The sequence below is a fragment of the Schistocerca nitens genome, chromosome 1 (assembly GCF_023898315.1).
Source record: "Schistocerca nitens isolate TAMUIC-IGC-003100 chromosome 1, iqSchNite1.1, whole genome shotgun sequence".
Classification (NCBI taxonomy): domain Eukaryota; kingdom Metazoa; phylum Arthropoda; class Insecta; order Orthoptera; family Acrididae; genus Schistocerca; species Schistocerca nitens.
The window spans coordinates 1,000,786,738-1,000,924,258 of NC_064614.1; the positions used below are offsets into that span (position 1 = coordinate 1,000,786,738).

At 42.9% G+C, this 137,521-nt stretch overlaps 1 protein-coding gene across 1 annotated transcript; it reads left to right on the forward strand.

Annotated features, from left to right (window-relative positions):
* The first annotated feature begins 7,728 nt into the window (after positions 1 to 7,728).
* Positions 7,729 to 97,617, forward strand: LOC126237859 (uncharacterized). Its single transcript, XM_049947753.1, has 7 exons — positions 7,729 to 7,865; positions 27,373 to 27,472; positions 34,580 to 34,619; positions 41,098 to 41,142; positions 59,359 to 59,444; positions 64,968 to 65,130; positions 97,362 to 97,617. The coding sequence occupies exons 2-7, from the start codon at positions 27,389 to 27,391 to the stop codon at positions 97,442 to 97,444; spliced, it is 501 nt and encodes a 166-aa protein (XP_049803710.1). The 5' UTR covers positions 7,729 to 7,865; positions 27,373 to 27,388; the 3' UTR covers positions 97,445 to 97,617.
* Positions 97,618 to 137,521: the final 39,904 nt, after the last annotated feature.

A 137,521-nucleotide genomic window follows, 5' to 3' on the forward strand; every position in this document is an offset into this window, starting at 1 on the left:
GAAGGGAAGTGGTGATGAAATTTGCTGTTTGATTTTCCAAGACAAGGTCTAGTAATTGCAAGGATGATTTATAGTCTAATATTCTTGAACGCAGCCCTTCTCGTGGCATACAATCGCATGAAGCAGAGTACACAAACAGACTGGCATCTCACATACGAAAATTGATCGGTTAACTGACAGAAACTCTCCACAAATGTATGTGACCAATATATTTAGTCATGAGCAAGATGAACTAAGTTTAGAAATCATACCAACCACGGATTTGATAACTTTGAACTAAGACACATATGGCAGCCTGATGTGCAAAAATCAATTTCCAAAAATTCAAAAACTGTGACATTATTCACAAAAGTGCAGGCGTCCTGGTATTCACGAAACGTCAGACTAAGGAAACCATGCATTTAACATGATTGCAAAATTATACTTCGAACTAATTCGCACTTGGTTGCCTAATTGGAAAAAAAATCTGTCAATTCAAGAACCATGGAGTATGTCACAAGAGTGCGGTGTTGAATTCAGAGAAAAAAATGTAATAAGGACTATCACAAAATCATAGCATCAGACAAAGACGCACAGGATGACCTGATGGGCGAAAATCAACCAATTTACGAAGATTCAAGAACTACAAAAATCCTATCAGTCAATTTAATTTTCAATATTCTTCCGTAGCATCACATGTGAAATGTTTCGATTCTCTTCTGTTCCGGTTTCTCCACAGTCCATGTTTCATTACTATACAATTTCGTGCTCCAAACGTTCACTCTCAGAAATTCCTTCCTCAAATGAAGACCAGATACCAGTAAATGTGATGGCCATATACCAGTAAATTTCTCTTGGTCGGCAGTGCCCTTTTGACGGTGCTAGTCGGCATTTTATATCCTCCTTGCGCCGTCCGTCTTGTGTTATTTTGCTGCCTAGGTAGCAAAATTCCTTAACTTTGTCTACTTCGTGGTCCCCACTTCTGATGTTCAGTTTCTCACTGTTCCCATTTTTGCTACTTCTCATTACTTTTGTCTTTCTTCGGCTTACTCTCAGTTCATATTCCGTACTCATTATCATTTCATTCAACAGATCATGTATTATTTTTTCACTTTTACTGATGATAGCAACGTCATCAGCGAATCTTATCATTGATATCCTTTCACCTTGAACCTTCCTTTTAGTTCTGTCATTGAACAGTGATTGTAAAAGACTACACCCTTGTCTTACACCGTCTGTATCCCGAGCACTTCGTTCTTGGTCTCCCAGTCTTCTTGTTCCCTCTTGTTTGTTGTACATATTGACATTACCCGTCTTTTCCTATAGCTTATTTGTCCCAGTATGGCAAACATTAGTCCATCAGTTTACTAAAATTCAAGAACCACAAAATAATTCGCAAAAAGAAAAACCCATTAAAATTTGACTAAAATAAATAGGCATGATTCAATCCATGGATAAAGAAAACACGAGGTCTTTCCAAATGATATTTCTCATCTTTACACTAAAAAGATTGCTTTCAAGGACCCCAGGTTTAGCGGTTATTTTCACAGCAGAAAGAACGACCCAGGGAGATCCGGGGGAAAAAAACGATTAAATTGAAGCCAAAAACTTCACAATGAGCGAAATCTGTGACGGCTGTGCGCACCGAGCGAGTGTACAACCCTACTTCAAATACAAAGTGACGCAATCCGACAGAATGCATTATTCATGGAATCAGAGCAAACTGGCAGAGCGCGTCTGTAACTTCCTGACATCCAACGGACGGTGACGAGGCCCTATCCCGTGGCGCGCCTCTACTTGGTGCGAGGGAAAGGGGAATGGCTCTTGTTGGCAAATTTTGCACCTGCACTCAATGAAGACGGTGCATCCGCCCAGTATCGAGTGACGAGAGTCTCTGGTTTCATCTAAGATGGTTGGAAATCTAGGTTGGTTTTACGAGTCTACCGCTCTAAGAAAACCTCTGAATACCTTCACTTCAAACCTGCTGTATCCTGCCATTTGCACAAGCAGCAGGAATATAAAGGAGAAAAACGGACTGCATACAAAGGAAAAAATATGTGCATTCTCCCTTACCAGAAAATATGAGTGGTGCTGCAGTGAAACAAAAAAAATATGTGTATAAACTAGTCGCTGGCAACAAGTTAAGGCAAAATTTATACACATCTTTTATAAATGTGGGTTTTATTCATCCGTTTCAAGGTGATCATACGTTTATGGCAGCAGTGGGAGATTGTATGTTCTAAGATAATAGTTATCACGGACACAGAAATCTTAGGTTTTGTTTGATGAGCATCAAGAGTAAATAATCGGACTTCAAAGGCCCGCACAACCACAAGTTCTGAATTTTATCAAGACACTGGGCAGTTCGATAGAATTATGTCACAATACTTCGTGATCAGTAGTTGCGTCATAATTTTAGAAGCGTCTTACGGTCATATTGAATGAAATGGTAACTGGTAACGAATATACACTATTGTTGGCGATCATTCGTTCCTCGGCACCAGTAGGGAATTGCATCTTCTAGGATGACAATGTTCTCATTCATACAGCTATAGATCTTAGATTTTGTTTGACGAGATGATGAGTAAATGACAGCCTCCAGTATCACTGCTTCTGAATGTTATCAAGACGCTGGACAGTTCTACATCGACGTCTACGAATATACTCGGCACCCCGGTATGTATCGAAGGATACCTTGTATCGCTACGTGTGGTTTCCTTTTCTGTTCTACACGCAAACAGAGCGAGGGAAAACGACTGTCCATACGCCTCCATACAGGCCCTAATTTCCCTCATCTTTTCTTTGTGATTCTTACGGCACGCAGTACGTTGGCGGAAGTGCAATCGTCCTGCAGTCAGCTTCAAATGCCGGCTCTTGAAATTTTCTTAAGAGGGTTCCTCGAAAGGAGCGTCACCTACTCGCCGGTCATATAGGATGCCTCTCTTCAAATTAACATTCTAGTCCTGTTCGTAATTTAAAATTAACTCCGGATTTCCATCTACATTCATACTGAACATGTAGTCGCGTGAAATGGGATGCATCTTTTTCAAACATTCTGTTTTATAAAAATCATTTCGCTGCATATCTGTATTTATGTTTCTGACGTCTAAAGTGGCCACCCTGCTCACGTTATCTACTACGTCTAATCGGACCCATTTAGTACCTCGTTCGATTCAGAATGAGACTTGAGCAGTGCGGGCGCATATTGAGATAGTGGAGGGGTATTTTCTTGCCCTGAGCGTTGCAGCTGTTCAATGCACAAAGGTCCGGCAAGGGACCGCCATTTTCGTGTTCCAGACAGAAGGAGAGTATCCAGGGGAGTAACAGAATGGCGTGATACGGTTTCTGTAACCAATGTGAAGCACAAGGGACCTGAAATGACAGTTCAAACACCGTACAATATCCGATGAGGACACGCAGCTCTGCAACGAACCCGGTAGCGATATCATAATGGTCATTGCAGAACACTGCAAATTCCGTGCAGATCCCTGCACAGAACTGTCAAACAAGATTATTGTTCCTTAAAAACCGTAAATGGCTGAACAGTTACGCCTGGGAGATAAAGTACTGTAAATAGGCGCAATACCAAAGAGCGTGTCAGGTGTTTTTGTCTGAATTAAAGACACTAGGAAAGTACTCCGACTTATACTTGAAAAGCGAAGTGCTGCTATTGGGCGACTTTCTTTAAAATATCCGTGCACTCACTCTCAAAAGAGACGAACTGGATGCAGTGCGTAACGTGACTTCAATTGGTTAAGCGCGGAATGCTTTGCTTAAAACTGCTAACGTAAAATTTTGCAACTTTAACGGATCATAATTTGTTGCTAAGTTACCGGGGGGGGGGGGGGGGAGCGGGGGGGGGGGGGGTGTTAACTCCACGCCAAGGGCTGGACTCTGCCTTACGTGAGACAAAGTGGTGGAGGATCCCAACACTGCAACTCCCAATGACTGATGGGCTACTCATGCAGATAAGTAGATGGTGTGCGAATAAGGATTCGCAAAACAAGCGGGTATGAACTGAAATACTGACATGGATAGTTCAGTAGGGGCCAGCTCTATGGGCAAGCAAAATTTTGTTTGACTTGCATTTCTCACTGATCATAGCCAGACAATGGTTGAAATCTAGTTCTACCTTGTGGGACAAGTAAAAAAGGCCCTTAGAACAGAGTTCCTGCAGAAGAAAGGAAATACAGCACTAACCCGACTCTAGTAGATGTTAAAAGGGATCACGTTTCATCTTTTAGCACCTTTTAGCCCTGGTCAGCAAGATGAGGCAAGCAGATCGACGTTGGACTGCTGGCATTGTTGCAATCTGATCCGAACTGTTCTGCTGCAGTTCTTGAAGACTATGAGGATTGTTACGATACACCTTAGATCTGAGCGGTCACTACACAAAATAAACGCACACTGGAAGATCAGGTGACCTGGGTGGTCAGCTAGGGCCGCGACCAGACGGCAGGTACAGGTGGAATATTCGTCCGAATGATCGACGTGATATACCGGTCTCTTGTGTAAGTAGGCTGTTTAGCTTCTTATATTGGTAATGCCACCGCCACGTAGCGCTCTGTATGAAAATCACTGACTGTACTGTGTGCAGTCTGAGGCTGGTCGGCATTGTTGCAATATTTGCTATTGTAGTGTTGGGCAGTTGGCTGTTAACAGCGAGTAGCGTTGCGCAGTTGGAGGTGAGCCGCCAGCAGTGGTGCATGTGGGAAGAGAGATGGCGGAGTTTTGAGAGTGGATGATCTGGACGTGTGTCCATCAGAGACAGTAAATTTGTAAGACTGGATGTCATGATATATATTATGACTTTTGAACACTATTAAGGTAAATACATTGTTTGTTCTTTATCAAAATCTTTCATTTGCTAACTATGCCTATCAGTAGTTAGTGCCTTCAGTAGTTTGAATCTTTTATTCAGCTGGCAGTAGTGGCGCTCGCTGTATTGCAGTAGTTCGAGTAACGAAGATTTTTGTGAGGTAAGTGATTCATGAAAGGTATAGGTTATTGTTAGTCAGGGCCATTCTTTTGTAGGGATTTTTCAAAGTCAGATTGCGTTGCGCTGAAAATATTGTGTGTCAGTTTAGTGTTGATCAGAATAGGGAAAGAGCGAAATGTCTGAGTACGTTCAGTTCAGCTCAGCTGTTTGAAAATCAAATAATGTAAGAGGTTTATCAGCACAGTAATTCATTAATTTTTCTAAGGGGACGTTTCACTTCCGACAGGTGACGTGTTGATTTGGTAGGATTCTGAAGTATTTTCAGGTGAACTGCAGCCACATTTTCTGGTTTGCTGGCACGTTTCGGAATATTTTTTGACTTTTCAAAACAGATCCTGTCTGAGGCCACTTTCGGACTAAGCGTTGCGCAGCACACTTTGCTGGCACCTTGACACATTTAAACTTCTCAGCAAACAACTGACCGTAATCAGCTGAGCAAGAAAGGACTTCAGTGAACTACCTTGACGGTGGAATAAGTCCGTTTCCAAGGGCAGAAGTGGTGGAAGAACCAGTGCAACGGCTTACTATCGTAGTTTTAACAATGGACAGAAATATCTGCCCTCTCAAATGTGCTGTGATGTAACAATGTGCATGATGGAAACAATTTTGTAAACAACTACTGCAGGTGATACCGCCAACAGGACTGCTTAGGCGGCGCGCAAATATCAGTTACTGGGGAGCACGTACCTATATGCAGGATGGAGTCTACATCTACATCTACATCTACATGGATAATCTGCAAATCATATTGAAGTGCCTGGCAGAGGGTTCATCGAACCACCTTCACAATTCTCTATTATTCCAATCTCGTATAGCGCGCGGAAAGAATGAACCCTTATATCTTTCCGTACGAGCTCTAATTTCCCTTATTTTATCGTGGTGACACTTTCTCCCTATGTAGGTCGGTGTCAACAAAATATTTTCGCATTCGGAGGAGAAAGTTAGTAATTGAATTTTCGTGAGGAGATTCCGTCGCAACGAGAAACGCCTTTCTTTTAACGATTTCCAGCCCAAACTCTGAATCATTTCTGTGACACTCTCTCCCATATTTCGCGATAATACAAAACGTACTGCCTTTCTTTAAACTTTTTCGATGTACTCCGTCAGACCAACCCGGTAAGGATCCCACACCACGCAGCAGTATTCTAAAAGATGACGGACAAGCGTAGTGTAGGCAGTCTCCTTAGTAGGTCTGTTACATTTTCTAAGTGTCCTGCCAATAAAACGCAGCCGTTGGTTAGCCTTCCCCACAAGATTTTCTATGTGTTCTTTCCAATTTAAGTTGTTCGTAATTGTAATACCTAGGTATTTAGTTGAATTTACGGCTTTTAGATTAGACTGATTTATCGTGTAACTGAAGTTTAACGAGTTCCTTTTAGCACTCATGTGGATGACCTCACACTTTTCGTTATTTAGCGTCAACTGCCACTTTTCGCACCATTCAGAGTCGGTTCCATCTCGAAGTCCTTTACGCACTGGTGGTAAGGAGAGAGGAGTGCAAAAGGAGTGGAGAAGGATGAGAGGAAGGGAGTTGCAAGGTCTAATTTTATCCAATGTCACCACTGCGTTCCCACTGCTTTCTCGTAGTAATATTTACCCCACTAGAGCCGAAATGTTTATAATATATTAAAATTGTTTTTCAGCATTAAAAGACCTTGAGAACACATTTGTTTTATACATTTAAATACGAATGGTTCATTATGAATTTTTAAACAAGTAAAAGTCGATTTTGTTGACTATTTGCACTGATCTTAACGGTTTCCAGACGATGATAGTAAATTTAACTAAATGAGAGAAAAGAGATTTTGAAGGTGAGGGATGGAGTACGTATTTATTCGTGCAAGGGAAAAGGTAGCCTGAACCTCTTGTCATGTTTTAGCGAGGAGAGGGGTGTGCGACCCCTAATAAGATCTCGAACAAAGCTGTTGGAAAGGAGCTTTGGCAGAAGTGAAGAAGAGGGGAAATGTGTTTAATATGAACCGATTTTCCAGAATTAGATTTTCACTCTGCAGCGGAGTGTGCGCTGATATGAACTTCCTGGCAGATTGAAACTGTGTGCTGTGCTGAACAGAGACTCGAACTCGGGACCTTTGCGTTTCGCAGGCAAGTGCTCTACCACTGAGCTACCCAAGCACGACTCCCGCCCCCTCCTCACAGCTTTACTTCCGCCAGTACCTAGTCTCCTACTTTCCAAACTTTACAGAAGGTCTCCTGCGAAACATGCAGGTCTAGCACTCCTGAAAGAAAGGATATTGCGGAGTTTTAATCTGGCAGGACGTTTCATGAACCGATTTTGTTAAAGATATAAGGAGGTAAATGTGTATTTTCATTGATTTTAAGGGTTCCAAGATGCTGTTGGAAATCGGGTGTGTAAATAGTGTGCGTTTAAAGTTGTAGGCATGTTCTGGTGCTTCACCGCGGAGTATCAGGACTGAATATTGGCGAAATACCGGGATGGCTAGTACCAAGTTGTGTGGCGAATACGAGATACCTCGATTTATAAAAATCACCTGAAGCAATGTGTAACGATGTCACAATGTGAACTTTCTATTTGATTATTCCGAGGTAGACGGTACAGTAAAATGTTTCACCACAAGTAACAACGTCGTAGCACAAAACAATTCTTAAGTTACGCGGCAGGAAGCTATAGGAGCCACGGCTGTTTTCTAGGAAGAAATCCCTGTGGGCCCAGATGCAGCTGCAGGAAAATTGTCAGCGTTTCGGGGAGTTTGACGCAAATGCTGGCGGCTGCAGCGACCGCCAGGCGCCGCACCGCAGCTGGAGGCTGGGCTGGTGACTCACAGCGACCCAGCTGAGGAGCAGCGAAGTAGCCTCACGCAGTCGCAGACCGGCCTCCATCACAGCTGCAGTAGCGACGCGGACCCAGGTAACGCTCATCTTCTTCACTAACGTCTCAACCCACAATGAGATATTCTCTGTGAAATCCAGCAACATTGTTGGTAGGTCGTCAGATAGGATCAGTTGTCTTTGAAGCTACAAGAGCAACGTGCAAGTGCACGCGCGAATGTATTCGTCCCGCTTTCTACCACACATCTGTGTTTGCCGTCAACCATATTGTCACTCTCATATGAAACGGTTGTTAGGATCTGAAAACCAGAGCGAAGAGACGTTCAATATCGTCCCATGTCAAAAATTTTATTTCGCGATATTTTGATCTGCCGTACCCTGAAGTCTATATATATAAAGCGAAGGACAGGTTGTGTCGGGATTGAACCTATAAACTGACTCCTTGCACATAATTCCCATAAGTAAATCGTTCAAATTATGTGTGAAACAAGTAAGTAAGTACCTTACATCTCAATTTAAACTCACAGATCTCGTATATCTATACTGATGGCAATTTTTTAAACTGCTTTCAGCTATTCAGTGTCACCGAAAGGAAATTTTCGAGCATTTTTAGCTGTCGTGGGTTTGATATATTAAGATCCACTGGTTATTTTTGTTTACGTCATCGGCATTCAACGAATGTAAACATAACTTTCTTCTAATGATACGAAACAAGAATTCAATCGGTTACAACGGAACCCTTATAGGATCACATGTTGTCGGTCTGTCCGACTGTTAACCCCCTATTTCTCAAGAACTGCTACACTTATCCACTTGAAATTTATGTTACGTACTGACGTCTACGGTGCCTTGATGCCTTACAAATTTTACTTTCCGCGTTAATGCACTCAGACTTCACGACCATTTATGTCACATATTTTGATACTCATAAACTCATTCATAAAAACCTGTAGTGGAGTTATGGACGTTCTTAAGTTTTTAGGTAACCCTAAGAGGTCAAGTTCTACTGGCACTTGTCAGCTTTTGTTTTGTTTCTTTCGTTTTTCGTCTCTTCCATCAGCCAATCCGAAAATTATGGCGATCAACAATATTTTCCCGTCATCAAAACTGTGAAGCACCACATTTACACTCTCTGCACTATCCAGTCCTGTATAATGTACTTCTTCGTGGCCTAATAATGCAATTCACTTACGTGCAAGATTTCGAATTATATTTATCCATGTGAGTGTTTAGTGGAATATAGGGTAATTGTTATATGAGAACTACATTGACGGAAAAAATCGCAATACCAAAAAATAATTGACCTATAGCGATGAAAAATGTGTGTGAAAATGTGTGTGAAATCTTATGGGACTTAACTGCTAAGGTCATCAGTCCCTAAGCTTACACACTACTTAACCTAAATTATCCTAAGGACAAACAGGCACACCCATGCCCGAGGGAGGACTCGAACCTCCGCCGGGATCACCCGCACAGTCCATGACTGCAGCGCTGAGACCGCTCGGCTAATCCCGCGCGGCTATAGTGATGAAATTACTTTACGTAACGTATTTTAGAGATTAACATTCCAAGGTCACAGGTTAATGTAAGCGGGAGAGAAGCCATTGCAAAAGTAAAATACTGGTACGTTAATAACTAGCGTAACCGCCAGAATGTTGAATGCAAGCACGCAAATGTGCATGCATTGTGTTGTACAGGTGCGGATGTCAGATGCCTGCTGAACTTGGTCGGTCAGTAAAGGGACGGTTAATTCTGTTAGTCGATGACTCCGGATTTGTCGTCCGATGATGTCCCATATGTCCGCTATTGGAGACAGATCTGCTGATCTAGCAGGCCCAGGCAACATGTCGACACGTTGTAGAGAGTGTTGGGTTACAACAGCGGCATGTAACCCAAAAAATACCCTCTGAAGTGCTGTTCATGAATGGCAGCACAACAGGTAGAATCCCCACAATGACGTACAAACTTGCAGTTATAAGGAATACCACCTCAGCCCATAACTCCAGGTGTTGGTTCAATGTGTCTAACACGCAGTCAGGTTGATTGCTGGCACCCAACTGGCCTTCTTACAACCAATACACCCATCACTGGCACCGAGGCGGAACCAGCTTTCATCGGAAAACACAACAGACCTCCACCCTGCCCTCCAAAGAGCTCTCGCTTGACTCCATTGAAGTCACAAATGGCGGTGGTTTGGGGTCAGTGGAATGCACGCTACAAGGCGTCTGGCTCGGAGGTATCCTTGAACTAACCGATTTCTAACAGTTCGCTGGGTCACTGTGCTGCCAACTGTTTCTAAAACTGCAGCTGTAGATGCGGTACGATGCGACAGATCCATACACCCAACACAATGGTTTTCGCTCTTGGTAGTGCCACGTGGCCGTCTGGAATCCAGTCTGCTTGCGACTGTACATTCTCGTGACCTTCGCGCCTAGCAATCATGCACAGTGGCTACATTCCTGTCAAGTATTTCTGCAGTATCGCATAAGAAAACATCCAGCTTCTCGTAGCCCTATCAATCGACTCCGTTCAAACTTAGTGAGATGTTGATAATGGCGTGCCGGCCGCAGTGACTGAGCCGTTCTAGGCGCTTCAGTCTGGAACTGTGCGGCCGCTACGGTCACAGGTTCGAATCCTGCCTCGGGCATGAATGTGTGTGATGTCCTTACGTTAGTTAGGTTTAAGAAGTTCTAAGTCCTAGGGGACTGATCACCTCAGATGTTAAGTCCCATAGTGCTCAGAGTCATTTGATTTGGTAATGGCGTCTTCGTCACCTTAAGGCATTCTTGACTAATAAGAACTCACCACGTACAACTTCAAAGGTTACTAACGCTCACAGCCGCTACAGCGTCCATTTAAAGCAAACCTGATCTGCATTGTAACGGTCTTTTAAATTAAGAAATCTTTTGAATATTTAGTAAAATTATTCTGCTTTGTATGAAATACACTGAATGATGGCGAGTGCATAAAAATATTTATTTTGCCTTACCTCTAAACCAGAAAGAGTGGAACGCGATATATTTTGGTCTCTAACAAAAAAAAAAAAATTATAGCTACAGGCTCAGCAGTTGCAATGTTGGCCCTAACACTCTGAAATGTATATGAAACTCTTTTGGCTGATAAATGAAAATTTTTAAGAAAAATCCAACTTCTTTTGAAAATATGTGACCTGGACAGGGGGGGCGGTAGTGATTGTGGTGAATTACTAACACTGAGATTTTTAGCAAAGTTATATTGCAAGCTATGTTTGTCTTTCCAAAACATCTAACAATTGAAGTTACATTAGTCAGAAAAATACATCATATTTACTAAATGATTCACGGACAATAAGATTTGTACAGCAAGTATCATCTAACCTCACTAAACCAGCATAAATGCAAATCAGCAAATTAGATCTAGCTCTGCTAACAAATCTTAGAAACCTTATAAAAGTGAAATATCTAATTAGCCTTTTTACTCAAAAATTACTCATCTATACTAACGCGCTGCAAAACGAAAATCATAATTCTTTAACATATTTACCTTGCTTGTGAGTAGACTTCTGCTTACATGATCTCGTAATTCCTACATTAATCTAACACCTGGTGGCTTCACAAAGCACACTACAAAAACTGCCTACACCATCCTCTTCCACTCACAAACAGCTACCGACAACTGTGCGCCAAGTGCTCTTTACGCCAACACTACAATCTCAGACCAGAAACAGTATCTTTGGCTCTGCGATCGTGCACAGTCAGCGATCGATTTTATGAACCCTATCAAAGACATACATCGTTTATAACATACTAGTTTTATTTTAATTTACATTAATATTACTGTCGTAGTCGGGTGCCACAAGTACAAGTGTCCTCCAGTAGACTCCTGTCACAACCCTCCAGCGGTCTTTAACAAATTTGGCACATATTTGTAAGTACCCTGTACAACAAATGTGTGGTAAATTTATCCCACTACTGATAAGTAGAAATCTTGAGTAGTATAAGACCATTACAGTGTAGTCCTAAGGATCATTATAAAGTAACAATGATTGTACAAAAAATGTAACTGTATAACATAATTAAACGTGAAAGAATTGGTAGTGCATAGGTGCAGTAGTATTAATCATAATCTGGTTATATTATGAGTAAATTGTCTCGTAAGCAAGATTGTTGACAAGTTCATCACATAAAGCAATGTCGGTATACAATCCTGACCATGAAGATGATGGTATAGGACTGGGCAAGGGAAAACAAGAGTCATGGCTGAAACCTATGAGTATGTTGAAGTGAATGCATCATAAATTCCGTTTCCTTTGTATTGTGCAGGTTCAACAAATGAGTAGTGACCAATGTGGATTGCGTTCAGAGCACGAAGACAACCGATCTCCGTATTATTTGCTTCAGTTATGTACAGAAATACAATAGGTACTCGGCAACAAATTATTAGAAAACATAGTTGTCAATTATCATATGACAGTAATGTGGTGATTTGCATCATCACTGTTCTTCATAGTGGAGATTCTTCTGAGAAAAAACATATACAGTCAGTTATACCAGTAATAAATTGCTCCAGTACCATGAACAGAGGTAGGACACCGGATAATGGAAACTATGAAAAGGTAACAAAGGTAAGGTAGGGAAAAATGGTCATTTCCACCTATCTCAACATCGAGTGATCTATCTGATGAGAGAAAGTTCAGTATACTAATTAAATTGTAGACTGGATGACACAACAGCGCATTACATCAGAGTGAATAGGCAAAATTGGAAGTGAACTCAGAATAAGCCAACATCAATAAGTGTGGCATGGGGCTGCCGATTATGCACTAGTATAACCTAACATGACAGAGAACATCACTAGTTCATAACATTATACTGTGGCTCTAAGTGGCCTTGTACATGCAATAAAGTGACATAATTTCTTAAGAAAACCTAATATTAAATAAAGAATGGAATGGCTCCAGGTGACATTGTAATTGGTATACATGCAAATTTTAATATTTCAAATAATTGTATAGAAAATATCAATCAGAGGCTCGAAGTTGCCTTCCTACAAACTTAAATGTTGATCTTAGTAGCTATAAATTGTGATAGAAATCATCTTTGTGGCTCAAAGTCGTCTAGTTTTAACATAAAATAAATGCAGAGCTTATAGCTAAAATGTTTGAGGCTCCAAGTGGCCTGGTTTTACATGAAATAAACATCAAAGCTGAGAAAGTATCAAAACTATCATTTACCTATAACAGTATATGGAACTCAGAAGCCTATCCATAATTCATAAGGGCAATATGTAGCTCGATATGGTTTTTTCAAGAACGAAGTGCATAAATAGCAGTATTATACAAGAGTATGACTCTGTGCGAGTACGTATTAGACAAATAGTATCATAAAATCAAAGTATGCCATTGTATGAGTAAAGACACAATATTTATAGGTTGTATAGCACCCTCGGGGCTTCATGAAACTATCTATAAAATGACCTACATCTCTAAAAATGTTCATGTCTACATGGAAGGACATGTGAATGGTAGATAAGGAGAGTGCACTTGATATGTAAAGAAAGTGATTAACAGTCAATTGTCATTCGTCCTGAGTCAAGAACTGCTATAGCCAAAGCAAAGAAAAAAATGTGATTATAATATATGCAAGCTTGAAGACAAACGTACAAAACAGCTTACAGAGTAGATAAATGTAACCTGTCACAGTAAATCATGAGATAAATGTGCAAAGATGAGGGTGAACTGCAGAAATAGTGGAACTTGGAAATGTGATTATCAACCTGAAAAAAAAAAGGCAGTCATGCCTGCTAACATGAGAAGGCAGTATCATATACAACCTCATAAGGAATGGTGAAAAAGCGTTTTTAGGTGCAAAGCTTCTGTGACAGTGTTCCACAAACATCTCCAACCATGTGTCACAAGGTGAGACATATATTTTCCTAGACAGTACGCAACACACACAAAATACATATTAACATCTTACAAAATCATTATAGAAGAATCATCAATATGATCCTCATTACAGTAGTGCAGCTCAGTGCATGAACGCTCATTAGACATCAACATAATGGCTCTTTCGGATACAATGAGACTTCAATACATTGGTTCAGCAAAATATACGAAATGGATGAGTATATGCAATGGACATGAGTTACAGGGTACATTGATTTCTTAAATTTACATAGGTTAAAGTAAGTAAATTATTGACATCATCAAGTACAAAAGATATATAGCAAATTAGAGCACGACACTGGACATAAATGACACATGGCAAAATTATAAAATACAAAGAGTGACTAACCTAACAAAAAATGTAATTATAATTCATCAGTCAATGGCATACATTTTGGTAGTAATAATATCTTGTATAGGATGTGCAATAATGGCAAAGAGGAGAAGCACATTAAAGTAGCACATTACATGATGTCAGCAAAGACAAAATACCATCAGAAATAAAAGAATATAGGATATATAAATGCTGTGTACAAAAAGGACACCAATTCTAATTATGAAAAATAATGCTTGAGCTACAGTTTGTAGCACTCAGTCCACCCAAGGAATGTGATCCACTTGACACATTTCAAACTAAATGGTGTCGCTTTCAGTTGTTGCTTTCACGTACATGGGTATGAAAACAGAGAAATGCGCAAGGTGTAAACTTACCGTAAGAGAACCGACCTGCAAGATTCTCCGTGCCGGGCACGTCGCCAGCTAATAAAATGCTGAAAAACCAAGGAAAAGTGAAAACAAGGTACTTATAGAATTTGTGCAAGCATAGGTAGTGTGTCAATTAAAAGGTCTGGTGTGCTTTATAGTTATGTGGACTAGCATGTAAAACTAAAATAAGCATAAACTGAGATTTACTGGTATTGCAAATAACGACTTCTGCAGAACAAATGCCAAATATCATCGTTCCTCAAAAGTACCGAAATATTTTATATACCAGGCTGAAAGGCGGAAAATAAATAGCTGTGGTATGGGACCATCAAAATTCTATCTAGCAACGTGAAATAAACCAAAGCAAAAGTTATTAAGGTGCTTGACGATGCTGACGTGATGATCGCCTCGCGATTTTCTTGTCCGTGAAGTTTCAGTATGAATCACATTGGGATGGGGAAGGTTACGTATCTTAAAAGGTCGAGAATATAAAAGCTCAAATTTAGTGCAACGACGTTTTCCTCTATTGGATAGGTAGTGAGTGCGTACCAACACCTTTTGTCCTATGTGAAATTCCTGGAGGTTACATGTTTTTGCTGACGTTTGCGGCGTTGTGGTGCATGCTTTATATTGTTAACTGCAATGTCTATAATTTCATAGTGACATAATCTTCTTGTAGTACGAAAAGAAAGAATTTCACGAATTTTGTTAAGTGAATCCGTATTTTTCGACACAGGATACGGCCAAAGCATGGTGGAGTCATTTAGTATGGAATTTATGTCGTCCTTACTTGCGAGAAGACTTCTGTTTACATGTTCTCGTAATTCCTACATTAATATGACACTTGGTGGCTTCACAAAACATACCACAAAAACTGCCTATACCATCCTCTTTCATTCACAGACAGGTGCCTACAACTGTGCTCCAACACTACAATCTCAGACCAGGAACAATATCTTTGGCTCTGCTGTCGTGTACAGCCAGCGATCCACTTCCTAAAGCCTATTACAAACATACATCGTTTGTAATATACTAGTTTCATTTTAATTTACATTAATATTACTGTGGTATTCGGGTGCCACATACAAGTGTGCCCCAGTAGACTCCTTTCAGCCTCATCGCACAACTCCTTCTTGGTGTTTCGACATTTTTGTTCATCAGTGTACTTCGATAACAGTAAATCTGTGGGTGGGACTGAAGGCGAAATTATATGAACAGATTTTGTGTTCATTTATGTCAAACTTTGTCACAAATTACACTAATAGGTTTTACAAAGTCTGATTACTATTACGTATGAGGACTGGAGCCGGATCGCTTGGGTTTTCCAACGGATCACATCAGTGGTGGCACCCGATGTCAAAGGTTATCAGCAGTGCCCGCTCTTGCGCGCCGACCGCACAAACAGACCGCGTGTTTGACCTCCACTCACCCAATTTACTGTACAAGACCCAATTGTTGTCGCAAAGTGATAATACTCTGATTTTTCAGTAATTTTCAGACTTTGTTCATCGCAGAAAGCTTCCTACAAGTGTCCCAGTGATTTCTGTTAAAATCATATGTGACGATATTTACATCACGTGTTTCTTACACAGGCTCTAGAAAGGGAAGAGCTCACTGAAAGCATTTTGCGTATACACTCGATTGTAGATAAATCGAAACTCGATAAGTCGAATTTCCCGATAAATAAAGTAGTTATACTGCACCTCGCTTCCCCCATGAACCATGGACCTTGCCGTTGGTGGGGAGGCTTGCGTGCCTCAGCGATACAGATGGCCGTACCGTAGGTGCAACCACAACGGAGGGGTATCTGTTGAGAGGCCAGACAAACATGTTGTTCCTGAAGAGGGGCAGCAGCCTTTTCAGTAGTTGCAGGGGCAACAGTCTGGATGATTGACTGATCTGGCCTTGTAACATTAACCAAACCGGCCTTGCTGTGCTGGTACTGCGAATGGCTGAAAGCAAGGGGAAACTACAGCCGTAATTTTTCCCGAGGACATGCAGCTTTACTTTATGATTAAATGATGATGGCGTCCTCTTGGGTAAAATATTCCGGAGGTAAAATAGTCCCCCATTCGGATCTCCGGGCGGGGACTACTCAAGAGGACGTCGTTGTCAGGAGAAAGAAAACTGGCATTCTACGGATCGGAGCGTGGAATGTCAGATCCCTTAATCGGGCAGGTAGGTTAGAAAATTTAAAAAGGGAAATGGATAGGTTAAAGTTAGATATAGTGGGAATTAGTGAAGTTCGGTGGCAGGAGGAACAAGACTTTTGGTCAGGTGATTACAGGGTTATAAATACAAAATCAAATAGGGGTAATGCAGGAGTAGGTTTAATAATGAATAAAAGAATAGGAGTGCGGGTTAGCTACTACAAACAGCATAGTGAACGCATTATTGTGGCCAAGATAGACACAAAGCCCATGCCTACTACAATAGTACAAGTTTATATGCCAACTAGCTCTGCAGATGATGATGAAATTGATGAAATGTATGACGAGATAAAAGAAATTATTCAGGTAGTGAAGGGAGACGAAAATTTAATAGTCATGGGTGACTGGAATTCGTCAGTAGGAAAAGGGAGAGAAGGAAACATAGTAGGTGAATATGGATTGGGGGGAAGAAATGAAAGAGGAAGCCGCCTTGTAGAATTTTGCACAGAGCATAACTTAATCATAGCTAACACTTGGTTCAAGAATCATAAAAGAAGGTTGTATACCTGGAAGAATCCTGGAGATACTAATAGGTATCAGATAGATTATATAGTGGTAAGACAGAGATTTAGGAACCAGGTTTTAAATTGTAAGATATTTCCAGGGGCAGATGTGGATTCTGACCACAATCTATTGGTTATGAACTGCAGATTGAAACTGAAGAAACTGCAAAAAGGTGGGAATTTAAGGAGATGGGACCTGGATAAACTGAAAGAACCAGAGGTTGTACAGAGTTTCAGGGAGAGCATAAGGGAACAATTGACAGGAATGGGGGAAAGAAATACCGTAGAAGAAGAATGGGTAGCTCTGAGGGATGAAGTAGTGAAGGCAGCAGAGGATCAAGTAGGTAAAAAGACGAGGGCTAATAGAAATCCTTGGGTAACAGAAGAAATATTGAATTTAATTGATGAAAGGAGAAAATATAAAAATGCAGTAAATGAAGCAGGCAAAAGGGAATACAAACGTCTCAAAAATGAGATCGACAGAAAGTGCAAAATGGCTAAGCAGGGATGGCTAGAGGACAAATGTAAGGATGTAGAGGCTTGTCTCACTAGGGGCAAGATAGATACTGCCTACAGGAAAATTAAAGAGACCTTTGGAGAGAAGAGAACCACTTGTATGAATATCAAGAGCTCAGATGGCAACCCAGTTCTAAGCAAAGAAGGGAAGGCAGAAAGGTGGAAGGAGTATATAGAGGGTTTATACAAGGGCGATGTACTTGAGGACAATATTATGGAAATGGAAGAGGATGTAGATGAAGATGAAATGGGAGATAAGATACTGCGTGAAGAGTTTGACAGAGCACTGAAAGACCTGAGTCGAAACAAGGCCCCGGGAGTAGACAACATTCCATTAGAACTACTGATGGCCTTGGGAGAGCCAGTCATGACAAAACTCTACCATCTGGTGAGCAAGATGTATGAGACAGGCGAAATACCCACTGACTTCAAGAAGAATATAATAATTCCAATACCAAAGAAAGCAGGTGTTGACAGATGTGAAAATTACCGAACTATCAGTTTAATAAGTCACAGCTGCAAAATACTAACGCGAATTCTTTACAGACGAATGGAAAAACTGGTAGAAGCGGATCTCGGGGAAGATCAGTTTGGATTCCGTAGAAATGTTGGAACACGTGAGGCAATACTGACCTTACGACTTATCTTAGAAGAAAGATTAAGAAAAGGCAAACCTACGTTTCTAGCATTTGTAGACTTAGAGAAAGCTTTTGACAACGTTAACTGGAATACTCTCTTTCAAATTCTGAAGGTGGCAGGGGTAAAATACAGGGAGCGAAAGGCTATTTACAATTTGTACAGAAACCAGATGGCAGTTATAAGAGTCGAGGGACATGAAAGGGAAGCAGTGGTTGGGAAAGGAGTGAGACAGGGTTGTAGCCTCTCCCCGATGTTATTCAATCTGTATATTGAGCAAGCAGTAAAGGAAACAAAAGAAAAATTCGGGGTAGGTATTAAAATTCATGGAGAAGAAGTAAAAACTTTGAGGTTCGCCGATGACATTGTAATTCTGTCAGAGACAGCAAAGGACTTGGAAGAGCAGTTGAACGGAATGGACAGTGTCTTGGAAGGAGGATATAAGATGAACATCAACAAAAGCAAAACGAGGATAATGGAATGTAGTCAAATTAAATTAGGTGATGCTGAGGGGATTAGATTAGGAAATGAGACACTTAAAGTAGTAAAGGAGTTTTGCTATTTAGGGAGTAAAATAACTGATGATGGTCGAAGTAGAGAGGATATAAAATGTAGACTGGCAATGGCAAGGAAATCGTTTGTGAAGAAGAGAAATTTTTAACATCGAGTATAGATTTAAGTGTCAGGAAGTCGTTTCTGAAAGTATTTGTATGGAGTGTAGCCATGTATGGAAGTGAAACATGGACGATAACCAGTTTGGACAAGAAGAGAATAGAAGCTTTCGAAATGTGGTGCTACAGAAGAATGCTGAAGATAAGGTGGGTAGATCACGTAACTAATGAGGAGGTATTGAATAGGATTGGGGAGAAGAGAAGTTTGTGGCACAACTTGACTAGAAGAAGGGATCGGTTGGTAGGACATGTTTTGAGGCATCAAGGGATCACAAATTTAGCATTGGAGGGTAGCGTGGAGGGTAAAAATCGTAGAGGGAGACCAAGAGATCAATACACTAAGCAGATTCAGAAGGATGTAGGTTGCAGTAGGTACTGGGAGATGAAGAAGCTTGCACAGGATAGAGTAGCATGGAGAGCTGCATCAAACCAGTCTCAGGACTGAAGACCACAACAACAACAACAACTGCACCTCGGAAAAATGCCCACAAATTACATACTTCTAACTCAATGGCTATCTAATACTCGATAATTCTAATCGCTTCGTCAGTTCTTTCGGTAATTTTTTAGTTATTTAACTACTCATGAGATTACTCTGTTTATTCATTGGTGCGTAAAAAGCTAGAGCTCATAAATCAGCTGTGAAAATGACTTCAAATAACTACGCCTGGTTGACTGTCACAGAAAAATAGCAAATTGTTGAATAAGTAAATAAAAGGATGTAGTGGCTGTTATCGTGATTCCGTCGTCTACGTTGTTGAAACAGGAAGACAGGATTGCAGAAAAGAAAAGTGTCGCATGGAGGAAGATAGCCAGCCAGGCATGCTGAGTTTTCGTTTCTTGAAGAATTCTTCGCCACTACTGGGGGATGGATTACTAGAGTATTTAGAAAATCGTTTTAAACTGTTCAGTGCCGATGAAATGGGATTTCGTTTTCGAGTGTCTTCGCTACCAAACATGGAATTACAAAGAAGAAGACTCTCGTGGGGGAGAACATGACAAAGAAAGACTAACGTGAAAATGGACGATTCTCAAAAACTAAAACAACATTGATAGCGAAGACTAGTGGCCACAGATGTTTCAAGGGTATCGGATCAATTCTAACAAAAATTCCTGGATGACAACAGCGTAATTCAATGAGTGCCTGAAACAAGTTGCTAGACGGTTGCATCTGGATACCGATAATTTTATTTTTTTACTTTCGAGGACCCTCTAGAAATTCCAGCCGCTTGACCAAGGAATAAATTCAAAATTTAAAACTCTGAACCGAGAAGAAGTGCGATGGTTGTGTTGGACAGCACTGAGAATGCTGGAGGCAATCTTTTATGTATTAGAAAAACAAATTGCTGACAGAAATGGAGCATATGACGAAAACGAATCACAATAGCTGTATTAGCTGCCGTAATAGTAATCCACTATAAGATATTGGTTGATTTGCGGTAATGGACCAAAAGGCGAAGTCATCAATCCCATCGGATTAGGGAAGAACGCGGAATGAAGTCGGCCGTGCCCTGTCAAGCGAACCATCCCGGGATTCGCCTGAAACGATTTAGGGAAATTACGAAAAACCTAAATCAAGAATGCCGGACGCTGGTTTGAACCGTCGTCCTCCTGAATGAGAGTCCAGTGTGCTACCCACTGCTTCATCTCGCTCGGCCACAATAAGATTTGACAACGGTGAAGGAAACAGAAGGTGCGACCTGGCTCGCTCTTCGTGGGGTTGTCGCAAGTTTCCCGTACACAATTGACAGTTATTCTGATACAGCTGTAGTGCAAAGCATTTTGAACCTAACAAATTTCGGTCCGGACTGACAATGATACTCATACATATACAGTACACTACTAATTCGGCAGGCTAGAGCCGTTCTGGAAATTGTCCCTTGAAAATCCCTTAAGTTCTATTTGAAACATGGTATACAACATTTACCGATCCTCATCCTGCACACGCGATTGTAAATCTTGAACACTTCAACTACGTAAATCCGAACGAAACTTCCTTACTGTATTTTCCTCTGAATGCTTCTTCTCATCGCACAATCATTTCTTACCTCCAGGTTAATTTTTAATTTTTACCAGTTTCCAACACCACTGTTATCTTCTAAAGATTCTTCATTCGTCCCCTCGCGAAGCTACGTACTTGCTCACTCTCACCCAAATTACTCTTTGCTTTCTACTTACTTAAAAATCACTCGGGGTCTCGAATCGAGAAACTCGGATTGTCAGTACGACAAGGTTCACCGAATACCCACCTCTCAAGGAACTTGGCCCCGACAGATCTGATACCTACCCCGTCATCGTGGTTGTTTATTTGGGTCATGCACAACCTCACTCGACATTATCATCTTTTCACAAGTAATGTATAAATGAAATGCCACTGATTGCCTCCGACTGAACATAAAAACAGTTAAGAATTTGGAAACAAGTCCTGTCTTGCCACGCTTCAAATCGGAGAATAAAATCAACTGAAGCTGAAAGTATTCCAGTACTCTACGTTATGTTCACAAAATCATGGCAGAATCAGTAATAATGAGGCAGCGTCAAAGCAGGTTGCGTGAAGTGGTGGGACGTCAACAGAGTGTTCTGCGACAAGATTCTTCAGAGCAAATTATCCGTACTGTTGATAATGGTGGGCTCCATTTAAAGCTCAGAGCAACTGACTCATGAATATCGACTATTCTGACAGAAAATTGCAATGTTTATTTGTTTTTACTTTTTTCTTAATCGAATAAGAAATATGTGCTGAATAAAAAGAAAAATATGTGGTCAACAATAAGCTAAGTTACCAGTGAAATGAAAAAAACCTTCGATTCAAGGTTTTTATTACATAAATGGAAATTCAATAGCATTTCCTTGTGTTAGTTTCAGTATTATTTGTTTTTAAGAACTAAATGAACTATGCACAAATCAGTTGAACCATATGTTGATTCGTTTCTCCTCAAAACCATTGTTTAGATCAGTGGCTCCCAACCTGGAGAGAAGTACCTCCTGAGGGGCCCAATGAAATTTTATGATTTTGTCTCAGTCATTAAACTAAATTAATTTTAAAAGATCGTTACTATTATCATAATTTTACAAGACTCTAATATTTACTACATAATTTATCAGTAATTACTTTTTGTTAAATACTAGCATTAAGGAGTGACACGATGCGGTATAGGTTACAGCTTGTAAACTGAATATATGAACAACATCTATGTCACACAGTCCACACATCACACATGTACTTTGTGCTGTAAGACATAAACATTACACATGCAAAATATATCATAAACTTTCTCTTCAGAGTTGTAAATAATTTCTATTGTCTATCAGAAATGGCTTCATCACTTATTTTGAAACAGATAAACGATCTAATTGACAGTACAGGGCAACGGTAACTACATAATGGCTACTATAGTGCTCCACACAGGATTATTATTATTGTGTTATCATTATTATTATTTGTCGTTATTACTGGCAGTGGTCAAACACAAAGCACTGACAGCCTGAAATCTTCCAGTCTCTGTCATTCAGAAGTAAAATCGTTAGAAACAAGCTGTACCAATCGTCTCACTGACTCATCAGTCTTGGTTTAATGAAACACCTACAAAAACAAAATGTATCATTTTAAAAGTAAAAATCTTTTCATTGTACAATTTAGTTAAGTTCAAATGTCAATTATAGTAGTGTGGAGAGTGTAGAGGGGTACAAGCTAATATTTGACTGCACTCAGGGGTAATGATCTCAAAAAGGTTGGGACCCTACTGGTTTATATTAAAGACATAACAAAGAAAATTAACATATTTTATCAAAAACCCGCAAATGTCATACACTTATTACAAAAGTCTATGTAAATACATCCGACTTCAAAGTTTCTTTTGATCTAGCTCTTAATGCAATACGCTGATTAAGAACTTTCTTCTAAGAATTTTATAACTGTATCTCGCTAGATGACGTCATATCGCCGACGTAAACATTGTGTGCTAAATTTCAATAGCATTTGCAGACCCCCAGCCTTAATTTTCAGTACGAACTTGTCACATCTTTCCCTAAATTGGCGTTGTTTATTTAAAATAACGCCTGTTCTTCACTACCTACACGCGTCTTTTAAATACGTTAAATAAAATCAAGCGATGACTGGGTAAACTTGCTGATGGAGTTTCATGTAATGTCATACATACTTACACTGCATTGTCTACGAATTGCAGTATTGATATCCCGGTTTCCATAATATACACAGAAGAAAGTGGACTGAATGAAACATTTTACTGTTAAAGGAGCTACATAGGGGGAAAATAATAATAATAATAATAATAATAATAATACAATAATAGTCCATCTGCAAAGAAAAGCAGGAAAGTATGCATGGTAAAGAACACACTTGGTAGAAAGAACTAATTTACTCAATATAAGGTACAAACGGTCTTAATGGGAACATTTAAGAGAAATCGTTGCTTAAGAAAAGGAAATAATAGACCAGAAACAGCAACATATTTTACGCAGTAGACGCTATACAAATTGAAGATAAAGGCACATAAAATTCTCTCTACCTCTTTGTCTCTCTCCTTGCGTTTGTCTGATTACCCGTGTGTTTAACAACTCACTATATCTACGTTTAAATCCATGTGTACGTCATGTCATTAAACGATCGTTACGTCGTTTTGCAAACGGAAATACTGAACGTGTTACCGGCACCTGTTGTGTGAATGAGATGCAGATATATGCCAGTAGTTCAGGATTCTGTATTCAAAACGAGGGAGCTGTTCGCCTCCCCATTATGTTATCGATTGCTTTTCATAGTGAAAAATTATATTGGAATATCGCTCATAGTGACAGAATTTTGGAGAAATACTCTCTCGTTAAACTGTTGATTCAACGCACTGTTTAATCGCGCCATTACACAAAGTGGTGGGAATAAATTGAACGAAAGCTTTTCCAGTCTTTATCCGGAAGATATGTTTTAGAAATATACTTAATGACAGACTCCCCACTCACCGCTCTCAGAGAGACTGCATTATTAAGATTGTCTGCAAGTGTAGCGTGTCCCAACAAGTCAACTGGGCACCGTTGCAGCAGCCCAGCGCTAATTAAAGTCGATCGACAGAAACATCGCTACCGAGAGAGGTGGAGAGAGTGGAATCGCAATCGCGAGAATGGCGGCTCACATATGTGCCCAACCTATCAGATTTAGATTTTCCGTTGATTTTCCTAAATCATTCCAGGCAAAGTCAGGGATCGATCTTTTCAAAGGGCGTGACCAATTTCCTTCCCCATTCTTGAATTCTTCTGAGCTTGTACTCTGTCTCTAATGACCTCGTTGTCGAAAGGGCGTTAAATCTTAACCTTCCTTCCTTTCTTCTTGAAACGTCGCTGCTCTTCTTACATGTTCTACTTACTTGTTCAACAAGGACCTTACAAATTGTACTGTCATGAGACACATGGAGCAAAAATCTAGAACGAAATTTTGAAGTCCAACTTATGATACAATTGGCCTGAAGTCGCTGAGAGTTTTATGTATCTTTATTATTTAGTTCACACCAAACTTTAAAGTGATTTCACAAAGTAATTTATACTTCCTCCAAACATGGTGTGTAGGGTTGTGTTTTACAATAAGTCAGTTTGATCATTCGATATGTTTATGTACCTGTATACCACGAACAGTATGCCATCGGCTTGAACACCGTTCCTCGGATCAAGGTGTTACAAATAAATAGGGTGAAGCATTAGAGACGATATCACTTAAATACTGTACGGGAACCAAAGAGTCGTAATTGATTTTCTGTGGGTAAAGGGCCTTGAACGAGTAACGCGTGTGAGGGATGTGATTGTTACTGTTTATCATTCGTAATAAACAGTCCTCCCATTGAACTAATGTTCGAGGTGCTCTTTTGAAAAGCAATGCACGTCTTCGCTGGTGTGTCCAGTCTGATAATATTTACAGTTCATGGCTGGTTGCCGGAACATTGCTAATTACAGGATACAGCGACGGACAGTCAAATAAATTTACAGAGAAATGTTTGGAAACAGCTTTCCCTCTAATTCGAAGAACTTTATCTCCATGGATAAAAACTTGCGAGAAAGTGTAACTTCCAGGTAGCAGAGGGTGGGCCGACAACGGTTCTCGGCAAAGGCTCGTTGCAACTATAGAATTTGAAGATAAGATGTTGGATCAGGTAACAGAAGACTCGTCAGCACAACAGCCGTGAGCATGCCAGTGCAACGCACGCTAGGCAGTTATCGCTTTGAGCAGCTGCTAAGAACTGAAGCTGTTGGTATAAGCTACGAGTTGTTTGTGTCAATGAAAACAATTTCCTTACCTCAGGCTGCTCACTTTAGCATTGCCACCATTCGTACAATTCTGAACCTAAAGATTTGGGATGCCCTGCATTAACTGCTCCATTTCTTGCAGGGTATCGAGCTTTTAATTTCCACAAAATTATGTTTGATAAGATCATTAATTAATATCAATGTTTTAGGCTGCTGCTGAAAGTTGCTTTTATCAGCATAATAGTGTGCCCCGTCACTCCAAAAAGCTACAACCCTGTATTAATAAAAAGTAGACAGACGCTAAGAGGTGCATTTAATGCTTCAGATGTTCTAAACAATCTCCTCCCCCCCCCCTCTCTCTCTCTCTCCCTCTCTGTCACACAAACACACACATACACACACAAAGTTGAATATGACGAACAGAACCTTCATACAAACATGTGAAATTTTCAGTACAGTCCTTCTATAGAATGTTGTTCAATTTGTGCATCACAGTGGCTTTAATGTCAGTTGCCCGACAGTCAAAGTGTACAGGGTAAACCTCGCACACACTTTTCCACAAAACATGTCTTGAACACTCGATTTTGCTCCATTGTGGTCTGTGACACAGTAAAGTTGACAAACTGCGATCGCAAGCCCACTACTCAACACTGCCCGCCGACAACTGACTGGTCGAATGCATATTTTATTTTGTTTAGAATTGTTAGTTCAGGCTTTCAGTGTAGTTAGTGCGTTGACGTCGCTTTTACGCCAAAAATAAAATCAATTCCGAACTCTCTGGCAGTTCGGTGCATACTACTGGAAACAGTCGCCGAAACGTTTGTTTGTTTTAAACAAGAACGTCTTCATACGCACTGTAGAATTTTATTTAAAGCGGTCCTAGGAGCATGTGCACATGGACATTTTTCAGTGCAGAACACTGTTGCTAAACAATAGTCACATCTGGAGAGAATTGAAGCAAGAGGAGATGTGGAATTTCATCCTCATGCTCATGACAAGAGTTCTAAACCCTTACAGCCATGTTAGTGATGGCATTATCAGATCATAGTTAGGTATTCGTAACATTCTATTCCTGACGCATTATCACCTTCAGTACTTAAGGAGAAATAATTATTTAACTTAACCATAGATTCTTGGGACTTAGCTGAATTCACTGAAATGCAGCCCACAGCACCTTCCATTGTCAGTTATTACTTTTTTTCCTCGTTTTAAAGAGTAAAAATTGTACTATCCAGACACGTTACGTTTTTATTGACGAAGCGTCATCACTGGGGACTTATTACTCTTTTTTACATATTTTAAATCTAACAGTCTTTTCCTCAACGCCAGTAGAGGTTTTAATTTAACAACCTGGACCTGACTCTCACCCTGTGCGGATAAATTTTACGAACCTGCTTAATCTCCTGCTGTATTTGCATTATTTGCACTTCACTTTATTTCCGCAGCACTTCACGCAAATTGCCTTCATAGAAATTTTTTAAGCACTTACTGCTGGCAACGAAGGAAAGTAGACACTTCAAAACATCTGAAAACGAGTAATAAACGCCAAGCGCTTCTGAGGATGCTATGTCAGTAAAAGGTAAGAGCGCCTTCCTTAAAGCTCCCTTAAATTGCAGTATTCAACAGGAGAAAAAAATACTATGAAAGACACCTATTCAAAAAAGCAGAGTATCATCCATTTTCTTCTCTTCTCGCATCATGGGTGTCAGTTCTAGTGATCTTCATGGTGTTTCTTATTTGGCCCACCTAGGTGTAAATTTTGTACCAGGATGTTCTTGAAATATGTAACTCGACTGGCCTGAAACCATATCATGAGAAGAAGTCTTTCGTCGACTCACATACAAAAACGTCTGCTTTTTGGACGCTATTGATTTAACAGAAACATATCTGAACGTTTCTGAGATATCTTCTTATCTAAAATATAATTATCATATAAATTACAATCACTTCAAAGCAATTCTGCCTTATTTTGTGATAAATTGTAGTCAGACATTGCCACATAGTTTGCATGCAGCAATGGAACAAAGAAAATTTACACCAATGAACGGAAGAAAACTGCTTCACAGCTCACAATGAAAGTAGCTATCACTAACCGCCTAATCTCTTATTATTGTATCTGTACTCGATGCAATTCATACATTTTCTGAGTACAAACTCTGGTCATATTTTTCAGGTTGGTCTCGGCAGTTATGGGGAGGCTACCTATGCTGAAGCAATGCTGCTGTGGTTGTTCTCTCAAGAGGGGCAGCATTATCATTGGAGCTCTGGGAATAGTAAGTAGCGCGAATACAGGATATATATACACAATCCAAGAAAAAAGGAACTAAATATACAGAAAACATTTCACCCCGTTCTAAAAAAAAAATTATTGTACATCTCACAATTAAAGGAACTGAAATATTTTCCAGCCAGAAACCAAAAATTGTTATTACATGTCCGTTAAACTTTGGGCACATGATATTGCCCCTTACAAATGATTTGCTATAACTGACCAAGTGGTACCCTCCTGTCCTGGTGACAGGACTGAGTCGTTTTTATTCGAAGCAGGAAGTGGGCACTCTGAATAGTAGGAGTAGAGCGCTAATTAAAGATGAACTGACTTGCTGTTCAGCTTGGCTGTGAGTTACAATGTACAATATACTTTTTTCACACACACATCTGGATGAACGGTGATTTCGCTTGCTCTAAATTGTCATGTCAAATACAAAATACTAAGCATAAAGGATGGAATTCATGTGGCACATATGAAAAACACTGGTAGACTCCTAGCTCCACTCAACATAAACTGAGGCCTAGTAGTCACTGACTGATAGCCTGCGCCATCGGTTAGTACATGCAGAATTTTGGTGTGATTGTCACAGTTTACCGCAGGACTAACGAAGAGATGCATTAGAAGTGTAGTACCTGAAAATTTACTTTCCTTTCACTAGAAGGATTGTAACTTTCCTAACCAAGAGAAAGTAGCGTTAGCATAAAATGCATCAATAGAACTTAGCTTGTTTCCTGTTATGCTGTTTGTCATTAATTTTCAGTAGTTTTTTAAAAGTGTTACTGATTCAGAGCTACCTATGTCTACTATGTAATTTCAAAACATTGGGCGACAATGGAAGATAAAATGTTTTGAGACTCCTTGACCTGCTGATGGTTCCATTTTGTGTACAATACATCGACTATGAAATAGGTGTCTCCTTCCAGAAGAATTCCTACGTATGCTCGCTGCCTGGTTTCTAGCTGCTGTCCAGATTAAGTGCGAGCACACAAGGCTACAGGTCACAGCACCTGAAGGAGACGCCAACGAGAGAGTCGGTAAATTGCGTACAGGAGGCAATCGCATTTCCAACCTTCAGATGCCTTTTTTTTACGAACTGGCCTCCGAGTCAAGATAAGTTGTTCTATTCAGATGCATTTCGTGTACGAGAAGTGTAACGTAAACGAGAAACTTTTGGAACGTCCGAAATAAAACAGCTGGGCGAACGTTTAACATCGCTGTTTCTCCGCCATCATAACGTTTACTGTTACCTATATCTGTACATGCCATTCATCGTCTCAGCTTCGAAAAAACGTTACGCAGTTAATGTTACAATATTTATTGTCCAAACGCAGTAATTTCGCAAAAAATATAGGGAATTCGCCCTATACCGAGAAAATATTGCTACATTTTCTGTGTTCCGAGCCCAACGCCACTGTAGAGCTCGTATCTGCAGGCTTTAATAATGTAGACACACCCTGCGCCATGAACATAATGTCACTCGCCTTGTGATATCCCGGAATGTGTCACCAATTAATCATGTATCTGGACGTGCAAGGAAAGTTAAAGTGTCGTCGGCCTCTAGGAAATTGTCCAGGGATGAGGGAAAAGACAGGTCGTCGCCTGGTATCGATAAAAAATTCCAGTACTGGCCTTAAGTGATTTAGGAAAACCAAATAAAACTGCTTGAAGAGATGGTGTTTGTAGCTCTATCTCCCAAATCTCTCCTAAACGACTCAAGCGAGGAAGATATGTCATGCGGTCTGTCTACGAGATGGGATGGTGAGCCTGGCGAACCCCTTGCTATAAAACTGTTCAGCACTTGTGTAATGTCCCTGGTAGTTGATTCCACAGCTAACATCACCGAGAATCAACCACCAAGTGAGTTATACTCCTTGATTTCATTCGGTATTGCTACCATGTTTCACCTTTCCATCTTCCCTCCCGTACTTATAACCTCACATGTCACAACGCACTAAGCAAAGAATATGGGACTGAACTAATGAGTAGACATTGGCCTAAAGTTACTTGGGTAACCACTTAAATCTTATCAAAACTGCCGGACACGCAGTAACTGCTCTGGTTTGCTCGATGTCTTAACAGATAGCTACATACGACTGTTACAGTTTCCAGGCCCGTTGGTGGAACGCTTTATGTGAACGAACATTATTGTTTTACTAAATGATGTATCACTTCACACGCTTTCTGCCCTTAGAAACATGTTTGGAAAGGAATGCCCTCAAGATGTGGACTTTTGTTAATGACTTGTAAGTGCAACTTTAGACTTTGGATATCACAGAAATGTTTGATCTGCAATGGTGTATGTATGCGACGTACCGATCATAATGTTGCTTACTAAATAAATCTCTTTGACAAGATTAAGCGCTAGAGGAAGTTGGGCGATACACGGCTCTATTTGGAACATTAGCTCGACATTATCGTAGGGTAGAGGGGTACTTGTCTGTTTTCTTGTCCAGCAGCTAAACTCTCTAAAACAATAGTATCATCCTGTGATTATTTGGTCAAATTTAACTAAGCATAATCAAATAATGCGAACTGAAATAGATGCAACTTGCATAACTTAAATATTAATAAAACGTTAAAAAGTTTAAATACTCCTGAATAATTGATGTAGCCAACTCCAGAACGTTTATATTCTAATCAACGGATTATTAATTCGATCAGTTAAAGCACACATCAGTCAAAATGGTGATACTTCAAAACATGTTTAACCACGAAAAAAAATCACAAAATTTATCAGAACATTGAAGGTGGCATGAGTGTGTATTTTAAGTCGTAGCAGATTCTCCACTTAGTATTTACACAGCACTGATCCCGTTCCGTTGAAACAAACATAAAATATTTGCTAGTGAATAAGTAAATGAGCTTCACCTTGGCGATCAACATATCGGAAATCACGTAATCGTGATTAGGCTCCCGCAGTCTATACAATAACAATTCTAGATTGCAGCCGAAAGTAATTAGCCTTTGCGAAATGTTATAGTTCTAACTGGCTTCCTGATTCTAAGTCCGATTTGATAAGAAATTTTTAGAAGTTTAATATTCCAGAGGCCGCTTGCCGCCCAAGATCGATCGTTTCAGAAGTCCTAAATCCATGGTATTTGGTCCCCAATAGTCAAGTTATGGCCAAGATCGATCTGCAAACCTCCCGTGCCACAGAGTTCCTGTGGGCCTCAGAATGACCAGGAGCTACGAGCCGTTCGAGCTTGTATTCTTCGGTTTCCCTAACAAAATTAACAATGAACATAAAATACAGTACGAGATTACCACTCAAAGTAAATGTAAATTACAATTGTAACGTGTATGTTAAATGAAAATTGTTTCTTTCTCAGTCATACATACATGTTTTCCTATGCCTGATGGCTTACGTACAATTAAATAAAATAAGAAATATGATCACACTTTTTGATGATAAATGACAAATAAATTGTTGCTAAACAGAGTAAAAAATAAAGGTGCCCTGTTCAACAGAAGTGTCTCTTTGCGCTCTGTTCAACGGTAGTAACAATTACTACATTTAAAATATCGCTTTCAAGAGACGAGAGCCTTTAATACGGGAAGAATTGATTATGTCATTAATTATAATAGAATTCATGCAATAAGTTATACACATGTTACACAGGGTAAGGTTAACGCATAAAGAACGACTTGGTACATTCATGTTCTGTTTAAGCGAGGAAAATACGATGATCAGGCACATATACACTAATATAATGATACAAAGCACATAATAATTATATATATACATTTGCGTGTATATATGTGTGTGAGTTGGTGGGTGGAAGGCTGAGTGCGTCGGGAGAGGGAAGGGGGGGGGGGGGGGGGGGTTTCTGATGATAGCTAGCGCCCTCCGCTATATGTATACCTTGTTTGTTCAGATTGCATGAAGCGTCAACTGTTATTAACCGTTAACGATTATTATAAGGGTATTCGGTTGCTGTTACATCTAACGGAGCGTGGCGGAGGGTACCCAGTACCACTATTAGTCGTTTACTTTCCCGTTCCACTCGCAGATAGAGCGGGGTAAAACGACTTCTATATGACTCCGTATGAGCCCTCATTTCTCGTATCTTATCTTCGCGATCCTTATGCGATATGTATGTTGACGGCAATATAATCGTTCTGCAGTCAGCTTCAAGGGCCGATTCGCAAAATTTTTGCAGTGGTGTTCCTGGAAAAGAGCATCGCCTTCCCTCCTGGGATCCCCATTTAAGTTCTCGAGCCATTATCGCAACTCTTGCACCGTGTTCGAACCTACAGGCAACAAATCTAGCAGCCCGCTTCTAATTTGTTTCTGTTTCTTCCTTTAATCCGACTTGTTGCAGATCTCAATCACTCGAGCGGTGCTCAAGACTAGGTCACACCAGCGAAATGTGTGAGAGAGTGTCACAGAAATGATACAGGATTTGGGCTGGACTTCATTAAAAGAAAGGCGTTTCTCGTTGCGACGTAATCTTCTCACGAAATTGCAATCACCAACTTTCTCCTCCGAATGCGAAAATATTTTGTTGACACCGACCTACATAAGGAGGAACGATCACCACGGTAAAATAAGGGAAATCAGAGCTCGTACGGGAAGATATAGGTGTTCATTCTTTCCGCGCGCTATACGAGACTGGAATAATAGAGAATTGTGAAGGTGGTTCGATGAACCCTCTGCTAGGCACGTAAATGTGATTTACAGAGTATCCATGTAGATGTAGATGTAGACCTCTATACACTCTCCTTTACTGATGAATCACACTTTCCTAAAATTCCTTCCCTGCCATAATCTTCGTACGTTCGTTCCATTTCACACTGCTTTGCAACATTATGCCCAAATATTTAAACCACGTGAATGTGTCAAGCAGGATGCAACTAATGCTATATCTGAACATTAAAGGTTTCTTTTCCTTACTCATCTGCATCAGTTTCCATTTTTCTACATTTAAAGCCAGATGCAGTTCATCACATCAACTAGAAATTTTTTCTAAGTTACCTTGTGTCATTAATCTTAGACACCTTCCCGTACACCACAGCATTACCAGCAAACAACAGCATATCGCTGCTCATCCTGTTCGCCAGATCATTTATGTACATCTAAAATAATAGCGGTCGTATCACACTTCCCAGGAGCACTCCTGTCCCTGACGAACATACGCCGTCGAGGACAGCACACTCAGTTTTATTACCTAAGAAGCCATCAAGCCACTCACATATCTGGGAACCTGTTCCGTACGTTCATACCTCCATTAACAGTTTGCATTGCGGTGCCGTGCCAAATGCTTTTCAGAAATCTAGAAATATAGAAACTGCCTGTTGTCCTTCAAACAAAGCTCGCGGTATATCTTGAGAGGAAAGGGCAAGCTGACTTTCTCATGACAGATTCTTCCTAAAACCTTGCTCATTCACAGACATAAGCTTTCCGGTGTTAGGAAATTTATTACATTCGAACTCAGAACAAGTTCTACAATTTTGCACCAAACCAATGTTAAGGATATTGGTCCGTAACTTTGCGGGTCCGTTTCTGTGATATAAATAATAGTAATGTCTCAATAGGTACACCTCACTGCCGTGGTTGATTTGTTTCGTCTAGCTACACATCTAAACTGTGAATTATTGTTTAATTTTATATTACTTCTCAGTAGCCGCAGTGTGCCGTCTTGCGACAGCCGCTGCCTTCAGTACTTGCATCTCCCTTGGCGTGCTGGTGCTGCAACCAACGCTCACACCACACCTTCCTTGTGTGGGAAAAACCACCGAATTACTGCGGCTGGTCGCTTGCTCGTCGTCAGCCTCGCGCCTACCAAAATAGCCCCAGCCAGCCGCTTGCCCATACCCTGGTGCTCAGCCGCGCCAAAACAGAACTTCCTGATTACAATAAGTTTAGACGGTTGACAGCTCGCGAGCATATACGTCATGTTACACGTGGTAGAGAAACGCATAAGAATGTGGTAGGGCGCCCTATTCACTGAAATGTTAAGCAACCGGTTTTCTGCTTTAGAACTTTAACAGTTCGCCAACAGTATCTTAATTCTTTCCATATTTTGCACAGAAAGTCGAAATATCCTCTCCCCATAGATGTAACAGCAAGAAAAAGTTTATTATATGGGTAGACTACTAATGAAAGAATAATTAATATCTAAATAACCTAATGATTAAGTCACAGGGCCGCGCGGTGTACACGCCCGGTCTCGGGAGTCTTGTCATTGTTCGCGCGGCTCCCCCCGTCAGAGGTTCGATTCCTCCCTCCAGCATGGGTGTGAGTGTTGTCCTTAGCGTAAGTTAGTTTAAGTTAGATTAAGTAGTGTGTAAGCTTAGGGACGGATGACCTCAGCAGTTGGTTCCATGGAACTTACCACAAATTTCCAAATTTACAAGTCACGGGACTCGCTTGCGGAAGAAGCAGGAATCAGATCCCTTTCCAGACAAACAAGAAACGGGTTTCCTTAAATTTCTTAAAATGAAATACACTGTTCCATCCTTGTCTGATTGTAGCTGTAACTCCATCTTTTATGATCGTTGTCTCGACACTTACCTGACCTAACGGGAAGTATCAAATCAGCATGCAGTGCTCTGTAAAATGAAAATACATTCTGGAAACAATCCTCTAAGCTATCGTTAAAGCGTTTCTCTGCAAATCTTTTCTTCTCGAAGTGCTAGTCCCACAGGGGATGCAGAAGAGAGTCTGAGAAGTTTGGAAGATATGAGAAATTGTAGTGGTGGAAATAAACATATAAGGACGGGTCCTGAATCATGCTTATATAGTTCATTCAGTTGAGTGTTTGATCGTGGAAGGCTACAGTCCTGGGTTTCAGTTCCAGTCTGGCACACAGTTCAGTCTGTTAGGCAGTATCAAACACGACATGATTCTTCCCAGTGTGTCTGTGTGGATATAGTGGAAATATCATTGCACCACGCTGACTGTACATCGTTCTCTAGCATGTGTAATTCGCACCAAATCACGCAAGTTTTATTTTTTTGCCAAAAGTCGTAAAATTTAATTCAATTTATCCATGAATATTTGGCGCTTGTTCACGATGTTATAGATTAATTCTCAGTAGCTGTATTGTATTAACATTCGTCAGATTTCCATATTTTAAAATTCTGCAAACGTTTTCTTATTTCACAGGTACACGGGATAGCGACCATCGTCGAGGCGGTTCATCTTCGTAAGTATCAGATCTGCTTTAGTGATGTCAATTATATGGTTCAGCTCATCAAGAAGTGCAGTGCATAATATTTGCAAAATACTTTCGGTGAATGGTATCGAACATCCTACAGAGTTTCGTCGGGAACCAATATGTGAATTAAAAATACAGAGGCCATTTAATGGTTAATCTCACACGAACTGAGAAACAAATGTTCCTTTTTGTGTGGCTGTCTGTTTACTCAGCACACAACGGTTACAATTATGTCCTCAGTAATGTGTAAAAATCAGTTTGGTTCCCCATATTACTACACGCAATTCTCTGTTTTTCTAGAGGTGGTGTAAGGTACATGTTTCGACTTCATCATTTTTATGAAAATTATCAACTCGTGTTACAATATTGTAGTATACAGATCACTCTCTGTTCGCACGATCCGATTGTAGAGAGCATAGGGTGAATAGCAGAGACTCCAGCATAATAAATCCAATACAACTTAAAATTAAGTAGTGAACACAGAATGATAATGATTCAAGTTTCCTAATCGTACTTGCCTTGTTTACATATTTCTTTTCGATGTTTATAATAAATTAAGCTTCATTTTCGACTTGGATAAAGAGTATTTAGCGACGGAGTCCTTAGATAGATTGTTGTCGGTTAAATTGCCGCCTCAAATTCGGATCTGATCCGAAGCTTACTATAACTGCCTACGTCATCATCGTCAGGAGCTAAGTCTGTCATGAACCTAGAGAGACTCCCACTTTTATGCCCAGAGACAGTCATATGATTTGGTGGATTACGTCATGGAGATGGCGCGTGCTGTGGTGGTACCCTCGCTGTCCCGCATCGTTTGCATCGGCAGCAGATTGCGACAAGTCTTCCTCTTGCTCTTTGTTTATCAAGAGTGGACTTCCATGAAGAACTAGGTGCGTGGCTGGTGTCTGTATTAAAGTTACTTTCACACAGCCCAATTTCCACTGCTCTCAGGAATTTAATTTTGTTACTAACTAATACATAATAAGCGTTCGCATTAGTCTCTATTTGCACAGAGCTTTTGAATTCACATGCATAGTGTCGTTTTAAAATGGTTAAGCAAAGTAGTTCTTAGTTCTACAAACATCTCTCAGTTGGACTGAAAAAAAACACGACAGAAAAATCCTCCATTAATTATCACCAAGCTACTAGACCAGCATTCTTAACACTCGTGTTTATTATCGCTTTCAGAGAGCCAGGAGGGGTGTTTATGCACAATTTGCCTTCATTTTTCTCTGTCTTCTTATACTTCTTGTCTTGACATTGTTTCCCAGTTTCTCTTCTAGTCCTCAGGTCTTCCTTAATCTGATCCAACCATCTTTTTCTGGGTCGTCTTACTGCTCATTTCCCCTGCCCATTTACATCCAGATATTGTTTTGGCAGACGGTTGTCGTTCACCCTCTTCCCATGTCCAAACCACCTGACTTGTGCGGTACGTAGTCCCTCTTTCACTGTCAGATCCATTTACATCTCTCATCTGATGTCTTCATTCCTAGTTTTATCTCATCTACTCTTCTTTAAGGCTGATCACAAGAACTTCATTTCGCATGCTTGTAGCTTGTTCAAATACGCCTTGTAAATTACACAACACCCAAAGCTGCACGTCGCAATCATCAGGATATACGTCATAAACATGTTCTGTTTGACTCTCAGTTGAACTCCCTAGTCACGCACGAGACTCCTCACTTGAAGAAGAAGTATAGGTCCTTTTCTTACTCTGTTCTGTATTTCTTTTTTGACGCTTTCAGTCCTTGAAATTGTACTTTTCAGGTAACTGAAAGCTTCCACACAGATAATTTTCTCTCCATTTAGCATCAGGTTACCAAGGGCAGATGTCTGGCTCATAACCATTCCTATAGTTTTGATCTTCCTTACTGTCAGCTGGTAGTCTTTAAACTTGAGGTTCCATTTTTCTAATCAACACTGTACCTCTAGTTCTGTTTGTCCTCGAATAGCTACATCATGAGCAAACTTGTTTTTATGCCAGGACATAACTGGATTTCAAGTGAACGCTGGTGTAATTTCTGCTTGAAGATCACGTCCAGTGCAAAAGAAAAAAATGTAAATGTCGTGTGACTAGGGCCTCCCTTCGGGCATACCGTTCGCCTGGTGCAAATCTTTAGATTTGACTCCCCTTCGGCGACTTGCGCGTCGATGGGGATGCAACGATGATGATTACGACAACACTCAGTCCCTGACCAGAGAAAATCTCCGACCTCGCCGGGAATCGAACCCGGGCCCTTAGGATTGACAGTCTGTCGCGCTGACCACTTGTTTTTAGCTGTTTGCTTCATTTAATTACAAAAATAAACATTCTTTATCCAGATTTATAATTGCCTTTCTCACTGTACATTAGTCATCAACTGCTGGATACATACAAAGCTGAAATGATGGTGAGAAAGTCAACTGACATGTTTCCTCTTCTTGAAGTTCTTACTCAATTTCTCCTTTCTTCTCTTTCTTTTAACCATCTTTCTTCTTTTCTCTTCTTCTTCATCTGGATCTTTCCCCTCGAGGATTAGCTTCTTTTTTCTGTTAATCATTTCTCTCACATAAAAGTCTGTTTCATCAAGCTTGATCTCTCCTTCTCTCTTAGTAACGGACACCTGTGCGAATATCTTTGCAACTTCTTTATAGTCTACATCATATTGTTTCAGCTTTGTGTTGATTGCATTTTCAGGTGAATGTCATATGGTGAAACCAAAGATATGGCTACACCAAATCTACCTGCACGAGCAGTTCGGCCAACACGATGGATGTAATCTTTTGGAATGTTAGGCAGAGTGTGGTTAATAACCAGCTCTACAGCTGGTATATCAAGACCTCTACTAGCTACATCAGTGGCGATTATAATTCTAATAACATTGCTCTTGAATTTTGCAAGTGCTACCAGTCGTAGCCTTTGTTGCGTCATGGGATGTAATGAAACATTTTCAAATCCAACTTCATTTAGCGGCATCGACAACAACTGACAATTCTTGCACGTATCAGTGAAAATAATTGCAGAGCCATTTTCATGATGTTGTCTGAAAGTTCGAATTGTTTCGACCAAGTACCCATCTCGTACATCATGTGAGCAAAGAACGTAGAATTGTTCTAGTTGATCAACTGTAGCAACTTCAGTCTTATCTTCCTACATAAATACCTCATTCTCAGTAACAGCTCTAACTTCTTCCAATGTATCAGTAAGCTACCGGGGGCGGACAGTGCAAAAGAGAAATACTGGTACATTAGTAACCGTTGTAACCGCCGGAATGTTGAATGCAAGTATGCAAACGTGCAGGCATTGTATCGTGCAGGTGCCAGGTGTCAGTTTGTGGGATCAGTCACCGCAGGGACGGTTAATGCTGAAGATGTCGTACGATGAAGTCCCGTATGTGCTCTGTTTGAGACAGATCTCTTGATCGAGCAGGCCAGGGCAACACATCGACACTCTGTAGAGCAAGTTGGGTTACAAGACCGGTATGTGAGTGAGTGTTATCCTGTTGGGAAACACTCCCTGTTGTTCATGAATGACAGCCCAGTAGGTTGGATCAGGAAACTGACGTACAAATTTACAGTCAGGATGCGTGGGACAACCCATAGCATAACTCCAGATGTAGGTACAGTGTGCCTAGTACGCAGGCAGGATGGTTGCAGACCCTGAAGTGTTCTCCTTCTAACCAACACACGGCCATCACTGGCCATGGGGCATCTTTCATCAGAAAGAACAACCCACTCTGCCCACCACAACCCCCACTCTGCCCACCATAACCCCCACTCTGCCCACCAATAAGCTCTCGCTTGAAAACGCTGCACTCGTAAATGGTGGTGGTTTGGAGTGAGTGGAATGCACGCTACAAGGTGACTGGCTGGGAGTTGACCTTGAAGTAACCGATGTGTAACAGTTCGTCAACTGCTGCTCAGATTGCTGCTGCTGCCTGGATACATTATTACGCGCCAGACACATGCGCCAAAGTTGATGGTCTTCCCTCTCGGTGGTGCCACGTGGCCATCAGGGAACCCAATCTTCTTGCAGCTATATATTCTCGTAAACACTGCTGTCAGCAGCCAAGTTCAGTGGCTACATTGGTGCCAACTCTTTCTGCAGTAACGCAGAAAGAACATCCGGCTCGTCGTAATACTGTTAAATGGCCTTGTTGAAACACAATGAGCCTTATATAGTGGTGTCTTTGTCGCCTTAAATGCATTCTGGACTAACATCAGCTCACCATCCTGATTTAGGTTTTCCGTGATTTCCCTAAATCGCTTCAGGCAAATGCCGGGATGGTTCCTTTGAAAGGGCACGGCCGATTTCCTTCCCCATCCTTCCCTCACCCGAGCTTGCGCTCCGTCTCTAATGACCTCGTTGTCGACGGGACGTTAAACACTAATCTCCTCCTCCTCCTCCTCAGCTCACCACGACAAACTCAAAGGTAACTACCGCTCACAGCCGTCACAGCGTGTATGTTAAGGAACCTGATTTGAATCCTCCTAATGGCACTACTAGCGCCACTCTTATGCAACCGGCAGGGCATTTGAACAGACATCATCTTTCAGATGCAGAAACACGTCTACTAAATTCCGTTTACTTCGCACAACTCTTTTTTGGTGTTGCGATTTTGTTCCGTCAATGTATTTCGCTGGCGCACGTGAATGGATCTGTTACAGAACATACACACACACATACACACACACACACACAAACACACACACTCACTGGTCATACCGGACTCGAGAGTCCATTACCGCAGCAACGTATTTTCGCCATTTGTCCCTGTCTTGGGCTATTTCCTTCCATTCACCTTCAATACCTAGGCTCCTCAAATCAGCCTTCACATTGTCCTCCCATCTACGCGTCGGTCTCCCCACAGGACGTTTTCCGTCTAAGTGCCCTACCAGTACTCTGCGCGCTGCCCTGCCCTCATCCATTCAAGCTACGTGACCCGCCCATCGCAGCCTACGTGATTTAGTAATACTGATTATGTCAGGCTTGAATAAAGTTCGTGAACCTCTTCGTTGTGCAGTTCGCCACTCTCCGCTAATGTCATCCCTTTTTGCTTCGAAAATTTTCCTCAAAATTTTGTTTTCAAATACTCGAAACCGCTTTTCATTTTGCACAGTGAGAGACCGAGTCTCACACCCAAACAGCATAACTGGTAGAATAATAGTTTTGTATATTCTAATCTTTAAATCCCTAGATAATATCCGTCATGGATGTAATGTATTCAGTGACAAGTAGCACGCATTTCCCGCCCGTAATCTCTTCTTCAGTTCGGATTCAATCTGACTTCTCGAAATGATGTCCACGCCTAGATAATTAAATGTGTTGACTTTTTCAAACTGCATGTCTCCAACTCTTAACGTTTCCTGATCTCCTGTTGTTGGCATTCTAGTAGTAACCAGGTATTTAGTTTTCTCTTCACTTATCCTTAGACCTACAACTTCACTAGCCTTGATTAACGCATTCGCATTTGCTGTTACAGATTCTTTCCTATCGCTAATGATGTTTAGATCATCTGCATACCCTGTTGTTGTTGATGTGGTCTTCAGTCCTGAGACTGGTTTGATGCAGCTCTCCATGCTACTCTATCCTGTGCAAGCTTCTTCATCTCCCAGTACCTACTGCAACCTACATCCTTCAGAATCTGCTTAGTGTATTCATCTCTTGGTCTCCCTCTACGATTTTTACCCTCAACGCTGCCCTCCAGTACTAAATTGGTGATCCCTTGATGCCTCAGAACATGTCCTACCAACCGATCCCTTCTTCTAGTCAAGTTGTGGCACAAAATTCTTTTCTCCCCAGTCCTATTCAATACTTCCTCATTAGTTATGTGGTCTACCCATCTAATCTTCAGCATTTTTCTGTAGCACCATATTTCGAAAGCTTCTATTCTCTTCTTGTCCAAACCAGTTATCGTCCATGTTTCACTTCCATGCATGGCTATACCCCATACAAATACTTTCAGAAACGACTTCCTGACACTTAAACCTATACTCGATGTTAACAAATTTCTCTTCTTCAGAAACGCTTTCCTTCTCATTGCCAGTCTACATTTTATATCCTCTCTACTTCGACCATCATCAATTATTTTGCTCCCCAAATAGCAAAACTCCTTTACTACTTTAAGTGTCTCATTTCTTAATCTAGTTCCCTCAGCATCATCCGACTTAATTGGACTACATTCCATTATCCTCGTTTTGCTTTTGTTGATGTTTATCTTATATCCTCCTTTCAAGACACTATCCATTCCGTTCAACTGCTCTTCCAAGTCCTTTGCTGTCTCTGACCCTAATATCTTAAGATTTCCATTTAATTCCACACCCTCTGAATTATCTGCTGCTATTCGTACAATATATTCTAGTACTAAATTAAAAAGTAGCGGAGACAGGGCATCTCCCTGCTTAATATCATACACACCATTGAATCCCAGAATTCCTTCAGAGTCTTTGCAGTGAAGTTAATGCTCGAATTCTCTCCTTGTTTCAGTCTGCGGGACATGCCCGACAACGTTCAAGATGAGCCTCGGGCCAGGTGAGTAGCAGAGATCGCCCCTGGGCTCGCGGCGCTACAGCGGCTCGCAGCATCCTCACGCAGCGTCCGCGCTCTGGAAGCGACCAATGAGGCACGCGGCAGCAAGCCAAGGCCGCAGCCGGCCGGCCGCCCGGCCACGCAGCGCTGCGCCATAGCGTCGCCGCCCACGCAGCCTGCGAGATCCCGCTCTCGATTCGTGCTGCGCATCCTGTACGGCGCTGAGCTCATCAATAACGGCACGAAGGTCACCTACTATCTGCACCACCGGCTAACGTACACGCCGAATTAATTTAGTCATTATATCTGTGTCTACAGTCTCGAGGTACACTGAAGCGTCAAAGTAACTGCTGTTGGCATGCGAATTCACATACAGAGATATGTAAACAGGCAGAATACGGCACTGCGGTCGGCCAACGCCTTCATAAGACGAGACCTACTACATAGTGTCGGAAGTTCCATGCGGCTTTTCGCGGATGATGCTGTAGTATACAGAGAAGTCGCAGCATTAGAAAATTGCAGCGAAATGCAGGAAGATCTGCAGCGGATAGGCACTAGGTGCAGGGAGTGGCAACTGACCCTTAACATAGACAAATGTAATGTATTGCGAATACATAGAAAGAAGGATCCTTTATTGTACTATTATATGATAGCTGAACAAACACTGGTAGCAGTTACTTCTGTAAAATATCTGGGAGTATGCGTGCGCAACGATTTGAAGTGGAATGATCATATAAAATTAATTGTTGGAAAGGCGGGTGCCAGGTTGAGATTCATTGGGAGAGTCCTTAGAAAATGTAGTCCATCAACAAAGGAGGTGGCTTACAAAACACTCGTTCGAACTATACTTGAGTATTGCTCATCAGTGTTGGATCCGTACCAGTTCGGGTTGACAGAGGAGATAGAGAAGATTCAAAGAAGAGCGGCGCGTTTCGTCACACGGTTATTTGATAAGCGTGATAGTGTTACGGAGATCTTCAGCAGACTCAAGTGGCAGACTCTACAAGACAGGCGCTTTACAGCGCGGTGTAGCTTGCTGTCCAGGTTTCGAGAGGGTGCGTTTCTGGATGAGGTATCGAATATATTGCTTCCCCCTACTTACACCTCCCGTGGAGATCACGAATGTAAAATTAGAGAGATTCAAGTGCGCACGGAGGCTTTTCGGCAGTCGTTCTTCCCGCGAACCATACGCGACTGGAACAGGAAAGGGAGGTAATGACAGTGGCACGTAAAGTGCCCTCCGCCATACACCGTTGGGTGTCTTGCGGAGTGTAAATGTAGATGTAGAAGTGTCTGAAGCAGTTGTTAGATCGGGCACTGATGCTACAATGGCAGGCTATACAGAATTAAGTGAATTTGAACGCTGTGTTATAGTCGGCGTACGTGCAGTGGGACGCAGCATCTTCGAGGTAGCGATGAAATGGGGACTTTGCCCGTACGACCATTGCACAAGTGTACAATGAATGTTACAAATCCAGTAAAACATCAGATCTCCGATATCGCAGTGGCCGGAAAAAGACCCTCCAAGACGACTGAAGACAATTGTTCAACTTGACAGGAGTGCAACTCTTCCAGAAATTGCTGCAGATTTCAATGCTGGGCCATCAAGAAGTTCAGTGTACGAATCAACCAACGAAACATCATCTATGTGGGCTTTCGAAGCCAAAGGCCCATTCTTGTACCCTTGATGACTGCACGGCACAAAGCTTTACGCCTCGCCTGGGCTCGTCAACACCGAGACTGGACTGTTGATGACTGGAAACATGTTACCTGGTCGGACGAGACTCGTTTCAAATGGTATCGAGCGCATGGTCGTGAACGGGTATGGAGACAATCTCATGAATCCAAGCCCCATGCATGTCAGCAGGGGACTGTTCAAGCTGGTGGAGGCTTTCTAATGGTGTGGGGCGTATGCAGTTGGAGTAATATGGGACCCCTGATACGTCTAGACACGACTCTGACAGGTCAGACCTACGAAAGCGTCCTGTCTGATCACCTGAATCCATTCATGTCCATTTTGCATTCCGACGACCTTGGGCAATTGCAGCAGAACAACAGCACAATGCGACACCCTACGCGCCCAGACTTGCTACATCGTGGCTCCAAGAACACTCTTCTGAGTTTAAACACTTCTGCTGGCCACCAAACTTGCCAGACAACATTATCGAGCATATCTGGGATGTCTTGCAACGTGCTGTTCAGAAGAGATCTCCACCGCCTCGTACTCTTACGGATTTATAGACAGCCCTGCAGGATTCATGGTTAGGCAGGTGTACCAGTTCCTTTGGTTCTTCAGTGTATTATACAACTGGTAAAAATCAGGAAACATAGACCACTACAACTTACGTCAAAGCAAACACTGGTCAGCCCTATGCTGGGCAACCAATTTACAGCATTAACTCTGTTAATTGCACTTAGGAAGATATTATTATGTCGTGCTGCTCTTTTTATATCATCCAGTTTGATAAATTAATTTCCCTTTAATCACATTTATGAACTACAAACACTGCATGTTTTTCACTTTTGATTCTCTTCCAGTACAGTGTAAGAGACAGCAACAGGAGTTGGAAGATCAGTTCAAAGGAAAGTTTAGTTGCGAGAATAGTTCTATCGCTTTAGTCTTAGTTGTGAACTTTGCTTCCCTCTCTACTAGAGCAGTTTAGGTGGATTGCACTGTCATCAGTAAAGTAATCGGAATGGCAATGACTGTCTCCCTACCTTCATGCTCTTCCAGGTGTTTTCCCTGAAAGACTACTCTTCTGTTGCAGCCATGTTTTAGTGGAGCTGCGAAAGCCCATCGTCATGAATTTCCCATAACCCTCCAAAATTAATTACATCTATCCAAATTTATATAAAGATTAAATGGAAAGCAGCGTGACTCCACTATCAGTTATTACTTCTTTCCTTCCTAAGAATTTACTCTCTCCCGATGACAATCATTAAATCCTGTAATGCTTGATCAGAAAAGTAATTGGAAGCTGTTGTTGTTGTGGTCTTCAGTCCTGAGACTGGTTTGATGCAGCTCTCCATGCTACTCTATCCTGTGCAAGCTTCTTCATCTCCCAGTACCTACTGCAACCTACATCCTTCTGAATCTGCTTAGTGTATTCATCTCTTGGTCTCCCTCTACGATTTTTACCCTCCACGCTGCCCTCCAATGCTAAATTTGTGATCCCTTGATGCCTCAAAACATGTCCTACCAACCGATCCCTTCTTCTTGTCAAGTTGTGCTTCTCTTCTCCCCAATCCTATTCAATACCTCCTCATTAGTTACGTGATCTACCCACCTTATCTTCAGCATTCTTCTGTAGCACCACATTTCGAAAGCTTCTATTCTCTTCTTATCCAAACTAGTTATCGTCCATGTCTCACTTCCATACATGGCTACACTCCATACAAATACTTTCAGAAACGACTTCCTGACACCTAAATCTATACTCGATGTTAACAAATTTCTCTTCTTGAGAAACGCTTTCCTTGCCATTGCCAGTCTACATTTTATATCCTCTCTACTTCGACCATCATCGGTTATTTTACTCCCTAAATAGCAAAACTCCTTTACTACTTTAAGTGTCTCATTTCCTAATCTAATTCCCTCAGCATCACCCGACTTAATTTGACTACATTCCATTATCCTCGTTTTGCTTTTGTTGATGTTCATCTTATATCCTCGTTTCAAGACACTGTCCATTCCGTTCAACTGCTCTTCCAAGTCCTTTGCTGTCTCTGACAGAATTACAATGTCATCGGCGAACCTCAAAGTTTTTACTTCTTCTCCATGAATTTTAATACCTACTCCGAATTTTTCTTTTGTTTCCTTTACTGCTTGTTCAATATACAGATTGAATAACATCGGGGAGAGGCTACAACCCTGTCTCACTCCCTTCCCAACCACTGCTTCCCTTTCATGTCCCCTTGGAAGCTAGAGATAAAAAAACCGGAAAACCACACATTCAAAGGAGTTGAGACAGGCGACCGTCCTAGATTCTATTACTTTGTACTTGATTTAACTATTCTGCTGGTGCTGCCAGTCATGCTCGCCAAAAGAAAGACTGGGATGCATCGAGCTGCGCAGTGCAGAAATTTAGGCTCCTTCACAAAAGGGAAGCGTCATCAACTGAGCGGTACTCCAAGGCGTGGCGCCCTCTACTGCACTGCTACAACGAGTCGGTCAGGACGTTTGCATGCTACGGACCAGTCAGTCTCATGCAGTGCTCACTTTCAACCTGTGTATTCCTTGCCGCCGAAACAGTGTCAGTCGCAAATGGTAAAATTACGAACCATTGCAGTCCGTTCACGACAATTCTTTCCAATAGTGAATTCCCTCAAAAATAATGCGTCTTTTTCAGTCTCCAATGACAACGTGAAGGTCCCCCCTATTAACAAAAGATATTCATTTCAACACTTGGATATAGTCCCTCTCCCCCCTTCCATCTTCTTTCTTCCCCACCTCCCCTCTCTTTCCCCCTTCTCTCCCCCGAGTCCTTTTACATTTCCCTCCTCTGCCTCCTCTCATTCCCTCACGCGTCTGCCCTTCTCCCCCTTTATTAGACCTCTCCCTCCTTGGTCCCCCCCCCCCTTTTTCCTTCCTCCCTCCTTGTACTTCCCCCTCCTCCATGTCCCCCCCCCCATCTGCCTTTGGCTCGGGAGTGTCATCCTTGTGCCGCCACTTTCGTGCAGTGTTCTACAGTGAGTGTTCCGTGTTGTGTTTTTTTTGGGAAGTGTTGCGAACGGCCATCATATTGTCGCTGGGTGTGCCTTTTATCTCTTGTGAACAGAAACCAGACTGTCGCCGTGTTTTTTAATTGCGTGTGTACTATGTTCTTGTCTGATTCCTGTGTCTTTTATTAACGTTGCCAACCCCTTTTGCTTTCTGTTTTAACTTTCCGCATTTTTCCGCCATTTTACACTTGACGTCACCATTTTATTGCCTGTTTTTCTTGTTTCTTTTCTTCTTCCGTTTTTTAAAATGAAAGTCTTTAGGCTGTAGAGCAGCGTACTAAGCTGCTGCCAGCCCGCCCCCTTTCGGGGCAATTGAAAATCAATAAAGGAAAAACAAATGGGACATAGTATCACACTACTTTACGCCAACTCTACGTTCCGCTACCAATGTCCATAGCCTCAGAAACCGGTTCGAAAAATTCAGAGAGGAACACTATGATACCAGAGTTTGTTGCCAGTGGCCTGCGTTTCCTGCAAATACTAATCTTCAAAAGAAGTCAGAGAAACATGGAAAAGTCGCCCCCGAGTCCTGCACGCAGAGCCGTACCGCCAGAGTCACCATGCTAAAAGGGAAAAGGACCCAGGCACAAGTTGGGGCTAGCAGGTAGACCCGGGACCTGACCGCTATAAAACTGTACACCACAACGGTGAACGTGTCGGGGCAGACGAGTTCGGCAACTGGGACTGGCCGACTGGTCGGCCTGTGAATGGGCTGCTTCCCAGCAGGGGGAGAACCAATTCTCTATCAGCACTTATTTTGATTCTTTGGACGCGCAGAGGTTTACATTTTTTCTGCCAGGAATTGGTTCAAATGGCTCTAAGCACTATGGGACAACATCTGAGGTCATCAGTCCCCTAGACTTAGAACTACTTAAACCTAACTACCCTAAGGACATCAAACATGTCCATGCCCGAGATAGGATTCGAACCTGCGACCGTAGCAGCAGCGCAGATCCCGACTGAAGCGCCTAAGCCGACCGAGGCGGCCGAGCGGTTTTAGGTGCACGACTGGAACCGCACGACTGCTATGGTTGCAGGTTCGAATCCTGCCTCGGGCATGGATGTGTGTGATGTCCTTAGGGTAGTTAGGTTTAAGTAGTTCTAAGTTCTAGGGGACTGATGACCTCTGTAGTTAAGTCCCATAGTGCTCAGAGCCATTTGAGCCATTTTTAAAGCGCCTAGAACCACTCGGCCACAGTGATCGGCTCCAGGATTTGGTATTATCTCACATATTGAACGCCAAGAAAGAGGAAAATTGAATCATTTGGAACAGTATGTACAATTTATGCCATACTATCAGAAGGACAATGCTTGCCACCCTGGGTAGGTTCGCGCCTGACCTCACTTTCCAGAATCTTACGACATCCAGGCTGCAGTCAAGTACATCCGCCACTGCCCTGCTCGGCCAAAGCGTTTCCTACCGCTCTGCTTTGAATCCTCTCCAAATATGCACGGACCTCAGACATTAATAAACTATTCAAACCATCACTGAGTTAATGAGTTAGGGAGCGACTTGCAAATTTCACAGAGCACAGTACTGCCGGCCACTGTTTATTACGATATCAGTAATACTTTCCACACCGAATTTCTCTTTTCTCAGCATCGGAATGATAAATATATTCTAATTATTAATGAAACCAGCACGCGAAATTCTTGCCGCATTTCATAGTAGCACTGATATCGCGGGAAAAAAAACATTCTAAACAACAGGTACAATAACAAAAACTCTTCAGTACCATATAATTCGATCACGTACTTACTGCCATTGTACATGCAATAATACCTCAGGTTCTCCCCTCACTCTCGACATTCAAGCCCACATTCGTTGCAAATTATGTGGACAAATTTCATTTAAAATCTTGACCTGAAGTCCATACTTGAAAACATAAATTAAAGTTCCTTAATAAGAAACGAGCAATGGACACGTCTGAAAAGGGTGAAACTAGGACAGACAAGTACGGACGCAAGAAGTAGGTACAACAGTTCTCAGGAAATGACAGGGAAACAGCAATATAAGTCACGTAGAAATAAAATAAATAGAAATTTTAAGGAAGTTAAAGTGGAATAGTTACAGGAATAAGTGAGGAAATAGAAATAGAAATAGTCGTCAGAAGACAGATTCAGCACCTGGAAATTTCAAAGAGCCACCAGTGAAATTAAACGCAAAGGAGTCAAGATTGCAGAAGGAATTCTATTGTTAAATGCAGACGAAAGAGCAGACGGGTGTAAAGAGAACGTGGAAGGGCTCTACGGGTGTGAAGAAATGAGATGATGTGATAAGGTCTCCCGTAGTCAGTTGATAGTTTCTGTAGTAAGCAGAGTACATATAAGCTTTACTTTGTATCAATAAAACAACTTCTTAGTGGAAGCAGATAATTTGGGTTTAAAAATTTGGAGAAACGAGCTCGAATGCAAGAATGGAGTTGCGTAAGAAATAGAAATCAGTACTGCGATTTCTTTTTCTTGAATTAAATTTTATCACTACATTGTAAAATAATGAAAAGAGGAAAATAGTTTTCGTTGACTGCAATTCCACTAGTCAAAACGTTATTGCTGTATTCTGTGCTTGTATTATCACAAACAAAACGTAGTGCCTGCGGATTAGTGACACATGTAACAAAAACTTTGGCGCTTACAACCAGTCAGTTCCCTTGTATGATACCAAGAACTTCCTTAATAAACTATATATTATCTAATTTGTCTCACTATTTTGTGCAGTGATTAGGTGTCCACCATAATTTTGTGGTACCAAAATGCCTTCTTATTTTGAAGGATATTAATAAATTATTTACAAAAAGAATACATTTTTTTTTATTCTCGGTAGTATCGCGTACACAAGGTATAAAAGGGTGGTGCATTGTCAGAGGTGTGATTTGTACCCAACTGATTCATGTGAACAGGTGCCCCAAATGGCTGATTGACGTGAATGGTAACTGGAACGAGAGGCATAGGATATTCCATTTGGAAATCGTTAGGGAATTCAATATTCACGGATCCACTGTGTCAAGAGTGTGTTGAGGATACCAGATCACAGGCATTACCTCTGACCACGAATGAAGCAGTCGCCGACGGCCTTCACTTAACTCGGCCGCGGTGGTCTCGCGGTTCTAGGCGCGCAGTCCGGAACCGTGCGACTGCTACGGTCGCAGGTTCGAATCCTGCCTCGGGCATGGCTGTGTCTGATGTCCTTAGGTTAGTTAGGTTTAAGTAGTTCTAAGTTCTAGGGGACTGATGACCACAGCAGTTGAGTCCCATAGTGCTCGGAGCCATTTGAGCCTTCACTTAACGACCGAGAGCAGCGGCGTTTACATAGTTATCGGTGCTAACAGACAAGCAACACTGCGTGAAATAACTGCAGAAAGTAATGTGCAACGTACGATAAATGTATCCCTTAGGACAGTGCGACGAAATTTGGAGTGAATGGGCAATGGCACCAGACGGTACCTCGCTGTCTGAGGCGCCTTACCAAGGACCACGCGGCTCCCCCCGTCGGAGGTTCGAGTCCTCCCTCAGGCATGGATGTGTGTCTCTATCCTTAGCGTAAGTTAGATTAAGCAGTGCGAAAGCTTGTAAGCTTAGGGACCAGTGGCCTCAGCAGTTTGGTCCCATAAGACCTGACCACAAATTTCCTTTTTCCAGCAGACGACCGACTTGCTAATAGCACGACATTGCCTGCAGCGACTCTCCTGGGCTGGCCATATTGGTTGCACCACAGACGACTGGAAAACCGTGGCCTGGTCAGGTGAAACCCGATTTCAGCTGGTAAGAGCTGATGGCAGGGTTCGAGTCTGGCGCAGATCCCACGAAACCATGGACCCGGTTGTCAACGAGGCACTGTACAGGCTGGTGGTGGCTCCATCATCGTGTGGGCTGTGCTTACATAGAATGTTCAAAATGGTTCTGAGCACAATGAGACTTAACTTCTGAGGTCATCAGTTCCCTAGAGCTTAGAACTACTTAAACCTAACGAACCTAAGGACATCACACACATCCATGCCCGAGGCAGGATTCGAACCTGCGACCGTAGCGGTCGCGCGGTTCCAGACTGTAGCACCTAGAACCGCTCGGCCACTCCGGCCGGCACATAAAATGTATTGGATCTTCTGATCCAACTGAACCGATCGTTGACTGGAAATGGTTATGTTCGGCTACTTAGAAACGATTTGCTGTTATTCATGGACTTCATGTTCCGAAATGAGAATTGTACTTTTATAGATGACAATGCACAATGTCAACGGGCCGTAATTCTTCGCGATTGGTTTCGAGAACAGTCTGGACAATTCGATCAAATGATTTGACTACCCAGATTGCCCGATATGTATCCCATCGAACTTTCATGGGACACAATCGAGAGATAAGTTCGTGCATAAAATTCTGCACAGACAAAACTATCACAATTATGGACGTCTGTAAATACATCACAGCTCAATGTTACTGCAGAGAGCTTCCAATGACCTGTTGAGTTCATACCACGATGAGTTGTTGCACTACACCGGGCAAAAAGAAGTTGGACACGATATCAGAAGGTATCCCATGACTTTTTTCACCCAAATGTATTTTCACTCCGCAAGCTTTGTTTATCGGCTGTAAAGTAATACCAACTGGCTGTGACTTCACTGCTAAGTGCTCTGTGAACACTACGGACAAATCAGTATGCTGTGGTGCAAAAACTAGTGGCAGTTGGGAGGAACCGTTTACATGCTTCCCCACATAGAGTCTTTAAAGACGTAAGATGAATATCAACAAAAGTATAATAATGGTAATGGAATGTAGTAAAATTAAATAAGACGATGTCCAGAAATTAGATTAGAAAATGAGACACTAAAAGTAGTAGATGAGTTTTGCCATATGGGCAGCAAAATAACTGATGATGGCCAAATTATTGGGGACATGAAATGCATAACTGCAATGGCAGCAAAAGATTTCTTGAAGAAGAGAAATATCTTAACGAATGGTAGGAATTTTCTGAAAGCATTTGACTAGACTGTGGTCTGTACGGGAGAGAGGCTTGGTCAATAAATATTACATACAAGGAGAGAATAGGGAATATCAGAACGTGGTGCAGCAGAGGAATTCTGTAGATTAGATGGGTAAATTGGATAATTATTGGATAAGTACTGAGTTTATAGTGGAGAAAAAAATTTTTGGCACAACTTGGTTGATAGGGCACGTCCTGGGGCATCAACGAATAGTCACTTTGGTAACGGAGTAAATGGTAGATGATATAAATTGTAATAGCAAAAACGGAAATGAAATATCCTGAATAAAGTGTGTTGTGTATAAACTGTAAAGGAAGACCAAGTTTTGGCTAATGTAAGCAGGTCCAAGCATTTGTAGGTTGTAGCAGCAATGCAGAGGTGAATAGGCTTGCACAGAATAGACCAGCGTTTATATGTGTGTCAGAGTAGTAATCTGATTGAACCTCTCAATAACGACAAGGTGGACTGCGGGCTGTTTGAGGCCAGCCAAATACCAGGCTTGCTGTTAATGTGGTAGAGAATTCCCCAGTTGAAAGTTTATAGGACGGGGGTACTAGCTCCTACATTTGCCTTACTACCAAGGGAAACCTTCCGTAAACCGTGGACAGAATCCAAGGAGTTGGAACCATTTCGAATGCAATTCCAGGACCATGGATAATATTTTCCGTTGTCCCATAATTACATTAAAATGATTCCAATCATCCGGTTCTGACTAAGGTTTCGGGAAGTATCCCTTCGTTCATTAGCACAGAGGCACATTAAAAATGCATTTCTAGTCAATAAAAAGTTCTAATCAGCCCCGTCACGACCAATGATTTTCCGAAGGTTTTTCTTGATCCATTATCCCAGAAAGACGTTCACTATAGTACCAGCTCCACGGTTGCGACCAAGGTTTTCTTGGTGGTAAGGTAGATGCCGGAACTGGTAATCCTTCCTCATTTACTCTCATTTGGGAATTTTCATTTGCAACAATTAAAAACAAATAAAGCAATAAAAATAAACAGATTAGGTGCATAAGCTGCTGCATTGTAGTTAAAGTCCACGGTAGTTGCTTCTGTTTCCATGAATTTCACCTATTTTTCGGGTACCACTAAATTTACGACAGTTATAATTCATGAAGGCACTCAGTAATGTACCTTGAAGTGTACCAAAAGAATGGACGTCTTTTTCTCACACACTGAGATTTAAAAATGCGCATACTATTAATGATAATCTGTTGCTGTCTTTAAGACGAATGGAACATTGCAGGCCGGCATTCACTGGTGTGGTTCAGTGTGGATCATTATCAGTTGGTGTCTGACCGGCGTGGTGGCATCTAAGCACTCACAAATTTCACACTGCGTCGTTGTGATAGAAGGCAGCGGCTGCTGTCTACGACAGCACCTCAGGCATGTAACAACCGTGGTTGACCGTAGGAGTCTACCCAACACCGAGAGACGTCGCTTGTTGTCAACATACTGGACTCGCATTCACGAGATCAGTATTTCCATCCAGCCATCCTAATTTAGGTTCTCCATGGCTCCCACAAATCGCCAAAGGCAAATGTCACTATATTTCATTTGAAAAGACAGGATCGGTTTCCTTCCCAACGTTCCCATTATCCTAGCTTATCCTCGGTGTGGAAAGCTGTTCTTGATGACAGGCCGTTAAACTGTAATCTTAATTTCTCCTCTCACAGTCCGTATAATTAATTCGATATATTTGATTTCCCCACCAGAACTCTTCATCTCGCCATATGAATAATTTTTAGCAACTTTTATTGCAGTTGAGCAATTCGTTTCTTTCCCACACTTAAAGGAAGTACATCTATCCAAAAAACGTTTTTCCTAAAATCGTTGCAGATTAATGCTTATTTTGTTGCTTTCTGTATCATGTTTCAAGTTTTCTGCATCTCGGCCTAACTCGTCGGGGAAGCTCGGTAAGGGTTAAGGAGTTATGCGAGAGGAGGGGGGGGGGCGCATCTCGGCTGGGATATTAATGTAAAGCTAGATTCTTTCTTCCCTGTACCTTTTTCGGTGACCAAATCTTCCTCTGTCCGCAGCTCGTGGTCGTGCGGTAGCGTTCTCGCTTCCTACGCCCGGGTTCGCGGGTTCGATTCCCGGCGGGGTCAGGGATTTTCCCTGCCTCGTGATGACTGTGTGTTGTGTGCTGTCCTTAGGTTAGTTAGGTTTGAGTAGTTCTAAGTTCTAGGGGACTGATGACCACAGATGTAGAGTCCCATAGTGCTCAGAGCCATTTGAACCATTTTTTTTGACCAATCAATAGATTGTACTAATATTTAGAAAGTGTATTTTTTGTGCAAACATAGAGATTTGTTAAATATAACAGTGCCTATTGACATTAACCAACTAAAAGTAGGGTAAATTAGAAGCCAGTGGTGTTTGTTGCAGGATTCTAGCGCGAGGCGTTTACGAGATATCGTATTTTGAAAAGTTTCCTCACCGACGCTTGTTTCTGCTGTTTAATTTGCTTAGTTTCTAGGTACGATATTGTTATGTTTGTTTACAGTGTGCTTGTGTGTCCCTTGACTGCATTTCGACTTGCTAGTAAAATAGGTGCCTTACCCATTAAAAGGAATCGGGAATAGAAAAATTTTGGAAATTTGTGGTAAGTACCTATAGGACCAAACTGATAAGGTCATCAGTCCCCAGGCTTACACACACTGAAGCTAACCTACGCTAAGAACAACACGCACACCCATGCCCCAGGGAGGACTCGAACCTCCGATGGGGGGAGCCGCGCGTACCGTGGCAAGGCGCCCCAGACCGCACAGCAACCCGCGCGGGGATCGGGAATGGCAGAACCTCCCCTTTCACCGCACAACGTGGATTTTTGCTTACAAGTGCCATATCAGTGTGACTTTCCCTTATCTAGAAGGGAGGACTGGGGTTGAATGTCATACAGATAACCGTATACAAGAGTCGTCGGCGCATCGTAAAGGGTTAGGGCCTGGAGCAAGGATCGTCTATCTGACTGCTTAAAAAATATATCCACCACAATCAAACAAAAGCTACTCATTGAATTTACAATTAATTTTACCTTCTTAAGAGGAGCATTTTCAACAGGGGGCTTCGCAATGCTAGCATTTCCTCGATATATCTATAAATGGGGTTGGCACTCTTCATTGAAAATCGGATTAAAAGCACAACAATTTCTTATATATCGAAATTACACTTGTACAACCGAAGTATAATTACTGAGTATACATATTTTGTTACATATGCATGTTAACACAAGATTGGTGGGCATGGGGGGATATAGCCTAAATTCAGCAGTCACTTACAATACTAGCGTTCGAAATGGACAAGGAAAGGTGGGAGCTCACCATTCAGAAAAGAATTTACTCTAATAATTAGTGAAAGGTAAGAGACGGGATCCAATAGCTAATACGTAAATGCATTGAAAAGACAAACTATGAACTACTTGTGGGTGCATGTTATTAAAGCGGCCTCCCATCCTTAAAACAATAAAATTCATAAAACTCATTCTGCAACACCTAGATTAACGCAATAAAAAGATACGCGGGACGTGCTACTTCTGGATCAATTTAGGTATCGTGTGCAGAACTACTCAAGTGTTCCCACGTGGCCGACAGAGAAGGGTAAATGTAACACACAAATTGCCGTTATGAAATGTTCACTAAATCACGGAGTATTGGAGAAGGAAAGACATTCGCTGAAGTCGAAGAGCTTACAAGGGCGGTTGAATTATACCGAACGTGCTGACTGAGAGTCCCACGTGTGTTTTGCATACTGCAACCGTCCAGGCTCTGAGGCCAAGTCCAAAACAAAATAGCAAAAGGAGGACGAAATAAAAGCAATGAGGCGCAAATCCTCCCGAAATTAAAGATCACCCAACACTTTAATATGTATTCTCGACTCAATCCACTTCTGAACCTATCAAGAGCACGCACGCTTACCAGCTTGCAACCATATTCTTCTGAATCTCGCCACCGATTCTCCACGACTGCTAACCGCCTACCGACCATTTCTCCAGGGCAGCCGGGCCTTGTGGGGGTGGGAATTGGCGTACTTTTCGCCAGCCAGTCAGGGGCACGGATCTGTCGCCGAACTAGCTGCCGTTCAAGCAGATATTCCTGACTTGACTGAGTGACTCGCGATTGGATAGAATTTAGTCAGGGAGACGTCAGGGAGGCGTCTTTACAGAGCCCAACGAGCAGGAGAAACTGAGTTTTTGGTTGGTACTACTACTTAGAAGAATAAGAAGAAGGACTACTGTGGCTTCTCCAAATCATTCAAACTACCGGCCCACGCTTCCAAGCTCAAAGGTCAGCGCGAGAAACGGAAAGCCAACATGGCTAGCTCATGGAGATACTGAATATTAAAATAAAATAAAAGCACCTTGCTCCAGTCCTCTCTCCAGTTTCATTATGCTGCCCATACTGAAAAAAATCAGCAGAATAGCACGCATGCTATTGCCATATAGGTAATGATAATAATATGACTACCATACCGTAATCGTAAATAAGTGAAAGAAGTGCAAGGCAGATAGACGTCTTTCATTAGTCAGTTAGTATGGGACAGACCAAGCAGTAGGCCGTAAGTGGACAATGGAATTTACCAATCCAGAAAACGCCGACATGCTCAGAATGTACGGAGAGTGTAGGAAGAATGTAGTTCGTTCTTGTACGGTGTATACGGCAAGATATCCCAGTAGATGTCAACCATCTGGACAGTTATTTACCAATCTCTTCAACCAGTTACGTGTAAGAGGTAGTGAAACACCTGAACGACATAACAGAGGGAAAACAATTGGCAACAAAAGAGAGGGAAATTAATATTCTTGCTGCTGTTGCAGTTGATCGGCACGTTAACTCCCGCGCAATCTCACGGGGAAGTGTCATGAGTCAGGCAAGTGTCCTATACGAAGTGGCACCTAAGCTACGGCTTTTTGCCTTACGCAGGAAGCATTTACAACAGGATTGGCCGTATTTTTCGGAAATATGATGTGGAATGTGTTTTTCGACCACCTTCTAAGATTAAGGCCCTGTTGGCGTCCGTAAAGGATGACCTTGGTTTGCGTAAGGCTGGTGTCAATCGTATTCTTTGCAGTTGTGGCATGTCATATATTGGTCAGACAATCAGGACTGTGGAAGACCGGTGTATTGAACATAAGCGTCACACACGCTTACAACAGCCGAGCAAATCCGCTATTGCGGAACATTGCCTTGACACCGGTCATCCTATGGAATACAACAACACGGAGATTCTGGCTTGCACGTCCAGTTATTGGGATAGTGTTATTACGGAAGTTGTTGAAATCAAACTATCAAGCAACCTTATAAACAGAGATGGTGGTTCAAATGGCTCTGAGCACTATTGGACTTAACTTCTGAGGTCATCAGTCCACCAGAACTTACAACAACTTAAACCTAACTAACCTAAGGACACCACACACATCCATGCCCGAGGCAGGATTCGAACCTGCGACCGTAGCGGTCATGCGGTTCCAGACTGTAGCGCCTAGAACCACTCGGCCACTCTGGCCGGCTTTCTCCTCTGTGAACCGAGGTATTAAATTCCCTTGCACATTGCTTCCGCCTTGCAGTTGTGAATTGACAATGGCAGGGTGTGCTCCTGTCAAAATATAGGCGGTGGTCGACGAGGACACCCGGCAGCAAACCCGTAAGTTATTTGAACATTCAATTCGCCGGGAAAAGTTAATGTCTCACGTCCTACACATTCTCCAACGACAAAGGTCCCATCACCATCACATCTCTCTCCATCAAGAGCTGTATGGGAACGCTTATTAGAATTGTGTTAGCCTCTGTACACGCCTAATTAAGACAGGATACTCGGTGTGAATCATGTAGCTTGTTTAGTGATGAAGCCACAGTTACGAATCATGGACAAGTAAACCAGCAAAACATGTGCTGTTGACAGTACGTGTTGGCTTCGTCAGGTGATTCAAATGGTTCAAATGGCTCTGAGCACTATGGGACTCAACTTCTTAGGTCATCAGTCCCCTAGAACTTAGAACTAGTTAAACCTAACCAACCTAAGGACATCACACACATCCATGCCCGAGGCAGGATTCGAACCTGCGACCGCAGCGATCGCGCGGTTCCAGACTGCAGCGCCTAGAACCGCACGGCCACTTCGGCCGGCTCCGTCAGGTGGATCATCAGCGTCCATGCAGTGTAAACGTATGATGTGGGGTAGTGAACCATCAGCTCATAGCCCAGTTTTTCAAAGACGGAACATTTAACGCCTTTAATTATCGTAGTCTTCTAACAGACCATATTCCACCGATGCTGGAAGACGTTTCTCCGCAGACTAGAATGTGATCGCTATCCAGCCTATAGTGCACAAAGTGCTATAACATTTCTTCACGTACCGTTTCCAAATCGTTGAATTGGATACAGAGGACCTGTACCTTGCCTACCAATTCCCCAGATCCGACGCCTGTAGACTTTTTTCAGTGGGGAAAGCGGAAAGGCAGTGTCTACGAGGGTATAATGACTACACTCGATGACATGAAACAACGTATTACTCCAGCCTGCTCGGACATACCCGCTGAAAAGCTAGCACGTGTGCAGCAGTCGTTCCACACCGGACTGAAGGCGTGCACTGCCACTGCCTTTGGTCATTTTGTACACAATCTGTGATGGTCAGCTGTCTCGTTACCGGTGAGAATCCATATAACTAGAACTAGTGTATGCACATATGTTGTTCTTTAGTGTGTGCTACCACAGGTATTGTATAAGTGTCGGTGTGGGAGCTTTTCAAAGTAAGATATCTTTTAAACGATTCGAACTAAAATCCTGCAACAAACACAACTGACATTCTAATTTACTCTACTTATAGTTTGTTAATGTCAATAGGCATTGTTCCATTTACAAACGTGTATGTTTGGACAAAAAATACATTTTCTAAGTGTTAGTACAATCTGTTGAGTGGCTGACAGGATGAACTCCTGACTACCAATCCACTGTGTGAAACTCGCACATCAGTAGAACTTTCCATTTACGCAAAATTTGCGGTGAAGTTTTAGGTTTCTCACTCTGTGTGCTTCAGCAAGATACGAGGTGCGATAATAAAGTAATGAGACTGATTTTCTTAGCAGGATGTGGCAACCCTGCAGGCTTCCGTGGGCACAATATCTTTGACCTTGGTCTATAAACTGCTTCTAGTCCAAGTGGCACATCGATGCAAGTGCTCAGTCGTGAGTTGTGTTGTAATACGTTAACACATGTTTGTGTCTCTCGTCATGGAAATGGAACCGCATAATATTGCGCAAAGGTATGCTATTTCTTATTGCGTTAAATTAGGTGAAAACGCGACGACAACTTACAGTAAGCTTCAGAGGGCTTTTGGAGGGGAGATTATGTGAAGAGCTCGAGCTTTTCATTGGCATAAAATGTTTGCTGAAGGCAGAATGAATGTTGAAGACTGCAGTGGACAATCATCAACCTCACGGATGGATGTCAACTTGGCCAGAGTGCGTGAACTCATACGATCTGATCGAAGATTATCCTTGAAAATGATTGGAGAAGAACGTAACATCAATCGAGAAACCGTTCGTTTAATAATAACTGAAGATCTTCGTATGAGAAATATTTGTGCAAAAATGGTCCCCAAAAATCTCACAGCACAACAGCGAGAAACATGGAAAAATGTGGCAGCCGATCTGCTAGAGCAAACGGAAATCAATACAGAATTGTTGAGCCGTGTTATCACTGGTGATGCAAGTTGATTTTTCCTGTATGATCCATAGACAAAACGCCAAAGTTCGCAATGGTGCTCAAAGGGATCACCCAGGCCAAAAAAAGCTCACACGTAAAAGTCAAAAGTGAAATCCATGCTTGTGTCCTTCTTTGATTCCAAGGGAATTGTTCATAAAGAGTGGATGCCTTCTGGACAAACAGTTAACCTATATCACTATAAACAAATTTTAGAAAGACTTCGTAAAAGAGTTCTTCGTGTCCGTGCCAACATCGCTGATAATTGGATTCTGCATCACAATAATGCTCCATCCCATACTTCTCTGTCAGTACAGCAATTTTTAACCTATAAACAAATTTCAGTACTACCACAGCCACTGTATTCACCAGATATCGCACGTGCAACCTTTTTCTATTTCAAAGAGTCAAAATGGCGGTCAGGGGACCATTTTCAAACAACACAAGATGTCTAAAAGCCTGTGACGAGGGTCTTGGAGGATATTACAGAAGATGAGTTCCAGAAATGCTACCATCAATGGCGGAAGCGCTGGAAAAAGTGTGTGCAATCAGAATGGAACTACTTTGAAGAAGACAACACCAATCTTGACTAAACCGGAAGGCAACATTTTTTTTTCACATCAGTCTCATTACCTTATTGTCGCACCTCGTAGAATGCTTGTATCTCAGCAGTGTTGTTGCTTCTGTCTCAAGAGAAGTACTAATACAGTCATTTAATTAGAATTTGGGGTAGTAAGTGCTCCAATGGTGCAGTTTCACTTGATCGGGAACGCACATCTCACACCATCACATACTTTACCTGCCTTTCTGTTACAGAGGGTGAGATGACGGTGGTGACGGGAAGCGTGTTGGGCTCGCTACTCATCGCTCTCGGAATCGTCCTCATAGTCGGTAGCGTCATGGTGAGTACCGCCAGCCCAACGTACAGGGTTTCTCGTAGTGTACATTACCTGTTCTTGTTTGCCATCTTGTACTATCCTGAAACTCCCTAGCAGATTAAAACTATGTGCCTTGCAGGGACTCGGACCGAGGACCTATGCCTTTCTCACGCAAGTGCTCTACCGACTTTTTTTTTTTTTTTTTTTTTTGCTTTCGCGGGCAAGTGCTCTAACAATCTTGTTTTTTTGTTTTCTCTACTGACTTGCTCTACTGACCTTTTTCTTCTTGAAATAAAGAATAATGACTTCCTATGCAAAAGTAAAGTTCCGTGGTGAGGTATCCAGACCATTCAAAATCAGAACAGGATTAAGACAAGGAGATGGGTTGTCACCTACCCTATTCAACTGTGTGTTAGAAAAAGTTATTAGAGAGTGGAGGAAGAAAACGACTGAAGAAGGAATACAAAAAATCAGATTAGGAAGAATAAAGGATGGATTAGAAGTAGATTGCCTCTCTTTTGCTGATGACTTAGCGATTCTGGCAGGAAGTTTGGAAGAAGCAGTCAAACAGATCAATATTCTGAATGAAACAGCAGAAAAAGCAGGACTGAAAATCTCCTTTGAAAAGACAGAGTACCTAACCAATGTAAAAGAGGCACCGAACAATATGATTACAAAGTATGGCCAGATAAAGAAGGTTTCTAATTTCAAATATTTAGGGGAAATCATCCAGCCCAATGCTTCAGATAAAGAAGGAAATAAAACAAGAACAAGAAAAATGGAAATGGCATTCCAGCTAACAAAGAATGTGTACAACAAGAAGTCAGTATCGATTAACGCAAAAATAAGGCACTACAACACTGTGATTAAGCCAGAGTGTCTGTATGCATCTGAATGTTTAGCAATGAACACTAGCATGGAAATGGAAGCTATAGCAAAAAAGGAGCGAAAAATCATTAGAAGAGTACTTGGGCCGAGGTTTGAGAATGGGACTTGGAAGCTTAGAAGTAATAGAGAAGTGTATGACAAAATTGAGAAAGTGGGAGATACTATGAGGAAGAGAAGAGTAAGCTTTTACGCCCATTTGAAAAGAATGAATGATGAAAGGCTGACAAAGAAAATATTCATGTTTTTTGACAAGAACCCCAGAACCCAAATTACCTGGTTCAAAGAAGTCAAAGCAGACTTAGAGGAGATGGGTATAGGAGAAGATGATATAACCAACAGAGACTTAATGAGAGACAAAATTCTACATTTTGAAGGATTTGAAGTGAAGAAGAGAAGAACTGGAGGAACAGTGTGGACAGAAGACCGAAGGGAGAAGCACAGAGAGAGGATGAAGACATATTGGCAGAAGAGAAAAGAGGAGGAGCGCAATAGGAGAAATGTACATTGAAAAATAGTTGTTTAACGCGGTCCCTAGACGACCAAAATCGGAAAAAACTGGAAACACTACACTAAAAATTCGGCACGAAGGTGACACACCACAGCCAAGGGCAGATGGGTGGGGGGGGGGGGGAAAGGGGGGAGGAGAGGAAAAAGGAAAGGCGGGAGGGGGGGAGGGCCCACGGCCCACGAAGGGAGAGGACTCAAGTAATCAGTCGTCCTTGCTTAAATTTTATTGTGCAGATCTAGATTTCAGCAAGAAGCATTCTCAACGCTAAGAATACAAGAAGTACATAGTCAGATGATGTACAAAAAGTTACAAGTAATGGCTTAACTCATGTGGTTTGTATTTTACACACCACTATTTTCGCTCAAAGCACGTAAGTCCCTGTTGATCGGGCTTCGACCACAGTTCATTGAATACTTCTGTTTGCGGAAGGCAGGCTGTATGGAGAACACATCGGTTGGTTACATGGCGCCATCTACAGGAACTACATATATAAAATTCAAGGGAAGTAAATCACTTCAAATTTGAATGAGAATTACATAAAATGAAACATGAGTAAAATTCTTTACATTGTAGTCCGATTTATTTCATAATTGCTGGCAAGTAATAAAATTTCCGTGTTCACTCCTTCAGAGTCTGTTATTGTTATTGAAACATCTAAATTACGTCAGATAGCTAAAACTATTTAAATTTTCTAAAAATTTATAAGACGCAAGAAGAGACGTGCTGTATACACCTATTAGTTGATATGGCTTAAATATTTTTATCTTTATATTATATCTCCCTTTATTAAAACATAATAGTATATTGTTCATCATATTTACTAAATATATGTCAGTCAGATGCAAGGTTGGTGCAATTTAGCTATTCTACTATAGATATAGGGGGGATACTAACCTCATTATCCATTAAAACCTATTTTCCTTGTAAATTCAAAACAACCAATATACTGAATTGCTGTTAATAATACTGTATATGCATCTGAGCTAACGTATCATGGAAGAAGTGCTGTTGGTTCAGAATTATAATCATCATCGTACTTGTACAGTATTATGCAAATGGCTGCTACATATTGGCAAGACGGCAGGTGTTACCTCCCCCACCCCTTTCGTTTTTCCTCTCCTCCCCCCTTTTTCCCCTCATCTGCGCAGGTCCCCCCCCCCCCCCCCCCCATCTTCCCTCGGCTGTGGTGTGTCATCTTCGTGCTGACATGTTAGTGCAATGTTTCCAGTGATTGTTAAGTTGTACGTCTTTCCCGAAGTGTTGCAAACGGACGGACATCATACTGTCGCTGGGTGTGTGTGTTTTCTTATACCTCTTGCGAACAGAAACCAGATTGTCGCCGTGTTGTTTAGTTGTCTGTCTACTATTTTACTTGTCTGCTTCCTGTATATTTTATTAGCACCACCCACCCTCGTTTTATGTTTTAACTTCCCACAATTTTCCGCCGTTTTACAATTTAAGTCACCGTTTTATCGCCTACTTTTACTGCTCGTTATCTTCATATGCTTTAAAAATTCGTTAAGCTGAAGAGCAGCGTACTAAGCTGCTACTAGCCCGCCCCCATTGGAGGGAATCAAAATTCAATAAAGGGAAAAAAAGGGGAGCGGTGTTACCTCGTTCACCCTGAGTCAAGCCCTACTGTTTCCCAGAACCGTGCATTTTTCATAACAACCTGATCATTAATCAGGTTGCTGTCGGTATTTTTGTGATGGCAGAAGATATCGAGCTCCTCCAGCAGGTCGAGGAACCTGCCCTTCTCGCAGTTCTGCAGCAACCTCACATTGGATGTCAAAGTCGCCACCTTATGTTTTGTTGTGAGTAAATGTACAGCCATACTCGATTTCTCCATGGTATCTTTTCCTCCCAATGCGACGTGTTCCCCAAATCTGATTTCCAGCCACTTTCCCGTTTGGCCTACGTAACAGTCTCTACAATATGGGCAATCAATTTTATAAACTCCAGAAGCATGAAATATGTTTTTTACGTCCACAGAGTGTTGCAAAATACATCCTAAGTTACTTTTGCTACCAAAAGACACTTTCATATTGTACTTTCGAAAGATAGTTGCAATCCTAGTGCTCACTTTCCGTAGTAAGGTAAGCTGACAAACGTAATATGTTCTTTAGAAGCCGCATTATTATTGTAAAGCGTGATTCTATTTTTGTATTTATTAGCTATATTCTTATATATAGTACCTGCAAAGTCACGTCGATAGTTATTTACTTTTGCAATGTACCTTATTGTTGCCATTTCCTCATCGTATTCGTCTTTTGACAGCGGAATTTTAAACAGCTGACTGAAAGCAAAATTAGGAAACGCCTTAAGTTGAACTGGGTGGTCTGAAGTAAAATCCACAATCCCATCGGTACAAGTCTCATTACGAAATATACCAAATGTGTGCCTGCCATTTTCATTTCGAATTGATAGATCTAGAAAAATAATAGATTTACTTATTTCAGTCTCACAAGTACAGTTAATGGTTTGATGCAAATTATTAATTTTGGCTACTATGGTGTTGATGACATCATCGTTACCCTGTATTAGCAGCAGTGTGTCACCTACGTACCTAACGTAGTACACAATTTTGTCCGTTAACCAAGGATTTACAAAGAAGAATATGTTTTCTAGATAATTAATAAAGATGTCTGCAAGCATTCCCGATGTTGAGCTCCCCATCCTGAGACCATCTTGTTAGAAATAAATGTCCCCATTAAATTTAAAGTAGTTAAACTTCAAAATTATGGTAAGTAGCCCAATGAATTCATCTGCTACTTATTTCCTCTCTAACTTCTCCCTTCAAGATTCTATTAATATCGTCATACATAAACGCTGAAACTGATGGAACTTGTCCGATATTTCTAATATAGTGGTAAATTATTTGCTTTCAGAAATAATTAAAACACTTAACTTGTTCTTTTGTTCTGTTTTTGATAACAATTTTTGATGTCATTGTTTTCAACTACTTTAGAAGCCATTCTTTTAATTTTGCTAACAGAGATTTCCATATTGTAATCTTTTTTCAGGAGTTTCTAACAACCCTAGCACAACAAAGGTCAGCATTTAATAACGATTGTGGTGTTGCTCACGCTGCCTAATACTGCATTTTCTGACAACAACGGTCATATTATGTGGCAGGTGTCATTAGAGCATAGTTAATAAAGTCATTTCATGTAATAATAAATAAACTAGTCACTCATCTTTTTGTGTTTCCCACGCTGGTCTCGTCTTAAAATCATGGCTCAATCGTTGAAAATCTAGGTGGTTATGATTCCAAGCTCGGATGCAAAGAGGCCTAGGTTTTATTCTGCTATATTCAAAAGTTTTGTAGATGCGCTTCACGAACCATTCTTGTAGCTTACACTTTTACTGGACAACGGTGATGTAAAAAAAAAAAGTCAGCACTCCGAATTTAAGTTACAGTTCCTTTTAATTGCTTTTATTGCAATATCACGTAACACACAAAACATCACTTCACAATACAAAACATACTTGAAAACATCTCTCTCACAGTCACTGTTAAAGTTCACATTTTATAAGCGGACTACGTTATGCGCCTGTCCAACATGATGTCCAACACTTGACTTTCTCAAGGTCCGACTCTCTAACAACTCAACAATTAACTAACTATCGCTTACGCGCCCAAAAATCAGAGTTACAAGTACGTCAAAGATCATAATGACAAAAGAAAGAATAGACATAAGAATAATATCATTGCAGTATAAACATATCGATGTATCACAAATGAAATCAAATCTGAATGTTGTCTCAGAAATATGTCAACTACTTTGCAGAAACACAGTAGAATATAGCTGGTATCGAGAGGTTCAGGTGAGGTGCCGTAATGGTTGCGTAATTCAAGTACCATTAGAAGGTGCACGTTGCAATTTCTTTTCATCGTCAAGCACAATAAACTGATTGTCTGCAAAAATTTAGATGCTTATGGTTCCGTACCATTGTGTCTATAGCCCTATGTTTCCAGCTTATTAAGACGTCCTCAGTGTATGTACTAAATAACGTCGATGATAAGCTGTACCTTTGTCTGACACCTCGTTTACAATGATCGTATCTGAAATTCCTGCACCTGACGTAACGTTGCGTGAAAAGTGGAGAGTCCTCTGATAAGTTGACGGCGGGCTGTGTGTGGTGTGCAGGAGGTGCCGCGAGTGGTGTTGGTGTGGGTGGTGGCGCGCGGCCTGGTCGGGCTGCTGACCGTCTTCCTGGTGCCCATCAGCATCGGGCTGAAGGTGGCGGAGGACGGCGTCAGCCACCTCTTCGCCGCTCACGCTTTCCTCGTCTTCGGCGTCCCCGAGATAGGTAAGTCGCGCAACTACGTGCTGCAATATACAGGGTGATACAAAAAGGTACGGCCAAACTTTCAGGAAACATTCCTCACGCACAAAGAAAGAAAATATGTTATGTGGACATGTGTCCGGAAACGCTTACTTTCCATGTTAGAGCTCATTTTTATTACTTCTCTTCAAATCACATTAATCATGGAATGGAAACACACAGCAACAGAACGTACCAGCGTGACTTCAAACACTTTGTTACAGAAAACGTTCAAAATGTCCTCCGTTAGTGAGGATACATGCATCCACCCTCTGTCGCATGGAATCCCTGATGCGCTGATGCAGCCCTGGAGAATGGTGTATTGTATCACAGCCGTCCACAATACGAGCACGAAGAGCCTCTACATTTGGTACCGGGGTTGCGTAGACAAGAGCTTTCAAATGCCCCCATAAATGAAAGTCAAGAGGGTTGAGGTCAGGAAAGCATGGAGGCCATGGAATTGGTCCGCCTCTACCAATCCATCGGTCACCGAATCTGTTGTTGAGAAGCGTACGAACATTTCGACTGATATGTGCAGGAGCTCCATCGTCCATGAACCACATGTTGTGTCGTACTTGTAAAGGCACATGTTCTAGCAGCACAGGTAGAGTATCGTGTATGAAATCATGGTAACGTGCTCCATTGAGCGTAGGTGGAAGAACGTGGGGCCCAATCAAGACATCACCAACAATGCCTGCCCAAACGTTCACAGAAAATCTGTGTTGGTGACGTGATTGCACAATTGCACGCGGATTCTCGTCAGCCCAAACATGTTGATTGTGAAAATTTACAATTTGATCACGTTGGAATGAAGCTTCATCCGTAAAGAGAACATTTGCACAGAAATGAGGATTGACACATTGTTGGATGAACCATTCGCAGAAGTGTAGCCGTGGAGGCCAATCAGCTGCTGATAGTGTCTGCACACGCTGTACATGGTACGGAAACAACTGGTTCTCCCGTAGCACTCTCCACACAGTGACGTGGTCAACGTTACCTTGTACATCAGCAACTTCTCTGACGCTGACATTAGGGTTATCGTCAACTGCACGAAGAATTGCCTCGTCCATTGCAGGTGTCCTCGTCGTTCTAGGTCTTCCCCAGTCACAAGTCATAGGCTGGAATGTTCCGTGCTCCCTAAGACGCCGATCAATTGCTTCGAACGTCGTCCTGTCGGGACACCTTCGTTCTGGAAATCTGTCTCGATACAAACGTACCGCGCCACGGCTATTGCCCCGTGCTAATCCATACATCAAATGGGCATCTGCCAACTCCGCATTTGTAAACATTGCACTGACTGCAAAACCACTTCGTGATGAACACTAACCTGTTGATGCTGCGTACTTATGTGCTTGATGCTAGTACTGTAGAGCAATGAGTCTCATGTCAACACAAGTACCGAAGTCAACATTACCTTCCTTCAATTGGGCCAACTGGCGGTGAATCGAGGAAGTACAGTACATACTGACGAAACTAAAATGAGCTCTCACATGGAAATTAAGCGTTTCCGGAAACATGTCCACATAACATCTTTTCTTTATTTGTGTGTGAGGAATGTTTCCTGAAAGTTTTGGCCGTACCTTTCTGTAACACCCTGTACGTGTATGCTCACAGGGGTGCACATTGAATAAAATAGACGCCATGTCATTAAAACTGCAATACCAGGAAGCATACCGAATGCAATTTTACACATTGTGTATATTCAAAATAGTAGTAAGTATGCTTCATTAAATTTGTCGCTGATTTGAAGGTGCACACCGAGCTGCCACTCTGACAGCAACAATGGCTCTAAACTGGCTGCGCGTCGAGACGAAATGAGTTGGGGTGCCACTCTGTTCCAAGCTCCTTCAACTCTTAGACAATGTTCATCAGTCGGAGTTAATGTCTAGTGCTTTCGCGCCAGTCTCTTGGCAATCAACGACTGGATGTTTTCAGTCCGTGAGAGACCTTAATAACTTGCTATAGGGGAACAGTTGAACACCACAGGTATCGAGCTAGGTTTTGGCAAGGTGGACAGCACGCAGTCTTACGTCTATTTTTGAAAGTTGACGCCACAAAGACCCTGAAGATACGGCACAGCCACCAGCCTAATCATGTCAGAAATGTAAGACCTGCTGCCCAAATCACCGGCTATCGAAACAGATGTTATGGTGAACCTTCCTGGCAGACTAAAACTGTGTGACGGACCGAGACTCGAACCTTTGCCATTCGCGGACAGGTGCTCAACCATCTGAGCTACCCAAGCCCGACTCACCATCTGTCCTCACAACCTTACTTACGCTAGTACCTCCCAAACTTCACAGAAGCTCTCCTGCGAGCCTTGCAAGACTAGCACTTCTGGAAAAAAGGATATTGTGGAGACATGGCTAAGACACAGTCTGGGAGATGTTTCCAGGCTGTATGGACGGGTCTTGAGTCGTGCTTGGGTCGCTCTCAGCCTTCAGCGGCGCAGCGGTTCTGACGGTATTTACGTCTTTGCAGCACGTGTACGCGAGAGATGTTTACGTTAAGTGTGTAGCGGTATGCCGCGGTAATACATACGACGAATCATTGTCTTGTCGTTCCGCAGATGGACAATGAAATACAGGTTTGTTGACCAATATTCGACCGAAGACTTAGGAGATAGAACGTTATTTACGGGACGAGACAAAAATCGAACCTGACTTTCTGGTTGGTTTACGGTTACCTATAGTCAGCACCGCGGTCTGTGTCAAGGTCGTCAGTGAAGCGACATGTGACGAACTAATGCTCCGACACTGACTTGGACTTCGTTTCTGTCATTCGGACAGGAATGTTGGAGCGCCGGCTTTGCTTTCGAAGTGCCAGAAGAAATGGTGACAGACGCCTTGCATCCTTACGGAACGGCTCTATATCATGTAACTGGAAAATGAGCATGTTTCAAAATGTATCCCGTCCTCAAATACGGGTGGAACTACGAAAACATGTTTCGTCATACCTGGTTGTGAAGTGATTGTCATCAACGACGGACAACCAAGAACGTGCTCTGGGTGTGGGAAGAGAGGACACGTATGTTCTGAGTGTATCCAACGAATGTTGTTACAGCTGCCACGTATGATCCAGCACTCACACGACATCCGATTGTGCACCCTGTAATCTACGTTGAGGCACTACATGTTGACTTAGGCCGCGCTACAGAAACGTACCGGAACGTGTAGTCAGAGGCACATCGTGGCGAACCCCAGAAGGAAGACGTTGCGCTGGTCCACCTGCAACAGTCGCAGGACGCCCTCTCTTCGGTACCGCTATCGGGCATGCTGACCTCTGATTCCGAGGCTCAGCAACGGAAACAGCGATCACCAAAACGCCGGAATAATTGCCGCCTTACGGTGGAGAACGACCAACCAGGTCCACCAGACAATGCTGAGGTGTTTTCGGTTGGAGAGCAAACGACCACGGATACAGAAGAACTTCCTAGGGTGGATGTAGGCTTGGCCAGCGGGACGATAACACGACCTTCCCATGACGATGCTCCAGGAACAGCAGAGGAGTCCGATCGACAGCAACAGGATACTGGGAAGGCTACTGTGCCTAAAAGGCACGACAACGATGGGACGCTGGGGAAATGGTCACAAGACCCACCCCCGTGAGGAACAGATGATGATGGAGATGTTTGACCCGAAGAGAGCATGGAGTAACGGCAGACCATCTGAGGGGACGGCGGGGGACTGTAGAAAGAAAGCAGCCTGAAAGGTGCCCCATCTCCGCTGACAGCCAAGCAACAATCTTATCGGATAGGGTCTGTTAACATCAATATCATTGGGACTCCTGTAAAGATCAAGATGCTCAGTGACATGATAAGGGATGCAGACTTAGACATAGCGCTGTTACAGGAAGTTCGGGTGCTTCCTCCCCCCACTGTTACAATGTTTACTGCTTCCTGTGTGACGAGAGAGGCGTTGGCACTGCGATACTGTTCAAGGAAGGGATGTGTGCAAACGGAGTATTTGCCTTCTGCCCGGGGTATGGCTGTTACCATATGTGGAATACCTTTGATCAATATATGCACCCTTAGGTTCTGATAAGAGAAGGGCAGAAGCAGATTCTTACGCCCTTGGGGTGACACCCGTTGTTCCAAGGACGATACGATGCTTGGATATTCGGCGGACATTTTAACTGTGTGCTGGACAGGAAGGACCAACATCCTAACTGTACTCCTAGCCAGGAATTTCTGGAGCTGGTCAACGGGATGGAATTAGTCGGTACGTGGGTACTGGATTGGCAGGTACAAAATTATATGGGTCTCCTAGAAGGTAAGGATTAATTTGACATAATTACCGAGATATAAATTTTTTTCTAGCCACTCCGCGAGCCGTTTGGATCGTATCTATGTTTCAAGAGAGTTGGCGATGTCGACGGTGGACGCAGAAATTTGGTCGACCGCGTTTATAGACGTTGAGGTATATAGTTGGACGATTACCCTTGCTGGACAGCAGATACGGAGGCGGAGGGTAATTGGAAGATGAACGTCTCCCACTTGTGAGATGCAGAATGGCGAGTCATGGTGGAGGACACGTGGCATGGCTGCCTCTGTCGACGAGATTCTTATGGTTTTGTCTTACAGTGATGGATCGAGTGCGTGAAGCCAACTTTACGAAGGACTTAAATAGGTTATGGGAAAGAGATATATCGACGGCAGCACACAACCTCTGATTTTTACTTCACGGCCCTCTGGTAACTGTTCGCTCAATCACCTTCACCAGTACGCCAGACAGCCGTTCACCGAGTCAAGGCGAAGCTGATACAACTTGCGATGCTAAGGATGGCGGGTGCGATGGTACGCGCGAGGTCGCAGGACTGCCTTCCCAACGAAGTTCCCTCGATGCTTTATGTGATAATGGAAAGAAGAAGGAGACGAAGGACGTTAATTCATCAGCCAGATCTCGGCGACGGCCGTCGTTTTTCAACACAAAAAGACATAGAACAGGCGTTCACGGACCATTTTAGCAGATTGTATGCGAGCAACGGGATGGGCCACTGGTAGCTCCTAGACGAGACTCCAGAGGGGGGAAGTGGACGTGTTAGGAGGAGCTGGAGGAAGCGATTACACAAGATGCCTCCAACAAATCCCCAGGCCTTGATGGATTCCCGTTGGAATTTTACCTTCTAATGAGCTTCTGCGGCAAAAAATCCCTGTTCCCGTAGAAGTCACGGAAGGGCTCATGATCCCGATACTTAAGCCACGTGGTGGCTAACGACCTTGTGTTATCGCCCCTTGACCCTACTTAATAGTGACTACTAGATCTTTATGCGCATACTGGGCAGTCGTATCGCACCAAAACGTCGCTAGCAGATCAAATACACACCGATCAGACTTCCACGGCGGCATCAGTAATATACACTCAGCCTTGGTAGACCATCGTGACGTCGTCGCCCTCTCGGCTGCATGCCGTCTCTGGGGGGCTGTAGATTTCGATCATGACTTTGGTCGGGTAAATAATGTGCACCTCGCTGCGATGGTGAGCAGGATGGGTGTCTCGCCAGTACTGACTACAACAGTGATGCGTCTTTTACACGGCGCCCGATCAGAGATGGTGATCAACGGAGGGAGAACAGATTATTTTAAGATCTTAGGATCGATCAGACAGGGTGGCCTCTTGTCGATCTTCCCATATGCGATCGCCTTAAAACCGTGCCTCGCAGGCCTTCGTCGTCGACTTACCGGGATCTCCCTGTGGCATCTATCATTCAAATGTAGTACATACGCGGATGACATTGTGGTCTTCGTCCGGAATGAGAAGAGACTCATTCAGCACTGGATTGACTACAGACGCATGGGATGGCAGCTGGCAGTGAGGTCAGATTCCGAAAATCACAATTCATCCATGTGGGGTGTGCACTAGAACTAGGAACGGAAGGATCCTTATCTGTGTTGCAAGCCCTCCGATGTTTGGGTATCACCTTTCGTAAGGCAGGAACGGCTGCGGACAACTGCCGAAGGCTACTGCTCAGAGTTCGCACGTCAGTACGACTCAACGCCCTATGGTCGACGGATATGCTGCAGCGAGTATCACTCGTGAGCCTTTATCTCGCACACATGATGTGCCACCTGACACATCTACCCTTGCCGAGCATGATGGCTAAGAGTGTCAATCTAGATATACTAGGGGTGAGTGAAGTGGAAAGAAGACAAGAATTTCTGGTCAGATGTTCATAGGGTAATACCAACAACAGCAGAAAATGGTATAACGGGAGTAGGATTCGTTATGAATAGGAAGGTAGGGCAGAGATTAGATTAGATTAGATTAGATTAATTATTCATTCCATAGACCCATAAAAGAGGGAATCCTCCTAGGTGTGGAACATCTCAGATAAACACAATACAAAAATGTAAATAGAAAAACTTGAGTTTCATTAATTTTAATGATCCTCAGTCAATAAACAGTAAAATTATGTACATGAATTAAATTTAAACTTCTAATATTTACAGGTTTAATACTTACATCTGCTTTCATAAAATCCGTCATTCAGACAATTGCTAGTTTCTTGGCTATTGCAACCAAGTATTGTCAAAAATTAAGGTAAATTATTCATTTCAGTGGTATTCAGTTAAGAACAGTCAGGTTATGTGCAAGATTTAAAATTAAACTTCCACTATTTGTAGACATAAGGCTTGCATCTGCTTTCCATACATCCATCATTCACACAGTCGGTAGTTACTGGGCTGTTACAACCAAGTATTGTCAAAAATTGAAGTATAATAAATTTCCATTAAAATGGTCTACTGCACTTGCTGAGAAACTCATGGATGGAATAGGAGTTGGCCACCAAAAATTCTTTTAAATTATGTTTAAATTGTCCCTTGTCTGAAACTAAACTCTTAATGGTTGCTGGTAACATATTGAAAATGTGCGTTGCTGAATACTGGACTCCTTTCTGAGCAAGAGTAAGTGATTTTAAATCTTTATGTACATTGTTTTTATTCCTAGTATTGGTACTGTGTACTAAGCAGTTAGTTCGAAAAAGAGATGTATTATTTACAACAAACTTCATTAAGGAATAAATTTTCCGAGTAGCTGTCGTTAATATGCCCAATTCTTTGAATAGGTTTCGACATGATGTTCTTGAATTTACACTACTCATTTATTATACGCTTCTGTACTCTAAAGATTTTATCTCTGTTTGTGGATTTACCCCAAAATATGATACCATATGACATAATGGAGTGAAAATGAGCAAAATATGCCAGTTTTTTTATATTTATATCTCCTATGTCTGACATCATTCGCATTGCAAACACAGAGTTGTTTATGCGCTTTAGCAGTTTGTTAGTATGTTGCTCCCAACTGAATTTATTATCAAGTTGTAATCCCAAGAATTTTACACTCTCAACGTCTCCTATTTGCATGTCATCATATTTTATAGACACACCAGAAGGAAATCTCTTGGAAGTTCTGAACTGTATTTAGTGGGTCTTTTCAAAGCTTAATGACAGTGAATTGGCTATGAACCATTTATTAATGTCAGTAAAAATTTGATTAGCTGCCCTTTCTAAATTTATATTTGACTTACTATTTATTGCAATGTTTGTATCATCTACAACTAAGACAAACTTGGCATCTGGTAATATAACAGATGACAGGCCATTAATATACACAAGAAACAGTAGTGGACCTAATACGGAACCTTGGGGAACACCACATGTAATTTCTTCCCAGTCAGATGATGTCTGATTGCCTACTGCTGAAGTCTTACGTAATGACACCCTTTGTTTTCTATTTGTAAGATATGACTGAAACCACTTTGCAGCACTACTAGTGATACCATAATATTTTAATGTACTTAAAAGAATGCTGTGATTCACATAGTCAAATGCCTTTGACAGCTCACAGAATATGCCAGTTGCCTCTAATTTGTTGTCCAATGAACTATGGACATTTTCGTTGTAAGTGTAAATAGCTTTCTCAGTATCAGAAACCTTAAGAAACCAAAACTGTGACTTTGACTATAGGTTATTTTCATTAAGTTGCTTAAGTAGACACTTGAACATAAACTTTTCAAAGACTTTTGAAATAGCCAGCAAAAATGAGATCGGTCGGTAATTTTAAGGAATTTCTCTGTCCCCTTTCTTGTGGAAAGGTACCACTTCAGCATATTTAAGCCAGTCCTCGAATGTTCCTGTGACAAGTGATTGATTACACAAATAAGATATGAGTAAGCTCACATGAACACTCTATTGTTAACTTTGTTGATATGTTATCATAACCATTAGAATGCTTTGATTTCAAGGACTTTATGATGGATTCTATTTCTTTGGGTGAAGTAAGTGTCAATGCCATTTTACTGAGGTTGCTTGTGTGCACTGGTCTCAGATATTCCATTGCATTATTTACTGAACCTGACAACCCCATGCTATCAGTAACAGAAACAAAATACTTGTTTAAATGGTTTGCAACACAACATGCGTTTGTTACCAGGGTTTCATTTATTTTTAGAGCTATTTGTTCCTCCTTATTTCTGGTCCTACCTGTCTCTGACTTAACTATATCCCATATTGTTTTTATTTTATTGCTGGATATATTTATCTTCTTCTCATAATGCAAGTGTTTACATTTCTGGATAACCTTCTTCAATATTTTGCAGTAATTTTTGTAATGAGCTATAATACTAGTATCAATGGTGAAACTTCCTGGCAGATTAAAACTGTGTGCCCGACCGAGACTCGAACTCGGGACCTTTGCCTTTCGCAGGCAAGTGCTCTACCAACTGAGCTACGAAAGCACGACTCACGCCCGGTAATCACAGCTTTACTTCTGCCAGTACCTCGTCTCCTACCTTCCAAACTTTACAGAGGTTCTCCTGCGAAACTTGCAGAACTAGCACTCCTGAAAGAAAGGATATTGCGGAGACATGGCTTAGCCACAGCCTGGGGGATGTTTCCAGAATGAGATTTTCACTCTGCAGCGGAGTGTGCGCTGATATGAAACTTCCTGGCAGATTAAAACTGTGGTAGAGCACTTGCCCGCGAAAGGCAAAGGTCCCGAGTTCGAGTCTCGGTCGGGCACACGATTTTAATCTGCCAGGAAGTTTCATATCAGCACACATTCCGCTGCAGAGTGAAAATCTCATTCTAGTATCAGTGGTGTTCCTATGTGTCAGATAGAGTTTCCTTTTTGTCTCACATGATATCTTTATCCCTTGTGTGATCCATAGTTTGTTATTAGACCTCTGCTTAATTTGAGATACCTTCAGGGGAAAACAATTTTCAAATAAGGTGCTAACTTTATTAATGAATGTTTTGTAATTTCCATTTGTGTCTTGGATGCTGTAAACATCCATCCAATTAATTTCTTTGAGCAATCTCCTAAATTTCTCAGTTTTTGACTGTTTTATTGGCCTTCTGTACTCAGTTCTGATAGATGTTTTACCCTGACAATTTTCAAAATTTAATGTTAGGTGTTGCATATTATGGTAAGATAGCCCATTTACTACTGGCTTTGTAATGTGGCTTAGTTGCCTAGAATTGTCTATAAATATATTATCAATGGCTGTCTTAGAACATTTGTATATCCTAGTTGGGAAATTTACAGTAGAAATTAAATTGAATGACAATGTAACTGATTTCAGTAACTGTTCACTGACAGTGTTTTTCGGGACATCTATATTAAAATCACCAGCAACCACTAGTTCTTTGTTTTTTAATTTTAGATCAGATAATAAATCTTCAAGACCGTTTATAAACAGGTTGAAATTTCCTGAAGGTGCTCTGTATATGGCTACTATTATAGAGGACCTATTATGAAATACTATCTCTGTTGCACATGCTTCTAAGTCCTGTTCTAAGCAAAATTTATTAATGTCAATATTCTTAAATTTAAAGCAGATGTGTGTTACTGTGAACAGTTTAGTGATAGGGGTGTTCTTATCAGAACTTACAGCTACACAACACCGACAACGATAGTTCAGGTATACATGCCATCGTCGCAAACTGAAGATGAAGAGATAGAGAAAGTGGATGAGTCTTTTGAAAGGGTAATACAGTATATAAAGGGAGATGAAAATCTAATAGCCATGGGAGACTGGAATGCAGTTGTAGGGAAAGGAGTAGAAGAAAAGGTTACAGGAGAATATGGGCTTGGGCCAAGAAATGAGAGAGGAGAAAGACTAAATCAGTTCTGTAACAAGTTTCAGCTGGTAATAGCGAAAACTCTGTTCAAGAATCACAACAGGAGGACGTATACTTGGATAAGTCCGGGTTATACGGGAATATTTAAGTTAGATTACATCATGATCAGGCAGAGGTTCCGAAATCAGCTACTGGATTGTAAGGCTTACACAGGAACAGACAAATGGTTCAAATGGTTCAAATGGCTCTGAGCACTATGGGACTTAACTGCTGTGGTCATCAGTCCCCTAGAACTATTTAAACCTAACTAACCTAAGGACATCACACACATCCATGCCCGAAGCAAGATTCGAACCTGCGACCGTAGTGGTCGCGCGGTTCCAGACTGTAGCGCGTAGAACCGCTCGGCCACACCGGCCGGCAATCAGCTTAACAGCTCATGCATCCTGGTTGCTTACAAGAATAATATATAGAAGAATGGAAAAGAAAATTGAGGTTGCGCTAGATGACGATCAGTTTGGCTTTAGGCAAAGTAAAGTGTCCAGAGAGGCAATTCTGAAGTTGCGGTTGGTAATGGAAGCAAGACTAAATAAAAATCAAGACACTTACATAGGGTTTGTCGACCTGGATAAAGCGTTCGACAATATAAAATTGTGCAAGATGTTCAAAATTCTGATAAAAGTAGGGGTGAGCTATAGGGAGAGACGGGTCATATACAATATGTACAACAGCCAAGAGGAAATAATAAGAGTGGACGACCAAGAACGGAAGGTGTAAGACAAGGATGGAGCCTTTCACCCCTACTACATTCTGTACATCGAGGAAGTAATGATTGAAATAAAAGAAAGCCTCAGTAGTGGAATTGAAATTCAAGGTGAAAGGATATCAGTGATACGATTCGCTGATGACATTGCCATCCTGAGTAAAAGTGAAGAAGAATTATATGATCTGCCGAACGGAATTAACAGTCTAATGAGTACAGAATATGGATGCCCGCCCGGTTAGCCGTGCGGTCTAACGCACTGCTTTCCACGCGGGAAGACGAGACGGTCCCGGCACATATCAGCCCTGAGGATTAGTGTAGAGGTCCGGTGTGCCGTCCAGTATGTGGATGGTTTTTAAGGAGGCTTTTTCCATCTACCTCGGCGAATGCGGGCTGGTTCGTCTTATTCCGCTCCAGCTACACTAGTCGTATGTCAGCGATTGATGGCCAAACACTGTCTCCACGTACGCGTACGACATAATTACTCTACCACGCAAACATTGGGGTTACACTCGTCCGGTGTGTGACATTCCTGTGGGGGTCCACTGGGGGCCGAACTGCACAATAACCCTGGGTTCGGTGTGGGGCGGCGGTGGGGTGAGTGGACTGCTGTAGCTTGTTGTGGTGTTGTGTACCACTGCGGGCTACGGCGGGGACGAAGCCCCTCCTTCATTTCTAGGTCCCCAGTTCACCACAATACAATACAGAATATGGTCTGAGAGTAAATCGAAGAAAGACGAAGGTAATGAGAAGTAATAGAAATGAGAACAGCGAGAAACTTGATTGTCAGGGTCGATGGTCACGAAGTAGATGAAGTTAAGGAATTCTGCTACCTAGGCAGTAAAATAACCAATGATGGACGGAGCAAGGTGGTTATCAAAAGCAAACTAGCAATGGCAAAATGTGTGTGATGCCTTATGGGACTTAACTGCTAAGGTCATCAGTCCCTAAGCTTACACACTACTTAACCTAAATTATCCTAAGGACAAACACACACATCCATCCCGCGCGGCAGCAATGGCAAAAAGGGCATTCTGGCCAAGAGAATTCTACTAATATCAAATATCGGCTTTAATCTGAGGAAGAAATTTATTTAAATTTCGAGTGATCGATTTCCTGGAAGGGTCGGACGACATATCCTCTTCATTCCCAAGCAAACATTAAATGTACGAGTGGGCTACTGTTATGTCAGCTGGCTTGTGTTAATGCTAAATAATAATTAATGACCCCAAAATACTTTTTGTAACCGTAGTGAATTTCTTATAGATGGTTTCATACATGGTAGCACAGGACTTGAACAGGACAACACAGAACTGTGCACCTTCATGTATTCTAAAAAAAAAAAATTTGCACATTACTCATATTCCTCGTATTTACTGTAGATTTCAGGATAGGACAAAATTGACGCTTGGTATCAATACATTCAACAGTTGTAAGAAGACAATTCAAAATACTATAAAATGTACCATAGCAAAATTTTTCCAAGTTTTTTGTTTTTCCTGTTATTATCACTTGGATGAGTATTCGGTTAATATTAGTTGTCCTGACTTACTTGTACTTTTGTGGAATGTGTATAGCAACTTCTATTAACAGTCAAGCAGAGGAACACTTTGCACTGCTAACACTGTACAAAGGTAAGGTCTCTGCAGCCTTCTGCCTCGGATTTTGACCTGTTCTTCTAAACATGGGAGTCAAGGCTGATATGAAGCTAAAAAAAATTCGTACCACCTCCACTGACGTAAGCCAAGTTAGCACGGAGCCCTGAAGTATCATATATGAAGTACTTATTTCAATGGTGGTACGAGCCCATTTTTGTTCTTTCTGAGGTACAGTGTCCTAAAGTTAAATGAGCGCTGAAAAATCTGCAGTTGATACCAGAAATATTCAAGTATATACAGGGTGTTACAAAAAGGTACGGCCAAACATTCAGCAAACATTCCTCACACACTCCATCTTGAGGCTGAAGCTCACACTTGTACACGTATTTGCTCTCAAAGAAATTTTTTGTGGAAAACTACTACAAAACAGACTACGGATAATCAGACAGAACCGTAGAAAACAGATATGATACAAATATTATTACACTCAACCAAAAAAAAAATAATTGAAACAAAGAATAAAGCAGCTTACAGAATAGGTAGTATACGGAAAAAAACAAGAATTGATGACTAAACACAGAAAAAATTAAAGACAATCATTACAAGCCGGCCGGGGTGGCCGAGTGGTTCTAGGCACTTCAATCTGGGACCGCGCGGCCGCTACGGTCGCAGGTTCGAATCCTGCCTTGGGCATGGGTGTGTGTGATGTCCTTAGGTTAGTTAGGTTTAAGTAGTTCTAAGTCTAGGGGACTGACGACTTCAGATGTTAAGTCCCATAGTTAAAAAAAAAACATTACAAACACAGACAAACATCACACGTCTTGTATTTATTCACTGACATGTCAAGACTGCAATTCAATTTATGTTGGACAGACAAGTAAAAGTTTCAATATTAGGTACATGAAACATGGAGAAGCAGTGAAAAGTAATAACTGTCATTGTACACTGCACAACACAAAGGAAGTGTCACTTTTTTGCAACTCAGTAATTATCTCCCTCTACGACGAAAAAGTTTGAAATATTGCTCAAAGGTGGCTATAATATTCCTCTGTAACGGTGCAAAATCGTGGCGCCCTGTAGCTTTTAGCTTTACATAGAGAGCCCGTGAGAGGTTCCTAGGCACGTGCAGGCAGGCAACATCTTGACATTCTTCAACTGAGTGGCGTCTCAGACAGAAATTTGTCGACCAATGTGAAAAAAAGGCAGAGCTCAGAAATTTATGTGATGGTTAAGATGAGTTAATGATGTCATATTGGTACCAAATTCCATTACAATTCTATCCAACGCTACCACACGATGCCGGCCGAAGTGGCCGTGCGGTTAAAGGCGCTGCAGCCTGGAACCGCAAGACCGCTACGGTCGCAGGTTCGAATCCTGCCTCGGGCATGGAAGTTTGTGATGTCCTTAGGTTAGTTAGGTTTAACTAGTTCTAAGTTCTAGGGGACTAATGACCTCAGCAGTTGAGTCCCATAGTGCTCAGAGCCATTTGAACCTACCACACGATGGAAACTTCGTCACACCTGCTGTTACCCACATTTCACCCCTTCTTTTTTAGTCTCTGCAATGTAGATCAAAACTGCGACCCCGAGCGCCGAAATCACGTACGTTTCTTATGGGTGACTGAGGAAAAAATTTTAGAACCGCAGCCGCTCCGAATAGGCACGAAAAGACGTCATGGGTTGACATAAAGGGCGTCAGTGAAACAAACCTTTTCCTTGAGCCCTTGGTTCTCACACATTTCGCAATCGATAGTTCGCAGTGCTGTGATTAACAGGAGGATGTTCAGACAACCTTTGATACTGATGGTACTCAACAGACAATTCAGCCCTCTAAGGACATCTTGAGCCTGCAACACCATTGAACATGAATACACCGCTTAGAACTGTAGGGGGACAGTAATATTTGCCCTCGTGTACAGGTTGGAGCCACAAGGGATTGTTTAAAACCATTCGGTGAAATCTGAACTTGATCCAAAGAAGCAAAGGGTGTTTATGCTCTTTAAGCCCTACTGTTTTGCGTTCTACTATGGCGTCATCATGGGGGACGGTTGGGGGCTTGGAGATTGACAGATGTTGAATAAAACGGCAAGAGATCCTTCCAAGACCCTCAAGTTCAGCAATGCAATTGCAGAAAATTACTGTCCTCTGTCGAGCAAATAGATTTATAGGTGCCTGCCAGCAGGCAACCCCTTAACTTCCCTCAGGTGAGTGGCGCTAAAGTGCTGCTCTAACGCCTGCATGTGGGTATGTGGTATCTATGAGACGCCAGAGGGGTTACCTGACTGCAGGAGCCTAGGAATCCATCACAGGTCATCTCTAAAATGGTTCAAATAGCTCTAAGCACTATGGGACTTAACATATGAGGTCATTGGTCCCATAGACTTAGAACTACTTAAACCTAACTAACCGAAGGACATCACACACATCAATGCCCGAGGCAGGATTAAAAACCTGCGACCATAGGAGCAGCGCGGTTCCGGACTGAAGCGCCTAGAACTGCTCGGCCACAGTGGCCGGCCAGGTCATCTCTGTAGAGTACATTTCTGAAGTGCTCAATGCAGATGCACTGATGATGACACCGAAGGTGTTGCCGAATTGGGGGGTCTAAGAACGACCCACTGTCGTTTTATTCACGCATATAACTTCCCCCATGTTCACGCCACAGGAGGGCGCGAAACAAGACGCTGAAAAAGCAAAAACACGCTTTGCTGCTTAGGATCACGTTCAGATATCGTCGAATGGTTTTAAATGTCCTGTGCACCAGAGGAAAAATTGAGGTTGTATTACACTTCAAACGAGTGCAATCACATTTAGTGGGGTTGCAGACTCACGATATCCTTAGAGAATGGTTGAATTGTGTGGGTGTTGTCACCAGTGCCACAGCTTGTCAAAAATGACGTCCTATTGCTCATCGCACCGTGTACGGTCTTTTTCGACCGTGAAATGCGTGGAAATCAACGCCCCACAGGTAAGGATGGTTTCACTGACGCCCTTAAGCACCCCACTCCTGTGGCCTTTTCGTGCCTATTCTGAGAGCCGATGTTTCCGAAATGTTTTTCTCGGCCACCCGTAGGAAAATCGCGTGAATTCAACTCTGGGCATGTCGGTTCTGAACTCAATCGCAGAGGCTACAATATAAGGGGTGAAATATGGCTAAGGGGATATGCGACGAATTTCCCAGCGCGTGACAGGTCCACAGTGCTGTTTGGCAGGTTTTTGGTCTAATTTGCTTCCAATGTGACATCATTAACCCACCTTGCACCTTATGTGACCTTCTCAGCTCTGGCCCACGTTTCTGACTGAAGCATCGCCAAGAGCGAGAATGACATCTCAGGGCGCCACGCTTTTGCACCACTACTCAGGAAAAGGGTAAGCGCCTTTGAGCCAAATTCCAAACTTTGCGTCGCAATGGATGACAATTACGGTGTTTCCAAGAAGATGACCTTCTGTTTGTGTTGTGCAGTGTCATTCGCAGTACAAGTTACGGATATCGACCAAAGAACAACGACATAACACTGACCTAAAAGTTCCCAGATGTAGCCACGCCCACCACAGAAACTAATAACGGAAGACAACTGCCAAGTTGGCAAATCATAGTAGAAGGAAAAGAAATAATAAACGATTATGCAGCTCTCTGCAATGGAATTCTATTCTTTGCCCTCAAAGAATTATCAGATGGTCCTAACCTATAAACATTCACACACACACACACACACACACAAACACAAACACACACACACAAAGAGAGATACACCTCACAAAGTCCTTTTAAAAAATTCAATTCACCCACGCTGGACACAGTCAAGTATTCGCCATATAGGTTGTATCAGTACATTGCAAGTGGTGAAAAAATACAGTTTAAAGTGTATTTTCACAGTCAAGACTGCATAAACGTGTAACAGTAGGTGTAAACATATTGTGTATGCAACACACACACAGTCTTCTACATAAAATAAAATAAGTTGGATCGCACCACTATAACATTGCCAGTTGTAAATTTTCAATATAAATATGCTTTCTATATTGTGTTCTGTATAGCTGGAGATGACGAACTGTGAAAGCAAAATAGCTATAACGCAAAGTACAGTAAGCCACAATAACACAGCATGTCTTGACAACGTATTTTTTTAAAAAGCTTCTGTTTTCACACTTTACTTAAAAGCTGAAATTGTGAATATGCAGAAAGTAAAAACCAGTCTTTCCTGTTATTTAACATAAAGCAAATAAAAATCCCAAGTCGTATAGGGGATGGATGGAGGTTTTTCACTGCATGCCTCTGGTTATACGTAGCATATTGGATATAAGTCCTTAGACAGAACACAAAAAATTCGATCACTCACTTAACTGAATTCATTTTCCACACTCTTGTATGCCACAAATATTTTTGGTGGATAAATTTCACACGAATACTCTAGAGAGTAGCTACAGTGGTTCCAGACAAATACATGGTGTATGTTACCAAGTGTCAGTTTCTCAGATTTTGTGCTTCTGAAAGAAACTGAAAATAATGAATGTATTTACGAGATCTCCACAATTTGGGATTTCTATGTTAAAATGCCTGACACTGAGTTCTGCAGAAACACATGGTGAACAAGTAAATATTATTTTTATATACGAACATACAAATAAAATAGGATATTTTCAAAATGGTTCTGGGCACTATGGGACTTAACATCTGAGGTCATCAGTCCCGTAGAACTTAGAACTACTGACACGTAACTAACCTAAGGACAGCACACACATCCATTCCCGAGGCAGGATTCGAACCCGCCACCGTAGCAGTCACACGGTTCCAGACTGAAGCGCCTAGAATCGCTCGGCAGAGTAAATCTTCGGAATAAATTATTGGAGGGTACGTTTAGTAATATTAGTGAGTGGATTTGATAAACGTACAGCGGTGGTGAAGAGCTCACTATAAATAGGATAAACAGTGACTTTAATAATAATTACCGAATCTGTAATCCACCTGCTTAGCTGGGTGGTATGCTTCCCTCCTATGCAGCGGGCCCGGGTTCGATTCCTGGCCGGGTTGGGGGTTTTCTCCACTCGTGGACTGGGTGTAGTGTTGTCCTCATCATCATTTCTCATCACTAGCGAGCAAGTTTCCCAATGTGGCGTCGACTGAAATAAGACTTGCACTCGGCGCCCGAACTTCCGAGGAAGGGGCCTCCCGGCCAAGAGTGCAATAAGATCATTTCATTTTTATTTTTCTCCGAATCGGTGCAGAGGCACCTTAGACGCACCATCTCTTTCATATTTCAGACTGTTGTTGGAGGACAGAAACTGTTTCAAATACCTATCTGATGACCCTAAATGATGCGGAAGAGTGACGGTTCTCTCGTTTTCGAAAGACATGGCTAGAGGCAAATATGTGAAAGATATCACTTCAGATGCAAATCACATCTGGTTAAATATTTTCAAAAATAATAATAATGACCACAGTGTAAAAAGCAGTGAACATAAATTCCTTAAATTTTCTAAATAAATAGAGATTTATATGTACGATATATGATGGATTAGACATTTCCACCAAAATTCCATACTAGAATTCGCTTGGCGAACTAGTAGCGCCATCGCATCTGTGCTGTGCATAGCACTCAGGTCGTGACGTCACGAAAGGTGGTCCCAGCTCTCCCCTCCATGTAGGCCTCGGGTCAGTACGTCATCGAGCAGGGGGTGGAACAGGATTGGTGCAAGCGTCCCTTCAGGGCGAGAAGAGAGGTGAGAGGGCGTTGTCTTCCCTCAGGGCGAGCGCTGATGCAGGGCCTCATTAGGAGGGCGACCACAATGCCCGAACCAGAGACGCGGCAGACGATGTCTTCCAAAACCGCACATGTAATTGCTTAAACATTAAACTTTTTTTTTTGTCATCAGTCTACTGACTGGTTTGATGCGGCCCGCTACGAATTCCTTTCCCGTGCTAACCTCTTCATCTCAGAGTAGCACTTGCAACCTACGTCCTCAATTATTTGCTTGACGTATTCCAATCTCTGTCTTCCTCTACAGTTTTTGCCCTCTACAGCTCCCTCTAGTACCATGGAAGTCATTCCCTCATGTCTTAGCAGATGTCCTATCATCCTGTCCCTTCTCCTTATCAGTGTTTTCCACATATTCCATTCCTCTCCGATTCTGCGTAGAACCTCCTCATTCCTTACCTTATCAGTCCACCTAATTTTCAACATTCGTCTACAGCACCACGTCTCAAATGCTTCGATTCTCTTCTGTTCCGGTTTTCCCACAGTCCATGTTTCACTACCATACAATGCCGTACTCCAGACGTACATCCTCAGAAATTTCTTCCTCAAATTAAGGCCGGTATTTGATATTAGTAGACTTCTCTTGGTCAGAAATGCCATTTTTGCCAGAGCGAGTCTGCTTTTGATGTCCTCTTTGCTCCGTCCGCCATTGGTTATTTTACTGCCTAGGTAGCAGAATTCCTTAACTTCGTTGACTTCGTGACCATCAATCCTGATGTTAAGTTTCTCGCTGTTCTCATTTCTACTACTTCTCATTACCTTCGTCTTTCTCCGATTTACTCTCAAACCATACTGTGTACTCATTAGACTGTTCAGTCCGTTCAGTAGATCATTTAATTCTTCTTCGCTTTCACTCAGGATAACAATGTCATCAGCGAATCGTATCATTGATATCCTTTCACCTTGTATTTTAATTCCACTCCTGAACCTTTCTTTTATTTCCATCATTGCTTCCTCGATGTACAGATTGAAGAGTAGGGGTGAAAGGCTACAGTCTTGTCTTACACCCTTCTTAATACGAGCACTTCGTTCTTGATCGTCCACTCTTATTATTCCCTCTTGGTTGTTGTACATATTATATATGACCCGTCTCTCCCTATAGCTTACCCCTACTTTTTTAGAATCTCGAACAGCTTGCACCATTTTATATTGTCGAACGCTTTTTCCAGGTCTACAAATCCTACGAAAGTGTCTTGATTTTTCTTTAGCCTTGCTTCCATTATTAGCCGTAATGTCAGAATTGCCTCTCTCGTCCCTTTACTTTTCCTAAAGCCAAACTGATCGTCACCTAGCGCATTCTCAATTTTCTTTTCCATTCTTCTGTATATTATTCTCGTATGCAGCTTCGATGCATGAGCTGTTAAGCTGATTGTGCGATAATTCTCGCACTTGTCAGCTCTTGCCGCCTTCGGAATTGTGTGGATGATGCTTACCCGAAAGTCAGATGGTATATCGCCAGGCTCATATATTCTATACACCAAAGTGAATAGTCGTTTTGTTGCCACTTTCCCCAATGATTTTAGAAATTCTGATGGAATGTTATCTATCCCTTATTTGACCGTAAGTCCTCCAAAGCTCTTTTAAATTCCGATTCTAATACTGGATCCTCTATCTCTTCTAAATCGACCTGTTTCTTCTTCTATCACATCAGACAAATCTTCACCTTCATAGAGGCTTTCAATGTATTCTTTCCACCTATCTGCTCTCTCCTCTGCATTTAACAGTGGAATTCCCGTTGCACTGTTAATGTTACCACCGTTGCTTTTAATGTCACCAAAGGTTGTTTTGACTTTCCTGTATGCTCAGTCTGTCCTTCCGACAATCATATCTTTTTCGATGTCTTTTCATTTTTCCTGCAACCATTTCGTCTTAGCTTCCCTGCACTTCCTATTTATTTCATTCCTCAGCGACTTGTATTTCTGTATTCCTGATTTTCCCGGAACATGTTTGTACTTCCTCCTTTCATCAATCAACTGAAGTATTTCTTCTGTTACCCATGGTTTCTTCGCAGCTACCTTCGTTGTACCTATGTTTTCCTTCCCCAACTTCTGTGATGGCCCTTTTTAGAGATGCCCATTACTCTTCATCTGTACTGCCTACTGCGCTATTCCTTATTGCTGTATCTATAGCGTTAGAGAACTTCAAACGTATCTCGTCATTCCTTAGTACTTCCGTATCCCACTTCTTTGCGTATTGATTCTTCCTGACTAATGTCTTGAACTTCAGCCTACTCTTCATCACTACTATATTGTGATCTGAGTCTATATCTGCTCCTGAGTACGCCTTACAATCCAGTATCTGATTTCGGAATCTCTGTCTGACCATGATGTAATCTAGTTGAAATCTTCCCGTATCTCCCGGCCTTTTCCAAGTATACCTCCTCCTCTTGTGATTCTTGAACAGGGTATTCGCTATTACTAGCTGAAACTTGTTACAGAACTCAATTAGTCTTTCTCCTCTTTCATTCCTTGTCCCAAGCCCATATTCTCCTTTAACCTTTTCTTCTACTCCTTCTCCTACAACTGCATTCCAGTCGCCCATGACTATTAGATTTTCGTCCCCCTTTACAAACTGCATTACCCTTTCAATATCCTCATACACTTTCTCTATCTGTTCAGCTTGCGACGTCGGCATGTATACCTGAACTATCATTGTCGGTATTGGTCTGCTGTCGATTCTGATTAGAACAACCCGGTCACTGAACTGCTCACAGTAACACACCCTCTGCCCTACCTTCCTATTCATAACGAATCCTACACCTGTTATACCATTTTCTGCTGCTGTTGATATTACCCGATACTCATCTGACCAGAAATCCTTGTCTTCCTTCCACTTCACTTCACTGACCCCTACCATATCTAGATTGAGCCTTTGCATTTCCCTTTTCAGATTTTCTAGTTTCCCTACCACGTTCACGCTTCTGACATTCCACGCCCCGACTCGTAGAACGTTACCCTTTCGTTGATTATTCAATCTTTTTCTCATGATAACCTCCCCCTTGGCAGTCCCCTCCCGGAGATCCGAATGGGGGACTATTCCGGAATCTGTTGCCAATGGGGAGATCATCATGACACTTCTTCAATTACAGGCCGCATGTCCTGCGGATACACGTTACGTGTCTTTAATGCAGTGGTTTCCATTGCCTTCTGCATCCTCATTTCGTTGATCATTGCTGATTCTTCCGCCTTTAGGGGCAATTTCCCACCCCTAGGACAAGAGAGTGCCCTGAACCTCTATCCAAGGCCGTTGGCAGAATGAGGCTGACTTCTTATGCCGGAAGTCTTCGGCCGCCAATGCTGATTATTTATCAAAATTAGGCAGTGGCGGGGATCGAACCCGGGACCAAAGACATTCTGATTATGAATCAAAGACGCTACCCCTAGACCACGGGTAGTACCGTTGAACTAAGCATACACGTCTGGCGTAACTCCTCACCCTACACCGGCTGCTGGCTATGTTTCGATGTAAACCGAAAGTTAAAATGAATGAAAAAAAATCGTGCTTTCTGTTGAAAACACTGCACACTTCTGACGGTTATGGTGGTAATGGAACATTGCACCACACACATGAGTGGGCTATTCTGAATGTTGATTTTCGCCTCTTAGAACAAGTAAGCTATCTTCGATTCCTCAACAGTTTGAATGATTACACCAGTATATCAACTAATATTTTTAATTTCTCGCCATTTAAAGCAAACTACATAGGATATCCCCGCCATTTTTAACTTAAAAGAAATGCATAAAACTACTTAAAGCAAGTCTGCTGCCTTGGATTGAGATATCACAGAACTGGCAGTAGGAGTGGGAGAAATGTTCTGTTAGTCCTGGGGTGATCGTAAATGTGACCTTGGGAGTGGGAATGGGGTTGTGGTGATGTATGGGATGTATGGGCGAGAGAAGAAGGGGAGGAGAAAGGTGGTAACAAATCATTCCTTTGTGGTGGATGAGAGGAAGATAATCAATCATGTGTCTGCAGTGGGGGTACAGTTTGCAACGAAAGTAGAACGCTCCCCTGCAAATACGTCAAAATTACGTCAAAATGTTCATTTGTGCGTTTCCAAAACGAGAAAAAAATTGTTTAACTTAGTCAACAGCTTAGTAATATATTTGTTACACTTCAACATTTCATCAGTATGTTCACCTATAAACTTGAAAAATTCTTCACGATATTCTGACTCCTTTTTATTACCTATATTTCTTGGTACCGTTATATTCGTTGTATAAAACTAAAGTTAAGATATATTCCATTTTTAGAATTCTTGTTGTAATTGTTGTGGTCGTTGTTGTTGTTGTTGTTGTTGTTGTGTTCTTCAGTCTGAAGAACGGTTTGATGTAGCGCGCCATGTTGCTTTACCCTGTGCAACCCTCTGCATCTCCAAATATCGACCACAAAACACACCTCCTCCTGAATCTGCTTACTGTCGCTCCTCTCTCGGTCCCCTTATACCATTTTTAGCCCCCAGACTTCCATCCAATACTAAATTAGTGATCCCTTGATGTCTCACAGTGTGACATATCAACCGACTCCTTCTGGTAGTCAGGTTATGCCACAAATTTCCTCTCTCCCCAGTTCTGTTCAGCACCTCCTCATTAGTTATACCCACCTAATCTCCAGCTTTCTTCTGCAGCACGCAACATTTCTAAAGCTTCTATTCTCTTCTTGTCTAAGCTGTTTGTTGTCTGTATTTCACATCCATGCATGGTGACACTCCATACAAATACTTTCAGGAAAGACTTCTTGACACTTACATCTATATTCGATTTTAATAATTTTCTCTTCTTCAGAAACGGTATTCTTGCCATTGCTAGTATTCGATTTATATCCTACCATCTTCGTCCATCATCACTATTTTGCTGTGCAAGTAAGAAAATTCATTTACTTCTGTATGCATCTCGTACCTTACTCTAATTCCCTCAGCATCGCCTGATTTAATTCGACTACATTCCATTAGCCTTCTTTCGCTTTTGTTGGCTTCATCCTATACATTCATTTCAAGACACTGTCAATTCCATTCAACTGCACTTCCAAGTCCTTTGCTGTCTTGATTGAATTACAATGTCATCGGAAAACTTCAATGCCTTCATTTCTTCTCTCTGAACTTAAAGTCCTACTCCAAATTTTTATTTGATTTCCTTTACAGCTCAATGCGCAGGTTGAATAACATTGGCGATAGGCTACAACTGTCTCTCACTACATTCTTAACCACTGCTTCCCCTTCATACTTACTGTCTCTTATAACTGCGGCCTGGTTTGTGTAAAAGCTGTAAAGAGGTTTTCGCTCCCTGTATTTTACACCTGCTACTATCAGAATTTCAAAGGGAGTATTCCAGTCGACATCGTCAATAGCTTTCTCTACGCCTACAAATGCTATAACGTATCTTGAAAGAAAACTCTTAGGGTCAGTATTGCCTTTCGTGGTCCTACGTTTCTCCAGAATCCAAACTAATCTTCCCAAAGATTGGTTTGTACCAGTTCTTCCATTCTTCTTTAAATAATCTCTGTTAGAATTTTGCAACCATGGCTTAATAAACTGATAGTTCGGTAATACTCACACCTGCTTTCTTTGACACTGGAATTATTACATTCTTCTTGAAGCCTGAGGGCATTTCGCCTGTCTCATACGTCTTGCTCACCAAATGGAAGAGTTGTGTGATGGATGATAGAATGTCGGCTACTCCCCCGTCTTGTTTCGACTTCGTTCTTTCAGTGCTGTGTCAAATTCTTCTCGCAGTATCATGTCTCCCAACGCCTGTTCATCGACGACCTCTTCCATTTCTCTAGCTCCACGCTCATGTCTCTTGTATAGACCCTCCGTATAATTCTCCCACATTTCAGCTATCCCTTCTTTGCTTAGCGCTGGTTTTTCATCTGAGCTCTTGATAATAATACAGCTGCTTCTCTTTTCTCCAAAGGCTTCATTAATTGTCCTGTAGGCGGTATCTATTTTTCCCGTAGTGAAATACTCTTCTAAATCCTTACATTTGCCCTCTAGCCAGTCCTGCTTAGCCACTTTGCACTTACTGTCTGTCTCATTTTTGAGACATCTACATCTACAATTATACTCCGCAAGCCACCCAACGGTGTGTGGCGGAGGCCACTGTCATTACCTCCCTTTTCTGTTCCAGTCGCGTATGGTTCGCGGGAAGAATGACTGTCTGAAAACCTCCGTACGCGCTCGAATCTCTCTAATTTTACATTCGTGATCTACTCGGGAGGTACAAGTAGGGGGAAGCAATATATTCGATACCTCATCCAGAAACGCACCCTCTCGAAACCTGAACAGCAAGCTACACCGCGATGCAGAGCGCCTCTCTTGCTGAGTCTGCCACTTGAGTTCGCGAAACATCTCCGTAGCGCTATCACGGTTACCAAATAACCCTGTGACGAAACGCGCCGCTCTTCTTTGGATCTTCTCTATCTCCTCCGTCAACCCGATCTGGTACGGATCCCACACTGATGAGCAATACTCAAGTATAGGTCGAACGAGTGTTTTGTAAGCCACCTCCTTTGTTGATGGACTACATTTTCTAAGGACTCTCCCAATGAATCTGAACCTGTTACCCGCCTTACCAAAAATTAATTTTATATGATCATTCCACTTCAGATCATTCCGCACGCATACTCCCAGATATTTTACAGAAGTAACTGCTTCCAGTGTTTGTTCCGCTATCATATAATCATACAATAAAGGATTCATACAATAAAGGAGACATTTGTATTCTCTTTCGCCTCCTTCATTTCCCGCATTTTTTACATTTTTTCCTTTCATCAATTAAATTCAACATCTGCTGTCTTATTCAAGGATTTCTGCTACAGATTGTCTTTTACCTAGTTGATCCTCTGCTGCCTTCACTATTTCGTGTCTCAAAGCTACCCATTCGTCTTCTGCTGCACTCTGTTTCCCTGTTCTAGTTAATCGTTGTCTAATTCTCCCTCTGAAACTCTCAACAACACTATGGTTCTTTCAAATTATCAAGGTCCCATATCCTTAATTTCCTACCTTTTTTTGCAATCTGCGACTCATAACCAAGAAATTGTGGTCAGAGTCTGCATCTGCCATTGGAAATTTGTTACAATTTAAAATCATATTCCAAAATCTCTTTCTAACTATATATGTCTGAAACCTTCTGGTGTCTCCAGGTCTCCTCCACGTATCCAGTCTTCTTTCATCATTCTTGAACCAAGTGCTAGCGATGATTAAATTATGCTGTGCTAAATTCTACCAGGTGGCTTCCTGGCTTCCTCTCCCATTCCTTTCTCCAGCACATACTCATCTAAAATTTTTCCATCTCTTGCTTTTCCTACTGTCCAATTAAAGTCCCCTCTCACAATTAAGTTTCGTCTCCCTTAACTATCTGAATAACTTCTTTTATCTCATCATACATTTCTGCAGTTTCTTCATGATAAGTGGAGTTAGTTGGCTTATAAACTTGTGCAACTGTGGTGGGTGTTCGCTTTGGGTCTGTTTTGGCTATAATAATGCATTCACTGTGCTTTTAATAGTAGCTTAACCGCATTTCTGTTTTATTATTAATTATTAAACCTACTCCTACAACGCCCCTACGTGATTTTTTACTTATAGCCCTGTATTCTGACCAAAAGTTCTGTTCTGTTACCACTGAACCTCACTAATTCACATTATATTTAACTTCAGCTTATCCATTTTCATTTTTAAACTTTCCAGCCTAACTGCGCAATTAAGAGATATAACATTCCACTCTCCGATCCGTAGAATGTGAGTTTTGTATCTCCTGGTGTCGACGTACTTCTGAGTAGTCCCGTCCAAAAATACGAATTTTATTTTACCTCCGGAATATTTTACTCAAGAGAATGCCAACACCATTGAACCATACAGTAGAGCTGCATACCCTCAGAAAAAATTACGGCTGCAGTTTCCCCTAGCTTTCAGCCTGTTCACAGTACCAGCACAGCTAGACTGTTTTAATTGATATTAGAAGGCCCGACTGTTGCCCCTGCAACTACTGGAAAGGCTGCTGCCATCTTCAGGAGCCACGCATTTTAGAGTAGCTCTTACTAATTGTTCGAAAAATATTGTTAACGATTTCTTTTAATATTCCTCTGTATTGATTAATAGTACCCCAGCAATTACTGGTAAGGCTGCCGTCATCTTCAGGAACCATACACTGTAGAGTAGCAATTACAAATTGACTGAAAAATATTGTTAACAATTTCTTTACTTACTTTCTCTCTGTTTTGATTAATTATAACGCTCGTAGCATTTGTGAAAAGAAGGCTACAAACAATGCTTGTTAAAAATAGGCTATCTTAAGTAAAAGATAAACATCATGAGTAGAAGTGGATCCAAACTGAAACCTATGAAACTCTCTTCATCATTTTCGCCAAGTCATCAAACTTTTCTCTCCTTCCATCCTTGTCTGAGTTTCCAAAATGAAATTTTCAAACAGCAGCGGGGTGTGCACTAATGTGAAACTTCCTCGCAGGTTAAAACAGTGCCGGATCGAGACTCAAGCTCGGGACCTTTGCCTTTTTCGGGCAAGTGCTTCACCGACTGAGGTATGCAAGCACGAATGAGGACCCGTCTTCACAGCTTCAGTTCTGCCAAGCAAAGGTCCCGAGCTCGAACTCGATTCAGCACACAGTTTTAACCTTATTGGAAGTTTCATTGTCTGAGTTATTCAACATTTCTTGCATTGTTTTTCTTTAATATAATTCAAATCGGTGCTTTTGGAAACCCATCAGTTCCATATGATAATTAAAGGCTTTCTAAGAATATGACGTTCCTTTAAGCACGCACCCTTGATAAATCATTAAAGATACCAGTGGACGATATCTCGTTATTTAAAACATGTAATAGGTCGTGAATAAATGTATCAACGTATTTTCAGTCAGTCATCTAAATTGTGGTACCCTAAGTATTTTTTCTACATAATTGCGTCAGATGACGACTTACAGTAGGTTTCAAGTGCTTCTTTGAGATGAAAAGATTGGCACAAGAGATAAACTTATTGCGCACCCATCAAACAGTGATGACTCTCAGAAAAAGAGTGTTACTACTCTTGAATACATTACTTCCTCCAATATTTTGGAAAAATACGTCATTAAGGAAAATGGACGAAAATTATTTAAATGATTCCCGCACCTTTCTTATGTAAGGGGTGACTTTCTTGTATAGGGGTTCGATAGTGACATATTTCAACTATGGGTGTGCTATTACGTATTTCTTTCTAACGGTTCTGTAAACCCATTAAATTACAAAATTATCAAATGACTTTATATGTTCCCTTGGGTACGTCTTTACATGATGAAATCCATATCTAACATCGTAATTTTTCTCTTACCGTGACTTAATTCTACTGAAGTTCGTGTGTCTCCTGGCCACTTCGACATCTTCTCAGCTTGAACTGGAATGCTGTAGTTGGCGGCAGAATAGAAGGCGAAGTTACTGGGGAATAATGACGCAGCAATATTGATGAGAGAGGGGAAAAGACTTCTTCACCAAGTAAAAGTATATATATATATACTTACTTATATTCTACATATTCGATACCTACCTTGGTAACCGTGGTCTAGGGGTGACGTCTCTTGCAAGTAATAAAAATCTTCTACGTTCCGGTTTCGAATCCAGCCAGTGCATAAATTTTTGAGTACAAAATCATTATTAACGGCCACCATAGACTTGTCAGAGAGGGACAGTGGTTGAGGGCAGCCCCTTTCAGTTGAGATCGGAAACTGCTCCCAAAAGGCGGAAGAATCAAAACTGATCAACGACATTAAGATGCAGAAGGCAATTGAAACCAATGCATTAAAGACACATGATCTGTATCCACGGTACACGTGGCTTGTAACTGAAAAAATGTCATGATGATCTCACCATTGGCCAAAATGGATCTGCGGGTGTGGATTGAGTTCCAAGGGGGAGGTGTTACATGAGAAAAATATACAATAGCCAAGGAACAGATAACCTTTTACGCGTCCGAGCATGAAATGTCAGAAGTGTGAGCGAGGCAGGAAAGGTAGAAAAACTGGAAATGGGAATGAAAATAGTCAGTATAGAATAGTGGAGGTCAGTGAAGTGAAATGGAAAGAAAGTAAAGATTTCTGGTCAGACGAATACAGGATGACGTCAACAGTACCAGAAAATGGTATAACGGGTGTAAGATTCGTTATGAAAAGGAAAGTAGAGCAGAGGATGAGCTACTGCAAACAGTTCAGTAATAAAATTGTTCTCATCAGATTCGACAACAAACCAACTCTGGCAAGCATATTTCGTGTATACTTTCCAGTGTCACTATCAGAAGATGAAGAGATAGATAAATATACGAAGATATGCAACGGATAATTTACTATGTAAAGGGAGATGAACATGTGGCAGTCGTGTGGGACTCGAATGTGGTTGCATGGGAAGGAAAATAGGAAAGTTTACGGGACAATAGGGGGTTGGCAGTAAGTATGAGAGAAGAGAAATGCTAATTCAGGTCTGCAATAAATTTCAGATGGTAACGGTGAATATTCTGTTAAGGAATCACAAGAGGAGGAGGTGTACTTCGAAAATACCAGGAGACACGAGAAGGTTCCAGCTGGATTACATCATGGGCAAGCAGAGATTCTGAAATCGGATGTTGGATTTAAGGGCTTCCCAGGTGACAAGATACGTACGAAATTGTCTAAAGTTGTGAATATTGCCATAAGGAATGTCAGAGTGGGCAGTTCGGCTGAAGTGAAGTGGATTTCTCCGGAAAGGGCGATCACAGTTTTGCGACCTTCAAACATAAGTACAACGAATGTAACTGCGAAGACACCTTGGGTAACAAAAGAAATACTTCGGTTAATCGGCGAAGGAAGTAAATACAAAAAGGTTTAGGGAAAGTCAAGAATGCAGGAATCTAAATCACTTAGAAACGATATGTGAAATGGCTGCAGAAAAAGTCTGATAAAATCTAAAAATAAATGACAGATTCAGCATATAGAAAAATCGAAACAACCTTCGGTGAAGTTATAAGCAAGAGTGGTGACATTAGGAGTGCTATAGGAATTCACTGTTAAGGAAGAGAAGAGTACGGTTAGGTGGAAAGAGTAAATCGAAGGCCTCTTTGAAGGGGAGGGCTTGTCTAACTGATAAAAAAAAGAAATTGGAGTTGATATGGAAGACACAACGGATCCAGTATTAGAGTTTAATTTATGACAGCTGCGGAAGCCTTGAGCTGAAATAAGACAGAAGGGATAGATAACACTGTATCGCCGCAATGGGTAGGCGCGCGGTCTGAAGCGCCCTTTCACGGTCCGTGCCGCTCCCCCCCGTCGGAGGCTCGATTCCTCCCTCGGGCGTGGGTGTGTGTGTTGTCCATAGCGTAAGCTAGTTTAAGTTAGATTAAGTAATGAGTAGGCTTAGGGACCAATGACCTCAGCAGTTTGGTCTCATAAGACCTTACCACAAATTTCCAAATTTTTCCATTGTATCAGATTTGCTAAAATCATTGAGGGAATTGGTAACTAAACGACTATTCAGGCTGCTATGTATAATCTATGATTAGCGGTGTACCGTCAGGCTTTCGAGAAAGCCAGTTCTGAAGATAGCAAGAGCAGATAACTGCGAGAACTATCGCATAACCAACTTAGTAGCTCCTATAGCCAAACTGCTGACAAGAATAATAAATAGAAGAACGTAACAGAAACTTGAGTATCCGTTAGACGTCAATCAGTTTGCCTTAAGGAAAGGTAAAGGAACCACAGAGGCAGAGCTGATGTTGCGCATGATAATGGAAGCAAGGCTATAGAAAAGTCAGGACGCGTTCATAGGATATGTCGGCCTAGAAAAAACGTTCGCTTATTTAAAAGACTTCAAGATGTTTGAAATTTTGAGAAAAATAGTAATAAATTATAGGGAAACGCGGGTGATATGCAGCATGTACGCTTATTATGCCATCACAAAAGAATAATGAGAGTGCGAGACGAAGAACGAAGTGCTAGGATTATAAAAGGCGTTAGACAGACACACAGGCTTTCGTCACTATTGTTCTGTCCATACATCGAAGAAAGCAATAACGGAAATGAAAGAAACTTTCAAGCGCAAGATTAAAATGCAGGGCGAAAGGTTATCAATGATAAGATTCGGTGGTGACATCGCAGAAATTGATCAGAATGTCAATTTGGAACACAGCAATATAATATAGTGAATGATGGACAATGGTAACACGGTAACATAACTGAATCGAAGCGTTTGAGCTGTGGTGATACAGGAGAACGTTGAAGACGGCATGGACTGATAAGATGCTGAATGAGGAAGTTTTCTGCAGAATTATTGAAGAAAGGAACATGTGGAAATCACTGACAAGAAGAAGTGACAGGTTAATAGGACATGTGTTAAGACATCGGTGAATAACCTCTACGGTACTAGAGGTAGTAGTAGAGGGTGAAACATATAGGGAAGACAGAGATCTGCATACACCCATCATATAATTGAGGTTGTGTGATCCAAGTGCTACCCCGACATGAAAATGTTAGCACAGGACAGAAAATCGTGACAGCCTACTTTAAATTAGTCAGAAGACAGAAGACTTGAGAAAAATCGGTACATGCTTATTCTGTAAATATTAAACCAGTTTATGTATTCGTTCCAGATATTGCCATAATTTCGTATTCATTGATGAAGTGTACAACGTAAAGCAGATCCACAAGTAATTAAACTTGTTTCCATACTAGGAGACTCTCGAACATTCTCTCCATCTACATGTAGATTCTCCGTACAGAGTGACTAAAGAAATGACTTTGTGAGTCAGTTATACGAATTTCTGATGTTCTAAGAACAGACACCGCGTATTCATATAACCGATCCGCCTCGATGGGCAATGAATTCACCACCTTCACTGCGGATGCACAATAACGTTCGACCCCCTGCGGCAGTGACAAAGTAGCGAGCATTGGGGGACATGGATTGGGATTGCCTATTTGTGGCGCTAGGTGGGAGTGTGGGTCGGTCGAGAGGCGTCCAGAGATATTCTTTGCAGAGGCAATGATCACTTTGTCCTCTTGGTGCAGTGGGTAACGCAACTGCCTAGGAAGTGGGAGATAGCGCGTTCGAATCTCGCTCTGCCTCACATTTCTGATTCTGCGTAAAGTCCCAATACAATCGATATCGATATGTTCTTCCCTCTCCTTTCCTTTCTCCCCCCTCTACCACCAATTTACATGATTAGTGACAGGCTCCGCACAGCTCTGGCATTGGAGAGAAGAACTTGGCACGCACATTTTTATTTTTTTTTTCCTTTAGCTGTGTGCCATATACATAAGCCTCTTACTAAGCGCAGCGCATTTCAAGTGATCGGCCAATTCACTGACGTATGCTATGGACATCCAAGTTTGTTTCTTTGCTTATTCTTTGTCTAAGCCAGCCGAGGTACCGCAGCCTTGCACTGTCCTCATGTCTGAATTTATCCTGCCAGTTTTTGATGCGCCTTACCCTGCCCAATATCTCACAAGTCGTTGGTATGGTGAATTTCCATGTTTGCTGTTACGTACTGTATGCTATTGTTGTGTGCTTGCTAAACAAATTAATTTGTTAACTCTCTGAACTCCCATACCAAGTTTCGTCAGCTGATCCACATCATCACAGTTTTGGCATCTGAAACTTTTTCGCGGATTTCGTGCAGCTCTATCAGTAAAGACAACTCTGGTCAGCAGTCTACTGAATTATAGATGCTAACAAGTGGACGGAAGTGTACTTCTGAATTATCGGAATTCTGAATACTTTTCTTTTTTGCTAAAAAGGTGTATCTGATGCAGATACATGTCATGTGGTTAGAACTTCATGCTGTGAACCGTTTACAGCTTTTGTTCAGTGAATACAATGGATGGATTCTTTTGCAACTTGGATTTAATTAAGTGGATGTGTCTGCGACACGGAAAGACTGAGTCAGACCTTGTTCTTAACAGATCTCACGCAGTCGGCAGAAGCAAGGCACCCAACAACATTGCAATTTAAAGTACTATAATATTAACGAACTGATTTTTCATCCTTGCTCTTCGCTACGTTTTCAGGTCTGGACATTTACTTCCTGCTCGTGGTGTACAGTTTTTACCGAATAATTGCGGGAAACGAACCGCCGCCTGAAGACGTCTGACGGCTGACTTCTCACTCCGATGGCGCCGAAACCATCACTGCTGGTCGTACTCCCTGTCCAAATACAACCGCATGAACTGCGGTGCACACAAGTGTTTTCGTGTATGTGTGTGTGTGTGTTTCACAGCATATTTGTATTTATTCTCAATAAAGTCATGAGAGATGAAATTAAAAACAACAGAACAGTTATTAAAAACGATAATTTATTCCATGCACCTTGATTTACATTAATATTTAAAATATTCTGCATCATTCCATGACAATGGAGAATTGACACTCTGCTTCAATCAGTTACAATTTACACTACTGCATATACGTTAAAGGCATGTAACGCATAGTAACATATTCACTATTTCCGTAAATTGTGAATAAAGTTAATATGTCTGCGTAAGCAGAAGAAACTAACGATCAAAGTCCGAAAACAATTTATTGGACTGTTCAATTAACCAAAACAAATTCTCCAAGTATAACACCAACACAAAACAGTGATCTGTCTTCGAATCACAACTACATACAAGAATAATATAGAAAACAACTGAAATAATTTCCTACTAGTCACCGCCAGAGACTTCTCCAATATACCAAGCCTAATCCAGAGATCAGTGAGAAGATCCAAGCCAGGCTGCTGTGGCGGCAGCTATCCACGTCTGCTGGCGTTCGATGAACTGCCGATGTGCGATTTTTTTTTTTTTTTCTTTATTGTGATTTCATTCCCCTGCCCCATACGGGCAGGGGAGGGCTGCCAGCAGCACAAGCCGCCGCTCTTCAGCCGAGTGACATGACAATTAAAACAAGAATAAAATAATACATACATAAGGAGGTAAAAAGGGGGAACATAAAACAGAGTAAGGGGAGAAAATGGAGGTAAAAATACACTGATATGTAGACGTTCATTGGGGACAGTTAAAAAAGTCACCAGAAAGTTAAAAAAACACAATTGGTGATTCTTAAAACACATGGAAGTCACTAGATGCACAGGCACAGGTTAAAAGTCGGCCACAGTATTAAAAACACTCCGAAACAACACACTTAAAACCCACTCGGAGCACACACGACGAAGAATAAAACTACCAGGTGGGACCTGCCGAGGGAAAGGGCAGAGAGGATGGAAAAGGAGGGGAGAGCATGGGGCAGCTGGGGAAGCGGCGGGAGGAAGGGAGGAGGGGTAACCGTGGGTTCACGAAGAGGCAGGAGACACATGGGGCGGGAGAGGAAAAGGGAAGACAGGGCAGGAGGGAGCGCAGAGACACTGAAAGAAGGCACAAGAGACGGAGGGGGAGGGGAAATCCGCTCAGAAGGAGGGAGGGGGAGGAGAGGGAGCCCTGGGGAGGAGGCAGGAAGAGGGGGTTAGAGTTGGTAGGAAGGGTAGATGTCAGGGCGAAGCTCATCATCCGGGAGCGGTAGACGGTGGAAGTTGTGTTGGGAAAGGAGATGGAGGGTGTGGAGATGGAGAGAGGGAGGGACACAACGGTAAAGGCGCGGCAACTGGTCGGGAGTGGAGAGGAAGGGAGACACCAGGGGGTGAGGGGGATCAAGGCGACGGACAACATAGAGTGTGCGGATGTGTTCAAGGAAAAGGAGAAGGTGGGGGAAGGGGATGAGGTCATAGAGGATGCGCGTGGGGGACGGAAGGCGGATGCGGAAGGCGAGGCGGAGTGCATGGCGTTCGAGGATTTGGAGGGCGTTATAGAACCGGGGAGGGGCGGAAATCCAAGCGATGCTGGCATAACAAAGGATGGGGCGGATCATGGATTTGTAGGTGTGGAGGATGGTAGAAGGATGCAGACCCCATGTCCGGCCGGACAGGAGTTTCAGGAGGCGGAGGCGGTTGTGAGCTTTGTTTTGGATGGTAAGGAGATGGGGAGTCCAGGTGAGGTGGCGGTCGAGGGTGAGGCCAAGGTATTTGAGGGTAGGAGTGAGGTGGATAGGACGGCCATAAATGGTGAGGTAGAAATCATGGAGGCGGAAGGAACGGGTGGTGCGGCCTATGATGATCGCCTGGGTCTTGGAGGGATTAACACGGAGGAACCACTGGTTGCACCAAGCGGTGAATTGGTCAAGGTGGGTTTGGAGAGTACTTTGGGACCGTTGAAGGGTAGGATAAAGGGCTAGGAAGGCGGTGTCATCAGCGAACTGGAGAAGATGAACAGGAGGGGGAGGTTTGGGCATATCAGCAGTGTACAGGAGATAGAGGAGAGGGGAAAGGACAGAACCTTGGGGCACGCCGGCAAAGGGGTAGAAAGTACGGGAGTTGGAATTGTGGATAGTCACATAGGAGGGACGATGGGAGAGGAAGGAAGCAACGAGACGGACGAAGTTGATGGGGAGAGCATAGGTCTGGAGTTTGAAAAGGAGCCCGGGATGCCAGACACGGTCATAGGCGTTCTGGAGGTCAAGGGAAACAAAGATAGCAGAGCGACGGGAGTTAAGTTGGAGGGAAAGAAGATGGGTAAGGTTAAGGAGCTGGTCGTCAGCAGAGAAGGAAGGCCGGAAGCCACATTGGGTAAGAGGAAGGAGGCGGTGCTGGTTAAGGTGGCAGTGGATACGGCGAGAGAGGATGGCCTCAAAGACCTTACTGAACACGGATGTGAGGCAGATGGGACGATAGGAAGAGGTAGCAGAGGGGGGTTTGTTAGGCTTAGGGAACAGCAGGACACGGGAAGTCTTCCACAGGTCAGGGTAAAATCCAGTGGAGAGGAGGACATTGTACAGGGTAGCAAGGACAGACAGGAAGGATGGAGGGGATTCCTTGAGGTGACGGTAGGTGACGCCATCGTGACCAGGGGCGGTGTTGCGTTTGGAGCGGAGGACGAGTGTGATGTCTTGCATGGTGATGGGAGTGTTGATGTCGGAGGGGGGTAGCCGATCCAAGTACTGGAAGCTAGGGGCGAGCGGGGGGACCGAGGTGTCAGTGCGGTCAAGGACAGTGGGGAAGAGGGAGTAATCAAAATGGGGATCGTCAGGAATGGAGAAGACCTCGGATAGGTGGGAAGCAAAATGGTTAGCCTTACTGAGGTTGTCAGGAAAAGGGCGATCGTCATGGAGGATGGGGTAACGCGGGGTGGGATGGCTACCAGTAAGGCGGTGGAAGGCTGACCAGTACTTGGAGGAGTTGACAGGGAGGGTGGAGTTGAGGCGTGTGCATGTCTGACGCCAGTCCCGGCGTTTCTTTGCTGTAAGGAGGTTCCGGATATGTCGCTGTAATTGCCGGTGGCGGGTGAGAGTATCCCGGTCACGAGTGCGGAGGAAGGAGCGGTAGAGCCTGCGGGATTCACGCAGAAGAAGGACGGCCTGCGGAGGAAGCGTAGAGCGGTGAGGGTGGATGAGTTTGGTAGGGACATGAGCCTCCACAGCGTCAGTGATGGTCTTCTGGAGGAAGGAAGAGGCATGGGTGATGTCATCAGGGTGGTGGAAAGTGAGGGGGTGGCTGTCGACCTGTAAGGCAATGGATTCCCGGTAGGCATCCCAATTGGCACGGTGGTAGTCATGGACAGACTTTGGAGGGGCAGGGGGGCGGGTGGCTGCAGTGGCAGGACGGGTAGAGGAGATGGTGAGAAGGACAGGGAGATGGTCACTACCGACGGGATCAAGGACATCAACGGCAATGCGACCAAGGAGGTTGGGGGAAGCGAGGATAACATCGGGGGTGGAGTTACTTTCAGGACGGGTGTGCTGTGGGAGAGGAACAAGGTCACCATGGAGGGTGGCAAGGAACTGATGCCACCGCCGAAGGGTGGCAGGGTCACGGCTGTGGATGTTGACCGATGTGCGACCGAGCGCCGGCCTTTATAGCGCTTCGGCGGATGAGTACCTCGGAACTATTTTCCATCACGTGGTTTGAGGTGTGAATATAGTTCTGGGATCTGCAGCGACCTCTTCCTTATGTTTATATGGACCTATAGTGGCCCCTGGTGGCCGCTGGTGTCTTTGCTGTGTTGCTGTTTTTGTTGTTGTGGCCGTTCATCAGTATTTCCTGTCGGTTGTGTTGTACTTCGATGTGCCTGCGAAGTGGGCAACCCGCGGCTGCAGGCTGTCAGTTTGGTTGCTGATACTCTAGGCGCCGTGAGAAGGTGGAGAAGGCCACAGCAAAAGTGTGCCCTCATTTGGATGAACTACTATTTGTTACAGCTACAGAAAACGATCAAGTTCGATGTTGAGGGCTGTATTTATCTCTTTCACGTGTAACTGAAAATGTGTAGCAATCCAGTGCAGCAGTAAATCTAGTCGTCTTTAATGACATCTATTTACAGTTGTCAGTTGCCGCCTACCCGTGCCGAGATAGTATCTTCGCCTTCTCCGCGAAAGAGCTAACAAAGCAGTAGATGCTCGTCACCAACAGGGAACTTTTGTGAACCGTTTCAGTGTTTCGTCAAGGCCGCTCGATCTCTAGTGAACCAGCATCCAAACAGCTAGATCGTTCTTCAGTCCTAATTCCCACTTGGACGTAGGTACGACATTCCTGACACACCAAGGCCGTCTGGTGACCTGCAGACTGCCTGATGGAGGCCTGTTGTAGCCTGTTGCAAAAGAAACAAACCTGAATTCTTAAAATGAACATAACACGTTATCTAATGATGACAAATCTCTGAAATTAGTATAATCTGGTTATGCGCCTGAAAAATGAGGTGAGAATAAGAATAAAGAGTGGGTTAGAAGTCATTAAATTACAACTATAAAGCTGTGTTCTCTCCAGCATTTAATGAAATCTGCAGAACTGCTGAAGCCCTTACAGGGATATCTCAGTGTAAAGAAGAGTACCTGCGACACGAATGTAGTTTTCAGTTCCCTTCAGCGTTTATCTACATATTTATATGACAGTCAATTCCTTCCCATTCATTCAGTGACAATTGTTCAAATCATTTGATACGCTGTGTACGACGATTCACATTGTCTTATGTCCTCTTGCGCTATGGTGAAATCATTATCTCCACCACATCCTCTCGGAGATGCTGCTCTTACGGTAATTGAGAGCCCTGTTAGGGGTCAGATTAGAACCAGTGGTTGAACTCAAGTGAGATATATGTCGCATGATGCAACTGACTACAGGCTGCAAAGTACAACGGTTTCTACTCAAACTACCGTGCAACATGGAGTCGAAAATCTTCATCACATGTGTAACCTTAGGTTTAACTCTGCAGTAGGGTAAGGTGGCGTTGAACCGCTGCCGCCCAGGTCTCAAGTATACTTAAGGTGTCCTCAACGAATGTGACGAAAAGAGTGTAAGAAAATCTTAAGGCCTAACTATACTGATATTTACGCCGAACAAGAGCGTGAATAAGCACGTATGTGGCGGAGGGGACACAAGAAAGAATGCCGGCCAGAGTGGCCGAGCGGTTCTAGGCGCTTCAGTCTGGCACCGCGCGACCGCTACGGTCGCAGGTTCGAATCCTGACTCGGGCATGGATGTGTGTGATGTCCTTAGCTTAGTTAGGTGTAAGTAGTTCTAAGTTCTAGGGGACTGATGACCTCAGAAGTTAAGTCCCATAGTGCTCAGAGCCATTTGAAGAAGAAAGAATGTTGATAATATGAGGGACAGGAATCTATAGTTTCGTAAAATAGTTCTCTGAACTCTGTTTATTTAACAGCACGTGACTCACCGCCCTGTTAATACAGGATTGCGTGAGGCGCTTTTAGAATCTGTTGCAAAATCGATGTCTACTTGAAGCGACCATAGAAACAAAAACGTAGACGTAATCTCAGGGATATTAGAATATTGCTGCCGGATATCTTCACCGTAGCGAAATTAATTAAAAGAAACCTTTGAATTAAAGAAAGTTTTCCCTTTTCAAACGAAATAATTTTTGTTTTGCCTACGAGCGGCCAGTGCCTATACTGAACTGAAAGTTTATAGTTTTTACTTTAATATGAAATAATGCACTTTCTTTTCTTTACTAATTATGATTGCGAGTCTTTTTAAGTGTCCATTGATGTCGAAACGCAAAGAAATTATAATGAAATCGACGCTACGCAAGATGTCTGCCAAGAATGGTCGATTGTTGGGTCGATGTTGTTGTTCATCCCGCGTACTGAAAACCTTGAAAAATAAACCTTATTTTTACTTCTGCTTGAAGGTCACTATATACAATAAATGAAAATGCGCAATTAGCATAAATTACAATACATTCTCTAAAGCCGGCCGCGGTGGCCGTGCGGTTCTAGGCACTTCAGTCCGGAACCGCATGACTGCTACGGGCGCAGGTTCGAATCCTGCCTCGGACATGGATGTGTGTGATGTCCTTAGGTTAGTTAGGTTTAAGTAGTTCTAAGTTCTAGGGGACTGATGACCTCAGATGTTGAGTCCCGTAGTGCTCAGAGTCTTTTGAACATTCTTTAAAATTCACCACTTACAATGCTAAATTATTATTATTATTATTATACAATGCTATTATTATTATAATCATAAGAAGGACCGCCCCGGTAGCTGAGTGGTAGTTGGCCTTTAGCTGTGCTGCGTTGAGGACGCGCTGTTTGTGTTCCTGCCGCGGAGCGAGCTCTCGTGTTGTTTACATAGTACTCGGCCGTTTCGCGCGTGCCGTACTCAGCATATAGATCACTATGGCGCACCAATACAGAAAATCGACGCTCAAATTTACGTTCCGCAACGAATTTGCACGGCCCAAAGCACTCGAAGTCGAACGATTTCTACGAGAAGAAGTTAAAATCCCGGCGACCGACATTCTCGACATTCACTTGTCCATTGTGAGTAGTATCGTATATGTCAAGATCATCAACGACGCAACATGTGAACGGATCCTTCGGGACACGAAACAGGGCCTCCGTTTCTGCCATGCTGATGGCACTGTGGGGACTGTGCACGTCGATTATTCTGGCATGGGACTTCGCACGATCAGAATTTTCGAACTTCCTTTCGAACTACCTGCGGAGGACGTCGTGGCAGCGCTGTGCCCCTACGGCACGGTCCATGATCATATTGCGGAAAAATGGACGCAATTCCAGACATATCCTGTGCTGAACGGGGTCCGCCTGGTCCGAATAGGACTTAAAAGAGATGTACCTTCATATCTGAATATCAGTGGCTGCCGTGCCATCGTCATCTACGATGGGCAACCGAAGACCTGCTCTGGTTGTGGGAAGGAGGGACACCTCAGATCAGAATGTATGCAACGTCGAATCACTCAACTGCCGCCGGCTGAAGCGGACCCGCCATCGCAGCCGACGCTGCTTCCCGTGACTTATGCAGCAGCCTTCACGACAGCTACCACTTCACCACGACCGCCGACATCCACTGTTGGCTCGCGGCTCCATGCTCCAATACAGGGCGATGATGACACACCCGTTCCACAAGCTACGGATTCAACTCCGATGCCGCCGCCCCCATCAACGGATAACAATATACATGACGATAGCATGGCCGTAGACTCGTTTATTGTGCCTACGGCTGCCTTTGTGCCGGAACGTCGTGAACCTTTGCCATCGTCGGACACAGAAGGACACACCAGGAAGCAACGCTCTCCGAAGTGACGGAAGCGGAGGCGTAGAGCAACTTCCGAACGGGATGCGGCACAGCCTCCAGAGGATGACGATTCCACCTTCAATGACGACGCTACCACAGAGGCAGCCGCCATTTGCTGCAGTGTGGCACCATCGAACGAAACTGAGGACAAACCACATATATCTACAGTGGCAAAATCGGATGCCGAGACGCAGGACAGATGCTGCCCACCACCTTCTGGAGTGCAAGCACCCATGCCGTGTCCTGAGGAAGCTAGGGAGGCCGATCTTGCTTTCAGTTCCCCGACGTGGGCGGATGACCACGTCGACAACGGAACCATGCAAGTTACGCCAACAGGGCCCACGGCATTGGCGCCGGCTCTCTAGAAAGAACTGCAGGTGAGGTTTGGGGGGGATGCGGAGGTGTCAATACAGTCAGAAGCGTCATAGGTAATTCCAGTCTTAATGGATAACTTAACACCTGCGATTCGGCAACAAGCTTATCGTATCGCCACGCTTAACCTCAACACGACACGAACGGCAGTGAAGATCCAGTTGCTGCGTCAGATGCTTCGTTCTTTGGATGTTGACATTGCCCTGTTGCAAGAAGTATATATTGCGGCCCTCCCCGTTTTCTACGGTTATGTGACATATGTGTCACCGGCGGACCGGAATGGCAGCGGTACGGCAATACTAGTGCGCGACGGAATTGCCATCGAAGAAGTGACTTACCTTCCATCAGGAAGGGGGCTGGCGATCACAGCACTGGGCACGCGCGTCATTAACATTTACGCTCCATCAGGAACTGACCAACGCCGCGAACGATCGCTTTTCTACTCGGAGGATATCGCCCCCCTCTTTATCAGCCGCTTCCAGCAATATATCTTCGGCGGCGATTTTAACTGTGTGCTCCACCCCAAAGACCAAGTCCCACATTTCTCGACTTGTCAAGAACTTCGGCTCCTGGTTCTAGATCTGCTTCTCACCGACACGTGGGAGACAGTGCACGGTGACCGTCCCGGGCCGACATACCTTACTAGTCACTCCGCCAGTCGCCTAGACCGCATTTATGTCTCACGAGCTTTAGCACCGGGAGTATTGGACGCCGAACGTTGGCCGCTTGCCTTCTCCGATCATAGCGCTTTCATATGCACACTCACTCTACAACAGCAGCGGATATGGCGCGGCCGAGGACCATGGAAGCTGAATGTGGCACATCTTTAAGCCCCGGAATGCCGTCAGATTATCGCCAATACATGGCTGGATTGCGAACGTCGTCTTCCCCGATACCCATCGACTCTAGCATGGTGGGTGGACTGTGCAAAACCAGATTTTCGGCGTGCGCTAACACAATTCGGAAAAGATATCGCAGCTTGGCATCGTCACACATTGGACTTTTATTACACAATGCTTCGCGAACTCGACAGCCAACCACATCTCCAAACCGACAAATGGAAAGCCGCCGAATTAAAGGTAAAATATTGTCTCTTACGAGGAAACGTTTGGAGGGGGTCGTAGTGCGATCGCGACGTCAAGATCGAGTGGAAGGAGAAAACCCGTCTATGCATCACATCGTGCTCGACAGCCGCCGACGCCGACAGCAGCTGATCACGGACCTCGTATTGCCAGGTGGTAGGGTCGTAATGACTCAGGCGGCGGTTACAGAAGCCTTCGCAGATCACTATCGCCGGTTTTACGACGAGGTGAATACAGAGGAGGAGGAAGCGGACGATCACGACATACTTCAGCACGTGTCGCACACCCTCGACAATGCAGCAGCGGCGACGCTGTTGGGTGGGATTACACGAGACGACATCGACGACGCGCTTAAAAAGGGAGCACTCAACAAATCTCCCGGGCCAGACGGACTGCCGCTCGAGTTTTATCGTACCTGCCGCGATCTCATGATGCCCCGATGGATCATCATGTACCAAGAACTGATGACCCCCGGTTCCCACGTGCCACCTGCATTCGTGGAAGGTCTCCTTATACCGATACACAAGCCTTCCAGAGGTCGGACGGTCGAGGACTACAGGCCCATTACATTGCTCAACTCGGACTATAAAATCTTCGCCCGACTACTAGCCAGCCGCATAAAGAAGGTTCTGCCCCTACTCCTCTCAATGGAGCAAACGACACAGGGTGGAGTGACCAACATGCAAACGGCAACCAGTGAATGCAGGAATTTAATAGCCATCGCCACATCCTGTCGCCTTTGAGCTGCTCTCATCTCCATTGATTTCGACCACGCCTTCGACAGAGTTCACCACAAGTTCCTTCTGTCCGTTATGGCCCGCATGGGCTTCCCGCCTGACTTTCTCGACATCTTTCAGCGCCTTTTCTGTGGAGCTGCATCCCGTGTACTGCTAAAGGGACGGATTGCGGGTCCCTTTCCGATCCGACGGTCAGTTCGCCAAGGATGCCCACTCTCCATGATCCTTTACGCGATCGCACTCGAACCACTTGTCGGAGGGTTGAAAAACTGGCTCTCGGGCATGTCATTGAGGGATCACACCTTTCACTGCAGGATATATGCTGATGACCTTCTATTACTTGTCCGATATGGTGACGAGGTACGCTCGGTGATACAATGGATCAATCGCTATGGTTTGGCAGCGGGCAGCCTCATGAATGTGGCTAAGACGGCAGCGATGCCCATTGGGAGAGGTCTACAGGAGGACGCTTTAGCCCCACTCCCACTAGTTAACAAGATCCGGTTCTTGGGCATAACATTTACACCGGATGTACGCCGCACGGCTGCCATGAACTATGCACGATTACTAAAGGCAACACGCACGGAAGTTCGCCGGAACTTACTTCGACGGATGGACCTCCTACAGCGTGTGGAATACCTCAACCTTCACGTGGCAACTAAGATGATCCACATGGCCCAGGTCCTACCGATATCGACAGCGATGGCACACAGACTGCAAGCAGCGTTTGGATATTACCTTACCGCCGGACACTTATTCAAAGTCCGCTACGAAACACTCACCCTCCCTCCGCTTGATGGCGGACTGGGACTTATAAATGTACGAGCGAGGGCTACAGCATTATACTTGTGCACAATGATGAAATTGTGGACCCACAAACATGCTTCCCTTACGGGTCGTCTGTTAGAGGAATTGCTGCCGGCGTCTCTTCTGCCACCTGTCACGGTTGCGCACATTACACCTTCACTCTCGCACCTCTCGGCATTTATTCTTGAGTATAGTTACGTGCACCCAGACCTTCCCAACACTCGCACTCCCAAGGCGCGAGACTTTTACAGACTGCTGCTAAGGTCCATCCCTCGCAATGTGATTGAGAGGAAGAGCCCTACGACCCTATGGCCTGCAGTGTGGAGAGCGGTCCAGAAGTCGTTCCTCCCCACGCGGGCGCGGGCGCGGGAAGGTCGTAACACGACAAAGGCTGCACGCTATTGGGATGTCGGATTCTCCCCTTTGCCTACGTTGCCACCTCGTGGATACTGACGAACACCGCTTAACATGTGGATCGGCGTTAGAGGTATGGCTGCTAGTGCAGAAGATCCTCGCCTGCTACCTACGTATCGCGCCTCGCACAATTGAGCCACGGCTCCTCCTTTGTCCAGAGGATACTTATTTCCCACCTGCGAAGACTCACGCTCTCACATTGTTTAAAGGCATGTCCATATACTACCTGTTTCGAGATAATGAGAAGATGGTGCTTGATTACTGGCAATTTCCCCAGGACAGTCATAGCACACTTGAGTGTACACCCCGATACCTATTTGCGAACTATCTGCGCAGTGTCTTCGATAACCCCCCTCACAGTTGGGGAGTACCGGGCAGAGGATGACCGCCGACATGGAGCTCCACACGCTGCGAAATGTTGTACCAATTTGGAACATGGAATCTGTACGCAGATGGACCCTGCACATGAAATGGCGTGCGGGATTTGGTTACATTTTTCTTTCTTTATTATCTATCATCACACTATTGGTTTCAAATTCTATTTCATAGTTTAGAAGGAACTCTTGTTCTGTTGTTGCTACGGATGTACATTCTAATTTTGTTTGTCGTAACTGAAAGACGCCTTTTTCCATCTATATAAAAAAAAGGTTGGCAGAGGGAAAAAAATAAAAAAAAGTGGTCAGCGAGACAGCATGTCAAGCCTAAAGGCCCGGGTTCGATTCCCGGTTAGGTCGGAGATTTTCTTCGCTCTAGGACTGGCTGTTGTGTTGTCCTGGCTGTTGTGTTGTCCTAATCATCATCATTTCATCCCCAGCGACGTGCAAGTCGCCGAAGTGGCGTCAAATCTAAAGACTTGCCCCCAGCGAATGGTCTACCCGACGGGAGGCCCTGGTCACACGACATTTATTTATTTATCATAAGAATTACTTCCATAGTTGATTACACTATTCCGTTTATTAATTGTATTTAATCACCGACTTTTAAGTTTGTACCATTATACACTGAAGTGCCAAAGAAACTGGTATAAGTAGGCGTATTCAAATACAGGGACACGTAAACAGGCAGAATGCGGTGCTGCGGTCGGCAACGCCTATGTGAGACCACAAGCGTCTGACGCAGTTGTTAGATCGATTACTGCTGCTACAATGGCAGTTTATCAAAATTTAAGTGAGTTTGAACGTGGTGTTACAGTCGCTGCAGGAGCGATGGGACACAGCATCTCCGAGGCAGCGATGAAGTGGTGACTTATCCGTATGGTCCTTTCACGAGTGTACCATGAATATCAGGAATCTGGTAAAACATCAAATATCCAACATCGCTACGGTCGGAAAAAGATCCTGCAAGGGTGGGACCAACGACACTGAAGAGAATCGTTCAACCTGACAGAAGTGCAATACTTCCGCAAATTGCTACAGATTTCAGTGTTGGGCCATCAACAAGTGTCAGCGCGCGAACCATTCAACGAAACATCATCGATATGGTCTTTCGGAGCCGAAGGCCAACTCGTGTAGCCTTGATGACTTCACGACACAGAACTTTACGCCTCGACTGAGCCCGTCAACACCGACACTGGACTGTTGATGACTGTAAACATATTCACTGGACGGACGAGTTCCGTTTCAAATTGTATCGAGCGGGTGTATGTGTACGAGTATGGAGACGACTTCATAAATCCATAGATCCTGCATGTCAGCAGGGGACTGTTGAAGCTGGTGGAGGCTGTGAATGGTGTGGGGCGTGTGCAGTTGCAGTGATATGGGACTCCAGATACGACTCTGGCAGATGGCACGTACGTAAACATGCTGTCTGATCACCTGCATCCATTCATGTCCATTGTGCATTCCGAAGGACTTGAGCAATTCCAGCAGGACAATGCGACATCCCACACGTCCAGAATTGCTACAGAATGGCTCCAGAAACAATCTTCTGTGTTTAAATACTTCCGCTGGCCACCAAATTCCCCAGACATGAACGTTATTGAGCATATCTCGGATACCTTGCAACATGTTCAGAAGAGATCTCCACCCCCTCGTACTCTTAAGGATTTATGGACGGGAAAGAGGGTAAGCTATTATGAACAGCATAGTGAACGCATTATAGTAGCCAAGACACACACGAAGTCAAAACATACACATTCCTAGAAGTTATTTTTCAGTTAGTTATGTAGATAATGAAGAAATGGAAAGAATGCATGATGAGAAAAAAGAAATTAGTCAGGTATTGCGAGTACGGAAATTTAATTGTGATTGGTGACTGGAATTCGCTAGTAAGAAAAGGAAGAAAATGAAAAATCGTAGGAAAATGCGAACAGGGGAGTAAAGCGAAAGAGGAAACAGCCTATTAGAATTCTGCATAGAGCGTTATATAATCATCGGTGAAATCTGGTTTAACAATTATGACAGAACTTTCTTCACGTGAAAGAGACTTAAAAACACTGGAAGATCTGCTCAATAGTAAGTGATTTCTAAACCATATTTTAAAATGTAGGACATTTCGATGGTTTATGAACTGCAAATTAACATTGAGAGATCTGCGGAAGGATAGGAAATTAAGGAGGTAAGACCTGAATAAATTGAAGGAACCAGACGTTTTTGAGAGTGTCAGAGGCAACTGTACGACAAATTTGACTGAAAAATGTGAGAGGAATGTAACACAAGACAAATGGGTAGCTTTGGAAAATGAAATAAGGAAGGCGGCAGAAAATCATACAGATAAAAAGACGAGACCTAGTAGTAGTCGTTGGATATCACAGGAGATACTGAACTTAACTGAGAAATAAGAAAACATAAAAATGCTGCAAATGAAGTAGATGAAAGTGCATGAAAACACAAAAAACTGAAATTGACGGAAAGTGAAAAATAGCTGCGCACGGATGTCTAGAGGTCAAATATAAGATTGTAGAAATGCACATAACTTGGGGAGAGATAGCTACCATATCCAGGACAATCAAAGAGAATATTGGAGAAAAGAATGTATATCATGAGTTCAGATGACAAGCCAGTACTAAGTAAAAAAGAGAAAGCTGACTGCAGGAAGAAATACAGAGAGAGCAATATTACAGAGACAGAAAAAATAAAGATAGAGCAATATTACAGAAACAGAAGGGAAAGTAGGTGAAGCTGAGAGATATGATACTACTAGACGTTACTACTATACGATATAAGGTCCTTGGAATAGACAATACATCAGAATTATTGATGTCTTTGGGAAAGCCAGACAGACAAAATTATTTCATCTGGTGTACAACATCCATGAGACAGGTGAAATATCCTAGGATTTGAGGAACAATGTAATGATTCGAATTTCAAATAAGGCAGTTGCTGACAGATGTGAATACTTCCGAACCAATTCTAACAAGCCATGGCTGCAAAACGCTGTCATGAATGATTTACAAAGAAATGGAGAACCTTGTAGAAGCCAACCTCCCTGAAAATCAGCTTGGGTTCCGCTGAAACGAAGGAACACGTGAGGCAATACTGACACTACGACTTACCCTAGAAGATAAGTTTAAGAAAGGTAAACATACGTTTACAAAATCTGCTGATTTAGAGAAATCCTTTTTACAGTATTGACTGGACTACACACTTTGTAATTTTGGAATTATGACGAATAAAGTACAGGGAGCGAAAGATAATTTCAGCTGCCACAGAAACTAGACTGTAGTTGTAAGAGAGCAGTTTAGAATGGAGTGAGACAGGGTTGTCGTCCATTCCCGATGTTATTATGTATGTACATTGAACAAGCTGTCAAGGAAATCAAAGAGAACTTTGGAAGAGAAATTAAAGCTGAGAGAGAAGAAACAAAAACCTCAAGGTTTTTCAGTGATAATGTAATTCTATCAGATGCGGTAAAAGACTTGGAAGATCAGCTTAATGGAACGTATAATGTCTTAAAAAGAGATAGCAGATAAATATTACCAAAAGTACAACAAGTGTAATGGAACGTGGATGCACTGTATGGCAGTGAAACGTGGATGATATGCGGGTCAGACAGGAAGGGAGCAGATGCTTTTAAAATGTGGTGCTATAGAAGACTTCTGAAGATCAGGTAGGTAGATCGAATAACAAATGAAGTACTGAACTGAAACGGGGGAAACAGAACTATACGGCACAACCCATCTAAAAGAGGTGCTCGGTTGATAGGGCACATCCTGATGCATCAAGTAACTGTCAATTTGTTATTGGCAGAAAGTGGAAGGGTGGATGGGATTGTAGGGGAAGACCAAGGTTTTAACACGATAAGCAGGTTCAAGTAGATGAAGTTTGTTGTAGTTATGCAGAGATGAAGAGGATTGCACAGGATACACTAACGTGGAGAGCTACGTACATCTAATCAGCCTTTGGAATTAATCACAATGACAACATTCCACCGCGTCCAGTGCCTTTTCTCTGTTGCGAGATTTTAGTTGTGTTTGTATCCCGTAGTCAGTTATTTAGATATCTGTCAATGTGATGCTCGTGTGCCGATTAGAAGGAAGAACGACAGTACGAGTTTTCTCAGTGAAATTGTTTTGGAAAAAGACGTTCAGTATTTCGGCCGTTTCTCTGTCATCCTCCGTTTCGGTGCCATTATGTTAATAGAATGTCTATAGAAAAGGCTAAAATCTGTTTACTTATTTAATACGACCAAAGCCCCCAAGTATTTTCATGAAATTCGATAGGCAGAATTTTACTTTCGGTCGTTGAATGCCTCACGTAGTACCCTACTTTCGTTAGTTATATTTCCGTTCAGTTTTATGTTCTTCTGCGGACTTTTTACTATGTCTTAATTTGCAGCGATCTTTGCTTTCGTAGCAGCTTTTAAATTTAAAATTAATTGTTGTTAAGGCGGGTGCCAGTGTACATCAACAAAGGTGGCGGCTTACGAAACACTCGTTCGACCTATACTTAAGTATTGCTCATCAGTGTGGGATCCGTACCAGATCGGGTTGACGGTGAAGATAGAGAAGATCCAAAGAAGAGCGGCGCGTTTCGTCACAGGGTTATTTGGTAAGCGTGATAGCGTTACGGAAATGTTTAGCAAACTCAAGTGGCAGACTCTGCAAGAGAGGTGCTCTGCATCGCGGTGTAGCTTGCTGTCCAGGTTTCGAGAGGGTGCGTTTCTTGATGAGGTATGGAATATATTACTTCCCCCTACTTATACCTCCCGAGGAGATCACGAATGTAAAATTAGAGAGATTCGAGCGCGCATGGAGGCTTTCCGGCAGTCGTTCTTCCCGCGAACCATACGCGACTGGAACAGGAAAGGGAGGTAATGGCGTAAAGTGCCCTCCGCCACACACCGTTGAGTGGCTTGCGGAGTATAAACGTAGATGTAGATGTAGTATGTAGCTTTCTAACACGGCTGTTGAATCATGGCGGCTCATTCCCATCCCTCACAACTTTGCTCGACACGTGTGGTTCTGAGGCTTATTGTGCAGCCATCTTGAGCTTTGTCCATTCAGTCTCACATTTTCACACCTAGGAATGAAATTTCCGTATTGGCCGATCTAATAATCCGAAATACACTGACAAAAAAAACGCAACACCAAAAAATAATTAATTATAGTAATGAAAATTCTGGAATAAGTTTGTCTAGGTAACGTATTTTATCGGTTACAACTGCAGTATCATAAGGGTGAGATAAGACATTGCAAATGTGAAATTCTTGTACATTAATAACCACTGTAACTGCTAGAAGGTTGAATGCAAGCATGTTAATGTGCACACATTGGCTGTACAGGTGCACATTGTCAGTTTGTGGGCTGGAGTTCCACGCCTGTTACACGTGGTCGGTCAATATTGTGACGGTTACTGCTGTTTGTGGATGACGCTGGAGTTGTCTAGTGAAGTCCCATATGTACTAGATTGGAGACAGATTTGGTGATCGAGCAGAACGAAGCAAAATGTCGACACTCTATAGAGCATGTTGTGTTAAAACATCATGAGGGGTGTCAAGCAAGGCGATCCCATCTCCCCAAAACTGTTCTCTGCTGTATTGGAAATGGCTATGTCAAAGTTGAAGTGGGAAGGTAAGGGAATTAGAATTAATGGAAGAAGGCTTACCAACTTGAGATTTGCTGATGATATTGCCTTACTGGCCAAAGACTTCGCAGAGCTCCAAAACTTAGTTACAGATCTTGCATCGGAATGTCAGCTAGTTGGCTTGAGCATGAACCTTTCCAAAACAAAAGTAATGTCCAACAAATGGGTCCCAGCTGGAGATGTGAAGGTCAAGGACAGTCTGCTAGAAGAGGTCAGTGAATATGTCTACCTTGGCCAGATTATAAATATGAAGGGAGACATAAGGCCAGAAATCTATCGACGCATCAAGCTTGGCTGGCAAGCATTTGGGAAGAATTCAAAAGTGTTCAGATCAAAAATGCGAGTAAATTTGAAGAAAGCAGTATTTGATCAATGCATTCTTCCTGTGATGACGTATGGCTGCGAGACATGGACACTGAACTCATTTACAAAAGGGAAACTTAGGACAGCACAGAGAGCCATGGAGAGATCAATGCTGGGCTATACAAGAAAGGACAGGAAAAGGGCAGATGACATCCGGTCTGTGACGAAGGTTAATGACATCTTAGAAACAGTAGGTTCCTTGAAATGGCAGTGGGCAGGCCACGTCGCAAGAAGAAAAGACAACAGATGGACGAAGCTAGCACTGGAGTGGAGTCCGAGGGAGCACCAGAGGCCTAGAGGAAGACCACCAGACAGATGGGACAAAGACATCAAGAAGATCGCTGGTAACACCTGGCAGAGAACTGCCCAAGACCGTCCCACTTGGAGAAGACTGCTGAAAGCCTACCTGAATCCACGACTCGAAGAGGCCACATCATTTAATGATTGAATTGGCTGATGATGATGATGATGATGATGATGTGAGCGAAAATCATCTTGCTGGAAAATACCTAATGGAATGCTGTTCATGAATGGCAGCACAATGGGTCGAATCGCCAGACTGAGTGCTCCCACTGTCGTACGAAATCGCGCCCCCAAACCATAGCTCCAAACGTCGGTCCACAGGTTTGTTTGGGGCCCTCAACTGGCTTCCTCCTAACCAGTACACGGCCATCACTGACACCGAGGCAGGACCATCTGTCATCAGAAAAGACAACAGAACTGGATTATGCCCACCAATGAGCTCTCTTTTGGCACCACTGATATCCAAATTGGTGTTCGTGTGGTCTCAGTGAATCCACACGACAGGGAGTCTGGCTCGGAGATCTCCTTGAAGTAACCGATTTGTAACATTTCGTTGTGTCCCTGTGGTGCCAATTGTTGCTCAAACTGTTGCTGTAGATGCCCTACGATGCGTCAGAGCCATACACCGAACACAACGGTTTTCGCTCTTGGTTGTGCCACATGGTGTCCGGAACCGAGTCTTTTTGCGACCGCACATTCCGTGACCATCGCTGCCAGCAGTCATGTACAGTGGCTACCTTCAAAAATGGTTCAAAATGGCTCTGAGCACTATGCGAATTAACTTCTGAGGTCATCAGTCGCCTTGAACTTAGAACTAATTAAACCCAACTAACCTAAGGACACCACACATATCCATGCCTGAGGCAGAATTCGAACCTGCGACGGAGCGGTCGCTCGGCTCCAGACTGTAGCGCCTAGAACCGCACGGCCACTCCGGCCGGCTGGCTACCATCCTACGAAGTCTTTCTGCAGTATAGTAGAAGGCACATCTAGCTTCCTGTAGCCCTAGTGCATGACTTCGTTCAAACCCAGTGAAATAATGACAACAGTGCCTTTGTCGCCTTACAGGCATTCTTAACTGACATCAGCTGATACGTCCAGTCTCAAAGATAACTGTCGCTCACGACCATTACAGCGTGTATTTAAAGCAAATCTGATTTCATCCTCATATCCGCGCTGCTAGCGTCACTCTGGTGCAACTGGTGCGAAATTTTTCAGATGTAGAAACACGCCTACCAACTTTCGTTTATGTCGCAAAAATCTTTCTTACTGTTGCGATATTTTTTTTCGTCAGTGTGTAATTGCATGGCTTCCGCACCAAAGTCATTTCACATAAAAGTTTTCTGAGTATGGTACCCAACATAATGTAAAAAAGTATACTGAAGAAACCAAACAGTAGACCCAGAATAAGGCCACTGTAACAATGGCCGGAACGTTGGTTTCTTCAGTATAGTTTTTCATATTATGACGTAGTTCCACGTTCATCACATTCAGAAAACCTTTATATGAATGAGAAATATATTTTTTGTCGCATTTTCTAATCAGAAATAACTTCGTCCTTTTCATAACACTCTTATTTACAGCTGCATTCAGTAAAGCTATAACAGCCGTAAGAGCTGTGTTTCCAAGTCTAAGATGACGAGGAGAATACGGCAAGAGCCATAGCCCGATTTCTCAGAAACTTCGCTGTGTGAACGAGGGATCAAAATAAGCGAAAACGTGTCTCGTCTTTACCGCAGATACACGACCGTTTCTCAAAAAGCGTCGGTCAAAGTTTTCGAGGTACTCTAGGTGCCTTTTGTCGCTCGTTGTCCTCAGATGAGATGGTGTCACAGTGGATGGAGTCGCGGCTTCTCACTATTGGGCGCTGTGTTCGAAACTAGATTATTGCTTTTATTTTTGTTTTTCGTTTATAAACCCACGTCTGTAGAAAATTAGCAGACGAATGGTTTCCGTTATGTACTGATATGACATTGTGCTTATTTGTCAACTAAGTGCATCTCAGAGGTATGAATTTAAAAAAGAAAAAAAGGAAAAAATGAGAAATTATTTGAAGTTGTTTTCGGTGAAATTCCTGTAGTGTATCTTGATTCACAGCCAATTGCAAGCGCCAGTTTTCAGGAAAGTGACACGTTATACATTGTTTGTCTCCAGAGTGTTGCCAACGCTCGAAATCTTCACTAGTGTCAACGACCAACGACGCGAGAAACTCATACGAGCAGGTGTCATTGTGGAAACCCTGTCTTTGCGCGAGGATCGTGGTGTTGGGAATATCTATGTTTCGAACGTTACTAATTTCGGTATCATCCATGGGAATGCACCAAATGTTCCTAAAGAATAAGACTATGAATAAAAAATAAGAATTAATATAAAGATTGATGTAAGATCGTCGGAAATATCGGAAGATGAGAATTTAAAAAGATTGTAACCTCTTAACATACCATACACACAAACACTGAGGTGATGAAAACCGTGAGATAGCGATATGCGCATACACAGATGGAATACACAAGGTATAAAAGGGCAGTGCATTGGCGAACCTGAGATTTGTATTGAGGTGACTTATGTGGAAAGGTATCCGATATGATTGCAGTCGCATGACGGGAATTAGCAGACTTTGAACACGGAACGGTAGATGCAGCTAAACGCATGGGACATTCCATTTCGGAAATCATTAGAGAATTGAGTATTCTGAGACCCACAAGAGCGCGCCGAGAATACCAAATTTCAGGCATCAGCTCTCACTACGAACAATGACCGAGAACAGCGGCATTTACGTTTAGTTGTCAGTGCTGACAGACAGGCAACAGTGCGAGAAATAATCGCAGAAATTAATTTGGGACGTATGACGAATTTATTCTGTGCGGCGAAATTTGGCGTTAATGGGCTATGGAAGCAGATCGCTTACGGTGCCTCTCCTGGGATTGTGACTATATCTGTTGTTCCCTAGACGATTCGAAAACCGTGGCCTGGTCATATGAGTCCCATTTTCAGTCGGTAATAGCTAATGGTAGGGTTTGAATGTGGCGCAGAGGTCACGAAACCGTGGATCCAAGTTGTCAACAAGACTCTGTGCAAGCCGGTGGTGGCTCCATAAAGGTGTGGGCTGTGTTTACATGGAACTGACTGTGTCCTCTGGTCCAAATGAACGAATCATTGACTGGAAATGGTTGTGTTCGGCTACTTGGCGACCACTGCCAGCCGAACAACGATGGAGTTTTTATGGATGAGAGTGCGCCATGTCACCGGTTCATAACTGTTCGCGACTGGGTTGAAGAACATTCTGTATAATTCGAGCGAATGATTTTGCCAACCAGATGGCCTGGCGTGAATCCTATCGTAAATTTATGGGGCACAATGAGGAGGTTGTGCACCAAATCCTGAGGTGATAACACTTTCGCAATCATGGACGGCTATAGAGGCAGCATTGCTCAGTAGTTCCCCAGGGGACTGGTTCAGTCCATGTCACGTCGAGTTGGTAGACTACACCGGACAGAAGGAGGTCCTAAACGATATTAACCCTTTCATTCCTGAATTAATATATGTGATTTAAAAAAATATTTGCTTTGAAATATGTTATCTAGGATGTATTAGGAAATATAATTTGAAGTTCTCCTAAATTTTCCCCCACCCAATTTTGAAAGAAAAAAGTTGCCATATGGCAACGTTAGTACTCAACGAAATGATTTTCAGGAATTTGATAAAATCATTTATTTTTTAAGTATTGAATACAAATACAAGATATGCTTGTGATAGAAGGAAGAATATCAATGCAACAAGGAGAATATATCTTTATATGGATGACGTGACTATTTCTAAGTTTTTATTATACAACATGACATAAATATGCTGTCAAGGTAAGTCACAGAAGTCTTCATTTATTACTTGGAAAGACATAAAGCAATTTTTTTCACTTTTTAGATATAGGATTGGGTTGTTTGGGGGAAGAGACCAAACAGCGAGGTCATTGGTCTCATGGGATTAGGGAAGGAAGTCGGCCGTGCCCTTTCAAAGGAACCATCCCGGAATTTGCCTGGAGCGATTTAGGGAAATCACGGAAAACCTAAATCAGGATGGCCGGACGCGGGATTGAAACGTCGTCCTCCCGAATGCAAGTCCAGTGTGCTAACCACTGCGTCACCTCGTTCGGTGTTAGACATAGGAACACTTAACAGTTGTATGCACGACACTCTGCGGAATCCTTTAGGGCATAGCTTGCAGCGGCCTTACTGGTGGCTCTGTTGTGACCAGTGACCAACTTCACATCTGACATCTGAAATAGGCCTGGAGGCTACCAACCTCTTATTTGGAGCTTGTGTATCTTCTGTAGATGATCTTCCTCTTTCGCGATGAACAACATTTCCTGCCACAGTAAGACCAGGAGCAATATGAGTGTGGAAATCCAGAAGAGAAATATGAGATGTTGCGCCTCGCTGATTCAAGTGACGTCTGTAACGCAACCACGAATTTACAACTGCAACATTGAAGCACCAATAAACTATTCGCATACACTACTTTTTAGAACGACATTTATCCTATAAAGTTCCGTGAGCATGTCTGCTAAATCCACTCCTCCCATGTGTTCATTATACTCCTTCACAATCAGTGGTCGATTTACCTGCAATGACTGATTATCCTTTTTACTCCACCTCTTGCATTTATCCTGTGGATTTATACCTGCATATGTGGAAACCAGTTGCACAGCTTTATTGTCATACCACCTTACTGCTATGACGTTGGATGATTCATCAATGCTATAATGCAGTGCCCTTCTGCCTTTCTTTTTCAGCTCCTTTTCTTCTACTGTGGGGCTGAGTGACATTCTGTCTGAACGAAGAGTCACAACACATAAAATACCTTTGTGTTTGAGAACATCTAAAAGTTGTAAAGAGCTGAACCAATTACCAAAAAATATCTTGTAGTTCTTGCCCTCTGGTAAATCTTCACACAGCATCAGAACAAAATCTTCTGAACCTCCTAAATCGTGCTCATCATATGTGCCTTTACCCACATAAATTGCAAGGTCATATATTAGGCCTGATACTCCAGCTCGAATAAACACTTTATATCCTCATTTATGAGGTTTGTTTTTGAGATGCTGAACTAAAGAACTTCTTTCCTTGAAAGGGATCACCTGTTCACCAGTGCTCTGTTTCTCTTCTGGAAGGAGTTGCAACATATTGTTCTGTAAAGAATCTATCAGGGGCCTCACTCTGAATAACTTGCGATCACCTCTCGGTTTCTGGTTGTTGTTATTACTTAGATGGAAATATGACCTCAGAGTTTCAAATCTATTCTAACTCATAACATCTGCAATAGCAGAAAAGCGACACTTTTGTGACCAGTACATTTTATATTGTTGCATTGGAAGTGCACTCATAAATAGTAAAATACCAAAATATTGTTTTATTTCATTGCAAGTAACATCAGTGACAACCACATCTTGGATGTGTGCGTAATGATTTGTTTCAAGGGCAATGGATTCGCACATTTCATCACCAATGAACATCTGAAAATACACTCCTCGCAATTGAAATAAGAACACCGTGAATTCATTGTCCCAGGAAGGGGAAACTTTATTGACACATTCCTGGGGTCAGATACATCACATGATCACACTGACAGAACCACAGGCACATACACACAGGCAACGGAGCATGCACAATGTCGGCACTAGTACAGTGTATATCCACCTTTCGCAGCAATGCAGGCTGCTATTCTCCCATGGAGACGATCGTAGAGATGCTGGATGTAGTCCTGTGGAACGGCTTGCCATGCCATTTCCACCTGGCGCCTCAGTTGGACCAGCGTTCGTGCTGGACGTGCAGACCGCGTGAGACGACGCTTCATCCAGTCCCAAACATGCTCAATGGGGGACAGATCCGGAGATCTTGCTGGCCAGGGTAGTTGACTTACACCTTCTAGAGCACGTTGGGTGGCACGGGATACATGCGGACGTGCATTGTCCTGTTGGAACAGCAAGTTCCCTTGCCGGTCTAGGAATGGTAGAACGATGGGTTCGATGACGGTTTGGATGTACCGTGCACTATTCAGTGTCCCCTCGACGATCACCAGTGGTGTACGGCCAGTGTAGGAGATCGCTCCCCACACCATGATGCCGGGTGTTGGCCCTGTGTGCCTCGGTCGTATGCAGTCCTGATTGTGGCGCTCACCTGCACGGCGCCAAACACGCATACGACCATCATTGGCACCAAGGCAGAAGCGACTCTCATCACTGAAGACGACACGTCTCCATTCGTCCCTCCATTCACGCCTGTCGCGACACCACTGGAGGCGGGCTGCACGATGTTGGGGCGTGAGCGGAAGACGGCCTAACGGTGTGCGGGACCGTAGCCCAGCTTCATGGAGACGGTTGCGAATGGTCCTCGCCGATACCCCAGGAGCAACAGTGTCCCTAATTTGCTGGGAAGTGGCGGTGCGGTCCCCTACGGCACTGCGTAGGATCCTACGGTCTTGGCGTGCATCCGTGCGTCGCTGCGGTCCGGTCCCAGGTCGACGGGCACGTGCACCTTCCGCCGACCACTGGCGACAACATCGATGTACTGTGGAGACCTCCCGCCCCACGTGTTGAGCAATTCGGCGGTACGTCCACCCGGCCTCCCGCATGCCCACTATACGCCCTCGCTCAAAGTCCGTCAACTGCACATACGGTTCACGTCCACGCTGTCGCGGCATGCTACCAGTGTTAAAGACTGCGATGGAGCTCCGTATGCCACGGCAAACTGGCTGACACTGACGGCGGCGGTGCACAAATGCTGCGCAGCTAGCGCCATTCGACGGCCAACACCGCGGTTCCTGGTGTGTCCGCTGTGCCGTGCGTGTTATCATTGCTTGTACAGCCCTCTCCCAGTGTCCGGAGCAAGTATGGTGGGTCTGACACACCGGTGTCAATGTGTTCTTTTTTCCATTTCCAGGAGTGTAATTCATTGGAGTGAGGTCTTCATCAGATGGTGGTGGAGGTATGTTGTCTTTCCATGCGGTATCTGGCAGAACGAAATCACCTTTCTTCCATGAACAGTTTTTCTTCGTCTTTTTTGCGGGTTGAGCTGCTTCCTGTAGCATAAAGTATGCATAAACAATTATGTACATTTTGAGGTAACACTATGTAAGAATTTTTCGTGCTGATAAGATATATTACTTACCTTACTGGTGGAAGATTGTAAAACATTACTTCCTGTGTCTGTCCTCATGTCAATACTATAATCCTTCCCTTGCATGTGTATTTCAATATGATTACTTTGTGGATATTCTAGGACACTGTCAGAGTTTTGTTGGATAAAGTCAGACTCATTATTTTCTTCATCTGACGAAAAGCTACAATATGAAATATCGCCATCTGGAATCTGCAGCAGCTTTAATATTTCCTTATCAGTTAGACTTTTCTGGGGGAATGCTATTCTCAGAAAACTGTGAAACAGGAAGCAGTTTTTGTGGTTACTGAAACAGGAAGCAGTTTTTGAGGTTATGTAAAGGCAAGACATGAATTCCCAGAGTTGCCAAATGGCAACAGTCACATTTCAGTAAGTGTTCTGAGTATAAATCGTTACAAATATGTTGTTATTTTACAGTTAGTGATAGACTGCAGTTTTAAGAATATTATGCAAAACTTACCTTATAAGTATTCGTGGAGAGAGGAGTACAAAAGCGCAACAACTAATAGCACACAACAGCTGATTGAAACATCAGAATGGCAGCTCATACCAAAGATTACTTTAAAGACCCATAGGTGGGCATTCTGCTGCCATCTGTTGCTGATTTCTCAAAACAACTAGGTGTGGCCATGTGGCAACTACAGGATAAAGATTTGAAGTGAAAACATCAAAGAATGACCCATAAGAAAGTAGTGTTGCCACATGGCTACACTGGGGATGAAAGGGTTAAGAGGTATTTCATGACTTTTGTTACCTCAGTATATGTTTCGTGGTAAATGTGTGACACTTATTGTGAAATCCATTGGTACCCCTAATTTGATAAGAAACATTCATTTAGTAACTTGCTACGGGCATGGGCAGATAAATGGAAACAATAAAAACAAAATAAATACAAACAACAATAGGGTGTCGGACACTGAGCGCTAAATTAAGAAACCGTGAGGCCAAGCGCTGAGCCACTGTTTTGTCTAAGGACGTCTCGCGGCTTACTTCGAAAACTTTGACGGTCTCTTTTTCAGAACCGCTCAAGTATCTGCGGATAAGCCAGGACACGTGTTCGCATACTTTATCTTCAGAGCGCAATTCCTTTGAAATGGGGTGATGGCACTAGCCGTTTTCTTCTCGTGAATAAAAAAGTTGGGGAGTGTTGGTGATCCAACACGTTGCTTTACTAACCGGTTCTGTGATTAGCTGTTCAAAGTAATTTTCGGATGTCTTTCGAACAGCCTCTACTACTCTCTTCAGTCACTCTAGTCTTCCAGTCTTGATATGGTAAGCTGAAATCTCCACCTAATACTCTAACATGACCGGGAAATCTACCCGAAACTTCTTGAAGTTTTCCCTGAGATGTTCTGCCATTAGTGCTTCTGAAGCAAGGGATCCATAACAGCACCCGATGAGAATGTTTGACCATCCATTAACGCATATCTTCACCCTGATTAGTTCTGATTTGGAATTTGTGCTAACCTCACTAGGTATTAGATTAAAGGAAATGTAATCGAAAAGGCAGTGGTGAGTTTTAAAGAATGAAACATGCGCCTTGGTTCCCGAATAGTTATGATGCATGCAGTGACTAGCATAGCTGATGGGGGGTCGAAGAGCGTATGTAGAATATGAGGATACCTCATGCCCCATGAAAAGTAGAAAACATGAAAGACAGAAGAGAGGTGACTACAGAGAGCAATAGAAACTACTACATTAATATATATGAAGAACTACCCGTCCATGGTCTTTTTTTTTTTTCAACATTCTCATGAACACTACTTAACTCACAAATTAATTGTAGAGATATACGTGTAACTCATTCGTATCTCCTGGTGAGGCTACAAAGATTTCTGTGAATCTTGTTGTGATGGCTAGGATTTAACTTTTTCAGACATAATGGAAACCGTGAATAGAGAGAGTAAGGTGGAAAAATTGAGGCTAAACATTGTACGAGTTAAGCTGAAGTGAAATAGCGGATTTCCATAGAGTGACAGCGGCATGATGAAACAGTAAGGTATATCGTATACCCTTTATGGTCATAAAAGTAGCTAACATGTGTTCAAATTATTATTCTTAAGAACGATAGAAAACCAACGGCCTGTCCCATTTTACAAGTTTCTACACTTTGCCATCATTTCCAATTTTAGAACAGCTGGACTGTAACGAGCTGCATCGGTTCTATAGATGCAGAAAGAATTTGTTAGCTCGTCTACCGAGGTAAAACTCTTTGACCTCAGCCCTATTGAAAATAACCAGTTCCAGACACTAAAACATAAAGACCATATCCAGCACAGTTTACTGAAAAATAAATAATAAGGACGATATCCACAGATTACTGAATTAAATAGCACCAGGCAGTACAGAGCTCCCGACAGCAAATATAATTACTCATTTACCATATCAGTATGCTTTGACACTAGTATCGTCATCTGTGGGATACTGCATAGCAACAAACATAATAAATCAACAGTATTCGACAGACACAGTGTACTTGAATAAGTTTCGACTCATCTCAAACGCGCTACAGTCGTTCTTTACATATAAAAACATTGTTTTTAAACCCGTCCAAAACTTTTATTTGTAAAGAGGAATATACATAACCCCAAACAGACATGAACATGGAGGTCATGTTAAACGGAGGTTCTTCATTTTATCTCGGTGAAACGGTGCTTCCATGATTCCTCGTTGCTCCCGTGGCCTCGCACAAAGTCACACTCGCAGACGGGCCAGACACAAGGACTCTTGTGACGCGCGACGCAAATTACTCGGCATAGAGCTACGCAAATTTACACGTCGACGTTTATTGGCGGACCTGGAGTAATTCTCTGCACTGCTGCACCTGTGAATTCAGACTAATCAAAGGTCGCTAGACTTGCTTTGACGTGCGAGAAGGGGCTAAACTTCTAACGAAGCCTAAGTCAATAATTAAAGTCTTGCAGATACCCAACTACTCAGCAAGATTCGCAGATACGAGCACTGGACTGGAATACGTTCACCGCTGTTTCCCAGCAACTGGCGCACATGATCTCTATAACTATAAAACAGTAGTAATGTGTATAATCCTTAAGGAAGTAGTCACGAAAAACACAACAAACAAATTTCCATGGAAACAAATGAAATGTATTTGCTTTAATTAAACTTCGCCAAGCCCGCTTCATTCATTTAATGCCACCTCCATCCATCTACTGTATCTCGATGGCTAGCGGAGCATACTGGGTGTTCCACTGATCGTGGCCGGGCTAAATATCTCACGAAATACGCATCAAACGAAAAAACTACAAAGAACGAAACTTGTCTAGCTTGAAGGGGGAAATCAGATGGCGCTATGGTTGTCCCGCTAGATGGCGCTGCCATAGGTAAAATGGATATCAACTGCGTTTTTTTGAAAATAGGAACCCCCACTTTTTATTACATATTCGTGTAATACGTAAAGAAATATGAATGTTTCAGTTGGACAACTTTTTCCGCTTTGTGATAGATGGCGCTGTAATAGCCACAAACGTATAAGTACGTAATATCACGTAACACTCCGCCAGTGCGGACGGTATTTACTTCGTGATACTCGTACAATACTCGTGTTAAAATAGACCGTTTACCAATTGCGGAAGAGGTCGATATCGTGTTGATGTCTGGCTATTGAGATCAAAATGCCCAACAGGCGTGTGCTATTTATGCTGCTCGGTATCCTGGACGGCATCATCCAAGTGTCCGGACCGTTCGCCGGATAGTTACGTTATTTAAGGAAACACAAAGTGTTCAGCCACATGTGAAACGTCAACCACGACCTGCAACAAATGGATATGCCCAAGTAGGTGTTTTAGCTGCTGTAGCGGCTAATCCGCACATCAGTAGCAGACAAAATGCGCGAGAATCGGGAATCTCAAAATCGTCGGTGTTGAAAATGCTACATCAACATCAATTGCACCCGTACCATATTTCTATGCACCAGGAATTGCATGGCGACGACTTTGAACATCGTGTACAGTTCTGCCACTGGGCCCAACAGAAATTACGGGACGATGACTCATTTTTTGCAAGCGTTCTATTTAGCGACGAAGCATCATTCACCAACTATAGGGCAATGGATAATCCACGATGGCTGCGGCAACTGGAACATCAGCGACCTTGGCGGGTTAATGTATGGTACGGCATTATGGGAGGAAGGATAATTGGCCTCCATTTCACTGCATGAGAGACTGGCGATGTACTTCCAACACTATGGATGTCTGGCACATAGCTCGCATGCGGTTGAAGCGGCATTGAATAGCATATTTCATGGCAGGTGGATAGGTCGTCGAAGCACGTTCATCGGATCTGAGGTCCCGAATTTCTTTCTGTGGAGAAAGTTGAAGGATATTTCCTATCGTGATCCACCGACAACGCCTGACAACATGCGTCAGCGCATTGTCAGTGCATGTGCAAACATCACGGAAGGCGAACTACTTGCTGTTGAGAGGAATTTCGTTACACGTATTGCCAAATGCATTGAGGTTGACAGATATCATTTTGAGCATTTATTGCATTAATGTAGTATTTACAAAAAAAATGGCTCTGAGCACTATGGGACTTAACATCTATGGTCATCAGTCCCCTAGAACTTAGAACTACTTAAACCTAACTAACCTAAGGACATCACACAACACCCAGCCATCACGAGGCAGAGAACATCACTGACCCCGGCGGGAATCGAACCCGGGAACCCGGGCGTGGGAAGCGAGAACGCTACCGCACGACCACGAGCTGCGGGCGTAGTATTTACAGATGATCACGCTGTAACAGCATGCCTTCTCAGAAATGATAAGTTCACAAGAGTACATGTATCATATTGGAACAACCGAAATAAAATGTTCAAACGTACCTGCGTTCTGTATTTTAATTTAAAAAACCTACCTGTTACCAACTGTTCGTCTAAAATTGTGAGCCAATTGTTTGTGACTATTACAGCGCCATCTATCACAAAGCGAAAAAAGTGGTCCAACTAAAACATTCATTTTTCTTTACGTACTACACGAATATTTAAAAAAATGGGGTTCCTATTTACTAAAAACGCAGTTGATATGCGTTTGAGCTATGGCAGCGCCATATAGCGGGCCAACCATAGCGCCATCTTGTTTCCCCCTTCAAGCTAGACAAATTTCGTTCTTTGTAATTTTTTCGTTTGTCGCTTATTTCGTGAGATATTTGGCCCGGTCACTATCAATGGACCACCTTATATGTGTAGATGTATGTAGATATAAGACCTTTCAAGGTACAGTAGGCCAGCGCCTGTATTTTACAGTGTCGGTATAGTTCAATGCAATGTTCTTTCGGATATGCGCGTGTGTCCAAAGAACATTGCATCGAACTACAAAGACGCTGTAAAATACAGATATTGCCCTACCGTATTTCATGCCACAAAAGGATATCTGACGAGCAAAATCAATGTTCCTCCCTATACGGGAATCACACGATTGATAATTCTTATTTTCGTGCTGGTAAGAAAAATTCTATGAGAAGTTCCGCCTTATGCAAAACACTTTTGGAGTTTTATTTAAGCCAGATATGTTTCAGCATCTTTTGTGCTACCTCCATTGGGTTACTTTATTTCCTTTCTTACATGAAGCTATTGAATGTTGGTAGCTGTGAGTCTGCTGCCCAACCTACAGGTTGTCATGGCCCTAATGCTGTGGTGTTTGTTTCCTTTATTTGTGGTGTGGTAACGCAGTGATTTCTACCACTTTTGTCGTTTCTGCGATTTTTCGAATTTCAACAGTGTTTGCGCCTTCATTACGTGTCGTGGCTGTGTAGTACCCCGTGTACTACGCAACAGCAGCAACACATAATGGAGGTGTTGTTGTAGGTTTTGTAAACCCTCGTAGCCAATTTCGTAAAGGCCTCGTCGCTACTGCTGTGAAGGCCGAGTTGCAATCGTCGTTACGTTAGGCCGACTCTGCAGTACACCTTTAAGACAGTTTCTCCCTGCCACTATTACGCAGTTACGCCCCAGGTTCACACATCAGGATAGGAGAACAAAGGTTCTGGAACACTCCAACAAATTATCAACAAAGCCACACAAATGAGTTAAAGAGGTTTACTTGTCTCTATGACTAGTCGAATAATGAAGTCTGCAACACTGCATGTAACTTAACACAAAAAAGGCACTCAATGACCAATAACCGTTGGTGAGCTTCACAGTACTAGCAAATGAAATTTATAACAATTGTCTGTTCACTTCTAAGAGTTCACTAAACGACGTTCCTGTCTAAGTCAGCCCTGGACGGTGATATATAACCAAGTGAGCGAGAGCTGGTCTTCTATCTTTCGAGTAGGCTTATATCCGCCGTCGTTCGGATTGTACTAGCCCAGCAATTGGCAGAGGCAAAGTCAATATCTTCACCCTCACCGCAACCCGTGGCGCTGCTGCAACTCGCCCAAATGGTGAGTCCCTATGGCTTTGACACCAGCTCACATCTTCGCGCATGTGGTTTTTCCATGGCAGTATCTTGTTCGGGCGACACAGCAGTAGGTTGGGTAGCAGATTCACAGATACCAACATAAACGAAAAAACGGTTCAAATGGCTCTGAGCACTATGGGACTTAACATCTGAGGTCAACAGTCCCCTAGAACTTAGAACTACTTAAACCTAACTAACCTAAGGACATCACACACATCCATGCCCGAGGCAGGATTCGAACCTGCGACCGTAGCGGTCGCGCGGTTCCAGACTGTAGCGCCTAGAACCGCTCGGCCACAACGGCCGGTACCAACATAAACATTCAATAGTTTCACGTAAGAAAGGAAATAAGTAGCCCACTGAAGACAGCACAAAAAGTGCTGAAACATATCTGGGTAAAACAAAATTCTCAAGGTGTCCCGCATAAGGCAGAATACCTCATACAATCATGCGACAGATTGTTTTTTCTTTTTTCTTTTTTTTTCTTTTTTGGTCATCCGTCTTCTGACTGGTTTGACGCGGCCCGTCACGAATTCCTCTCCTGTGCTAACCTCTTCATCTCAGAGTAGCATTTGTTACCTACGTCCTTAATTATTTGTTGGATGTATTCCAATCTCTGTCTCCCTCTATAGTTTTCGCCCTCTACAGCTCTCTCTCTTACCATGGAAGTCATTCCCTCATGTCTTAACAGATGTCCTATCATCTTGTCCCTTCTCCTTATCGGTGCTTCCCACATATTCCTTTCCTCTCCGATTCTCCTCGTTCCTTACCTTACCAGTCCACCCAATTTTCTTTCAACATTCGACTGTAGGACCACATTTCAAATGCTTCGATTCTCTTCTGTTCCGGTTTTCGCACAGTCCATGTTTCACTACCATACAATGCCGTACTCCAGACGTACATCCTCAGAAATTTCTTCCTCCTGGCCAGGGATGCAGTTTTCGCCATTGCTAGTTTGCTTTTGATGTCGCCCTTGCTCCGCCGGTCGTTGGTTATTTTACTGCCTAGGTAGCAGAATTCCTTAACTTTATCGACTTCGTAACCATAAATCCTGATATTAAGATTCTCGCTGTTCTCATTTCTACTACTTCTCATTACCTTCGTCTTTCTTCCATTTACTCTCAATTCATAATGTGTACTCATTAGACTGTTCACTCCGTTCAGCAGATCATGTAATTCTTCCTCACTTTCACTCAGCATAGCAATGTCATCAGCGAAGCATATCACTGATATCCTTTCACCTTGAATTTTAATTCCACTCCTTAACCTTTCCTCTATTTCCATTATTCCTTCCTCGATGTACAGATTCTAGCGCATCTTCAATTTTCTTTTCCATTCTTCTGTATATTATTCTTGTAAGCAGCTTCGATGCATGAGCTGTTAAGCTGACAGTGCAATAATTCTCGCACCTGTCAGCTCTTGCTGTCTTCAGAATTATTTGGATGATGCTTTTCCGAAAATCAGATGGAATGTCGCCAGACTCATACATTCTACACACCAACTTGAGCAGTCATTTTGTCACCACTTCCCCCCATGATTTTAGAAATTCTGATGGAATGTTATCTATCCCTTCTGCCTTATTTGACCTTAACTACTCCAAAGCTCCTTTAAATTCTGATTCTAATACTGGATCCCCTATCTCTTTTAAATCGGCTCTTGTTTCTCTTTCTATCACATCAGACAAACCTTACCCCTCACAGAGGCTTTCAATATATTCTTTCCACCTATCTACTCTCATCTCTGCATTTAACAGTAGAATTCCCGTTGCACTCGTAATGTTACCAATCTTGCTTTTAATCTCACCGAAGGTTGTTTTGATTTTCCTGTATTCTGAGTCTGTCCTTCCGAAAATCATTTGTTTTTCGATGTCTTCACATTTTTCCTGCAGCCATTTCGTCTTAGCTCCCCTGCACTTCCTATTTATTTCATTTCTCAGCGACTTGTATTTCTCTATTCCTGAGTTTCCCGGAACATTTTTCTACTTCCTCCTTTCACAAATCAGCTGAAGTATTTCTTCTGTTACCCAAGGTTTCTTCGCAGTTACCTTCTTTGTACTTATGTTTTCCGTCCCAACTTCTGTGATGGACCTTTTTAGAGATGTCTATTCCTCTTCAACTGTATTGCCTATTGAGCTATTCCTTATTGCTGTATCTATAGTCTTAGAGAACTTCAAGCGTATCTTAACATTCCTTAGTACTTCCGTATCCCACTTCTTTGCCTATTGATTCTTCCTGACCACTGTCTTAAACTTCAGCCTATTCTCCATCACTACTATATCGTGATATGAGTCTATATCTGCTCCTGCGTACGCCTTACAAGCCAGAATCTGATTTCGGAATCTCTATCTGACCATGATGTAATCTGAGTGAAATCTTCCCGTATCACCCGACCTTTTACAAGTATACCTTCTCTTTCTGTGATTCTTGAACAGGGTATTCGTTATTACTAACTGAAACTTGTAATAGAAATCAGTTAGTCTTTCTCCTTCTCATTCCTTTCTCCAAGTCCATATTCTTCTGTAACGTTTTCTTCTACTCCTTCCCCTACAGCTGTATGCCAGTTCCCCATACCTATTAGATTTTCATCCCCCTTTATATAGTGTATTACCCTTGCAATATCCTCATACATTTTCTCTATTTCTTCATCTTCAGCTTGCGACGTCGGCATGTATACCCGAGTTATCGTTATCGATGTTGGTTTGCTATCGATTCGGATAAAAATAACCCTGCCACTGAACTCTTCACAGTAGCACACTCTTAGCCGTACCTTCCTATTCATAACGAATCTTAATCCTAATAAAACATTTTCTGCTGCTGTTGATATTACCCTGTACTCAGATGACCAGAAATCCTTGTGTTCTTTCCAATTCACTTCACTAACTCCTGCTATATCTTGATTGAGCCTTTGCATTTCCCTTTTCAGATTTTTTAGTCCCCTAACACGTACAAGCTTCTGACATTCCACTCCCCTACTCGTAGGACGTTATCCTTCCGTTGAGTTTTCAATCTGTGTCTCATGGTAACCTCCTCCTTGGCAGTCCCCTCCCGGAGATCCGAATGGGGGACTATTCCGGAATCTTTTGCCAATGGAGAGATCATCATACCACTTCTTCAATTACAGGCCACAATTTCTGTGGATACACGTTACGTGTCTTTAATGCAGTGGTTTCGATTGCCTTCTGCATCCTCGTGCCGTTGATCATTGCTGATTCTTCTGCCTTTAAGGGTGGTTTCCCACCCCTAGGACAAGAGAGTGCCTTCTGCCCGCTCCTCCGCCCTCTATGGCAAGGCCGTTGGCATAATGAGGGTGACTTCTTATGCCTGAAGTCTTCGGCTGCCAATGCTCATTATTAATCAAAATTTAAGCAGCGTAGTGATTCGAACCCAGGACAAAAAACGGTTTGATTATGACTCAAAGTTGTTACCCCTTTTTTTCTAAATCTCATTCTCTTCGCTCTTGTTCGTTGCATCTGTTCGAGGCGGACGTCGGAAGACTTCCGTTTAAGTTCGTTGTTGATCCATTAACTCAGTTTTTTTATTACAGAAGGCAGCTAACCCTCTGACCGAACACGCTGACCTACCGTGCCGACTGTTACCCCTAGACCATGGGTGAAAATAATGTAATAAATCATTTATATATGGTGTAAACAGTAAAGGTCCTATTACACTTCCCTGGGATGCTCCGGAAATTACTTTTACATCTGTCGATTTCGTTCCATGAAGAGCGACATGTTGTGTTCCGTCTGCGAGGTAGTCTTGTATCCATTCGCGAATCTCCGATAGTCGGTAAAATCCCTTTTTTATTTGTATTTTCCTTTTTTATCAGAATGACTTGGTACTATCATGACACTTCAGTAGGCCATAGTCAAATCATCATATAAGATAAGCTGCAAATGGGAGAAAAAGTTAATTATCATAACAGAATACTAAATAAAAGGAGAAAGGGAAAAAAAACGAGAACGTAGCCCACAAACCACCACCAAGCTCACATGATATGTATCAACAAATATTTTTACATTTTCTTAGTAATTTTTTAATTTTTTTATCACTTTGTGTTTTTATGTATTTTTATATTTTGTAATAGACTCTAAAAGTAGAAGGAAAAACGAAACCAGATTACATTCGAAATAGCAAACTAAGAAAAATCCCAATTTGATTGCAAGGATTGTATACGCTCATGTGTATCTATACTTCATCTATACACATTTTAAAACAGAACTGGAGCGATGCCAAGTGGAAACACAAAACAAAACAAACAGAGAAACCAGGAGAGGACAAGCCGAAGCAATCAGATGGGAACATACATAACAAAGAAAAACATTTATCATCAGAAACCTAATCAACCAACTCTTTGCCGACAAAAAACAAGATTCAACATGTTGCCGAAGAGGTCTCGATATCGAGGCATTCGTAAGCATGTCCAGTAGGCAGTGGTCATGTACAGCAGGAAGCTCATGTGATCTTCCCCTCGGCTTCTACAACATAATGAACGAAGTGTCCCAGCAACCACAAAAAGGTATGGGTTTTCGACCGTGGAAAGAAAGAAGAATCTGGCCGCAATATGATGTCCGTAGTGTATGCAGTCTTAGAAGATCGACTAAGGAAGGCCAATTGTGTCCTTATCCAAGACCAGTGTTCCATATCACCTCCATAAGTAAGGTGATGTCGTGTCTTGCGGAGCATAAAATTAGCGGCCAAGTATCACCCGTTGTATTGGTAGTTCCACAGAATGCTTCCGCCTTAGTGACTGGACCTGCAGTACATGACCCTTGTCCTGAGGGGCAGGAGGCTGTGCCTATAACTCCTCCCACACCTCCGTCTGCAGAGGCCGCCATGCCACATAGTCGACAGAAACAGTGTATACAAGCTGACCATGCGGTGGCACGTAAGAAATCTAAGAAAAAAGGTTGTGATGATGGGGTTCTGTTCCCAGATGTCAGACTCATCTGTGGACTCCGCAGTGGACCTTGACGCTCAGCTGTCTACCTAGTTCTGCTCAAAACCTTCCGTACATCCCTGTATATCTCTGATCAATGACCCAAGCTAACACGTTCCTTTCCTTATATGTTAATCGTGTGGAATCAGAATTCCGATTGGCTTAGCTGCGTGAGTTCATTTATGATTCATATGCGGACAGTCTTCTTAGAGGACGTTTTCGTATTATCTTTAATGTAGCACCAGAATATTCTACGGGGACCGCTTTATTCTTTCGTGAATGTATTCCTATTGGTGAGATGGAAATGTTGGATTCTGGCAGGGGAACAGGTTGTCAGCTTCTTAATCTTACCTTGGTCCTTTTATATGACCCTTCTGGCACTGGTCCCTCAGTGGATCGTTCGGGTTTTTATCTGTTGAGAAGAGTCCTCCGGGTATTCTGTTGGGTGGTGGCTTTACTGTGTATTGTGTCCTGCTGATCAATCTACAAATTTTAATTAATCTCGTGAATTACATGAACTGGTCCGCTGCCTTCACCTAAAAACGTCTGGATATGTAAATACCCGAAGTTAGTTAAATTTACCACCCTACTGCGACTTCTAGTAGCAGATTAGATAGCTTTGACTTATGAGACTGCCTGAGCGATAGTATTCTTATTGTTGAAATCATCCCAGCATCCTTTACGGATCACTGTGCTGTGACCACAACTCTCAATTTTTAACGGCAACCAGTCAAATTGTTTCGCCGCCCGTGGATGTTAAACATCGCTCACCTTGCTAACCCCTCTCTCGATGACGTGACGCGAGTAGTGTGGGAGCGCACTCTACGGTGCACTGGGAAATACTCCTCCACCCTTGACTGGTGGACACTGCTAGCAAAACCTAGGCTCAGGCAAACTTTGATATTTTTCTGTACTGCCAAAGGGCGAGACTTTTGGAGAACTCACGAATACTACTATTCCATCCTGCGTGAACTTTATGCTGCTTCGGATCACGCCCGTCTGAGAATTGCGGATGTTACGCGAGTAAAGGCAAAACTATTGACCTTGAAGGGAATACAAATGGGAAGCTTAAAAATCCGATCGAAACAGCCTCCATTGGTGACGGAAGAACTGACTTCCTTATGTCATTTGCTTCGGCATCAGACCCGTTGCCGGTGCGCTTGTATTTATTCTCTCACGACAAATTATGGATGTATCGTAATGGCGCAAGCTGATATAGTGCGTATCTTACACCAGTACTATGTAGACATCGATGAGTCCACTGAAACCTTTTACGACCCACTTTGATACGAATAACCGGAGAGAACATTCGGCCGGCCGAAGTGGCCGTGCGGGTCTAGGCGCTGAAGTCTGGAACCGCGAGACCGCTACGGTCGCAGGTTCGAATCCTGCCTCGGGCATGGATGTGTGTGATGTCCTTAGGTTACTTGGGTTTAATTAGTTCTAAGTTCAAGGCGACTGATGTTATATCTCTTCGAGCCGGCTAATCTTTCCAGCCGGCCAGGGTGGCCAAGCGGTTCTAGGTGCTACAGTCTGGAACCGCGCGCCTGCTACGGCCGCTGGTTCGAATCCTGCCTTGGGCATGGATGTGTGTGATGTCCTTAGGTTGGTTAGGTTTAACTAGTTCTAAGTTCTAGGGGACTAATGACCTCAGAAGTTGAGTCCCATAGTACTCAGAGCCATTTGAACCATTTTTAGAGAACATTCGAGGTTATATGAGAAAGAGGTCGGGCCCTTATTCTCCTACTACTATCATATCCTAGGGAGCGACTTCAATTGTTTACTGCCATCGCAGAGTTAAATATCACACTTTAGCATGTCATTGACACCTGGCAGAGTATTCACGGCTGCTGACAGGGATAAACATACGTTACCGGACATAAAGCGAGTCGCATTGACGTGGTCTGTGTCTCCCAGGGACTTACAGCAATGACATTTACCGCTGACGTGTGGCGGACGACATTTTTTTCTTTGACATCAGCCTTCTGTCTGGTTGGATGTGGCCCGCCACGAATTCCTTTCCCGTGCTAACCTCTTCATCTCAGAGTAGCACTTGCAACCTACGTCCTCAATTATTTGCTGGATGTATTCCAATCTCTGTCTTCCTCTACTGCCTCTATAACTCCGTCTAGTGTCCTCGAAGTCATTCCCTCATGTCTTAACGGGTGTCCTACACCCTGTCCCTTGTCCTTGTCAGTGCTTTCCATGTATTCCTTTTCTCTCCGATTCCGCGCAAAACCTCTTCATTTCTTACCTTATCAGTCCACCCAATTTTCAGCATTCGTCTGTAGCACCAAATCTCCAATGCTTCGGTTCTCTTCTGGTTTTCCCACAGTTCACGTTTCACTGCCTTACAATGCTGTGCTCCAAATGTACATTTTCAGAAATTTCTTCCTCAAATTAATGTTTTATACTAGCAGACTTCTCTTGGCGAGGAATGCCCATTTTACCTGTGATAGTCTGCTTTCAGTATCATTCTTGCTCCGTTCATCACTGGTTACATTCCTGCCTAGGAACTAAAATTCCTTAACTTCGTCTGCTTCTTGACCATCAATCCTGATGTTAAGTTTCTCGTTATTCTCATTTCAGCTGCTTCTCATTACTTTCATCTTTCTTCGATTTATTCTCAATCCATATTCCGCACTCATTAGACTGTTCACTCCACTCAGCAGATAATGTAATTCTTGAAACTTCCTGGCAGATGAAAACTGTGTGCCAAACCAGGACTCAAACTTGACACCTCTGCCTTTTGCGGGCAAGTGCTCTACCATCTAAGTTGCCCAAGCACGACTCGACCCTTCCTCACAGATTTAATTCCGGTAGTACCTCGTCACCTACCATCCAAACTTCACAGAAGCTCTTCGGGAGACCTTACACAACTAGCACACCTGGAAGAAAGGATACTGCGGAGACATGGATTAGCCATAGCGTGGGGGATGCTTCCAGAATGAACTTTTCGCTCTGCAGCGGAGTACTGGCTGAATTAAAGCTGTGAGCCTGCTTGGGTAGCTCAGATGGTCTAGCACTTGCCCACGAAAGGCAAAGGACCCGAGTTCGAGTCTCAGTCTAGCATGCTGTTTCAATTTGCCAGGAAGTTTCGTATCAGTGCACACTCCGCTGCAGAGTGAAAATTTCATTCTCGCTTATAATGCTGCCTTCCATTCACTTGGGATAGCAATGTCATCAGCAAAACGTATCACTGACAATCTTCATCACTGCTCTTTTAATGTATAGAATGAACAGTAGCAACGAAATACTATTTCCCTGTACTACACCCTCTTCAATGCGAGAACTTCGTTTTTAATCGTCCACTCATATTATTCCCTTTTGAATCTTGTACATATTGCATACTACGCGTATCTCTATAGCTTACCCCTATATTTCGGAGAATTTCGAACGTCTTGCAACATTTTACATTGTCGAACGCTTTGTCCAGGTCGACAATACCTATGAACATGCCATGATTTTCCTTTAGTCTTGCTTCCATTATCAACCGCAACGTCAGAATTGCATCTCTGGTTCCTTTACCTTTCCTAAAGCCAAACGGATCATCTAAAATATCCTAAATTAGTTTTCTCTTCCATTCCTTTATATATTACTCTTGTAAGTAACTCGGATGCATAAGCTGTTAAGCTGACTGTGCGATAATTCTCGCACTTGTCAGCTCTTGCAGTCTTCTGAATTGTGTGGATGATATTTTTCCGAAAGCAAGCTGGTATGACGCCAGACTCATACATTCTACGCACCAACATGAATAGTCCTTTGGTGCCATTTCCCCCAACGATTTTAGAAATGCTGATGTAATTTTGTCAATCCCTTCTGCCTTATTTGATACTAAATCCTCCAAAGTTCTTTTAAATTCCGATTCTAGTACTGAATCCACTTATTGTTCTAAAACGTCTCCTGTTTCTTCTTCTATCACATCAGACAGATCTCCCCCTCATAGAGGCCTTCAATGTACTCTTTCCACCTATCCG

Coding starts and splice junctions, on each gene's coding strand:
- LOC126237859 (XM_049947753.1), top strand. CDS start 27,389: ATGGGGAGGCTACCTATGCTGAAGCAATGCTGCTGTGGTTGTTCTCTC. Junction 27,473..34,579: donor TCATTGGAGCTCTGGGAATA/GTAAGTAGCGCG, acceptor CTTATTTCACAG/GTACACGGGATAGCGACCAT. Junction 41,143..59,358: donor CAAGATGAGCCTCGGGCCAG/GTGAGTAGCAGA, acceptor TTTCTGTTACAG/AGGGTGAGATGACGGTGGTG.